The sequence below is a fragment of the Haematobia irritans genome, chromosome 5 (assembly GCF_050003625.1).
Source record: "Haematobia irritans isolate KBUSLIRL chromosome 5, ASM5000362v1, whole genome shotgun sequence".
Classification (NCBI taxonomy): domain Eukaryota; kingdom Metazoa; phylum Arthropoda; class Insecta; order Diptera; family Muscidae; genus Haematobia; species Haematobia irritans.
In genome coordinates, this window is record NC_134401.1 from 95,145,477 (window position 1) to 95,289,655 (window position 144,179).

The window sequence follows — 144,179 nt, forward strand, 5'->3', positions numbered from 1 at the left end:
ATTTTCTACAGAAATAAAATTTTAACAAAATTTTCTATAGAAATAAAAATTTTGACAAAAATTTCTACAGAAATAAAATTTTAACAAAATTTTCTATAGAAATAGACATTTGACAAAATATTCTATAGAAATAAAATCTTGGTAGATTATTTTTGGCTCGAGTGGCAACCATGATTATGAACCGAATAAAATTTGAACAAAATTTTCTATAGAAATAAAATTTTGACAATGATGAAAATTTTATTATGAACCGAATAAAATTTTAACAAAATTTTCTCTAGAAATAAAATTTTGACAAAATTTTCTATAGAAATATAATTTTGACAAAATTTTCTATATAAATAAAATTTTGGTAGATTATTTTTGGCTCTAGTGGCAACCATGATTATGAACCGATATGGACCAATTTTTGTATGATTGGACCAATTGTTGTTCCTAATTTGAACCGGATCGGATGAATTTTGCTCCTCCAAGAGGCTCCGGAGGTCAAATCTGGAGAACGTTTTATATGGGGGCTATATATAATTATGGACCGATATGGACCAATTCTGGCACGGTTGTTAAAGATCATATACTAACACCATGTTCAAAATTACAACCGGATTGGATGAAATTTGCTTCTCTTGGAGACTTCGCAAGCCAAATCTGGGGATCGGCTTATAAGGGGGCTATATCTAATTATGAACCGATGTGGACCAATTTTTGCATGGTTATTAGAGACCATATAACAATATCATGTACCAAATTTCAGGCGGATTGGATGAAATTTGCTTCTCTTTGAGGCTCCGCAACCCACATCTGGGGATCGGTTTATATGGGCGCTATATATAATTATGGACCGATATGGACCAATTCTGGCACGGTTGTTAAGGATCATATACTAACACCATGTTCAAAATTACAACCGGATTGGATGAAATTTGCTTCTCTTGGAGACTTCGCAAGCCAAATCTGGGGATCGGCTTTTAAGGGGGCTATATATAATTATGAACCGATGTGGACCAATTTTTGCACGGTTATTAGAGACCATATAACAATATCATGTACCAAATTTCAGGCGGATCGGATGAAATTTGCTTCTCTTTGAGGCTCCGCAACCCAAATCTGGGGATCGGTTTATATGGGCGCTATATATAATTATGGACCGATGTGGACCAATTTTTGCGTGGTTGTTAGAGACCATATACCAACACCATATACCAAATTTCAGCCGGATCGGATGAAATTTGCTTCTTTTTGAGGCTCCACAAGCCAAATCTGAGGGTCCCTTTATATGGGGGCTATATATAATTATGGACCGATGTGGACCAATTTTTGCATGATTGTTAGAGACCATCTACCAACACCATGTACCAAATTTCAGCCGGATCGGATGAAATATGCTTCTCTTAGAGGCTCCACAAGCCAAATCTGGGGATCGGTTTATATGGGGGCTATATATAATTATGGACCGATGTGGACCAATTTTTGCATGGTTGTTAGAGACCCTATACTAACACCATATACCCAATTTCAGCCGGATCGGATGAAATATGCTTCTGTTAGAGGCTCCACAAGCCAAATCTGAGGGTCCCTTTATATGGGGGCTATACGTAAAAGTGGACCGATATGTCCTATTTTCAATACCATCCGACCTACATCGATAACAACTACTTGTGCCAAGTTTCAAGTCGATAGCTTGTTTCGTTCGGAAGTTAGCGTGATTTCAACAGACGGACGGACGGACGGACGGACATGCTTAGATCGACTCAGAATTTCACCACGACCCAGAATATATATACTTTATGGGGTCTTAGAGCAATATTTCGATGTGTTACAAACGGAATAACAAAGTTAATATACCCCCATCCTATGATGGAGGGTATAATAATTTATATTTTCATTTTGGCGTTTTTTGTTTGCGTTTGAGAAAGTGGCAACATATCTATCTTCCGAACTATTGGTTGCGGGCTTAAAGAAATTTTATTCTTACAGCCAAAATAGTGGCAACACCATTTCCATTTTGACATTTCTTCTCCACGCTAAAATCAATTCAAGCATTATCTTACCAAGCTATAGAAAATTCTTAGAACTTCCTTTCGGCTTAAATCGTGGAAGAATACGCGTCACATAAATCGCAACAAAATCAAAAATTTAAAGTGACATCGCTTTTTTTTGGACCACATTTTTTATTGACCGAACAATAACAACAACGGTGTGCACAAATGTGTATAACAATATTCAAAAATAAAATAATCATTGATAAACAGTGTAAACCAAAAGTGTTATATTTTATTTACTATTGCTCCCAAGTAACATAATGTCTCTATTTTTCTCCATTAATGAATATCATGAATGATAGTAAATTTTTGATACAACAACAATAAGAATAATAACAAAAAGCGTAAAAGCAAAGATCGCAATTTAAGTCATAATGTATGATTAACCCATTAAGGGATCAAGGTCGAATGAGGAAATTACTGTTTGAGAAAATATTTACATTTTAAAATGCGATAAATATCTATTATGAACGTATAAAGCGTATATTGTACTAATTAGAGTTTTGAATATAATTATATAATTTGCTATATATTTTGAACTAGTCTATGTAAAAATTGTACTAAATGAAATTTGATTCTTAATGCTAAAATTTATCTACTTATAATTCTAAAATGAATTGTTTTTATATGGTATAAAAATAAAAGGTATAAAATGGTATATAAAATAAAAGGTATAAAAATGGAATAAGGCCTTTGCCTTTGGGGCTCTAAAATCTAAAGTCTTGGCCATTAGAGCATTGGTAGGCGAGGGTCATGAGGCAATTCTCTCAATAATATCTGAGATGAACATTTTTTTCTTTCGCTGCGGTAAATACCATTTTCCGTTTAGGTTCTTTTTCTCTAATATAATTGAATCTTTGATAAGTTGATCTAATGTTGCCTTCGTTAGATCTAAGGCCCATGTTAGTTTCAATAGTTTAAAAAAGGGAGTCTATAATAATAATAAATGTGATGGAAATATAGTTTAGGCGGAGGAAGACACGAACCCCCCACCCGATTGCAGCTAGCAGAGAAAAGGCTCCCGCAGTCTTTTGTGCTACTAAACTTAATGATGGTTCGAAAGTTTTTAGAAATTGCATCTGACCCATTTGTTGGTCGTGTACATTACAGATTTCGGTGGAATTTTCAATTTTTTTGGGGGTATTCACGAATTAAAGTCCTTTTCGCTCTAGGACGCTTAGTTTTGGAGATATAGCCGGAAGAAATTGTTCATATAAAGATATTTTTTTTTAGGATTTGGGTGGATTTTTAAATTTTTTGGGGGTGGTCACGAATTAAAGTCCTTTTCGCTCTAGGTTAGGTTAGGTTAAAGTGGCAACCCGATTAAGATTCAGGCTCACTTAGACTATTCAGTCCATTGTGATACCACATTAACTAAAAGTACCTATTACATATGGGCACTTATAGTTTTAACCGCTGAACCTTCTTGATTATTTTTCTTTGTTGAACCAACCAGATTGTTCCAAAAATATTAGCAGACTGCTTAAGTTAACGTTTTCCAGATCCGCCAGTAATCTGAAGCTATATGCTCCTAAAAGTTGCTTGCGCTTTACACAAAATGCAGGACACTCACACAAGAGGTGTTTAATTGATTCTTTTTCCTCCGCATCATGACAGCTCATACAATAGTCATTATACTTCGCGCCAATAGTTTTTGCAAAATCTCCTATCAGGCAGCGACCCGTTATAGCAGATATCAGGAGTGATACCTGACGTCTCGAGAACATTAGCATATCTAGTGTGCGATTTAAGTTGAAATGGGGCCATATTTGCTTGGTGTCGTTACAACCCTTGCAATTCTCCCATCGAACATTTGCCATCATAACAGCCTTCTCACGCAGCATGAGCTTGCAGGTAGCTAGGGGCATACCAACAAATTCTAGTTCCCCTGGAATATGTAAGGTAGTCCCTAGCCTTGCCAACTCATCCGCTTCGCAGTTCCCCGGAATGTTCCTATGGCCAGGCACCAATATTAGGTGAATATTGTACTGCTCAGCCATCTCATTGAGAGATTTGCGGCAATCGATGGCCGTTTTCGAGTTGAGGAACACAGAGTCCAAGGATTTTATTGCAGGTTGACTGTCTGAGTATATATTAATGCCCACATTTTTTGGGACATTACTTCTCAGCCAATTCGCCACCTCTCTTATTGCTAATATTTCAGCCTGAAAAACACTACAGTGATTAGGTAATCTTTTCGCTATTTGAAGTTCCAGATCATTAGAATATACTCCGAAACCCACTTGTCCATCCAATTTGGAGCCATCAGTGTAGAAATCTATATATTCTTTATTCCCCGGGGTATGTGTGCACCACGCCTCACTGTTGGGGATTAGAGTCTCAAACTTTTTGTCGAAAAGTGGACTCGCCAAAGTGTAATCCACTACGTTAGGCATATCTGACATTATTTTGAGGACAGAACTGTGACCGTAACCATTTTCCGACCACAGCGATAGTTCGCGCAACCGCACAACCGTTGTTGCAGCTGACTGTTTGGCCAAAATGTCTAAAGGCAATAGATGCATCATGACATTAAGGGAATTTGTTCCTGTCTTGCTGAATGCGCCTGAAATACACAAACACGCCATACGCTGAACTTTATCTAAACCAGTCGGTTTCTGAAGTGCCGGCCACCAGACTACAACACCATATAGCATTATAGGTCTAACCACTGCCGTGTATAGCCAATGCACAATTTTTGGTTTTAGTCCCCACTTTTTTCCTATTGCCTTTTTGCACGAGTACAAAGCTACAGTTGCCTTCCTCGCCCTTTCTTCAATATTAAGCTTAAAGTTCAGCTTCCTGTCCAAAATAACGCCAAGGTATTTTGCACAATCACCAAAGGGAATTTCAATACCCCCTAAGGAAATAGGCCTAACCGTGGGAGTTTTGCGATCTTTGCAGTACATGACTAATTCTGTCTTTGCAGGATTTAACCCAAGACCATTGTCTTTCGCCCATTGTTCAGTCATCCGGAGGGCCCTCTGAATAATATCTCTGATTGTGGATGGGAATTTTCCCCTGACTGCCAGAGCTACATCATCTGCGTATGCCACCACTTTTATCCTTTCTTTTTCTAGAGTAACCAGAAGGCTATTTATAGCAACATTCCAAAGAAGAGGTGATAGAACTCCTCCTTGGGGAGTGCCTCTGTTCACATACTTTTGTATGTTTGCTTGTCCTAGTGTGGCTGAAATACGTCTCTTCATTAGCAGTTCGTCTAACAGCCTGAGTATACATGGATCAACATTCAGAGTTGTCAGTCCATTTAATATCGAGCTCGGATGGACATTATTGAACGCCCCTTCGATGTCTAGAAACGCCACGATTGTGTATTCTTTGACAGATAGTGAGCTTTCAATAAAGCTGACTAGTTCATGTAGTGCGGTCTCAGTAGACCTGCCCTTCGAGTATGCATGCTGTCGTTTCGAGAACAAACTTGAATCGATGCTAGTTCTAAGATAAATATCTATCATCCTCTCCAGAGTCTTAAGTAGGAATGAGGATAAGCTGATTGGTCGGAAATCCTTCGCCCTCGAGTGAGAGGCTTTTCCCGCTTTAGGTATGAAGACGACTTTTGTTTCCCTCCACTTTCCTGGGATATATGATAAGTTGATACATCCTTTATATATCACCGACAACCAGGGGATAATTTTGTCAGTTACAGCTTGTAACTCCGCCGGAGTAATTCCATCAGGTCCAGGGGATTTGAATGGTCCAAAGCTATTTAGCGCCCATCTTATTCTAGTTTCCGATACAATGTCCTCGACAGGAAACGACCGCTGAGCAACTGTGGCACCGCCAGTACATGGTTCAACCGTCTGATTTCCAGGAAAATGTGTGTCCAATAGTACCTCCAGCGTCTCCTCACTGGACGTTGTCCAATTGCCCTCCGATGTTTTAATGAAACCTGGAGCGGAGTTGGTGGATGCTAGAACCTTCCGTAGTCTGGAAGCCTCGGACGTATTCTCAATACTGCTGCAGTAAGCATTCCAAGAGTTATGCTGAGCCTTTCTCAGTTCTCGCTTGTATCCTCTCAGATTCTTCTTGTAAGCGTTCCAGTCCTCAGGGGCTCTGGTGGACTTTGCCTTGTTAAAGAGCTTCCTGCAGGATTTCCTCATATTACTTATTTCCGTAGACCACCATGGTGGTCGATGTTTCCCCCTTGGCTTTCCTCTAGGGCATGCAGCTTTCAGTGAGATGTTGAAGGCCTTAGTAATCCGCTCCACTGCGTGTTCGATATCTTGCACATTTCTCATATTTGTCTCTGTTATTTCCGGTATCATCATATTGAACGATTCCCTATACCTATTCCAGTCAGCTTTCCTAACATTTGGCGGAAATATGATCTTGGTGATATGAACATCAAATTTAAAACTGATGTAGCGATGATCTGAGAAGCTGTGTTCACTTAAAACCTGCCACTCAGATATCATTTCATTCAGTTCTTGCGAGGCCAAGGTGATGTCCAAAACCTCTTGCCTGTTTTTAGTGACAAAGGTTGGGACATCTCCCTTGTTGCAAACTACCAGATTAGTACGCAAAATAAACTCTATTAGCGACTCTCCCCTTGCATTAGTATCACTACTTCCCCATATACTATGATGTGCATTCGCATCGCATCCCATAATGAGTTTCGTCTTTGTTTTCAGTGACTCCTCCTCTAAGGTCTTAACGGCATATGGAGGCATCTCCCTGTCATGTCCCATGTAGACCGAAGATACCCAATATTTGCATTTGGCTATTTCTAAACTTGCAACGACAGTGTCTGTATTGCACATTGAAGGAAGCGGAAACAAGTTGAGCTCGTTTTTAGCCATTATACAGGCTCGATTTACATCATTACCAGTATACTGCAATAGTTTGAACCCCGGAGTACTTAATTCACATATTTTGTTTTTATAAACATATGGTTCTTGAATAAGAACTATATCTATGTCCCCTTTCATCAGGAGAACTTTTAAGGCAGCACATGCAGCCTTACAATGATGAAGATTTATCTGGAGGATCCGTAGGACCATCGAGATTTTCAACAACCGTCACATCAGCCGCTTCAATCGAGTCATCAAGAATGTCCTCTTCAGAGATATCGGTGACTCTCGCAATAACCATATGTTCAACTTTGGTGAGTTCTGAGGCAGTAGAAGCCTCCTCACGCATACGGTATCTATCCATGTCTTTAAATGGCTTGGTATCCCCCTCGACTTCGCAAGAGGATCCGCTTACTTCTGATTCAGACAGAGGCTTGTCCATTTCTGAATCCTTTAGCTGATCGTTTTTATACACCTTCATTTGGATATAATGAAAGCCATAACATACACGGCCCTGGGACTTTGCTAGATGTGGCAAAGACTGAGTGTTCAATATAAACACTGCATGCCGTCTTGGCCCATCCACTTCATCCAAACGGCCAACCTTCCAATCAGCTGTTGGAAGATCTGGATTGCATTGTTTCAGTCTATTTGAAATAGATTCAGGGTCAGGAGGGTTTGCAGGTATCCACGCATGTGCTCTTGGTCTAGCCGGTATGTCTTTCTTCTCGACTAACTCTAGAGCAGCTCCTTCCCAAACTTCACCAATTAGTATCAGAGCAGCTTTAAAACATTCTATAGACCTCTGGTCCTCAAATGCGACTAGCTTAAATCGTCCTTGATACCAACCAGCCTCTTGGTGTCGAGGATCTGGGCCGGGAAACTTTTCCAGCACCTGTGAGTAGACGCCAGACAAAGCATTCTCAATTTCCCCCCATTTTTGCTTTGGAACCATACCGTCCAATGCTCCTTTATTTATGATAGCCATCACAAGGCTGTCTTTAGCAACTGAGGCAAACGATCGTTGATCCCTTTTGGAGGATGGCAGCTCATCCGGTGATCGTTCCCTTTTTCCAGCCTCAAGAATTCCATGAGCCCATTTTAAGGAATCGCTTTGTTTAGCCGACAACGTGCTTGGGTCGACTGATCCTAATTTCTTTAGGATAAACAAAGCATTTCTGCGTTCTTTGAATCTCTTTCGTGAGGGATTACCTCCTTTTGATGCCGTTACCTTGGAAAAGGTCCGACTTGTCAAATTGTCGCCACCTGTCGACCCGTCTACAGGTCGACTAATTGGGCCTAACTCTTGGTCATTGCCCAAATTTATAACTCCAGTCGATACCCGTCCACTGGGCCCTGAAGTTAGCAACCCAGTGGATGTCTTTGAATTTCTCTGCATGGTGGCCTAATATCCCACCACACTTGAAATTCGTAGTAGGTACTTATTACGATGATTTTATCCGCTATTAAAAAACACGTCCGTTCCGTTCGACGGTTGAAATAACAATGCTCTAGGACCCATATTTAAAGAGATATGGGCAAAATAAGTTTTTCATATAAAAATTTAAAGTTTTTTAGGAAATTGAATTTTATTAGGAATTGAATTAATTAAAGAGATATAGCCGGATATTGTTCATATAAAAATATTTTTATTCCCTCCACCATAGGATGGGGGTATATTAACTTTGTCATTCCGTTTGTAACACATCGAAGTATTGCTCTAAGACCCCATAAAGTATATATATTCTGGGTCGTGGTGAAATTCTGAGTCGATCTAAGCATGTCCGTCCGTCCGTGCGTTCGTCCATCCGTCCGTCTGTTGAAATCACGCTAACTTCCGAACGAAACAAGCTATCGACTTGAAACTTGGAACAAGTAGTTGTTATTGATGTAGGTCGGATGGTATTGCAAATGGGCCATATCGGTTATATGGGCGCTATACGTAAAGTATAGCGCCCATATAAACCGATCCCCCGATTTGGCTTGCGGAGCCTCTAAGAGAAGCAAATTTCATCCGACCCGGCTGAAATGTGGTACATGGTGTTAATATATGGCCTCAAACATCCATGCAAAAATTGGTAGAAATCGGTCCATAATTATATATAGCCCCCATATAAACCGATCCACCGATGTGGCTTGCGGAGCCTCTAAGAGAAGCAAATTTCATCCGATCAGGCTGAAATGTGGTACATGGTGTTAATATATGGCCTCAAACATCCATGCAAAAATTGGTAGAAATCGTTCCATAATTATATATAGCCCCCATATAAACCGATCCCCAGATTTGACCTCCGGTGACTTTTGGAGAAGCAAAATTCATCCGATCTGGTTGAAATTTGTTACGTGGTGGTAGTATATGATATTTAACAGCCATGCCAAAAGCGGTCCATATCAGTCCATAATCATATATAGCCCCCATATAAACCGATCCCGAGATTTGGTTTTGGAGCCTCTTTCGAATCAGTTGAAATTTGGTACATTGTGCTAGTATATGGCCGTTATCAACCATGCCAAACTAGGTCCATATCGGTCTATAGTTATATATAGCCCTCAAATAAATCGACACCCAATCACACAAAAATTGGTCCATATCAAATTCATAATTGTATATAGCCCCCATATGTTATAAGCGACCCCCATATTTCAATTCTGGCTCTCTACCACGTATGGACAAACTCACAATTTAGAAAACGATGTTAAGAAGTTTTAAGATACCGCAAGGTTTTTAGTGGATTTTTCAAATTTTTGGGGGTCATCACGAATTAAAGTCCTTTTCGCTCTAGGACGCTTAGTTTATGAGATATGGGCAAAATAAGTTTTTCATATAAAAATTTCAATTTTTTTAGGATTTGGGTGGATTTTTAATTTTTTTGGGGGTGGTCACGAATTAAAGTCATTTTCGCTCTAGGACGCTTAGTTTAGGAGATGTGAGCAAAAGAAGTTTTTCATATAAAAATTTCAATTAATTTAGGATTTGGGTGGATTTTTCACTGTTTTGGGGGTGGTCACGAATTAAAGTCGTTTTCGCTCTGGGACGCATAGTTTAGGAGATATGGGCAAAAGAAGTTTTTCATATAAAAATTTCGATTTTTTCAAAATTTAGGATTTGGGTGGATTTTTAAATTTTTTGGGGGCGGTCACGAATTAAAGCCCTTTTCTCTCTAGGACGCTTAGTTTAGGAGATATGAGCAAAAGAAGTTTTTCATATAAAAATTTCAATTCATTTAGGATTTGGGTGGATTTTTCAATTTTTTGAGGGTGGTCACGAATTATCGTCCTTTTCGTTTAGTTTAGGAGATATGGCCAAAAGAAGTTTTTCATATAAAAATTTCAATTTTTTAGGATTTGGGTGGATTTTTCAATTTTTTGAGGGTGGTCACGAATTATCGTCCTTTTCGCTCTAGGACGCTTAGTTTAGGAGATATGGCCAAAAGAAATTTTTCATATAAAAATTTCAATTTTTTTTGGATTTGGGTGGATTTTTCAATTTTTTGATGGTGGTCACGAATTATCCTCCTTTTCGCTCTAGGACGCATATTTAAGGAGATATGGCTAAAAGAAGTTTTTCATATAAAAATTTAAATTTTTATAGGATTTGGGTGGATTATTCAATTTGTTGGGGGTGGTCGCGAATTAAAGTCCTTTTCTCTCTAGGACGCTTAGTTTAGGAGATATGGGTAAAAGAAATTTTAAATTGTTTGGGGGTGGTCACGAAATAAAGTCCTTTTTGCTCTAGGACGCATATTTAAGGAAATATGGGCAAAAGAAATTTTTCATATAAAAATTTATTTTTTTAGGATTTTAGTGGATATTTCAATTTTTTGGGGGTGGTCACGAATTAGAGTCCTTTTCGCTCTAGGACGCTTAGTTTAGGATATGAGCAAAAGAAGTTTTTCATATAAAGATTTTATTTTTTTTAAGGATTTTAGTGGATTTTTCAAATTTTTGGGGGTGATCACGAATTAAAGTCCTTTTCGCTCTAGGACGCATAGTTTAGGAGATATCGTCAAAAGAAGTTTTTCATATAAAAATTTCAATTGTTTTTAGGATTTGGGTGGATTTTTCAATTTTTTGGGGGTGGTCACGAATTAAAGTTCTTTTCGCTCTAGGACGCTTAGTTTAGGAGATATGAGCAAAAGAAGTTTTTCATATAAAAATTTAATTTTTTTAGGATTTTGGTAGATTTGTCACTTTTTTGGGGGTGGTCACGAATTAAAGTCATTTTCGCTCTAGGACGCTTAGTTTAGGAGATATGAGCAAAAGATGTTTTCATATAAAAATTTCAATTTTTTTAGGATTTTGGTAGATTTTTCACTTTTTTGGGGGTGGTCACGAATTAAAGTTCTTTTCGCTCTAGGACGCTTAGTTTAGGAGATATGAGCAAAAGAAGTTTTTCATATAAAAATTTAATTTTTTTAGGATTTTGGTATATTTTTCACTTTTTTGGGGGTGGTCACGAATTATCGTCCTTTTCGCTCTAGGACGCATATTTAAGGAGATATGGCCAAAAGAAGTTTTTCATATAAAAATTTAAATTTTTTTAGGATTTGGGTGGATTTTTGAATTTTTTGAGGGTGGTCACGAATTATCGTCCTTTTCGCTCTAGGACGCTTAGTTTAGGAGATATGGCCAAAAGAAGTTTTTCATATAAAAATTTCATTTTTTTTAGGTTTTGGGTGGATTTTTCAATTTTTTGAGGGTGGTCACGAATTATCGTCCTTTTCGCTCTAGGACGCTTAGTTTAGGAGATATGGCCAAAAGAAGTTTTTTAAATAAAAATTTCAATTTTTTTAGGATTTTAGTGGATTTTTCAATTTTTGGGGTGGTCACGAATTATCGTCCTTTTCGCGCTAGGACGCCTAGTTTAGGAGATATGGCCAAAAGAAGTTTTTCATATAAACATTTTTTTTAGGATTTTGGTGGATTTTTCAATTTTTTGGGGGTGGTCACGAATTAAAGTCCTTTTCGCTCTAGGACGTTTAGTATAGGATATGAGCAAAAGAAGTTTTTCATATAAAAATTTATTTATTTTTTAAGGTTTTTAGTGGATTTTTCAAATTTTTGGGGGTCATCACGAATTAAAGTCCTTTTCGCTCTAGGACGCTTAGTTTAGGAGATATGGGCAAAATAAGTTTTTCATATAAAAATTTCAATTTTTTTAGGATTTGGGTGGATTTTTAATTTTTTTGGGGGTGGTCACGAATTAATGTCCTTTTCGCTCTAGGACGCTTAGTTTAGGAGATATGGGCAAAAGAAGTTTTTCATATAAAAATTTCGATTTTTTCAAAATTTGGGATTTGGGTAGATTTTTAACTTTTTTGGGGGCGGTCACGAATTAAAGCCCTTTTCGCTCTAGGACGCTTAGTTTAGGAGATATGAGCAAAAGAAGTTTTTCATATAAAAATTTCAATTCATTTAGGATTTGGGTGGATTTTTCACTTTTTTGGGGGAGGTCACGAATTAATGTCCTTTTCGCTCTAGGACGCTTAGTTTAGGAGATATGGGCAAAAGAAGTTTTTCATATAAAAATTTCGATTTTTTCAAAATTTGGGATTTGGGTGGATTTTTAACTTTTTTGGGGGCGGTCACGAATTAAAGCCCTTTCGCTCTAGGACGCTTAGTTTAGGAGATATAAGCAAAAGAAGTTTTTCATATAAAAAATTAAATTTTTTTAGGATTTGGGTAGATTTTTCAATTTTTGGGGTTGGTCACGAATTAAAGTCGTTTTCGCTCTAGGACGCATAGTTTAGGAGATATGGGCAAAAGAAGTTTTTTTAAATAAAAATTTCAATTTTTTTAGGATTTTAGTGGATTTTTCAATTTTTTGGGGGTGGTCACGAATTATCGTCCTTTTCGCTTTAGGACTCTTAGTTTAGGAGATATGGCCAAAAGAAGTTTTTCTTATAAAAATTTCAATTTTTCTAGGATTTGGGTGGATTTTTACATTTTTTGGGGGTGGTCAAGAATTAAAGTTCTTTTCGCTCTAGGACGCTTAGTTTAGGAGATATGAGCAAAAGAAGTTTTTCATATAAAAATTTCATTTTTTTTAAGGATTTTAGTGGATTTTTCAAATTTTTGGGGGTGATCACGAATTAAAGACCTTTTCGCTCTAGGACGCTTAGTTTAGGAGATATGGCCAAAAGAAGTTTTTCATATAAAAATTTCAATTTTTTTAGGATTTGGGTGGAGTTTTCACTTTTTTGGGGGTGGTCACGAACTAAAGCCCTTTTCGCTCTAGGACGCTTAGTTTAGGAGATATGGGCAAAAGAAGTTTTTCATATAAAAATTTCAATTTTTTTAGGATTTGGGTAGATTTTTCACATTTTTGGGGGTGGTCACGAATTAAAGTCCTTTTCGCACTAGGACGCTTAGTTTAGGAGAAATGGCCAAAAGAAGTTTTTCATATAAACATTTCATTTTTTTTAGGTTTTGGGTGGATTTTTGAATTTTTTGAGGGTGGTCACGAATTATCGTCCTTTTCGTTTAGTTTAGGAGATATGGCCAAAAGAAGTTTTTCATATAAAAATTTCAATTTTTTAGGATTTGGGTGGATTTTTCAATTTTTTGAGGGTGGTCGCGAATTATCGTCCTTTTCGCTCTAGGACGCTTAGTTTAGGAGATATGGCCAAAAGAAATTTTTCATATAAAAATTTCAATTTTTTTTTTTGGATTTGGGTGGATTTTTCAATTTTTTGATGGTGGTCACGAATTATCGTCCTTTTCGCTCTAGGACGCATATTTAAGGAGATATGGCCACAAAAAGTTTTTCATATAAAAATTTAATTTTTTTAGGTTTTGGGTGGATTTTTGAATTTTTTGAGGGTGGTCACGAATTATCGTCCTTTTCGCTCTAGGACGCTTAGTTTAGCAGATATGGCCAAAAGAAGTTTTTCATATAAAAATTTCAATTTTTTAGGATTTGGGTGGATTTTTCAATTTTTTGATGGTGGTCACGAATTATCGTCCTTTGCGCTCTAGGACGGTTAGTTTAGCAGATATGGCCAAATGAAATTTTTCATATAAAAATTTCACTTTTTTTAGGATTTGGGTGGATTTTTCAATTTTTTGATGGTGGTCACGAATTATCGTCCTTTTCGCTTTAGGAGATATGGCCAAAAGAAATTTTTCATATAAAAATTTTAATTTTTTTAGGTTTGGGTAGATTTTGCAATTTTTTGATGGTGGTCACGAATTATCGTCCTTTTCGCTTTAGGACGCATATTTAAGGAGATATGACCAAAAGAATTTTTTCATATACAAATTTAATTTTTCTTAGGTTTTGGGTGGATTTTTGAATTTCTTGAGGGTGGCCACGAATTATCGTCCTTTTCGCTCTAGGACGCATATTTAAGGAGATATGGCCAAAAGAAGTTTTTCATATAAAAATTTCAATTTTTTTAGGTTTTGGGTAGATTTTAAAATTTTTTGAGGGTGGTCACGAATTATTGTCGTTTTCGCTCTAGGACGCTTAGTTTAGGAGATATGGCCAAAAGAAGTTTTTCATATAAAAATTTAAATTTTTTTGGGTTTTGGGTGGATTTTTTAATTTTTTGAGGGTGGTCACGAATTATCGTCCTTTTCGCTCTAGGACGCTTAGTTTAGGAGATATGGCCAAAAGAAGTTTTTCATATAAAAATTTCAATTTTTTTGGATTTGGTTGGATTTTTCAATTTTTTGATGGTAGTCACGAATTATCGTCCGTTTCGCTCTAGGACGCATATTTAAAGAGATATGGCCAAAAGAAGTTTTTCATATAAAAATTTCAATTTTTTTAGGATTTGGGTGGATTTTTGAATTTTTTGAGGGTGGTCACGAATTATCGTCCTTTTCGCTCTAGGACGCATATTTAAGGAGATATGGCCACAAGAAATTTTTCATATAAAAATTTCAATTTTTTTAGGTTTTGGGTGGAATTTTTTAGGGTGGTCACGAATTATCGTCCTTTTCGCTCTAGGACGCTTAGTTTAGGAGATATGGCCAAAAGAAATTTTTCATATAAAAATTTCATTTTTTTAGGATTTGGGTGGATTTTTCAATTTTTTGATGGTGGTCACGAATTATCGTCCTTTTCGCTCTAGGACGCATATTTAAGGAGATATGGCCACAAAAAGTTTTTCATATAAATTTAATTTTTTTTAGGTTTTGGGTAGATTTTTAAATTTTTTGAGGGTGGTCACGAATTATCGTCCTTTTCGCTCTAGGACGCTTAGTTTAGGAGATATGGCCAAAAGAAGTTTTTCATATAAAAATTTCAATTTTTTTTAGGTTTTGGGTGGATTTTTGAATTTTTTGAGGGTGGTCACGAATTATCGTCCTTTTCGCTTAGTTTAGGAGATATGGCCAAAAGAAGTTTTTCATATAAAAATTTCAATTTTTTTAGGATTTGGGTGGATTTTTGAATTTTTTGAGGGTGGTCACGAATTATCGTCCTTTTCGCTCTAGGACGCTTAGTTTAGGAAATATGGTCAAAAGAAGTTTTTCATATAAAAATTTCAATTTTTTGTGGATTTGGTTGGATTTGTCAATTTTTTGATGGTGGTCACGAATTATCGTCCGTTTCGCTCTAGGACGCATATTTAAGGAGATGTGGCCAAAAGAAGTTTTTCATATAAAAATTTCAATTTTTTTAGGTTTTGGGTGGATTTTTGAATTTTTTGAGGGTGGTCACGAATTATCGTCGCTCTAGGACGCATATTTAAGGAGGTATGGCCACAAGAAATTTTTCATATAAAAATTTCAATTTTTTAGGTTTTGGGTGGAATTTTTTAGGGTGGTCACGAATTATCGTCCTTTTCGCTCTAGGACGCTTAGTTTAGGAGATATGGCCAAAAGAAATTTTTCATATAAAAATTTCAATTTTTTTTTTTGGGATTTGGGTGGATTTTTCAATTTTTTGATGGTGGTCACGAATTATCGTCCTTTTCGCTCTAGGACGCATATTTAAGGAGATATGGCCTCAAAAAGTTTTTCATATAAAAATTTAATTTTTTTAGGTTTTGGGTAGATTTTTAAATTTTTTGAGGGTGGTCACGAATTATCGTCCTTTTCGCTCTAGGACGCTTAGTTTAGGAGATATGGCCAAAAGAAGTTTTTCATATAAAAATTTCAATTTTTTTAGGTTTTGGGTGGATTTTTGAATTTTTTGAGGGTGGTCACGAATTATCGTCCTTTTCGCTCTAGGACGCATATTTAAGGAGATATGGCCAAAAGAAGTTTTTCATATAAAAATTTCAATTTTTTTAGGATTTGGGTGGATTTTTGAATTTTTTGAGGGTGGTCACGAATTATCGTCCTTTTCGCTCTAGGACGCTTAGTTTAGGAGATATGGCCAAAAGAAGTTTTTCATATAAAAATTTCATTTTTTTTAGGTTTTGGGTGGATTTTTCAATTTTTTGAGGGTGGTCACGAATTATCGTCCTTTTCGCTCTAGGACGCTTAGTTTAGGAGATATGGCCAAAAGAAGTTTTTCATATACAAATTTAATTTTTCTTAGTTTTTGGGTGGATTTTTGAATTTTTTGAGGGTGGTCACGAATTATCGTCCTTTTCGCTCTAGGACGCATATTTAAGGAGATATGGCCAAAAGAATTTTTTCATATAAAAATTTCATTTTTTTTTAGGATTTGGGTGGATTTTTCAATTTTTTGATGGTGTCACGAATTATCGTCCTTTTCGCTCTAGGACGCATATTTAAGGAGATATGGCCAAAAGAAGATTTTCATATAAAAATTTCATTTTTTTTAGGTTTTGGGTGGATTTTTGAATTTTTTGAGGGTGGTCACGAATTATCGTCCTTTTCGCTCTAGTACGCATATTTAAGGAGATATGGCCAAAAAAAGTTTTTCATATAAAAATTTCAATTTTTTTAGGTTTTGGGTGGATTTTTTGAGGGTGGTCACGAATTATCGTCCTTTTCGCTCTAGGACGCATATTTAAGGAGATATGGCCAAAAGAAGTTTTTCATATAAAAATTTCAATTTTTTTAGGATTTGGGTGGATTTTTCAATTTTCTGATGGTGGTCACAAATTATCGTCCTTTGCGCTCTAGGACGCATATTTAAGGAGATATGGCCAAAAGAAGTTTTTCATATAAAAATTTAAATTTTTTTTAGGTTTTGGGTGGATTTTTGAATGTTCTGAGGGTGGTCACGAATTATCGTCCTTTTCGCTGTAGGACGCATATTTAAGGAGATATGGCCAAAAGAAGTTTTTCATATAAAAATTTCAATTTTTTTAGGTTTTGGGTGGATTTTTGAATTTTTTGAGGGTGGTCACAAATTATCGTCCTTTTCGCTGTAGGACGCATATTTAAGGAGATATGGCCAAAAGAAGTTTTTCATATAAAAATTTAAATTTTTTTAGGTTATGGGTGGATTTTTCAATTTTTTGAGGGTGGTCACGAATTATCGTCCTTTTCGCTGTAGGACGCATATTTAAGGAGATATGGCCAAAAGAAGTTTTTCATATAAAAATTTCAATTTTTTTAGGTTTTGGGTGGATTTTTGAATTTTTTGAGGGTGGTCACGAATTATCGTCCTTTTCGCTCTAGGACGCATATTTAAGGAGATATGGCCAAAAGAAGTTTTTCATATAAAAATTTCAATTTTTTTAGGTTTTGGTTGGATTTTTGAATTTTTTGAGGGTGGTCACGAATTATCGTCCTTTTCGCTGTAGGACGCTTAGTTTAGGAGATATGGCCAAAATAAGTTTTTCATATAAAAATTTCAATTTTTTTAGGATTTAGGTGGATTTTTCAATTTTTTGATGGTGGTCACGAATTATCGTCCTTTTCGCTCTAGGACGCATATTTAAGGAGATATGGCCAAAAGAAGTTTTTCATATAAAAATTTCATTTTTTTAGGTTTTGGGTGGATTTTTCAATTTTTTGATGGTGGTCACGAATTATCGTCCTTTTCGCTCTAGGACGCATATTTAAGGAGATATGGCCAAAAGAAGTTTTTCATACAAAAATTTCAATTTTTTTAGGATTTGGATGGATTTTTCAATTTTTTGATGGTGGTCACGAATTATCGTCCTTTTCGCTCTAGGACGCTTAGTTTAGGAGATATGGCCAAAAGAAGTTTTTCATATAAAAATTTCAATTTTTTTAGGTTGTGGGTGGATTTTTGAATTTTTTGAGGGTGGTCACGAATTATCGTCCTTTTCGCTCTAAGACGCATATTTAAGGAGATATGGCCAAAATAAGTTTTTCATATAAAAATTTCAATTTTTTTAGGATTTGGATGAATTTTTCAATTTTTTGAGGGTGGTCACGAATTATCGTCCTTTTCGCTCTAGGACGCTTAGTTTAGGAGATATGGCCAAAAGAAGTTTTTCATATAAAAATTTCAATTTTTTTAGGTTTTGGGTGGATTTTTGAATTTTTTGAGGGTGGTCACGAATTATCGTCCTTTTCGCTCTAAGACGCATATTTAAGGAGATATGGCCAAAATAAGTTTTTCATATAAAAATTTCAATTTTTTTAGGATTTGGATGAATTTTTCAATTTTTTGAGGGTGCACTCAAAAAAAAGTGAACTCTCTATTTCACTAAAGCCATATTAACTTTATATTAGTTCATAGAATCATTATGTTTGGAAAAAGTTTATTTTAGTCAAATAATTTTTTGCGTATGTTAGTTAAATGAACTAAAAACGGGAAAAAGTTATACACAAATAAAGCATAAAGATTTCCTAATTTCGTATTTCTTACAAAATAGTTCATTATTTCTTTAAATTTGTAAATTTTACCAAAAATGTGTCCATCATGAACTTCGTATGTCACTAAAGACATTCTTGCAATTTTGAACTCCAAGATTTCTCTTAAAACTACAAAATTTTCTTCAACTACTGAAAAAATTTAGTTATGTCTAATAAATTTTCTTGAATTTGTCGAAAAATATTTACTTATTTTTGCCATATCGGAGTGATGCCAGCGCTTGTAATACCGTTTAGTTAAAATTTTCTAAAAATGTTCCAATTTTTCTAAAATTAATCGAAAGTTATCTTTCCTGGTGGGTTCACTGTTTTTTCAGTGTGGTCACGAATTATCGTCCTTTTCGCTCTAGGACGCTTAGTTTAGGAGATATGGCCAAAAGAAGTTTTTCATATAAAAATTTCAATTTTTTTAGGATTTGGGTGGATTTTTCAATTTTTTGATGGTGGTCACGAATTATCGTCCTTTTCGCTCTAGGACGCTTAGTTTAGGAGATATGGCCAAAAGAAGTTTTTCATATAAAAATTTCAATTTTTTTAGGTTTTGGGTGGATTTTTCAATTTTTTGAGGGTGGTCACGAATTATCGTCCTTTTCGCTGTAGGACGCATATTTAAGGAGATATGGCCTTTTCGCTGTAGGACGCATATTTAAGGAGATATGGCCAAAAGAAGTTTTTCATATAAAAATGTCAATTTTTTTAGGTTTTGGGTGGATTTTTGAATTTTTTGAGGGTGGTCACGTATTATCGTTCTTTTCGCTCTAGGACGCATATTTAAGGAGATATGGCCAAAAGAAGTTTTTCATATAAAAATTTCAATTTTTTTAGGATTTGGGTGGATTTTTCAATTTTTTGATGGTGGTCACGAATTATCGCCCTTTTCGCTCTAGAACGCATATTTAAAGAGATATGGCCAAAAGAAGTTTTTCATATAAAAATTTCAATTTTTTTAGGTTTTGGGTGGATTTTTGAATTTTTTGAGGGTGGTCACGAATTATCGTCCTTTTCGCTCTAGGACGCTTAGTTTAGGAGATATGGCCAAAATAAGTTTTTCATATAAAAATTTCAATTTTTTTAGGATTTGGGTGGATTTTTCAATTTTTTGATGGTGGTCACGAATTATCGTCCTTTTCGCCAAAATATGGCCTAATGTGGAGATATGGCCAAAAGAAGTTTTACATATAAAAATTTCATTTTTTTTAGGTTTTGGGTGGATTTTTGAACTTTTTGAGGGTGGTCACGAATTATAGTCCTTTTCGCTCTAGGACGCATATTTAAGGAGATATGGCCAAAAGAAGTTTTTCATATAAAAATTTCAATTTTTTTAGGTTTTGGGTGGATTTTTGAATTTTTTGAGGGTGGTCACGAATTATCGTCCTTTTCGCTCTAGGACGCGTAGTTTAGGAGATATGGCCAAAATAAGTTTTTCATATAAAAATTTCATTTTTTTTTAGGTTTTGGGTGGATTTTTGAATTTTTTTAGGGTGGTCACGAATTATCGTCCTTTTCGCTCTAGGACGCATATTTAAGGAGATATGGCCAAAATAAGTTTTTCATATAAAAATTTAAATTTTTTTAGGTTATGGGTGGATTTTTCAATTTTTTGAGGGTGGTCACGAATTATCGTCCTTTTCGCTCTAGGACGCATATTTAAAGAGATATGGCCAAAATAAGTTTTTCATATAAAAATTTCAATTTTTTTAGGATTTGGATGGATTTTTCAATTTTTTGATGGTGGTCACTAATTATCGTCCTTTTCGCTCTAGGACGCTTAGTTTAGGAGATATGGCCAAAAGAAGTTTTTCATATAAAAATTTAAATTTTTTTATTTTGTGGGTGGATTTTTGAATTTTTTGAGGGTGGTCACGAATTATCGTCCTTTTCGCTGTAGGACGCATATTTAAGGAGATATGGCCAAAAGAAGTTTTTCATATAAAAATTTCAATTTTTTTAGGTTTTGGGTGGATTTTTGAATTTTTTGAGGGTGGTCACGTTTTATCGTCCTTTTCGCTCTAGGACGCATATTTAAGGAGATATGGCCAAAAGAAGTTTTTCATATAAAAATTTCAATTTTTTTAGGATTTGGGTGGATTTTTCAATTTTTTGATGGTTGTCACGAATTATCGTCCTTTTCGGTCTAGAACGCATATTTAAAGAGATATGGCCAAAAGAAGTTTTTCATATAAAAATTTCAATTTTTTTAGGTTTTAGGTGGATTTTTGAATTTTTTGAGGGTGGTCACGAATTATCGTCCTTTTCGCTCTAGGACGCTTAGTTTAGGAGATATGGCCAAAATAAGTTTTTCATATAAAAATTTCAATTTTTTTAGGATTTGGGTGGATTTTTCAATTTTTTGATGGTGGTCACGAATTATCGTCCTTTTCGCCAAAATATGGCCAAATGTGGAGATATGGCCAAAAGAAGTTTTTCATATAAAAATTTCATTTTTTTTAGGTTTTGGGTGGATTTTTGAATTTTTTGAGGGTGGTCACGAATTATAGTCCTTTTCGCTCTAGGACGCATATTTAAGGAGATATGGCCAAAAGAAGTTTTTCATATAAAAATTTCAATTTTTTTAGGTTTTGGGTGGATTTTTGAATTTTTTGAGGGTGGTCACGAATTATCGTCCTATTCGCTGTAGGACGCATATTTAAGGAGATATGGCCAAAAGAAGTTTTTCATATAAAAATTTCAATTTTTTTAGGTTTTGGGTGGATTTTTGAATTTTTTGAGGGTGGTCACGAATTATCGTCCTTTGCGCTATAGGACGCATATTTAAGGAGATATGGCCAAAAGAAGTTTTTCATATAAAACTTTAAATTTTTTTAGGTTATGGGTGGATTTTTCAATTTTTTGAGGGTGGTCACGAATTATCGTCCTTTTCGCTCTAGGACGCATATTTAAAGAGATATGGCCAAAAGAAGTTTTTCATATACAAATTTCAATTTTTTTGGGATTTGGGTGGATTTTGCAATTTTTTGATATAAAAATTTCATATAAAAATTTCAATTTTTTTAGGATTTGGGTGGATTTTTCAATTTTTTGATGGTGGTCGCGAATTATCGTCCTTTTCGCTCTAGGACGCATATTTAAGGAGATATGGCCAAAAGAAGTTTTTCATATAAAAATTTCATTTTTTTTAGGTTTTGGGTGGATTTTTGAATTTTTTGAGGGTGGTCACGAATTATCGTCCTTTTCGCTCTAGGACGCTTAGTTTAGGAGATATGGCCAAAATAAGTTTTTCATATAAAAATTTCAATTTTTTTAGGATTTGGGTGGATTTTTCAATTTTTTGATGGTGGTCACGAATTATCGTCCTTTTCGCCAAAATATGGCCAAATGTGGAGATATGGCCAAAAGAAGTTTTACATATAAAAATTTCATTTTTTTTTAGGTTTTGGGTGGATTTTTGAATTTTTTGAGGGTGGTCACGAATTATAGTCCTTTTCGCTCTAGGACGCATATTTAAGGAGATATGGCCAAAAGAAGTTTTTCATATAAAAATTTCAATTTTTTTAGGTTTTGGGTGGATTTTTGAATTTTTTGAGGGTGGTCACGAATTATCGTCCTTTTCGCTGTAGGACGCATATTTAAGGAGATATGGCCAAAAGAAGTCTTTCATATAAAAATTTCAATTTTTTTAGGTTTTGGGTGGATTTTTTAATTTTTTGAGGGTGGTCACGAATTATCGTCCTTTGCGCTATAGGACGCATATTTAAGGAGATATGGCCAAAAGAAGTTTTTCATATAAAAATTTCAATTTTTTTAGGTTATGGGTGGATTTTTCAATTTTTTGAGGGTGGTCACGAATTATCGTCCTTTTCGCTCTAGGACGCATATTTAAAGAGATATGGCCAAAAGAAGTTTTTCATATAAAAATTTCAATTTTTTTGGGATTTGGGTGGATTTTTCAATTTTTTGATTGTGGTCACAAATTATCGTCCTTTTCGCTCTAGGACGCATATTTAAGGAGATATGGCCGAAAGAAGTTTTTCATATACAAATTTCATTTTTTTTTCAATTTTTTGATTGTGGTCACAAATTATCGTCCTTTTCGCTCTAGGACGCATATTTAAGGAGATATGGCCGAAAGAAGTTTTTCATATACAAATTTCATTTTTTTAGGTTTTGGGTGGATTTTTCAATTTTTTGATGGTGGTCACGAATTATCGTCCTTTTCGCTCTAGGACGCTTAGTTTAGGAGATATGGCCAAAAGAAGTTTTTCATATAAAAATTTCAATTTTTTTAGGTTGTGGGTGGATTTTTGAATTTTTTGAGGGTGGTCACGAATTATCGTCCTTTTCGCTCTAGGACGCATATTTAAGGAGATATGGCCAAAAGAAGTTTTTCATATAAAAATTTCAATTTTTTTAGGATTTGGGTTTATTTTAAAATTTTTTGATGGTGGTCACGAATTATCGTCCTTTTCGCTCTAGGACGCTTAGTTTAGGAGATATGGCCAAAATAAGTTTTTCATATAAAAATTTCAATTTTTTAGGATTTGGGTGGATTTTTAAATTTTTTGATGGTGGTCACGAATTATCGTCCTTTTCGCTCTAGGACGCTTAGTTTAGGAGATATGGCCAAAAGAAGTTTTTCATATAAAAATTTCAATTTTTTTAGGATTTGGGTTTATTTTAAAATTTTTTGATGGTGGTCACGAATTATCGTCCTTTTCGCTCTAGGACGCTTAGTTTAGGAGATATGGCCAAAAGAAGTTTTTCATATAAAAATTTCAATTTTTTTAGGATTTGGGTGGATTTTTCAATTTTTTGATGGTGGTCACGAATTATCGTCCTTTTCGCTGTAGGACGCTTAGTTTAGGAGATATGGCCAAAAGAAGTTTTTCATATAAAAATTTCAATTTTTTTAGGTTTTGGGTGGATTTTTGAATTTTTTGAGGGTGGTCACGTATTATCGTCCTTTTCGCTCTAGGACGCATATTTAAGGAGATTTGGCCAAAAGAAGTTTTTCATATAAAAATTTCAATTTTTTTAGGTTTTGGGTGTATTTTTCAATTTTTTGATGGTGGTCACGAATTATCGTCCTTTTCGCTCTAGGACGCTTAGTTTAGGAGATATGGCCAAAATAAGTTTTTCATATAAAAATTTAAATTTTTTTAGGATTTGGATGAATTTTTCAATTTTTTGAGGGTGGTCACGAATTATCGTCCTTTTCGCTCTAGGACGCTTAGTTTAGGAGATATGGCCAAAATAAGTTTTTCATATAAAAATTTCAATTTTTTTAGGATTTGGGTGGATTTTTCAATTTTTTGATGGTGGTCACGAATTATCGTCCTTTTCGCCAAAATATGGCCAAATGTGGAGATATGGCCAAAAGAAGTTTTTCATATAAAAATTTCATTTTTTTTTTAGGTTTTGGGTGGATTTTTGAATTTTTTGAGGGTGGTCACGAATTATCGTCCTTTTCGCTCTAGGACGCATATTTAAGGAGATATGGCCAAAAGAAGTTTTTCATATAAAAATTTCATTTTTTTTAGGTTTTGGGTGGATTTTTGAATTTTTTGAGGGTGGTCACGAATTATCGTCCTTTTCGCTCTAGGACGCATATTTAAGGAGATATGGCCAAAAAAAGTTTTTCATATAAAAATTTCAATTTTTTTAGGTTTTGGGTGGATTTTTGAATTTTTTGAGGGTGGTCACGAATTATCGTCCTTTTCGCTGTAGGACGCATATTTAAGGAGATATGGCCAAAAGAAGTTTTTCATATAAAAATTTCAATTTTTTTAGGTTTGAGGGTGGTCACGAATTATCGTCCTTTTCGCTCTAGGACGCATATTTAAGGAGATATGGCCAAAAGAAGTTTTTCATATAAAAATTTCATTTTTTTTAGGTTTTGGGTGGATTTTTGAATTTTTTGAGGGTGGTCACGAATTATCGTCCTTTTCGCTCTAGGACGCATATTTAAGGAGATATGGCCAAAAAAAGTTTTTCATATAAAAATTTCAATTTTTTTAGGTTTTGGGTGGATTTTTGAATTTTTTGAGGGTGGTCACGAATTATCGTCCTTTTCGCTGTAGGACGCATATTTAAGGAGATATGGCCAAAAGAAGTTTTTCATATAAAAATTTCAATTTTTTTAGGTTTGAGGGTGGTCACGAATTATCGTCCTTTTCGCTCTAGGACGCATATTTAAGGTGATATGGCCAAAATAAGTTTTTCATATAAAAATTTCAATTTTTTTAGGTTTTGGGTGGATTTTTGAATTTTTTGAGGGTGGTCACGAATTATCGTCCTTTTCGCTCTAAGACGCTTAGTTTAGGAGATATGGCCAAAATAAGTTTTTCATATAAAAATTTCATTTTTTTTAGGATTTGGGTGGATTTTTCAATTTTTGGATGGTGTCACGAATTATCGTCCTTTTCGCTCTAGGACGCATATTTAAGGAGATATGGCCAAAAGAAGTTTTTCATATAAAAATTTCAATTTTTTTAGGTTTTGGGTGGATTTTTCAATTTTTTGAGGGTGGTCACGAATTATCGTCCTTTTCGCTGTAGGACGCATATTTAAGGAGATATGGCCAAAAGAAGTTTTTCATATAAAAATTTCAATTTTTTTAGGTTTTGGGTGGATTTTTGAATTTTTTGAGGGTGGTCACGTATTATCGTCCTTTTCGCTCTAGGACGCATATTTAAGGAGATATGGCCAAAAGAAGTTTTTATATAAAAATTTCAAGTTTTTTAGGATTTGGGTGGATTTTTCAATTTTTTGATGGTGGTCACGAATTATCGTCCTTTTCGCTCTAGAACGCATATTTAAAGAGATATGGCCAAAAGAAGTTTTTCATATAAAAATTTCAATTTTTTTTAGGTTTTGGGTGGATTTTTGAATTTTTTGAGGGTGGTCACGAATTATCGTCCTTTTCGCTCTAGGACGCATATTTAAGGAGATATGGCCAAAAGAAGTTTTTCATATAAAAATTTCAATTTTTTTAGGTTTTGGGTGGATTTTTGAATTTTTTGAGGGTGGTCACGAATTATCGTCCTTTTCGCTCTAGGACGCATATTTAAGGAGATATGGCCAAAAGAAGTTTTTCATATAAAAATTTCAATTTTTTTAGGTTTTGGGTGGATTTTTGAATTTTTTGAGGGTGGTCACGAATTATCGTCCTTTGCGCTATAGGACGCATATTTAAGGAGATATGGCCAAAAGAAGTTTTTCATATAAAAATTTCAATTTTTTTAGGTTTTGGGTGGATTTTTGAATTTTTTGAGGGTGGTCACGAATTATCGTCCTTTTCGCTCTAAGACGCTTAGTTTAGGAGATATGGCCAAAATAAGTTTTTCATATAAAAATTTCAATTTTTTTAGGATTTGGGTGGATTTTTCAATTTTTTGATGGTGGTCACGAATTATCGTCCTTTTCGCTCTAGGACGCATATTTAAGGAGATATGGCCAAAAGAAGTTTTTCATATAAAAATTTCATTTTTTTTAGGTTTTGGGTGGATTTTTGAATTTTTTGAGGGTGGTCACGAATTATCGTCCTTTTCGCTCTAGGACGCATATTTAAGGAGATATGGCCAAAAGAAGTTTTTCATATAAAAATTTCAATTTTTTTAGGTTTTGGGTGGATTTTTCAATTTTTTGATGGTGGTCACGAATTATCGTCCTTTTCGCTCTAGGACGCTTAGTTTAGGAGATATGGCCAAAAGAAGTTTTTCATATAAAAATTTCAATTTTTTTAGGATTTGGGTGAATTTTTCAATTTTTTGATGGTGGTCACGAATTATCGTCCTTTTCGCTGTAGGACGCTTAGTTTAGGAGATATGGCCAAAAGAAGTTTTTCATATAAAAATTTCAATTTTTTTAGGTTTTGGGTGGATTTTTGAATTTTTTGAGGGTGGTCACGTATTATCGTCCTTTTCGCTCTAGGACGCATATTTAAGGAGATATGGCCAAAAGAAGTTTTTCATATAAAAATTTCAATTTTTTTAGGATTTGGATGAATTTTTCAATTTTTTGAGGGTGGTCACGAATTATCGTCCTTTTCGCTCTAGGACGCTTAGTTTAGGAGATATGGCCAAAATAAGTTTTTCATATAAAAATTTCAATTTTTTTAGGATTTGGGTGGATTTTTCAATTTTTTGATGGTGGTCACGAATTATCGTCCTTTTCGCCAAAATATGGCCAAATGTGGAGATATGGCCAAAAGAAGTTTTTCATATAAAAATTTCATTTTTTTTTAGGTTTTGGGTGGATTTTTGAATTTTTTGAGGGTGGTCACGAATTATAGTCCTTTTCGCTCTAGGACGCATATTTAAGGAGATATGGCCAAAAGAAGTTTTTCATATAAAAATTTAAATTTTTTTAGATTATGGGTGGATTTTTCAATTTATTGAGGGTGGTCACGAATTATCGTGCTTTTCGCTCTAGGACGCATATTTACAGAGATATGGCCAAAAGAAGTTTTTCATATAAAAATTTCAATTTTTTTAGGTTATGGGTGGATTTTTCAATTTATTGAGGGTGGTCACGAATTATCGTCCTTTTCGCTCTAGGACGCATATTTAAGGAGATATGGCCGAAAGAAGTTTTTCATATACAAATTTCAATTTTTTTAGGATTTGGGTGGATTTTTCAATTTTTTGATGGTGGTCACGAATTATCGTCCTTTTCGCTCTAGGACGCATATTTAAAGAGATATGGCCAAAAGAAGTTTTTCATATAAAAATTTCAATGTTTTTAGGATTTGGGTGGATTTTTCAATTTTTTGATGGTGGTCACGAATTATCGTCCTTTTCGCTCTAGGACGCATATTTAAGGAGATATGGGCAAAATAAGTTTTTCATATAAAAATTTCAATTTTTTTAGGTTTTGGGTGGATTTTTAAATTTTTTGAGGGTGGTCACGAATTATCGTCCTTTTCGCTTTAGGACGCTTAGTTTAGGAGATATGGCCAAAATAAGTTTTTCATATAAAAATTTCATTTTTTTAGGATTTGGGTGGATTTTTCAATTTTTTGATGGTGTCACGAATTATCGTCCTTTTCGCTCTAGGACGCATATTTAAGGAGATATGGCCAAAAGAAGTTTTTCATATAAAAATTTCATTTTTTTTAGGTTTTGGGTGGATTTTTGAATTTTTTGAGGGTGGTCACGAATTATCGTCCTTTTCGCTCTAGGACGCATATTTAAGGAGATATGGCCAAAAAAAGTTTTTCATATAAAAATTTAAATTTTTTTAGGTTTTGGGTGGATTTTTGAATTTTTTGAGGGTGGTCACGAATTATCGTCCTTTTCGCTGTAGGACGCATATTTAAGGAGATATGGCCAAAAGAAGTTTTTCATATAAAAATTTCAATTTTTTTAGGTTTTGGGTGGATTTTTCAATTTTTTGAGGGTGGTCACGTATTATCGTCCTTTTCGCTCTAGGAAGCATATTTAAGGAGATATGGCCAAAAGAAGTTTTTATATAAAAATTTCAAGTTTTTGAGGATTTGGGTGGATTTTTCAATTTTTTGATGGTGGTCACGAATTATCGTCCTTTTCGCTCTAGAACGCATATTTAAAGAGATATGGCCAAAAGAAGTTTTTCATATAAAAATTTCAATTTTTTTAGGTTTGAGGGTGGTCACGAATTATCGTCCTTTTCGCTCTAGGACGCATATTTAAGGAGATATGGCCAAAATAAGTTTTTCATATAAAAATTTCAATTTTTTTAGGTTTTGGGTGGATTTTTGAATTTTTTGAGGGTGGTCACGAATTATCGTCCTTTTCGCTCTAAGACGCTTAGTTTAGGAGATATGGCCAAAATAAGTTTTTCATATAAAAATTTCATTTTTTTTTAGGATTTGGTTGGATTTTTCAATTTTTGGATGGTGTCACGAATTATCGTCCTTTTCGCTCTAGGACGCATATTTAAGGAGATATGGCCAAAAGAAGTTTTTCATATAAAAATTTCAATTTTTTTAGGTTTTGGGTGGATTTTTCAATTTTTTGAGGGTGGTCACGAATTATCGTCCTTTTCGCTGTAGGACGCATATTTAAGGAGATATGGCCAAAAGAAGTTTTTCATATAAAAATTTCAATTTTTTTAGGTTTTGGGTGGATTTTTGAATTTTTTGAGGGTGGTCACGTATTATCGTCCTTTTCGCTCTAGGACGCATATTTAAGGAGATATGGCCAAAAGAAGTTTTTATATAAAAATTTCAAGTTTTTTAGGATTTGGGTGGATTTTTCAATTTTTTGATGGTGGTCACGAATTATCGTCCTTTTCGCTCTAGAACGCATATTTAAAGAGATATGGCCAAAAGAAGTTTTTCATATAAAAATTTCAATTTTTTTAGGTTTTGGGTGGATTTTTGAATTTTTTGAGGGTGGTCACGAATTATCGTCCTTTTCGCTCTAGGACGCATATTTAAGGAGATATGGCCAAAAGAAGTTTTTCATATAAAAATTTCAATTTTTTTAGGTTTTGGGTGGATTTTTGAATTTTTTGAGGGTGGTCACGAATTATCGTCCTTTTCGCTCTAAGACGCTTAGTTTAGGAGATATGGCCAAAATAAGTTTTTCATATAAAAATTTCAATTTTTTTAGGATTTGGGTGGATTTTTCAATTTTTTGATGGTGGTCACGAATTATCGTCCTTTTCGCTCTAGGACGCATATTTAAGGAGATATGGCCAAAAGAAGTTTTTCATATAAAAATTTCATTTTTTTTAGGTTTTGGGTGGATTTTTGAATTTTTTGAGGGTGGTCACGAATTATCGTCCTTTTCGCTCTAGGACGCATATTTAAGGAGATATGGCCAAAAGAAGTTTTTCATATAAAAATTTCAATTTTTTTAGGTTTTGGGTGGATTTTTGAATTTTTTGAGGGTGGTCACAAATTATCGTCCTTTTCGCTGTAGGACGCATATTTAAGGAGATATGGCCAAAAGAAGTTTTTCATATATAAATTTCAATTTTTTTAGATTTTGTGTGGATTTTTGAATTTTTTGAGGGTGGTCACGAATTATCGTCCTTTTCGCTCTAGGACGCATATTTAAGGAGATATGGCCAAAAGAAGTTTTTCATATAAAAATTTCAATTTTTTTGGGATTTGGGTGGATTTTGCAATTTTTTGATTGTGGTCACAAATTATCTAGGACGCATATTTAAGGAGATATGGCCAAAAAAGTTTTTCATATAAAAATTTCAATTTTTTTAGGTTTTGGGTGGATTTTTCAATTTTTTGAGGGTGGTCACGAATTATCGTCCTTTTCGCTCTAGGACGCTTAGTTTAGGAGATATGGCCAAAATAAGTTTTTCATATAAAAATTTCAATTTTTTTAGGATTTGGATGAATTTTTCAATTTTTTGAGGGTGGTCACGTATTATCGTCCTTTTCGCTCTAGGACGCATATTTAAGGAGATATGGCCAAAAGAAGTTTTTCATATAAAAATTTCAATTTTTTTAGGATTTGGATGAATTTTTCAATTTTTTGAGGGTGGTCACGAATTATCGTCCTTTTCGCTCTAGGACGCTTAGTTTAGGAGATATGGCCAAAAGAAGTTTTTCATATAAAAATTTCAATTTTTTTAGGTTTTGGGTGGATTTTTGAATTTTTTGAGGGTGGTCACGTATTATCGTCCTTTTCGCTCTAGGACGCATATTTAAGGAGATATGGCCAAAAGAAGTTTTTCATATAAAAATTTCAATTTTTTTAGGATTTGGGTGGATTTTTCAATTTTTTGATGGTGGTCACGAATTATCGTCCTTTTCGCTCTAGAACGCATATTTAAAGAGATATGGCCAAAAGAAGTTTTTCATATAAAAATTTCAATATTTTTAGGTTTTGGGTGGATTTTTGAATTTTTTGAGGGTGGTCACGAATTATCGTCCTTTTCGCTCTAGGACGCTTAGTTTAGGAGATATGGCCAAAAGAAGTTTTTCATATAAAAATTTCAATTTTTTTAGGATTTGGGTGGATTTTTCAATTTTTTGATGGTGGTCACGAATTATCGTCCTTTTCGCTCTAGGACGCATATTTAAGGAGATATGGCCAAAAGAAGTTTTTCATATAAAAATTTCATTTTTTTTTAGGTTTTGGGTGGATTTTTGAATTTTTTGAGGGTGGTCACGAATTATCGTCCTTTTCGCTCTAGGACGCATATTTAAGGAGATATGGCCAAAATAAGTTTTTCATATAAAAATTTCAATTTTTTTTGGTTTTGGGTGGATTTTTGAATTTTTTGAGGGTGGTCACGAATTATCGTCCTTTTCGCTCTAAGACGCTTAGTTTAGGAGATATGGCCAAAAGAAGTTTTTCATATAAAAATTTCAATTTTTTTAGGTTGTGGGTGGATTTTTGAATTTTTTGAGGGTGGTCACGAATTATCGTCCTTTTCGCTCTAGGACGCATATTTAAGGAGATATAGGCAAAATAAGTTTTTCATATAAAAATTTCAATTTTTTTAGGTTTTGGGTGGATTTTTAAATTTTTTGAGGGTGGTCACGAATTATCGTCCTTTTCGCTTTAGGACGCTTAGTTTAGGAGATATGGCCAAAATAAGTTTTTCATATAAAAATTTCATTTTTTTAGGATTTGGGTGGATTTTTCAATTTTTGGATGGTGTCACGAATTATCGTCCTTTTCGCTCTAGGACGCATATTTAAGGAGATATGGCCAAAAGAAGTTTTTCATATAAAAATTTCAACTTTTTTAGGTTTTGGGTGGATTTTTCAATTTTTTGAGGGTGGTCACGAATTATCGTCCTTTTCGCTGTAGGACGCATATTTAAGGAGATATGGCCAAAAGAAGTTTTTCATATAAAAATTTCAATTTTTTTAGGTTTTGGGTGGATTTTTGAATTTTTTGAGGGTGGTCACGTATTATCGTCCTTTTCGCTCTAGGACGCATATTTAAGGAGATATGGCCAAAAGAAGTTTTTATATAAAAATTTCAAGTTTTTTAGGATTTGGGTGGATTTTTCAATTTTTTGATGGTGGTCACGAATTATCGTCCTTTTCGCTCTAAAACGCATATTTAAAGAGATATGGCCAAAAGAAGTTTTTCATATAAAAATTTCAATTTTTTTAGGTTTTGGGTGGATTTTTGAATTTTTTGAGGGTGGTCACGAATTATCGTCCTTTTCGCTCTAGGACGCATATTTAAGGAGATATGGCCAAAAGAAGTTTTTCATATAAAAATTTCAATTTTTTTAGGTTTTGGGTGGATTTTTGAATTTTTTGAGGGTGGTCACGAATTATCGTCCTTTTCGCTCTAGGACGCATATTTAAGGAGATATGGCCAAAAGAAGTTTTTCATATAAAAATTTCAATTTTTTTAGGTTTTGGGTGGATTTTTGAATTTTTTGAGGGTGGTCACGAATTATCGTCCTTTGCGCTATAGGACGCATATTTAAGGAGATATGGCCAAAAGAAGTTTTTCATATAAAAATTTCAATTTTTTTAGGTTTTGGGTGGATTTTTGAATTTTTTGAGGGTGGTCACGAATTATCGTCCTTTTCGCTCTAAGACGCTTAGTTTAGGAGATATGGCCAAAATAAGTTTTTCATATAAAAATTTCAATTTTTTTAGGATTTGGGTGGATTTTTCAATTTTTTGATGGTGGTCACGAATTATCGTCCTTTTCGCTCTAGGACGCATATTTAAGGAGATATGGCCAAAAGAAGTTTTTCATATAAAAATTTCATTTTTGTTAGGTTTTGGGTGGATTTTTGAATTTTTTGAGGGTGGTCACGAATTATCGTCCTTTTCGCTCTAGGACGCATATTTAAGGAGATATGGCCAAAAGAAGTTTTTCATATAAAAATTTCAATTTTTTTAGGTTTTGGGTGGATTTTTGAATTTTTTGAGGGTGGTCACAAATTATCGTCCTTTTCGCTGTAGGACGCATATTTAAGGAGATATGGCCAAAAGAAGTTTTTCATATACAAATTTCAATTTTTTTAGATTTTGTGTGGATTGTTGAATTTTTTGAGGGTGGTCACGAATTATCGTCCTTTTCGCTCTAGGACGCATATTTAAGGAGATATGGCCAAAAGAAGTTTTTCATATAAAAATTTCAATTTTTTTGGGATTTGGGTGGATTTTGCAATTTTTTGATTGTGGTCACGAATTATCGTCCTTTTCGCTCTAGGACGCTTAGTTTAGGAGATATGGCCAAAAGAAGTTTTTCATATAAAAATTTCAATTTTTTTAGGATTTGGGTGGATTTTTCAATTTTTTGATGGTGGTCACGAATTATCGTCCTTTTCGCTCTAGGACGCTTAGTTTAGGAGATATGGCCAAAAGAAGTTTTTCATATAAAAATTTCAATTTTTTTAGGTTTTGGGTGGATTTTTGAATTTTTTGAGGGTGGTCACGTATTATCGTCCTTTTCGCTCTAGGACGCATATTTAAGGAGATATGGCCAAAAGAAGTTTTTCATATAAAAATTTCAATTTTTTTAGAATTTGGGTGGATTTTTCAATTTTTTGATGGTGGTCACGAATTATCGTCCTTTTCGCTCTAGAACGCATATTTAAAGAGATATGGCCAAAAGAAGTTTTTCATATAAAAATTTCAATTTTTTTTGGTTTTGGGTGGATTTTTGAATTTTTTGAGGGTGGTCACGAATTATCGTCCTTTTCGCTCTAGGACGCTTAGTTTAGGAGATATGGCCAAAAGAAGTTTTTCATATAAAAATTTCAATTTTTTTAGGATTTGGGTGGATTTTTCAATTTTTTGATGGTGGTCACGAATTATCGTCCTTTTCGCTCTAGGACGCATATTTAAGGAGATATGGCCAAAAGAAGTTTTTCATATAAAAATTTCAATTTTTTTAGGTTTTGGGTGGATTTTTGAATTTTTTGAGGGTGGTCACGAATTATCGTCCTTTTCGCTCTAGGACGCATATTTAAGGAGATATGGCCAAAAGAAGTTTTTCATATAAAAATTTCAATTTTTTTAGGTTTTGGGTGGATTTTTGAATTTTTTGAGGGTGGTCACAAATTATCGTCCTTTTCGCTGTAGGACGCATATTTAAGGAGATATGGCCAAAAGAAGTTTTTCATATACAAATTTCAATTTTTTTAGATTTTGTGTGGATTTTTGAATTTTTTGAGGGTGGTCACGAATTATCGTCCTTTTCGCTCTAGGACGCATATTTAAGGAGATATGGCCAAAAGAAGTTTTTCATATAAAAATTTCAATTTTTTTGGAATTTGGGTGGATTTTGCAATTTTTTGATTGTGGTCACGAATTATCGTCCTTTTCGCTCTAGGACGCTTAGTTTAGGAGATATGGCCAAAAGAAGTTTTTCATATAAAAATTTCAATTTTTTTAGGATTTGGGTGGATTTTTCAATTTTTTGATGGTGGTCACGAATTATCGTCCTTTTCGCTCTAGGACGCTTAGTTTAGGAGATATGGCCAAAAGAAGTTTTTCATATAAAAATTTCAATTTTTTTAGGTTTTGGGTGGATTTTTGAATTTTTTGAGGGTGGTCACGTATTATCGTCCTTTTCGCTCTAGGACGCATATTTAAGGAGATATGGCCAAAAGAAGTTTTTCATATAAAAATTTCAATTTTTTTAGAATTTGGGTGGATTTTTCAATTTTTTGATGGTGGTCACGAATTATCGTCCTTTTCGCTCTAGAACGCATATTTAAAGAGATATGGCCAAAAGAAGTTTTTCATATAAAAATTTCAATTTTTTTTTGGTTTTGGGTGGATTTTTGAATTTTTTGAGGGTGGTCACGAATTATCGTCCTTTTCGCTCTAGGACGCTTAGTTTAGGAGATATGGCCAAAAGAAGTTTTTCATATAAAAATTTCAATTTTTTTAGGATTTGGGTGGATTTTTCAATTTTTTGATGGTGGTCACGAATTATCGTCCTTTTCGCTCTAGGACGCATATTTAAGGAGATATGGCCAAAAGAAGTTTTTCATATAAAAATTTCAATTTTTTTAGGTTTTGGGTGGATTTTTGAATTTTTTGAGGGTGGTCACGAATTATCGTCCTTTTCGCTCTAAGACGCTTAGTTTAGGAGATATGGCCAAAATAAGTTTTTCATATAAAAATTTCAATTTTTTTAGGATTTGGGTGGATTTTTCAATTTTTTGATGGTGGTCACGAATTATCGTCCTTTTCGCTCTAGGACGCATATTTAAGGAGATATGGCCAAAAGAAGTTTTTCATATAAAAATTTCATTTTTTTTAGGTTTTGGGTGGATTTTTGAATTTTTTGAGGGTGGTCACGAATTATCGTCCTTTTCGCTCTAGGACGCATATTTAAGGAGATATGGCCAAAAGAAGTTTTTCATATAAAAATTTCAATTTTTTTAGGTTTTGGGTGGATTTTTGAATTTTTTGAGGGTGGTCACAAATTATCGTCCTTTTCGCTGTAGGACGCATATTTAAGGAGATATGGCCAAAAGAAGTTTTTCATATACAAATTTCAATTTTTTTAGATTTTGTGTGGATTTTTGAATTTTTTGAGGGTGGTCACGAATTATCGTCCTTTTCGCTCTAGGACGCATATTTAAGGAAATATGGCCAAAAGAAGTTTTTCATATAAAAATTTCAATTTTTTTGGGATTTGGGTGGATTTTGCAATTTTTTGATTGTGGTCACAAATTATCTAGGACGCATATTTAAGGAGATATGGCCAAAAAAGTTTTTCATATAAAAATTTCAATTTTTTTAGGTTTTGGGTGGATTTTTCAATTTTTTGAGGGTGGTCACGAATTATCGTCCTTTTCGCCCTAGGACGCTTAGTTTAGGAGATATGGCCAAAATAAGTTTTTCATATAAAAATTTCAATTTTTTTAGGATTTGGATGAATTTTTCAATTTTTTGAGGGTGGTCACGTATTATCGTCCTTTCGCTCTAGGACGCATATTTAAGGAGATATGGCCAAAAGAAGTTTTTCATATAAAAATTTCAATTTTTTTAGGATTTGGGTGGATTTTTCAATTTTTTGATGGTGGTCACGAATTATCGTCCTTTTCGCTCTAGAACGCATATTTAAAGAGATATGGCCAAAAGAAGTTTTTCATATAAAAATTTCAATTTTTTTAGGTTTTGGGTGGATTTTTGAATTTTTTGAGGGTGGTCACGAATTATCGTCCTTTTCGCTCTAGGACGCTTAGTTTAGGAGATATGGCCAAAATAAGTTTTTCATATAAAAATTTCAATTTTTTTAGGATTTGGATGAATTTTTCAATTTTTTGAGGGTGGTCACGAATTATCGTCCTTTTCGCTCTAGGACGCTTAGTTTAGGAGATATGGCCAAAAGAAGTTTTTCATATAAAAATTTCAATTTTTTTAGGTTTTGGGTGGATTTTTGAATTTTTTGAGGGTGGTCACGTATTATCGTCCTTTTCGCTCTAGGACGCATATTTAAGGAGATATGGCCAAAAGAAGTTTTTCATATAAAAATTTCAATTTTTTTTAGGATTTGGGTGGATTTTTCAATTTTTTGATGGTGGTCACGAATTATCGTCCTTTTCGCTCTAGAACGCATATTTAAAGAGATATGGCCAAAAGAAGTTTTTCATATAAAAATTTCAATATTTTTAGGTTTTGGGTGGATTTTTGAATTTTTTGAGGGTGGTCACGAATTATCGTCCTTTTCGCTCTAGGACGCTTAGTTTAGGAGATATGGCCAAAAGAAGTTTTTCATATAAAAATTTCAATTTTTTTAGGATTTGGGTGGATTTTTCAATTTTTTGATGGTGGTCACGAATTATCGTCCTTTTCGCTCTAGGACGCATATTTAAGGAGATATGGCCAAAAGAAGTTTTTCATATAAAAATTTCATTTTTTTTTAGGTTTTGGGTGGATTTTTGAATTTTTTGAGGGTGGTCACGAATTATCGTCCTTTTCGCTCTAGGACGCATATTTAAGGAGATATGGCCAAAATAAGTTTTTCATATAAAAATTTCAATTTTTTTAGGTTTTGGGTGGATTTTTGAATTTTTTGAGGGTGGTCACGAATTATCGTCCTTTTCGCTCTAAGACGCTTAGTTTAGGAGATATGGCCAAAAGAAGTTTTTCATATAAAAATTTCAATTTTTTTAGGTTGTGGGTGGATTTTTGAATTTTTTGAGGGTGGTCACGAATTATCGTCCTTTTCGCTCTAGGACGCATATTTAAGGAGATATAGGCAAAATAAGTTTTTCATATAAAAATTTCAATTTTTTTAGGTTTTGGGTGGATTTTTAAATTTTTTGAGGGTGGTCACGAATTATCGTCCTTTTCGCTTTAGGACGCTTAGTTTAGGAGATATGGCCAAAATAAGTTTTTCATATAAAAATTTCATTTTTTTAGGATTTGGGTGGATTTTTCAATTTTTGGATGGTGTCACGAATTATCGTCCTTTTCGCTCTAGGACGCATATTTAAGGAGATATGGCCAAAAGAAGTTTTTCATATAAAAATTTCAACTTTTTTAGGTTTTGGGTGGATTTTTCAATTTTTTGAGGGTGGTCACGAATTATCGTCCTTTTCGCTGTAGGACGCATATTTAAGGAGATATGGCGAAAAGAAGTTTTTCATATAAAAATTTCAATTTTTTTAGGTTTTGGGTGGATTTTTGAATTTTTTGAGGGTGGTCACGTATTATCGTCCTTTTCGCTCTAGGACGCATATTTAAGGAGATATGGCCAAAAGAAGTTTTTATATAAAAATTTCAAGTTTTTTAGGATTTGGGTGGATTTTTCAATTTTTTGATGGTGGTCACGAATTATCGTCCTTTTCGCTCTAAAACGCATATTTAAAGAGATATGGCCAAAAGAAGTTTTTCATATAAAAATTTCAATTTTTTTAGGTTTTGGGTGGATTTTTGAATTTTTTGAGGGTGGTCACGAATTATCGTCCTTTTCGCTCTAGGACGCATATTTAAGGAGATATGGCCAAAAGAAGTTTTTCATATAAAAATTTCAATTTTTTTAGGTTTTGGGTGGATTTTTGAATTTTTTGAGGGTGGTCACGAATTATCGTCCTTTTCGCTCTAGGACGCATATTTAAGGAGATATGGCCAAAAGAAGTTTTTCATATAAAAATTTCAATTTTTTTAGGTTTTGGGTGGATTTTTGAATTTTTTGAGGGTGGTCACGAATTATCGTCCTTTGCGCTATAGGACGCATATTTAAGGAGATATGGCCAAAAGAAGTTTTTCATATAAAAATTTCAATTTTTTTAGGTTTTGGGTGGATTTTTGAATTTTTTGAGGGTGGTCACGAATTATCGTCCTTTTCGCTCTAAGACGCTTAGTTTAGGAGATATGGCCAAATTAAGTTTTTCATATAAAAATTTCAATTTTTTTAGGATTTGGGTGGATTTTTCAATTTTTTGATGGTGGTCACGAATTATCGTCCTTTTCGCTCTAGGACGCATATTTAAGGAGATATGGCCAAAAGAAGTTTTTCATATAAAAATTTCATTTTTTTTAGGTTTTGGGTGGATTTTTGAATTTTTTGAGGGTGGTCACGAATTATCGTCCTTTTCGCTCTAGGACGCATATTTAAGGAGATATGGCCAAAAGAAGTTTTTCATATAAAAATTTCAATTTTTTTAGGTTTTGGGTGGATTTTTGAATTTTTTGAGGGTGGTCACAAATTATCGTCCTTTTCGCTGTAGGACGCATATTTAAGGAGATATGGCCAAAAGAAGTTTTTCATATACAAATTTCAATTTTTTTAGATTATGTGTGGATTTTTGAATTTTTTGAGGGTGGTCACGAATTATCGTCCTTTTCGCTCTAGGACGCATATTTAAGGAGATATGGCCAAAAGAAGTTTTTCATATAAAAATTTCAATTTTTTTGGGATTTGGGTGGATTTTGCAATTTTTTGATTGTGGTCACGAATTATCGTCCTTTTCGCTCTAGGACGCTTAGTTTAGGAGATATGGCCAAAAGAAGTTTTTCATATAAAAATTTCAATTTTTTTAGGATTTGGGTGGATTTTTCAATTTTTTGATGGTGGTCACGAATTATCGTCCTTTTCGCTCTAGGACGCTTAGTTTAGGAGATATGGCCAAAAGAAGTTTTTCATATAAAAATTTCAATTTTTTTAGGTTTTGGGTGGATTTTTGAATTTTTTGAGGGTGGTCACGTATTATCGTCCTTTTCGCTCTAGGACGCATATTTAAGGAGATATGGCCAAAAGAAGTTTTTCATATAAAAATTTCAATTTTTTTAGAATTTGGGTGGATTTTTCAATTTTTTGATGGTGGTCACGAATTATCGTCCTTTTCGCTCTAGAACGCATATTTAAAGAGATATGGCCAAAAGAAGTTTTTCATATAAAAATTTCAATTTTTTTTGGTTTTGGGTGGATTTTTGAATTTTTTGAGGGTGGTCACGAATTATCGTCCTTTTCGCTCTAGGACGCTTAGTTTAGGAGATATGGCCAAAAGAAGTTTTTCATATAAAAATTTAAATTTTTTTAGGATTTGGGTGGATTTTTCAATTTTTTGATGGTGGTCACGAATTATCGTCCTTTTCGCTCTAGGACGCATATTTAAGGAGATATGGCCAAAAGAAGTTTTTCATATAAAAATTTCATTTTTTTTAGGTTTTGGGTGGATTTTTGAATTTTTTGAGGGTGGTCACGAATTATCGTCCTTTTCGCTCTAGGACGCATATTTAAGGAGATATGGCCAAAATAAGTTTTTCATATAAAAATTTCAATTTTTTTAGGTTTTTGGTGGATTTTTGAATTTTTTGAGGGTGGTCACGAATTATCGTCCTTTTCGCTCTAAGACGCATATTTAAGGAGATATGGCCAAAAGAAGTTTTTCATATAAAAATTTCAATTTTTTTAGGTTTTGGGTGGATTTTTGAATTTTTTGAGGGTGGTCACGAATTATCGTCCTTTTCGCTCTAGGACGCATATTTAAGGAGATATGGCCAAAAGAAGTTTTTCATATAAAAATTTCATTTTTTTTAGGTTTTGGGTGGATTTTTGAATTTTTTGGGGGTGGTCACGAGTTATCGTCCTTTTCGCTCTAGGACGCATATTTAAGGAGATATGGCCAAAAGAAGTTTTCCATATAAAAATTTCAATTTTTTTAGGTTTTGGGTGGATTTTTGAATTTTTTGAGGGTGGTCACAAATTATCGTCCTTTTCGCTGTAGGACGCATATTTAAGGAGATATGGCCAAAAGAAGTTTTTCATATAAAAATTTCAATTTTTTTAGGTTTTGGGTGGATTTTTGAATTTTTTGAGGGTGGTCACGAATTATCGTCCTTTTCGCTGTAGGACGCATATTTAAGGAGATATGGCCAAAAGAAGTTTTTCATATAAAAATTTTAATTTTTTTAGGTTTTGGGTGGATTTTTCAATTTTTTGATTGTGGTCACAAATTATCGTCCTTTTCGCTCTAGGACGCATATTTAAGGAGATATGGCCAAAAGAAGTTTTTCATATAAAAATTTCAATTTTTTTGGGATTTGGGTGGATTTTTCAATTTTTTGATTGTGGTCACGAATTATCGTCCTTTTCGCTCTAGGACGCTTAGTTTAGGAGATATGGCCAAAAGAAGTTTTTCATATAAAAATTTCAATTTTTTTAGGATTTGGGTGGATTTTTCAATTTTTTGATGGTGGTCACGAATTATCGTCCTTTTCGCTCTAGGACGCTTAGTTTAGGAGATATGGCCAAAAGAAGTTTTTCATATAAAAATTTCAATTTTTTTAGGTTTTGGGTGGATTTTTCAATTTATTGAGGGTGGTCACGAATTATCGTCCTTTTCGCTGTAGGACGCATATTTAAGGAGATATGGCCAAAAGAAGTTTTTCATATAAAAATTTCAATTTTTTTAGGATTTGGGTGGATATTTCAATTTTTTGATGGTGGTCACGAATTATCGTCCTTTTCGCTCTAGGACGCATATTTAAAGAGATATGGCCAAAAGAAGTTTTTCATATAAAAATTTCAATTTTTTTAGGTTTTGGGTGGATTTTTGAATTTTTTGAGGGTGGTCACAAATTATCGTCCTTTTCGCTGTAGGACGCATATTTAAGGAGATATGGCCAAAAGAAGTTTTTCATATAAAAATTTCAATTTTTTTAGGTTTTGGGTGGATTTTTGAATTTTTTGAGGGTGGTCACGTATTATCGTCCTTTTCGCTCTAGGACGCATATTTAAGGAGATATGGCCAAAAGAAGTTTTTATATAAAAATTTCAAGTTTTTGAGGTTTTGGGTGGATTTTTGAATTTTTTGAGGGTGGTCACGTATTATCGTCCTTTTCGCTCTAGGACGCATATTTAAGGAGATATGGCCAAAAGAAGTTTTTATATAAAAATTTCAAGTTTTTGAGGATTTGGGTGGATTTTTCAATTTTTTGATTGTGGTCACAAATTATCGTCCTTTTCGCTCTAGGACGCATATTTAAGGAGATATGGCCAAAAAAGTTTTTCATATAAAAATTTCAATTTTTTTTTAGGTTTTGGGTGGATTTTTCAATTTTTTGAGGGTGGTCACGAATTATCGTCCTTTTCGCTCTAGGGCGCTTAGTTTAGGAGATATGGCCAAAATAAGTTTTTCATATAAAAATTTCAATTTTTTTAGGATTTGGATGAATTTTTCAATTTTTTGAGGGTGGTCACGAGTTATCGTCCTTTTCGCTCTAGGACGCATATTTAAGGAGATATGGCCAAAAGAAGTTTTTCATATAAAAATTTCAATTGTTTTAGGTTTTGGGTGGATTTTTGAATTTTTTGAGGGTGGTCACAAATTATCGTCCTTTTCGCTGTAGGACGCATATTTAAGGAGATATGGCCAAAAGAAGTTTTTCATATAAAAATTTCAATTTTTTTAGGTTTTGGGTGGATTTTTGAATTTTTTGAGGGTGGTCACGAATTATCGTCCTTTTCGCTGTAGGACGCATATTTAAGGAGATATGGCCAAAAGAAGTTTTTCATATAAAAATTTCAATTTTTTTAGGTTTTGGGTGGATTTTTCAATTTTTTGATTGTGGTCACAAATTATCGTCCTTTTCGCTCTAGGACGCATATTTAAGGAGATATGGCCAAAAGAAGTTTTTCATATAAAAATTTCAATTTTTTTGGGATTTGGGTGGATTTTTCAATTTTTTGATTGTGGTCACGAATTATCGTCCTTTTCGCTCTAGGACGCTTAGTTTAGGAGATATGGCCAAAAGAAGTTTTTCATATAAAAATTTCAATTTTTTTAGGATTTGGGTGGATTTTTCAATTTTTTGATGGTGGTCACGAATTATCGTCCTTTTCGCTCTAGGACGCTTAGTTTAGGAGATATGGCCAAAAGAAGTTTTTCATATAAAAATTTCAATTTTTTTAGGTTTTGGGTGGATTTTTCAATTTTTTGAGGGTGGTCACGTATTATCGTCCTTTTCGCTCTAGGACGCATATTTAAGGAGATATGGCCAAAAGAAGTTTTTATATAAAAATTTCAAGTTTTTGAGGATTTGGGTGGATTTTTCAATTTTTTGATTGTGGTCACAAATTATCGTCCTTTTCGCTCTAGGACGCATATTTAAGGAGATATGGCCAAAAAAGTTTTTCATATAAAAATTTCAATTTTTTTTTAGGTTTTGGGTGGATTTTTCAATTTTTTGAGGGTGGTCACGAATTATCGTCCTTTTCGCTCTAGGGCGCTTAGTTTAGGAGATATGGCCAAAATAAGTTTTTCATATAAAAATTTCAATTTTTTTAGGATTTGGATGAATTTTTCAATTTTTTGAGGGTGGTCACGAGTTATCGTCCTTTTCGCTCTAGGACGCATATTTAAGGAGATATGGCCAAAAGAAGTTTTTCATATAAAAATTTCAATTTTTTTAGGTTTTGGGTGGATTTTTGAATTTTTTGAGGGTGGTCACAAATTATCGTCCTTTTCGCTATATAAAAATATAAAAATTTCAATTTTTTTAGGTTTTGGGTGGATTTTTCAATTTTTTGATTGTGGTCACAAATTATCGTCCTTTTCGCTCTAGGACGCATATTTAAGGAGATATGGCCAAAAGAAGTTTTTCATATAAAAATTTCAATTTTTTTGGGATTTGGGTGGATTTTTCAATTTTTTGATTGTGGTCACGAATTATCGTCCTTTTCGCTCTAGGACGCTTAGTTTAGGAGATATGGCCAAAAGAAGTTTTTCATATAAAAATTTCAATTTTTTTAGGATTTGGGTGGATTTTTCAATTTTTTGATGGTGGTCACGAATTATCGTCCTTTTCGCTCTAGGACGCTTAGTTTAGGAGATATGGCCAAAAGAAGTTTTTCATATAAAAATTTCAATTTTTTTAGGTTTTGGGTGGATTTTTCAATTTATTGAGGGTGGTCACGAATTATCGTCCTTTTCGCTGTAGGACGCATATTTAAGGAGATATGGCCAAAAGAAGTTTTTCATATAAAAATTTCAATTTTTTTGGGATTTGGGTGGATTTTTCAATTTTTTGATTGTGGTCACGAATTATCGTCCTTTTCGCTCTAGGACGCTTAGTTTAGGTGATATGGCCAAAAGAAGTTTTTCATATAAAAATTTCAATTTTTTTAGGATTTGGGTGGATATTTCAATTTTTTGATGGTGGTCACGAATTATCGTCCATTTCGCTCTAGGACGCATATTTAAAGAGATATGGCCAAAAGAAGTTTTTCATATAAAAATTTCAATTTTTTTAGGTTTTGGGTGGATTTTTGAATTTTTTGAGGGTGGTCACAAATTATCGTCCTTTTCGCTGTAGGACGCATATTTAAGGAGATATGGCCAAAAGAAGTTTTTCATATAAAAATTTCAATTTTTTTAGGTTTTGGGTGGATTTTTGAATTTTTTGAGGGTGGTCACGTATTATCGTCCTTTTCGCTCTAGGACGCATATTTAAGGAGATATGGCCAAAAGAAGTTTTTATATAAAAATTTCAAGTTTTTGAGGTTTTGGGTGGATTTTTGAATTTTTTGAGGGTGGTCACGTATTATCGTCCTTTTCGCTCTAGGACGCATATTTAAGGAGATATGGCCAAAAGAAGTTTTTATATAAAAATTTCAAGTTTTTGAGGATTTGGGTGGATTTTTCAATTTTTTGATTGTGGTCACAAATTATCGTCCTTTTCGCTCTAGGACGCATATTTAAGGAGATATGGCCAAAAAAGTTTTTCATATAAAAATTTCAATTTTTTTTTAGGTTTTGGGTGGATTTTTCAATTTTTTGAGGGTGGTCACGAATTATCGTCCTTTTCGCTCTAGGGCGCTTAGTTTAGGAGATATGGCCAAAATAAGTTTTTCATATAAAAATTTCAATTTTTTTAGGATTTGGATGAATTTTTCAATTTTTTGAGGGTGGTCACGAATTATCGTCCTTTTCGCTCTAGGACGCTTAGTTTAGGAGATATGGCCAAAAGAAGTTTTTCATATAAAAATTTCAATTTTTTTAGGATTTGGGTGGATTTGTCAATTTTTTGATGGTGGTCACGAATTATCGTCCTTTTCGCTCTAGGACGCTTAGTTTAGGAGATATGGCCAAAAGAAGTTTTTCATATAAAAATTTCAATTTTTTTAGGTTTTGGGTGGATTTTTCAATTTTTTGAGGGTGGTCACGAATTATCGTCCTTTTCGCTGTAGGACGCATATTTAAGGAGATATGGCCAAAAGAAGTTTTTCATATAAAAATTTCAATTTTTTTGGGAGTTGGGTGGATTTTTCAATTTTTTTATTGTGGTCACGAATTATCGTCCTTTTCGCTCTAGGACGCTTAGTTTAGGAGATATGGCCAAAAGAAGTTTTTCATATAAAAATTTCAATTTTTTTAGGATTTGGGTGGATTTTTGAATTTTTTGAGGGTGGTCACGAATTATCGTCCTTTGCGCTCTAGGACTCATATTTAAAGAGATATGGCCAAAAGAAGTTTTTCATATAAAAATTTCAATTTTTTTAGGTTGTGGGTGGATTGGTCACGAATTATCGTCCTTTTCGCTCTAGGACGCATATTTAAGGAGATATGGCCAAAATAAGTTTTTCATATAAAAATTTAAATTTTTTTAGGTTTTGGGTGGATTTTTGAATTTTTTGAGGGTGGTCACGAATTATCGTCCTTTTCGCTGTAGGACGCATATTTAAGGAGATATGGCCAAAAGAAGTTATTCATATAAAAATTTCAATTTTGTTAGGTTTTGGGTGGATTTTTGAATTTTTTGAGGGTGGTCACGAATTATCGTCCTTTGCGCTCTAGGACGCATATTTAAGGAGATATGGCCAAAAGAAGTTTTTCATACAAAAATTTAAATTTTTTTAGGTTATGGGTGGATTTTTCAATTTTTTGAGGGTGGTCACGAATTATCATCCTTTTCGCTCTAGGGCGCATATTTAAGGAGATATGGCCAAAAGAAGTTTTTCATATAAAAATTTCAATTTTTTTAGGATTTGGGTGGATTTTTCAATTTTTTGATTTTGGTCACAAATTATCGTCCTTTGCGCTCTAGGACGCATATTTAAGGAGATATGGCCAAAAGAAGTTTTTCATATAAAAATTTCAATTTTTTTTGGTTTTGGGTGGATTTTTGAATGTTTTGAGGGTGGTCACGAATTATCGTCCTTTTCGCTGTAGGACGCATATTTAAGGAGATATGGCCAAAAGAAGTTTTTCATATAAAAATTTCAATTTTTTTTAGGTTTTGGGTGGATTTTTGAATTTTTTGAGGGTGGTCACGAATTATCGTCCTTTGCGCTCTAGGACGCATATTTAAGGAGATATGGCCAAAAGAAGTTTTTCATATAAAAATTTAAATTTTTTTAGGTTATGGGTGGATTTTTCAATTTTTTGAGGGTGGTCACGAATTATCGTCCTTTTCGCTCTAGGACGCATATTTAAGGAGATATGGCCAAAAGAAGTTTTTCATATAAAAATTTCAATTTTTGTAGGATTTGGGTGGATTTTTAAATTTTTTGAGGGTGGTCACAAATTATCGTCCTTTGCGCTCTAGGACGCATATTTAAGGAGATATGGCCAAAAGAAGTTTTTCATATAAAAATTAAATTTTTTTTAGGTTATGGGTGGATTTTTCAATTTTTTGAGGGTGGTCACGAATTATCGTGCTTTTCGCTCTAGGACGCTTAGTTTAGGAGATATGGCCAAAATAAGTTTTTCATATAAAAATTTCAATCTTTTTAGGATTTGGATGGATTTTTCAATTTTTTGATGGTGGTCACTTATTATCGTCCTTTTCGCTCTAGGACGCTTAGTTTAGGAGATATGGCCAAAAGAAGTTTTTATATAAAAATTTCAAGTTTTTGAGGATTTGGGTGGATTTTTCAATTTTTTGATTGTGGTCACAAATTATCGTCCTTTTCGCTCTAGGACGCATATTTAAGGAGATATGGCCAAAAAAGTTTTTCATATAAAAATTTCAATTTTTTTTTAGGTTTTGGGTGGATTTTTCAATTTTTTGAGGGTGGTCACGAATTATCGTCCTTTTCGCTCTAGGGCGCTTAGTTTAGGAGATATGGCCAAAATAAGTTTTTCATATAAAAATTTCAATTTTTTTAGGATTTGGATGAATTTTTCAATTTTTTGAGGGTGGTCACGAGTTATCGTCCTTTTCGCTCTAGGACGCATATTTAAGGAGATATGGCCAAAAGAAGTTTTTCATATAAAAATTTCAATTTTTTTAGGTTTTGGGTGGATTTTTGAATTTTTTGAGGGTGGTCACAAATTATCGTCCTTTTCGCTGTAGGACGCATATTTAAGGAGATATGGCCAAAAGAAGTTTTTCATATAAAAATTTCAATTTTTTTAGGTTTTGGGTGGATTTTTGAATTTTTTGAGGGTGGTCACGAATTATCGCCCTTTTCGCTGTAGGACGCATATTTAAGGAGATATGGCCAAAAGAAGTTTTTCATATAAAAATTTCAATTTTTTTAGGTTTTGGGTGGATTTTTCAATTTTTTGATTGTGGTCACAAATTATCGTCCTTTTCGCTCTAGGACGCATATTTAAGGAGATATGGCCAAAAGAAGTTTTTCATATAAAAATTTCAATTTTTTTGGGATTTGGGTGGATTTTTCAATTTTTTGATTGTGGTCACGAATTATCGTCCTTTTCGCTCTAGGACGCTTAGTTTAGGAGATATGGCCAAAAGAAGTTTTTCATATAAAAATTTCAATTTTTTTAGGATTTGGGTGGATTTTTCAATTTTTTGATGGTGGTCACGAATTATCGTCCTTTTCGCTCTAGGACGCTTAGTTTAGGAGATATGGCCAAAAGAAGTTTTTCATATAAAAATTTCAATTTTTTTAGGTTTTGGGTGGATTTTTCAATTTATTGAGGGTGGTCACGAATTATCGTCCTTTTCGCTGTAGGACGCATATTTAAGGAGATATGGCCAAAAGAAGTTTTTCATATAAAAATTTCAATTTTTTTGGGATTTGGGTGGATTTTTCAATTTTTTGATTGTGGTCACGAATTATCGTCCTTTTCGCTCTAGGACGCTTAGTTTAGGTGATATGGCCAAAAGAAGTTTTTCATATAAAAATTTCAATTTTTTTAGGATTTGGGTGGATATTTCAATTTTTTGATGGTGGTCACGAATTATCGTCCATTTCGCTCTAGGACGCATATTTAAAGAGATATGGCCAAAAGAAGTTTTTCATATAAAAATTTCAATTTTTTTAGGTTTTGGGTGGATTTTTGAATTTTTTGAGGGTGGTCACAAATTATCGTCCTTTTCGCTGTAGGACGCATATTTAAGGAGATATGGCCAAAAGAAGTTTTTCATATAAAAATTTCAATTTTTTTAGGTTTTGGGTGGATTTTTGAATTTTTTGAGGGTGGTCACGTATTATCGTCCTTTTCGCTCTAGGACGCATATTTAAGGAGATATGGCCAAAAGAAGTTTTTATATAAAAATTTCAAGTTTTTGAGGTTTTGGGTGGATTTTTGAATTTTTTGAGGGTGGTCACGTATTATCGTCCTTTTCGCTCTAGGACGCATATTTAAGGAGATATGGCCAAAAGAAGTTTTTATATAAAAATTTCAAGTTTTTGAGGATTTGGGTGGATTTTTCAATTTTTTGATTGTGGTCACAAATTATCGTCCTTTTCGCTCTAGGACGCATATTTAAGGAGATATGGCCAAAAAAGTTTTTCATATAAAAATTTCAATTTTTTTTTAGGTTTTGGGTGGATTTTTCAATTTTTTGAGGGTGGTCACGAATTATCGTCCTTTTCGCTCTAGGGCGCTTAGTTTAGGAGATATGGCCAAAATAAGTTTTTCATATAAAAATTTCAATTTTTTTAGGATTTGGATGAATTTTTCAATTTTTTGAGGGTGGTCACGAATTATCGTCCTTTTCGCTCTAGGACGCTTAGTTTAGGAGATATGGCCAAAAGAAGTTTTTCATATAAAAATTTCAATTTTTTTAGGATTTGGGTGGATTTGTCAATTTTTTGATGGTGGTCACGAATTATCGTCCTTTTCGCTCTAGGACGCTTAGTTTAGGAGATATGGCCAAAAGAAGTTTTTCATATAAAAATTTCAATTTTTTTAGGTTTTGGGTGGATTTTTCAATTTTTTGAGGGTGGTCACGAATTATCGTCCTTTTCGCTGTAGGACGCATATTTAAGGAGATATGGCCAAAAGAAGTTTTTCATATAAAAATTTCAATTTTTTTGGGAGTTGGGTGGATTTTTCAATTTTTTTATTGTGGTCACGAATTATCGTCCTTTTCGCTCTAGGACGCTTAGTTTAGGAGATATGGCCAAAAGAAGTTTTTCATATAAAAATTTCAATTTTTTTAGGATTTGGGTGGATTTTTGAATTTTTTGAGGGTGGTCACGAATTATCGTCCTTTGCGCTCTAGGACTCATATTTAAAGAGATATGGCCAAAAGAAGTTTTTCATATAAAAATTTCAATTTTTTTAGGTTGTGGGTGGATTGGTCACGAATTATCGTCCTTTTCGCTCTAGGACGCATATTTAAGGAGATATGGCCAAAATAAGTTTTTCATATAAAAATTTAAATTTTTTTAGGTTTTGGGTGGATTTTTGAATTTTTTGAGGGTGGTCACGAATTATCGTCCTTTTCGCTGTAGGACGCATATTTAAGGAGATATGGCCAAAAGAAGTTATTCATATAAAAATTTCAATTTTGTTAGGTTTTGGGTGGATTTTTGAATTTTTTGAGGGTGGTCACGAATTATCGTCCTTTGCGCTCTAGGACGCATATTTAAGGAGATATGGCCAAAAGAAGTTTTTCATACAAAAATTTAAATTTTTTTAGGTTATGGGTGGATTTTTCAATTTTTTGAGGGTGGTCACGAATTATCATCCTTTTCGCTCTAGGGCGCATATTTAAGGAGATATGGCCAAAAGAAGTTTTTCATATAAAAATTTCAATTTTTTTAGGATTTGGGTGGATTTTTCAATTTTTTGATTTTGGTCACAAATTATCGTCCTTTGCGCTCTAGGACGCATATTTAAGGAGATATGGCCAAAAGAAGTTTTTCATATAAAAATTTCAATTTTTTTTGGTTTTGGGTGGATTTTTGAATGTTTTGAGGGTGGTCACGAATTATCGTCCTTTTCGCTGTAGGACGCATATTTAAGGAGATATGGCCAAAAGAAGTTTTTCATATAAAAATTTCAATTTTTTTTAGGTTTTGGGTGGATTTTTGAATTTTTTGAGGGTGGTCACGAATTATCGTCCTTTGCGCTCTAGGACGCATATTTAAGGAGATATGGCCAAAAGAAGTTTTTCATATAAAAATTTAAATTTTTTTAGGTTATGGGTGGATTTTTCAATTTTTTGAGGGTGGTCACGAATTATCGTCCTTTTCGCTCTAGGACGCATATTTAAGAAGATATGGCCAAAAGAAGTTTTTCATATAAAAATTTCAATTTTTGTAGGATTTGGGTGGATTTTTCAATTTTTTGAGGGTGGTCACAAATTATCGTCCTTTGCGCTCTAGGACGCATATTTAAGGAGATATGGCCAAAAGAAGTTTTTCATATAAAAATTAAATTTTTTTTAGGTTATGGGTGGATTTTTCAATTTTTTGAGGGTGGTCACGAATTATCGTGCTTTTCGCTCTAGGACGCTTAGTTTAGGAGATATGGCCAAAATAAGTTTTTCATATAAAAATTTCAATCTTTTTAGGATTTGGATGGATTTTTCAATTTTTTGATGGTGGTCACTTATTATCGTCCTTTTCGCTCTAGGACGCTTAGTTTAGGAGATATGGCCAAAAGAAGTTTTTCATATAAAAATTTCAATTTTTTTAGGTTGTGGGTGGATTTTTGAATTTTTTGAGGGTGGTCACGAATTATCGTACTTTTCGCTCTAGGACGCATATTTAAGGAGATATGGCCAAAATAAGTTTTTCATATAAAAATTTCAATTTTTTTAGGTTTTGGGTGGATTTTTAAATTGTTTGAGGGTGGTCACGAATTATCGTCCTTGTCGCTTTAGGACGCTTAGTTTAGGAGATATGGCCAAAATAAGTTTTTCATATAAAAATTTAATTTTTTTTAGGATTTGGGTGGATTTTTCAATTTTTTGATGGTGTCACGAATTATCGTCCTTTTCGCTCTATGACGCATATTTAAGGAGATATGGCCAAAAGAAGTTTTTCATATAAAAATTTCATTTTTTTTAGGTTTTGGGTGGATTTTTGAATTTTTTGAGGGTGGTCACGAATTATCGTCCTTTTCGCTCTAAGACGCATATTTAAGGAGATATGGCCAAAAAAAGTTTTTCATATAAAAATTTCAATTTTTTTAGGTTTTAGGTGGATTTTTGAATTTTTTGAGGGTGGTCACGAATTATTGTCCTTTTCGCTGAAGGACGCATATTTAAAGAGATATGGCCAAAAGAAGTTTTTCATATAAAAATTTAAATTTTTTTAGGTTATGGGTGGATTTTTCAATTTTTTGAGGGTGGTCACGAATTATCGTCCTTTTCGCTCTAGGACGCATATTTAAGGAGATATGGCCAAAAGAAGTTTTTCATATAAAAATTTCAATTTTTTTAGGATTTGGGTGGATTTTTCAATTTTTTGATGGTGGTCACAAATTATCGTCCTTTGCGCTCTAGGACGCATATTTAAGGAGATATGGCCAAAAGAAGTTTTTCATATAAAAATTTAAATTTTTTTTGGTTTTGGGTGGATTTTTGAATGTTTTGAGGGTGGTCACGAATTATCGTCCTTTTCGCTGTAGGACGCATATTTAAGGAGATATGGCCAAAAGAAGTTTTTCATATAAAAATTTAAATTTTTTTAGGTTTTGGGTGGATTTTTGAATTTTTTGAGGGTGGTCACGAATTATCGTCCTTTGCGCTCTAGGACGCATATTTAAGGAGATATGGCCAAAAGAAGTTTTTCATATAAAAATTTAAATTTTTTTAGGTTATGGGTGGATTTTTCAATTTTTTGAGGGTGGTCACGAATTATCGTCCTTTTCGCTCTAGGACGCATATTTAAGGAGATATGACCAAAAGAAGTTTTTCATATAAAAATTTCAATTTTTTTAGGATTTGGGTGGATTTTTCAATTTTTTGATGGTGGTCACAAATTATCGTCCTTTTCGCTCTAGGACGCATATTTAAGGAGATATGGCCAAAAGAAGTTTTTCATATAAAAATTTCAATTTTTTTAGGTTTTGGGTGGATTTTTGAATTTTTTGAGGGTGGTCACGAATTATCGTCCTTTTCGCTCTAGGACGCATATTTAAGGAGATATTGCCAAAAGAAGTGTTTCATATAAAAATTTCAATTTTTTTAGGTTTTGGGTGGATTTTTGAATTTTTTGAGGGTGGTCACGAATTATCGTCCTTTGTGCTCTAGGACGCATATTTAAGGAGATATGGCCAAAAGAAGTTTTTCATATAAAAATTTAAATTTTTTTAGGTTATGGGTGGATTTTTGAATTTTTTGAGGATGGTCACGAATTATCGTCCTTTTCGCTCTAGGACGCATATTTAAGGAGATATGGCCAAAAGAAGTTTTTCATATAAAAATTTCAATTTTGTTAGGTTTTGGGTGGATTTTTTGAGGGTGGTCACGAATTATCGTCCTTTTCGCTCTAGGACGCTTAGTTTAGGAGATATGGCCAAAATAAGTTTTTCATATAAAAATTTCAATTTTTTTAGGATTTGGGTGGATTTTTCAATTTTTTGATGGTGGTCACGAATTATCGTCCTTTTCGCTCTAGGACGCATATTTAAGGAGATATGGCCAAAAGAAGTTTTTCATATAAAAATTTCATTTTTTTAGGTTTTGGGTGGATTTTTCAATTTTTTGATGGTGGTCACGAATTATCGTTCTTTTCGCTCTAGGACGCATATTTAAAGAGATATGGCCAAAAGAAGTTTTTCATATAAAAATTTAAATTTTTTTAGGTTTTGGGTGGATTTTTGAATTTTTTGAGGGTGGTCACGAATTATCGTCCTTTTCGATCTAAGACGCATATTTAAGGAGATATGGCCAAAATAAGTTTTTCATATAAAAATTTCATTTTTTTTAGGTTTTGGGTGGATTTTTCAATTTTTTGAAGGTGGTCACGAATTATCGTCCTTTTCGCTCTAGGACGCTTAGTTTAGGAGATATGGCCAAAATAAGTTTTTCATATAAAAATTTCAATTTTTTTAGATTTTGTGTGGATTTTTGAATTTTTTGAGGGTGGTCACGAATTATCGTCCTTTGCGCTATAGGACGCATATTTAAGGAGATATGGCCAAAAGAAGTTTTTCATATAAAAATTTAAATTTTTTTAGGTTATGGGTGGATTTTTCAATTTTTTGAGGGTGGTCACGAATTATCGTCCTTTTCGCTCTAGGACGCATATTTAAGGAGATATGGCCAAAAGAAGTTTTTCATATAAAAATTTCAATTTTTTTTAGGATTTGGGTGGATTTTTCAATTTTTTGATGGTGGTCACGAATTATCGTCCTTTTCGCTCTAGGACGCATATTTTAGGAGATATGGCCAAAAGAAGTTTTTCATATAAAAATTTCAATTTTTTTAGGATTTGGGTGGATTTTTCAATTTTTTGATGGTGGTCACGAATTATCTTATCGTCCTTTTCGCTGTAGGACGCATATTTAAGGAGATATGGCCAAAAGAAGTTTTTCATATAAAAATTTCAATTTTTTTAGGTTTTGGGTCGATTTTTGAATTTTTTGAGGGTGGTCACGAATTATCGTCCTTTTCGCTCTAGGACGCATATTTAAGCAGATATGGCCAAAAGAAGTTTTTCATATAAAAATTTCAATTTTTTTAGGTTTTGGGTGGATTTTTCAATTTTTTGAGGGTGGTCACGAATTATCGTCCTTTTCGTTCTAGGGCGCTTAGTTTAGGAGATATGGCCAAAATAAGTTTTTCATATAAAAATTTCAATTTTTTTAGGTTTTGGGTGGATTTTTCAATTTTTTGATGGTGGTCACGAATTATCTTATCGTACTTTTCGCTGTAGGACGCATATTTAAGGAGATATGGCCAAAAGAAGTTTTTCATATAAAAATTTCATTTTTTTAGGTTTTGGGTCGATTTTTGAGTTTTTTGAGGGTGGTCACGAATTATCGTCCTTTTCGCTCTAGGAAGCATATTTAAGGAGATATGGCCAAAAGAAGTTTTTCATATAAAAATTTCAATTTTTTGGGATTTGGGTGGATTTTTCAATTTTTTGATTGTGGTCACAAATTATCGTCCTTTTCGCTCTAGGACGCATATTTAAGGAGATATGGCCAAAAGAAGTTTTTCATATAAAAATTTCAATTTTTTTAGGATTTGGGTGGATTTTTTAATTTTTTGAGGGTGGTCACGAATTATCGTCCTTTGCGCTCTAGGACGCATATTTAAGGAGTTATGGCCAAAAGAAGTTTTTCATATAAAAATTTAAATTTTTTTAGGTTATGGGTGGATTTTTCAATTTTTTGAGGGTGGTCACGAATTATCGTCCTTTTCGCTCTAGGACGCATATTTAAGGAGATATGGCCAAAAGAAGTTTTTCATATAACAATTTCAATTTTTTTAGGATTTGGGTGGATTTTTCAATTTTTTGAGGGTGGTCACGAATTATCGTCCTTTTCGCTTAGTTTAGGAGATATGGCCAAAATAAGTTTTTCATATAAAAATTTCAATTTTTTTAGGATTTGGGTGGATTTTTCAATTTTTTGATGGTGGTCACGAATTATCGTCCTTTTCGCTCTAGGACGCATATTTAAGGAGATATGGCCAAAAGAAGTTTTTCATATAAAAATTTCATTTTTTTTAGGTTTTGGGTGGATTTTTGAATTTTTTGATGGTGGTCACGAATTATCGTCCTTTTCGCTCTAGGACGCATATTTAAGGAGATATGGCCAAAAGAAGTTTTTCATATAAAAATTTAAATTTTTTTAGGTTTTGGGTGGATTTTTGAATTTTTTGAGGGTGGTCACAAATTATCGTCCTTTTCGCTGTAGGACGCATATTTAAGGAGATATGGCCAAAAGAAGTTTTTCATATAAAAATTTAAATTTTTTTAGGTTTTGGGTGGATTTTTGAATTTTTTGAGGGTGGTCACGTATTATCGTCCTTTTCGCTCTAGGACGCATATTTAAGGAGATATGGCCAAAAGAAGTTTTTATATAAAAATTTCAAGTTTTTGAGGATTTGGGTGGATTTTTCAATTTTTTGATTGTGGAAACAAATTATCGTCCTTTTCGCTCTAGGACGCTTAGTTTAGGAGATATGGCCAAAATAAGTTTTTCATATAAAAATTTCAATTTTTTTAGGATTTGGATGAATTTTTCAATTTTTTGAGGGTGGTCACGAATTATCGTCCTTTTCGCTCTAGGACGCTTAGTTTAGGAGATATGGCCAAAAGAAGTTTTTCATATAAAAATTTCAATTTTTTTAGGATTTGGGTGGATTTTTCAATTTTTTGATGGTGGTCACGAATTATCGTCCTTTTCGCTCTAGGACGCTTAGTTTAGGAGATATGGCCAAAAGAAGTTTTTCATATAAAAATTTCAATTTTTTTAGGTTTTGGGTGGATTTTTCAATTTTTTGAGGGTGGTCACGAATTATCGTCCTTTTCGCTCTAAGACGCATATTTAAATAGATATGGCCAAAAGAAGCTTTTCATATAAAAATTTAAATTTTTTAGGTTTTGGGTGGATTTTTCAATTTTTTGAGGGTGGTCACGAATTATCGTCCTTTTCGCTCTAAGACGCATATTTAAATAGATATGGCCAAAAGAAGTTTTTCATATAAAAATTTAAATTTTTTTGGGATTTGGGTGGATTTTTCAATTTTTTGATTGTGGTCACGAATTATCGTCCTTTTCGCTCTAGGACGCTTAGTTTAGGAGATATGGCCAAAAGAAGTTTTTCATATAAAAATTTCAATTTTTTTAGGTTGTGGGTGGATTTTTGAATTTTTTGAGGGTGGTCACGTATTATCGTCCTTTTCGCTCTAGGACGCATATTTAAAGAGATATGGCCAAAAGAAGTTTTTCATATAAAAATTTCAATTTTTTAGGTTTTAGGTGGATTTTTGAATTTTTTGAGGGTGGTCACGAATTATCGTCCTTTTCGCTCTAGGACGCTTAGTTTAGGAGATATGGCCAAAAGAAGTTTTTCATATAAAAATTTCAATTTTTTTAGGTTGTGGGTGGGTTTTTGAATTTTTTGAGGGTGGTCACGTATTATCGTCCTTTTCGCTCTAGGACGCATATTTAAAGAGATATGGCCAAAAGAAGTTTTTCATATAAAAATTTCAATTTTTTTAGGTTTTAGGTGGATTTTTGAATTTTTTGAGGGTGGTCACGAATTATCGTCCTTTTCGCTCTAGGACGCTTAGTTTAGGAGATATGGCCAAAATAAGTTTTTCATATAAAAATTTCAATTTTTTTAGGATTTGGGTGGATTTTTCAATTTTTTGATGGTGGTCACGAATTATCGTCCTTTTCGCCAAAATATGGCCAAATGTGGAGATATGGCCAAAAGAAGTTTTTCATATAAAAATTTCATTTTTTTAGGTTTTGGGTGGATTTTTGAATTTTTTGAGGGTGTTCACGAATTATAGTCCTTTTCGCTCTAGGACGCATATTTAAGGAGATATGGCCAAAAGAAGTTTTTCATATAAAAATTTAAATTTTTTTAGGTTTTGGGTGGATTTTTGAATTTTTTGAGGGTGGTCACGAATTATCGTCCTTTTCGCTGTAGGACGCATATTTAAGGAGATATGGCCAAAAGAAGTTTTTCATATAAAAATTTCAATTTTTTTAGGTTTTGGGTGGATTTTTGAATTTTTTGAGGGTGGTCACGAATTATCGTCCTTTGCGCTATAGGACGCATATTTAAGGAGATATGGCCAAAAGAAGTTTTTCATATAAAAATTTAAATTTTTTTAGGTTATGGGTGGATTTTTCCATTTTTTGAGGGTGGTCACGAATTATCGTCCTTTTCGCTCTAGGACGCATATTTAAAGAGATATGGCCAAAAGAAGTTTTTCATATAAAAATTTCAATTTTTTTTGATTTGGGTGGATTTTTCAATTTTTTGATGGTGGTCACGAATTATCGTGCTTTTCGCTCTAGGACGCTTAGTTTAGGAGATATGGCCAAAAGAAGTTTTTCATATAAAAATTTCAATTTTTTAGGTGGATTTTTCAATTTTTTGATGGTGGTCACGAATTATCGTCCTTTTCGCTCTAGGACGCATATTTAAAGAGATATGGCCAAAAGAAGTTTTTAATATAAAAATTTCAATTTTTTTAGGTTGTGGGTGGATTTTTGAATTTTTTGAGGGTGGTCACGAATTATCGTCCATTTCGCTCTAGGACGCATATTTAAGGAGATATGGCCAAAATAAGTTTTTCATATAAAAATTTCAATTTTTTTAGGTTTTGGGTGGATTTTTAAATTTTTTGAGGGTGGTCACGAATTATCGTCCTTTTCGCTTTAGGACGCTTAGTTTAGGAGATATGGCCAAAATAAGTTTTTCATATAAAAATTTCATTTTTTTTAGGATTTGGGTGGATTTTTCAATTTTTTGATGGTGTCACGAATTATCGTCCTTTTCGCTCTAGGACGCATATTTAAGGAGATATGGCCAAAAGAAGTTTTTCATATAAAAATTTCATTTTTTTTAGGTTTTGGGTGGATTTTTGAATTTTTTGAGAGTGGTCACGAATTATCGTCCTTTTCGCTCTAGGACGCATATTTAAGGAGATATGGCCAAAAAAAGTTTTTCATATAAAAATTTCAATTTTTTTAGGTTTTGGGTGGATTTTTGAATTTTTTGAGGGTGGTCACGAATTATCGTCCTTTGCGCTCTAGGACTCGTATTTAAAGAGATATGGCCAAAAGAAGTTTTTCATATAAAAATTTCAATTTTTTTAGGTTCTGGGTGGATTTTTGAATTTTTTAGGTTGGTCACGAATTATCGTCCTTTTCGCTCTAGGACGCATATTTAAGGAGATATGGCCAAAATAAGTTTTTCATATAAAAATTTCAATTTTTTTTGGTTTTGGGTGGATTTTTGAATGTTTTGAGGGTGGTCACGAATTATCGTCCTTTTCGCTGTAGGACGCATATTTAAGGAGATATGGCCAAAAGAAGTTTTTCATATAAAAATTTCAATTTTTTTAGGTTTTGGGTGGATTTTTGAATTTTTTGAGGGTGGTCACGAATTATCGTCCTTTGCGCTCTAGGACGCATATTTAAGGAGATATGGCCAAAAGAAGTTTTTCATATAAAAATTTAAATTTTTTTAGGTTATGGGTGGATTTTTCAATTTTTTGAGGGTGGTCACGAATTATCGTCCTTTTCGCTCTAGGACGCATATTTAAGGAGATATGGCCAAAAGAAGTTTTTCATATAAAAATTTCAATTTTTTTAGGATTTGGGTGGATTTTTCAATTTTTTGATGGTGGTCACAAATTATCGTCCTTTGCGCTCTAGGACGCATATTTAAGGAGATATGGCCAAAAGAAGTTTTTTATATAAAAATTTCAATTTTTTTAGGTTTTGGGTGGATTTTTGAATTTTTTGAGGGTGGTCACGAATTATCGTCCTTTGCGCTCTAGGACGCATATTTAAGGAGATATGGCCAAAAGAAGTTTTTCATATAAAAATTAAAATTTTTTTAGGTTATGGGTGGATTTTTCAATTTTTTGAGGGTGGTCACGAATTATCGTGCTTTTCGCTCTAGGACGCTTAGTTTAGGAGATATGGCCAAAATAAGTTTTTCATATAAAAACTTCAATCTTTTTAGGATTTGGGTGGATTTTTCAATTTTTTGATGGTGGTCACGAATTATCGTCCTTTTCGCTCTAGGACGCTTAGTTTAGGAGATATGGCCAAAAGAAGTTTTTCATATAAAAATTTCAATTTTTTTAGGTTGTGGGTGGATTTTTGAATTTTTTGAGGGTGGTCACGAATTATCGTCCTTTTCGCTGTAGGACGCATATTTAAGGAGATATGGCCAAAAGAAGTTTTTCATATAAAAATTTAAATTTTTTTAGGTTTTGGGTGGATTTTTGAATTTTTTGAGGGTGGTCACGAATTATCGTCCTTTGCGCTCTAGGACGCATATTTAAGGAGATATGGCCAAAAGAAGTTTTTCATATAAAAATTTAAATTTTTTTAGGTTATGGGTGGATTTTTCAATTTTTTGAGGGTGGTCACGAATTATCGTCCTTTTCGCTCTAGGACGCATATTTAAGGAGATATGGCCAAAAGAAGTTTTTCATATAAAAATTTCAATTTTTTTAGGATTTGGGTGGATTTTTCAATTTTTTGATGGTGGTCACAAATTATCGTCCTTTGCGCTCTAGGACGCATATTTAAGGAGATATGGCCAAAAGAAGTTTTTTATATAAAAATTTCAATTTTTTTAGGTTTTGGGTGGATTTTTGAATTTTTTGAGGGTGGTCACGAATTATCGTCCTTTGCGCTCTAGGACGCATATTTAAGGAGATATGGCCAAAAGAAGTTTTTCATATAAAAATTAAAATTTTTTTAGGTTATGGGTGGATTTTTCAATTTTTTGAGGGTGGTCACGAATTATCGTGCTTTTCGCTCTAGGACGCTTAGTTTAGGAGATATGGCCAAAATAAGTTTTTCATATAAAAACTTCAATCTTTTTAGGATTTGGGTGGATTTTTCAATTTTTTGATGGTGGTCACGAATTATCGTCCTTTTCGCTCTAGGACGCTTAGTTTAGGAGATATGGCCAAAAGAAGTTTTTCATATAAAAATTTTAATTTTTTTAGGTTGTGGGTGGATTTTTGAATTTTTTGAGGGTGGTCACGAATTATCGTCCTTTTCGCTGTAGGACGCATATTTAAGGAGATATGGCCAAAAGAAGTTTTTCATATAAAAATTTCAATTTTTTTAGGTTTTGGGTGGATTTTTGAATTTTTTGAGGGTGGTCACGAATTATCGTCCTTTGCGCTCTAGGACGCATATTTAAGGAGATATGGCCAAAAGAAGTTTTTCATATAAAAATTTAAATTTTTTTAGGTTATGGGTGGATTTTTCAATTTTTTGAGGGTGGTCACGAATTATCGTCCTATTCGCTCTAGGACGCATATTTAAGGAGATATGGCCAAAAGAAGTTTTTCATATAAAAATTTCAATCTTTTTAGGATTTGGGTGGATTTTTCAATTTTTTGATGGTGGTCACGAATTATCGTCCTTTTCGCTGTAGGACGCATATTTAAGGAGATATGGCCAAAAGAAGTTTTTCATATAAAAATTTCAATTTTTTTAGGTTGTGGGTGGATTTTTGAATTTTTTGAGGGTGGTCACGAATTATCGTCCTTTTCGCTGTAGGACGCATATTTAAGGAGATATGGCCAAAAGAAGTTTTTCATATAAAAATTTCAATTTTTTTAGGTTTTGGGTGGATTTTTGAATTTTTTGAGGGTGGTCACGAATTATCGTCCTTTGCGCTCTAGGACGCATATTTAAGGAGATATGGCCAAAAGAAGTTTTTCATATAAAAATTTAAATTTTTTTAGGTTATGGGTGGATTTTTCAATTTTTTGAGGGTGGTCACGAATTATCGTCCTATTCGCTCTAGGACGCATATTTAAGGAGATATGGCCAAAAGAAGTTTTTCATATAAAAATTTCAATTTTTTTAGGATTTGGGTGGATTTTTCAATTTTTTGATGGTGGTCACAAATTATCGTCCTTTGCGCTCTAGGACGCATATTTAAGGAGATATGGCCAAAAGAAGTTTTTCATATAAAAATTTAAATTTTTTTTGGTTTTGGGTGGATTTTTGAATGTTTTGAGGGTGGTCACGAATTATCGTCCTTTTCGCTGTAGGACGCATATTTAAGGAGATATGGCCAAAAGAAGTTTTTCATATAAAAATTTCAATTTTTTTAGGTTTTGGGTGGATTTTTGAATTTTTTGAGGGTGGTTACGAATTATCGTCCTTTTCGTTCTAGGACGCTTAGTTTAGGAGATATGGCCAAAATAAGTTTTTCATATAAAAATTTCAATTTTTTTAGGATTTGGGTGGATTTTTCAATTTTTTGATGGTGGTCACGAATTATCGTCCTTTTCGCTCTAGGACGCATATTTAAGGAGATATGGCCAAAAGAAGTTTTTCATATAAAAATTTCATTTTTTTAGGTTTTGGGTGGATTTTTCAATTTTTTGATGGTGGTCACGAATTATCGTTCTTTTCGCTCTAGGACGCATATTTAAAGAGATATGGCCAAAAGAAGTTTTTCATATAAAAATTTCAATTTTTTTAGGTTTTGGGTGGATTTTTGAATTTTTTGAGGGTGGTCACAAATTATCGTCCTTTTAGCTGTAGGACGCATATTTAAGGAGATATGGCCAAAAGAAGTTTTTCATATAAAAATTTCATTTTTTTTAGGTTTTGGGTCGATTTTTGAATTTTTTGAGGGTGGTCACGAATTATCGTCCTTTTCGCTCTAGGAAGCATATTTAAGGAGATATGGCCAAAAGAAGTTTTTCATATAAAAATTTCAATTTTTTTGGGATTTGGGTGGATTTTTCAATTTTTTAATTGTGGTCACGAATTATCGTCCTTTGCGCTCTAGGACGCATATTTAAGGAGTTATGGCCAAAAGAAGTTTTTCATATAAAAATTTAAATTTTTTTAGGTTATGGGTGGATTTTTCAATTTTTTGAGGGTGGTCACGAATTATCGTCCTTTTCGCTCTAGGACGCATATTTAAGGAGATATGGCCAAAAGAAGTTTTTCATATAACAATTTCAATTTTTTTAGGATTTGGGTGGATTTTTCAATTTTTTGAGGGTGGTCACGAATTATCGTCCTTTTCGCTTAGTTTAGGAGATATGGCCAAAATAAGTTTTTCGTATAAAAATTTCATTTTTTTTAGGATTCGGGTGGATTTTTCAATTTTTTGATGGTGGTCACGAATTATCGTCCTTTTCGCTCTAGGACGCATATTTAAGGAGATATGGCCAAAAGAAGTTTTTCATATAAACATTTCAATTTTTTTAGGTTTTGGGTGGATTTTTTAATTTTTTGAGGGTGGTCACGAATTATCGTCCTTTGCGCTCTATGACGCATATTTAAGGAGATATGGCCAAAAGAAGTTTTTCATATAAAAATTTCATTTTTTTAGGTTTAGTGGATTTTTGAATTTTTTGAGGGTGGTCACGAATTATCGTCCTTTTCGCTCTAGGACGCATATTTAACGAGATATGGCCAAAAGAAGTTTTTCATATAAAAATTTCAATTTTTTTAGGTTTGGGTGGATTTTTTAATTTTTTGAGGGTGGTCACGAATTATCGTCCTTTTCGCTGTAGGACGCATATTTAAGGAGATATGGCCAAAAGAAGTTTTTCATATAAAAATTTCAATTTTTTTGGGTTTTGGGTGGATTTTTGAATTTTTTGAGGGTGGTCACGAATTATCGTCCTTTGCGCTCTAGGACGCATATTTAAGGAGATATGGCCAAAAGAAGTTTTTCATATAAAAATTTAAATTTTTTTAGGATTTGGGTGGATTTTTCAATTTTTTGATGGTGGTCACGAATTATCGTCCTTTTCGCTCTAGGACGCATATTTAAGGAGATATGGCCAAAAGAAGTTTTTCATATAAAAATTTCAATTTTTTTAGGTTTTGGGTGGATTTTTCAATTTTTTGAGGGTGGTCACGAATTATCGTCCTTTTCGCTCTAGGACGCTTAGTTTAGGAGATATGGCCAAAATAAGTTTTTCATATAAAAATTTCAATTTTTTTAGGATTTGGGTGGATTTTTCAATTTTTTGATAGTGGTCACGAATTATCGTCCTTTTCGCTCTAGGACGCATATTTAAGGAGATATGGCCAAAAGAAGTTTTTCATATAAAAATTTCATTTTTTTTAGGTTTTGGGTCGATTTTTGAATTTTTTGAGGGTGGTCACGAATTATCGTCCTTTTCGCTCTAGGACGCATATTTAAGGAGATATGGCCAAAAGAAGTTTTTCATATAAAAATTTTAATTTTTTTGGGATTTGGGTGGATTTTTCAATTTTTTGATTGTGGTCACAAATTATCGTCCTTTTCGCTCTAGGACGCATATTTAAGGAGATATGGCCAAAAGAAGTTTTTCATATAAAAATTTCAATTTTTTTAGGATTTGGGTGGATTTTTTAATTTTTTGAGGGTGGTCACGAATTATCGTCCTTTGCGCTCTAGGACGCATATTTAAGGAGATATGGCCAAAAGAAGTTTTTCATATCAAAATTTAATTTTTTTTAGGTTATGGGTGGATTTTTCAATTTTTTGAGGGTGGTCACGAATTATCGTCCTTTTCGCTCTAGGACGCATATTTAAGAGATATGGCCAAAAGAAGTTTTTCATATAAAAATTTCAATTTTTGTAGGATTTGGGTGGATTTTTCAATTTTTTGATGGTGGTCACGAATTATCGTCCTTTTCGCTCTAGGACGCTTAGTTTAGGAGATATGGCCAAAAGAAGTTTTTCATATAAAAATTTCAATTTTTGTAGGATTTGGGTGGATTTTTCAATTTTTTGATGGTGGTCACGAATTATCGTCCTTTTCGCTCTAGGACGCATATTTAAGAAGATATGGCCAAAAGAAGTTTTTCATATAAAAATTTCAATTTTTTTAGGTTTTGGGTGGATTTTTCAATTTTTTGAGGGTGGTCATGAATTATCGTCCTTTTCGCTCTAGGACGCTTAGTTTAGGAGATATGGCCAAAAGAAGTTTTTCATATAAAAATTTCATTTTTTTTTAGGTTTTGGGTGGATTTTTGAATTTTTTGAGGGTGGTCACGAATTATCGTCCTTTTCGCTCTAGGACGCATATTTAAGGAGATATGGCCAAAAGAAGTTTTTCATATAAAAATTTCAAGTTTTTTAGGATTTGGGTGGATTTTTCAATTTTTTGATGGTGGTCACGAATTATCGTCCTTTTCGCTCTAGAACGCATATTTAAAGAGATATGGCCAAAAGAAGTTTTTCATATAAAAATTTTAATTTTTTTAGGTTTTGGGTGGATTTTTGAATTTTTTGAGGGTGGTCACGAATTATCGTCCTTTTCGCTCTAGGACGCATATTTAAGGAGATATGGCCAAAATAAGTTTTTCATATAAAAATTTCAATTTATTTAGGATTTGGATGAATTTTTCAATTTTTTGAGGGTGGTCACGAATTATCGTCCTTTTCGCTCTAGGACGCATATTTAAGGAGATATGGCCAAAAGAAGTTTTTCATATAAAAATTTCAATGTTTTTAGGATTTGGGTGGATTTTTCAATTTTTTGATGGTGGTCACGAATTATCGTCCTTTTCGCTCTAGGACGCTTAGTTTAGGAGATATGGCCAAAAGAAGTTTTTCATATAAAAATTTCAATTTTTTTAGGTTTTGGGTGGATTTTTCAATTTTTTGAGGGTGGTCACGAATTATCGTCCTTTTCGCTGTAGGACGCATATTTAAGGAGATATGGCCAAAAGAAGTTTTTCATATAAAAATTTCAATTTTTTTAGGTTTTGGGTGGATTTTTGAATTTTTTGAGGGTGGTCACGTATTATCGTCCTTTTCGCTCTAGGACGCATATTTAAGGACATATGGCCAAAAGAAGTTTTTATATAAAAATTTCAAGTTTTTTAGGATTTGGGTGGATTTTTCAATTTTTTGATGGTGGTCACGAATTATCGTCCTTTTCGCTCTAGAACGCATATTTAAAGAGATATGGCCAAAAGAAGTTTTTCATATAAAAATTTCATTTTTTTAGGTTTAGTGGATTTTTGAATTTTTTGAGGGTGGTCACGAATTATCGTCCTTTTCGCTCTAGGACGCATATTTAACGAGATATGGCCAAAAGAAGTTTTTCATATAAAAATTTCAATTTTTTTAGGTTTGGGTGGATTTTTTAATTTTTTGAGGGTGGTCACGAATTATCGTCCTTTTCGCTGTAGGACGCATATTTAAGGAGATATGGCCAAAAGAAGTTTTTCATATAAAAATTTCAATTTTTTTGGGTTTTGGGTGGATTTTTGAATTTTTTGAGGGTGGTCACGAATTATCGTCCTTTGCGCTCTAGGACGCATATTTAAGGAGATATGGCCAAAAGAAGTTTTTCATATAAAAATTTAAATTTTTTTAGGATTTGGGTGGATTTTTCAATTTTTTGAGGGTGGTCACGAATTATCGTGCTTTTCGCTCTAGGACGCTTAGTTTAGGAGATATGGCCAAAATAAGTTTTTCATATAAAAACTTCAATCTTTTTAGGATTTGGGTGGATTTTTCAATTTTTTGATGGTGGTCACGAATTATCGTCCTTTTCGCTCTAGGACGCTTAGTTTAGGAGATATGGCCAAAAGAAGTTTTTCATATAAAAATTTCAATTTTTTTAGGTTGTGGGTGGATTTTTGAATTTTTTGAGGGTGGTCACGAATTATCGTCCTTTTCGCTGTAGGACGCATATTTAAGGAGATATGGCCAAAAGAAGTTTTTCATATAAAAATTTAAATTTTTTTAGGTTTTGGGTGGATTTTTGAATTTTTTGAGGGTGGTCACGAATTATCGTCCTTTGCGCTCTAGGACGCATATTTAAGGAGATATGGCCAAAAGAAGTTTTTCATATAAAAATTTAAATTTTTTTAGGTTATGGGTGGATTTTTCATTTTTTTGAGGGTGGTCACGAATTATCGTCCTTTTCGCTCTAGGACGCATATTTAAGGAGATATGGCCAAAAGAAGTTTTTCATATAAAAATTTCAATTTTTTTAGGATTTGGGTGGATTTTTCAATTTTTTGATGGTGGTCACAAATTATCGTCCTTTGCGCTCTAGGACGCATATTTAAGGAGATATGGCCAAAAGAAGTTTTTTATATAAAAATTTCAATTTTTTTAGGTTTTGGGTGGATTTTTGAATTTTTTGAGGGTGGTCACGAATTATCGTCCTTTGCGCTCTAGGACGCATATTTAAGGAGATATGGCCAAAAGAAGTTTTTTATATAAAAATTAAAATTTTTTTAGTTTATGGGTGGATTTTTCAATTTTTTGAGGGTGGTCACGAATTATCGTGCTTTTCGCTCTAGGACGCTTAGTTTAGGAGATATGGCCAAAATAAGTTTTTCATATAAAAACTTCAATCTTTTTAGGATTTGGGTGGATTTTTCAATTTTTTGATGGTGGTCACGAATTATCGTCCTTTTCGCTCTAGGACGCTTAGTTTAGGAGATATGGCCAAAAGAAGTTTTTCATATAAAAATTTTAATTTTTTTAGGTTGTGGGTGGATTTTTGAATTTTTTGAGGGTGGTCACGAATTATCGTCCTTTTCGCTGTAGGACGCATATTTAAGGAGATATGGCCAAAAGAAGTTTTTCATATAAAAATTTCAATTTTTTTAGGTTTTGGGTGGATTTTTGAATTTTTTGAGGGTGGTCACGAATTATCGTCCTTTGCGCTCTAGGACGCATATTTAAGGAGATATGGCCAAAAGAAGTTTTTCATATAAAAATTTAAATTTTTTTAGGTTATGGGTGGATTTTTCAATTTTTTGAGGGTGGTCACGAATTATCGTCCTATTCGCTCTAGGACGCATATTTAAGGAGATATGGCCAAAAGAAGTTTTTCATATAAAAATTTCAATGTTTTTAGGATTTGGGTGGATTTTTCAATTTTTTGATGGTGGTCACGAATTATCGTCCTTTTCGCTGTAGGACGCATATTTAAGGAGATATGGCCAAAAGAAGTTTTTCATATAAAAATTTCAATTTTTTTAGGTTGTGGGTGGATTTTTGAATTTTTTGAGGGTGGTCACGAATTATCGTCCTTTTCGCTGTAGGACGCATATTTAAGGAGATATGGCCAAAAGAAGTTTTTCATATAAAAATTTCAATTTTTTTAGGTTTTGGGTGGATTTTTGAATTTTTTGAGGGTGGTCACGAATTATCGTCCTTTGCGCTCTAGGACGCATATTTAAGGAGATATGGCCAAAAGAAGTTTTTCATATAAAAATTTAAATTTTTTTAGGTTATGGGTGGATTTTTCAATTTTTTGAGGGTGGTCACGAATTATCGTCCTATTCGCTCTAGGACGCATATTTAAGGAGATATGGCCAAAAGAAGTTTTTCATATAAAAATTTCAATTTTTTTAGGATTTGGGTGGATTTTTCAATTTTTTGATGGTGGTCACAAATTATCGTCCTTTGCGCTCTAGGACGCATATTTAAGGAGATATGGCCAAAAGAAGTTTTTCATATAAAAATTTAAATTTTTTTTGGTTTTGGGTGGATTTTTGAATGTTTTGAGGGTGGTCACGAATTATCGTCCTTTTCGCTGTAGGACGCATATTTAAGGAGATATGGCCAAAAGAAGTTTTTCATATAAAAATTTCAATTTTTTTAGGTTTTGGGTGGATTTTTGAATTTTTTGAGGGTGGTTACGAATTATCGTCCTTTTCGTTCTAGGACGCTTAGTTTAGGAGATATGGCCAAAATAAGTTTTTCATATAAAAATTTCAATTTTTTTAGGATTTGGGTGGATTTTTCAATTTTTTGATGGTGGTCACGAATTATCGTCCTTTTCGCTCTAGGACGCATATTTAAGGAGATATGGCCAAAAGAAGTTTTTCATATAAAAATTTCATTTTTTTAGGTTTTGGGTGGATTTTTCAATTTTTTGATGGTGGTCACGAATTATCGTTCTTTTCGCTCTAGGACGCATATTTAAAGAGATATGGCCAAAAGAAGTTTTTCATATAAAAATTTCAATTTTTTTAGGTTTTGGGTGGATTTTTGAATTTTTTGAGGGTGGTCACAAATTATCGTCCTTTTAGCTGTAGGACGCATATTTAAGGAGATATGGCCAAAATAAGTTTTTCATATAAAAATTTCATTTTTTTTAGGTTTTGGGTCGATTTTTGAATTTTTTGAGGGTGGTCACGAATTATCGTCCTTTTCGCTCTAGGAAGCATATTTAAGGAGATATGGCCAAAAGAAGTTTTTCATATAAAAATTTCAATTTTTTTGGGATTTGGGTGGATTTTTCAATTTTTTAATTGTGGTCACAAATTATCGTCCTTTTCGCTCTAGGACGCATATTTAAGGAGATATGGCCAAAAGAAGTTTTTCATATAAAAATTTCAATTTTTTTAGGATTTGGGTGGATTTTTTAATTTTTTGAGGGTGGTCACGAATTATCGTCCTTTGCGCTCTAGGACGCATATTTAAGGAGTTATGGCCAAAAGAAGTTTTTCATATAAAAATTTAAATTTTTTTAGGTTATGGGTGGATTTTTCAATTTTTTGAGGGTGGTCACGAATTATCGTCCTTTTCGCTCTAGGACGCATATTTAAGGAGATATGGCCAAAAGAAGTTTTTCATATAACAATTTCAATTTTTTTAGGATTTGGGTGGATTTTTCAATTTTTTGAGGGTGGTCACGAATTATCGTCCTTTTCGCTTAGTTTAGGAGATATGGCCAAAATAAGTTTTTCATATAAAAATTTCATTTTTTTTAGGATTCGGGTGGATTTTTCAATTTTTTGATGGTGGTCACGAATTATCGTCCTTTTCGCTCTAGGACGCATATTTAAGGAGATATGGCCAAAAGAAGTTTTTCATATAAACATTTCAATTTTTTTAGGTTTTGGGTGGATTTTTTAGATTTTTGAGGGTGGTCACGAATTATCGTCCTTTGCGCTCTATGACGCATATTTAAGGAGATATGGCCAAAAGAAGTTTTTCATATAAAAATTTCATTTTTTTAGGTTTAGTGGATTTTTGAATTTTTTGAGGGTGGTCACGAATTATCGTCCTTTTCGCTCTAGGACGCATATTTAACGAGATATGGCCAAAAGAAGTTTTTCATATAAAAATTTCAATTTTTTTAGGTTTGGGTGGATTTTTTAATTTTTTGAGGGTGGTCACGAATTATCGTCCTTTTCGCTGTAGGACGCATATTTAAGGAGATATGGCCAAAAGAAGTTTTTCATATAAAAATTTCAATTTTTTTGGGTTTTGGGTGGATTTTTGAATTTTTTGAGGGTGGTCACGAATTATCGTCCTTTGCGCTCTAGGACGCATATTTAAGGAGATATGGCCAAAAGAAGTTTTTCATATAAAAATTTAAATTTTTTTAGGATTTGGGTGGATTTTTCAATTTTTTGATGGTGGTCACGAATTATCGTCCTTTTCGCTAAAGGACGCATATTTAAGGAGATATGGCCAAAAGAAGTTTTTCATATAAAAATTTCAATTTTTTTAGGTTTTGGGTGGGTTTTTCAATTTTTTGAGGGTGGTCACGAATTATCGTCCTTTTCGCTCTAGGACGCATATTTAAGGATATATGGCCAAAAGAAGTTTTTCATATAAAAATTTCAATTTTTTTAGGATTTGGGTGGATTTTTCAATTTTTTGATAGTGGTCACGAATTATCGTCCTTTTCGCTCTAGGACGCATATTTAAGGAGATATGGCCAAAAGAAGTTTTTCATATAAAAATTTCATTTTTTTTAGGTTTTGGGTCGATTTTTGAATTTTTTGAGGGTGGTCACGAATTATCGTCCTTTTCGCTCTAGGACGCATATTTAAGGAGATATGGCCAAAAGAAGTTTTTCATATAAAAATTTTAATTTTTTTGGGATTTGGGTGGATTTTTCAATTTTTTGATTGTGGTCACAAATTATCGTCCTTTTCGCTCTAGGACGCATATTTAAGGAGATATGGCCAAAAGAAGTTTTTCATATAAAAATTTCAATTTTTTTAGGATTTGGGTGGATTTTTTAATTTTTTGAGGGTGGTCACGAATTATCGTCCTTTGCGCTCTAGGACGCATATTTAAGGAGATATGGCCAAAAGAAGTTTTTCATATCAAAATTTAATTTTTTTTAGGTTATGGGTGGATTTTTCAATTTTTTGAGGGTGGTCACGAATTATCGTCCTTTTCGCTCTAGGACGCATATTTAAGAGATATGGCCAAAAGAAGTTTTTCATATAAAAATTTCAATTTTTGTAGGATTTGGGTGGATTTTTCAATTTTTTGATGGTGGTCACGAATTATCGTCCTTTTCGCTCTAGGACGCTTAGTTTAGGAGATATGGCCAAAAGAAGTTTTTCATATAAAAATTTCAATTTTTGTAGGATTTGGGTGGATTTTTCAATTTTTTGATGGTGGTCACGAATTATCGTCCTTTTCGCTCTAGGACGCATATTTAAGAAGATATGGCCAAAAGAAGTTTTTCATATAAAAATTTCAATTTTTTTAGGTTTTGGGTGGATTTTTCAATTTTTTGAGGGTGGTCATGAATTATCGTCCTTTTCGCTCTAGGACGCTTAGTTTAGGAGATATGGCCAAAAGAAGTTTTTCATATAAAAATTTCATTTTTTTTTAGGTTTTGGGTGGATTTTTGAATTTTTTGAGGGTGGTCACGAATTATCGTCCTTTTCGCTCTAGAACGCATATTTAAAGAGATATGGCCAAAAGAAGTTTTTCATATAAAAATTTTAATTTTTTTAGGTTTTGGGTGGATTTTTGAATTTTTTGAGGGTGGTCACGAATTATCGTCCTTTTCGCTCTAGGACGCATATTTAAGGAGATATGGCCAAAATAAGTTTTTCATATAAAAATTTCAATTTATTTAGGATTTGGATGAATTTTTCAATTTTTTGAGGGTGGTCACGAATTATCGTCCTTTTCGCTCTAGGACGCATATTTAAGGAGATATGGCCAAAAGAAGTTTTTCATATAAAAATTTCAATGTTTTTAGGATTTGGGTGGATTTTTCAATTTTTTGATGGTGGTCACGAATTATCGTCCTTTTCGCTCTAGGACGCTTAGTTTAGGAGATATGGCCAAAAGAAGTTTTTCATATAAAAATTTCAATTTTTTTAGGTTTTGGGTGGATTTTTCAATTTTTTGAGGGTGGTCACGAATTATCGTCCTTTTCGCTGTAGGACGCATATTTAAGGAGATATGGCCAAAAGAAGTTTTTCATATAAAAATTTCAATTTTTTTAGGTTTTGGGTGGATTTTTGAATTTTTTGAGGGTGGTCACGTATTATCGTCCTTTTCGCTCTAGGACGCATATTTAAGGACATATGGCCAAAAGAAGTTTTTATATAAAAATTTCAAGTTTTTTAGGATTTGGGTGGATTTTTCAATTTTTTGATGGTGGTCACGAATTATCGTCCTTTTCGCTCTAGAACGCATATTTAAAGAGATATGGCCAAAAGAAGTTTTTCATATAAAAATTTCATTTTTTTAGGTTTAGTGGATTTTTGAATTTTTTGAGGGTGGTCACGAATTATCGTCCTTTTCGCTCTAGGACGCATATTTAACGAGATATGGCCAAAAGAAGTTTTTCATATAAAAATTTCAATTTTTTTAGGTTTGGGTGGATTTTTTAATTTTTTGAGGGTGGTCACGAATTATCGTCCTTTTCGCTGTAGGACGCATATTTAAGGAGATATGGCCAAAAGAAGTTTTTCATATAAAAATTTCAATTTTTTTGGGATTTGGGTGGATTTTTCAATTTTTTGATGGTGGTCACGAATTATCGTCCTTTGCGCTCTAGGACGCATATTTAAGGAGATATGGCCAAAAGAAGTTTTTCATATAAAAATTTCAATTTTTTTAGGATTTGGGTGGATTTTTCAATTTTTTGATGGTGGTCACGAATTATCGTCCTTTTCGCTCTAGGACGCATATTTAAGGAGATATGGCCAAAAGAAGTTTTTCATATAAAAATTTCAATTTGTTTAGGTTTTGGGTGGATTTTTCAATTTTTTGAGGGTGGTCACGAATTATCGTCCTTTTCGCTGTAGGACGCATATTTAAGGAGATATGGCCAAAAGAAGTTTTTCATATAAAAATTTCAATTTTTTTGGGTTTTGGGTGGATTTTTGAATTTTTTGAGGGTGGTCACGAATTATCGTCCTTTGCGCTCTAGGACGCATATTTAAGGAGATATGGCCAAAAGAAGTTTTTCATATAAAAATTTAAATTTTTTTAGGATTTGGGTGGATTTTTCAATTTTTTGATGGTGGTCACGAATTATCGTCCTTTTCGCTCTAGGACGCATATTTAAGGAGATATGGCCAAAAGAAGTTTTTCATATAAAAATTTCAATTTGTTTAGGTTTTGGGTGGATTTTTCAATTTTTTGAGGGTGGTCACGAATTATCGTCCTTTTCGCTCTAGGACGCTTAGTTTAGGAGATATGGCCAAAATAAGTTTTTCATATAAAAATTTCAATTTTTTTAGGATTTGGGTGGATTTTTCAATTTTTTGATAGTGGTCACGAATTATCGTCCTTTTCGCTCTAGGACGCATATTTAAGGAGATATGGCCAAAAGAAGTTTTTCATATAAAAATTTCATTTTTTTTAGGTTTTGGGTCGATTTTTGAATTTTTTGAGGGTGGTCACGAATTATCGTCCTTTTCGCTCTAGGACGCATATTTAAGGAGATATGGCCAAAAGAAGTTTTTCATATAAAAATTTTAATTTTTTTGGGATTTGGGTGGATTTTTCAATTTTTTGATTGTGGTCACAAATTATCGTCCTTTTCGCTCTAGGACGTATATTTAAGGAGATATGGCCAAAAGAAGTTTTTCATATAAAAATTTCAATTTTTTTAGGATTTGGGTGGATTTTTAATTTTTTGAGGGTGGTCACGAATTATCGTCCTTTGCGCTCTAGGACGCATATTTAAGGAGATATGGCCAAAAGAAGTTTTTCATATCAAAATTTAATTTTTTTTAGGTTATGGGTGGATTTTTCAATTTTTTGAGGGTGGTCACGAATTATCGTCCTTTTCGCTCTAGGACGCATATTTAAGAGATATGGCCAAAAGAAGTTTTTCATATAAAAATTTCAATTTTTGTAGGATTTGGGTGGATTTTTCAATTTTTTGATGGTGGTCACGAATTATCGTCCTTTTCGCTCTAGGACGCTTAGTTTAGGAGATATGGCCAAAAGAAGTTTTTCATATAAAAATTTCAATTTTTGTAGGATTTGGGTGGATTTTTCAATTTTTTGATGGTGGTCACGAATTATCGTCCTTTTCGCTCTAGGACGCATATTTAAGAAGATATGGCCAAAAGAAGTTTTTCATATAAAAATTTCAATTTTTTTAGGTTTTGGGTGGATTTTTCAATTTTTTGAGGGTGGTCATGAATTATCGTCCTTTTCGCTCTAGGACGCTTAGTTTAGGAGATATGGCCAAAAGAAGTTTTTCATATAAAAATTTCATTTTTTTTTAGGTTTTGGGTGGATTTTTGAATTTTTTGAGGGTGGTCACGAATTATCGTCCTTTTCGCTCTAGGACGCATATTTAAGGAGATATGGCCAAAAGAAGTTTTTCATATAAAAATTTCAAGTTTTTTAGGATTTGGGTGGATTTTTCAATTTTTTGATGGTGGTCACGAATTATCGTCCTTTTCGCTCTAGAACGCATATTTAAAGAGATATGGCCAAAAGAAGTTTTTCATATAAAAATTTTAATTTTTTTAGGTTTTGGGTGGATTTTTGAATTTTTTGAGGGTGGTCACGAATTATCGTCCTTTTCGCTCTAGGACGCATATTTAAGGAGATATGGCCAAAATAAGTTTTTCATATAAAAATTTCAATTTATTTAGGATTTGGATGAATTTTTCAATTTTTTGAGGGTGGTCACGAATTATCGTCCTTTTCGCTCTAGGACGCATATTTAAGGAGATATGGCCAAAAGAAGTTTTTCATATAAAAATTTCAATGTTTTTAGGATTTGGGTGGATTTTTCAATTTTTTGATGGTGGTCACGAATTATCGTCCTTTTCGCTCTAGGACGCTTAGTTTAGGAGATATGGCCAAAAGAAGTTTTTCATATAAAAATTTCAATTTTTTTAGGTTTTGGGTGGATTTTTCAATTTTTTGAGGGTGGTCACGAATTATCGTCCTTTTCGCTGTAGGACGCATATTTAAGGAGATATGGCCAAAAGAAGTTTTTCATATAAAAATTTCAATTTTTTTAGGTTTTGGGTGGATTTTTGAATTTTTTGAGGGTGGTCACGTATTATCGTCCTTTTCGCTCTAGGACGCATATTTAAGGACATATGGCCAAAAGAAGTTTTTATATAAAAATTTCAAGTTTTTTAGGATTTGGGTGGATTTTTCAATTTTTTGATGGTGGTCACGAATTATCGTCCTTTTCGCTCTAGAACGCATATTTAAAGAGATATGGCCAAAAGAAGTTTTTAATATAAAAATTTCAATTTTTTTAGGTTTTGGGTGGATTTTTGAATTTTTTGAGGGTGGTCACGAATTATCGTCCTTTTCGCTCTAGGACGCATATTTAAGGAGATATGGCCAAAATAAGTTTTTCATATAAAAATTTCAATTTTTTTAGGTTTTGGGTGGACTTTTGAATTTTTTGAGGGTGGTCACGAATTATCGTCCTTTTCGCTCTAAGACGCTTAGTTTAGGAGATATGGCCAAAATAAGTTTTTCATATAAAAATTTCAATTTTTTTAGGATTTGGGTGGATTTTTCAATTTTTTGATGGTGGTCACGAATTATCGTCCTTTTCGCTCTAGGACGCTTAGTTTAGGAGATATGGCCAAAAGAAGTTTTTCATATAAAAATTTCATTTTTTTAGGTTTTGGGTGGATTTTTGAATTTTTTGAGGGTGGTCACGAATTATAGTCCTTTTCGCTCTAGGACGCATATTTAAGGAGATATGGCCAAAAGAAGTTTTTCATATAAAAATTTCAATTTTTTTAGGTTTTGGGTGGATTTTTGAATTTTTTGAGGGTGGTCACGAATTATCGTCATTTTCGCTGTAGGACGCATATTTAAGGAGATATGGCCAAAAGAAGTTTTTCATATAAAAATTTCAATTTTTTTAGGTTTTGGGTGGATTTTTGAATTTTTTGAGGGTGGTCACGAATTATCGTCCTTTTCGCTCTAGGACGCATATTTAAGGAGATATGGCCAAAATAAGTTTTTCATATAAAAATTTAAATTTTTTTAGGTTATGGGTGGATTTTTCAATTTTTTGAGGGTGGTCACTAATTATCGTCCTTTTCGCTCTAGGACGCATATTTAAGGAGATATTGCCAAAACAAGTTTTTCATATAAAAATTTAAATTTTTTTAGGATTTGGGTGGATTTTTCAATTTTTTGATGGTGGTCACAAATTATCGTCCTTTTCGCTCTAGGACGCATATTTAAGGAGATATGGCCAAAAACAGTTTTTCATATAAAAATTTCATTTTTTTAGGTTTTGTGGATTTTTGAATTTTTTGAGGGTGGTCACGAATTATCGTCCTTTTCGCTCTAGGACGCATATTTAAGGAGATATGGCCAAAAGAAATTTCTCATATAAAAATTTCAATTTTTTTAGGTTTTGGGTGGATTTTTCATTTTTTTGAGGGTGGTCACGAATTATCGTCCTTTTCGCTCTAGTACGCTTAGTTTAGGAGATATGGCCAAAATAAGTTTTTCATATAAAAATTTCAATTTTTTTAGGATTTGGATGGATTTTTCAATTTTTTGATGGTGGTCACGAATTATCGTCCTTTTCGCTCTAGGACGCTTAGTTTAGGAGATATGGCCAAAAGAAGTTTTTCATATAAAAATTTCATTTTTTTAGGATTTGGGTGGATTTTTCAATTTTTTGAGGGTGGTCACGAATTATAGTCATTTTCGCTGTAGGACGCATATTTAAGAAGATATGGCCAAAAGAAGTTTTTCATATAAAAATTTCAATTTTTTTAGGTTTTGGGTGGATTTTTCATTTTTTTTGAGGGTGGTCACGAATTATCGTCCTTTTCGCTCTAGGACGCTTAGTTTAGGAGATATGGCCAAAATAAGTTTTTCATATAAAAATTTCAATTTTTTTAGGATTTGGATGGATTTTTCAATTTTTTGATGGTGGTCACGAATTATCGTCCTTTTTGCTCTAGGACGCTTAGTTTAGGAGATATGGCCAAAAGAAGTTTTTCATATAAAAATTTCAATTTTTTAGGATTTGGGTGGATTTTTCAATTTTTTGCTGGTGGTCACGAATTATCGTCCTTTTCGCTCTAGGACGCATATTTAAAGAGATATGGCCAAAAGAAGTTTTTCATATAAAAATTTCAATTTTTTTTAGGTTTTGGGTGGATTTTTGAATTTTTTGAGGGTGGTCACGAATTATCGTCCTTTTCGCTCTAGGACGCATATTTAAGGAGATATGGCCAAAATAAGTTTTTCATATAAAAATTTCAATTTTTTTAGGTTGTGGGTGGATTTTTGAATTTTTTGAGGGTGGTCACGAATTATCGTCCTTTTCGCTGTAGGACGCATATTTAAGGAGATATGGCCAAAATAAGTTTTTCATATAAAAATTTCAATTTTTTTAGGATTTGGATGGATTTTTCAATTTTTTGATGGTAGATTTTTCAATTTTTTTATGGTAGTCACGAATTATCGTCCTTTTCGCTGTAGGACGCATATTTAAGGAGATATGGCCAAAAGAAGTTTTTCATATAAAAATTTCAGTTTTTTTAGGTTTTGGGTGGGTTTTTCAATTTTTTGAGGGTGGTCACGAATTATCGTCCTTTTCGCTCTAGGACGCATATTTAAGGATATATGGCCAAAAGAAGTTTTTCATATAAAAATTTCAATTTTTTTAGGTTTTGGGTGGATTTTTCAAATTTTTGATGGTAGTCACGAATTATCGTCCTTTTCGCTCGAGGACGCATATTTAAGGAGATATGGCCAAAAGAAGTTTTTCATATAAAAATTTCATTTTTTTTAGGTTTTGTGGATTTTTGAATTTTTTGAGGGTGGTCACGAATTATCGTCCTTTTCGCTCTAGGACGCATATTTAAGGAGATATGGCCAAAATAAGTTTTTCATATAAAAATTTCAATTTTGTTAGGATTTGGATGGATTTTTCAATTTTTTGATGGTGGTCACGAATTATCGTCCTTTTCGCTCTAGGACGCTTAGTTTAGGAGATATGGCCAAAAGAAGTTTTTCATATAAAAATTTGAATTTTTTTAGGATTTGGGTGGATTTTTCAATTTTTTGATGGTGGTCACGAATTATCGTCCTTTTCGCTCTAGGACGCATATTTAAAGAGATATGGCCAAAAGAAGTTTTTCATATAAAAATTTCAATTTTTTTAGGTTTTGGGTGGATTTTTGAATTTTTTGAGGGTGGTCACGAATTATCGTCCTTTTCGCTCTAGGACGCTTAGTTTAGGAGATATGGCCAAAATAAGTTTTTCATATAAAAATTTCAATTTATTTAGGATTTGGATGAATTTTTCAATTTTTTGAGGGTGGTCACGAATTATCGTCCTTTTCGCTCTAGGACGCATATTTAAGGAGATATGGCCAAAAGAAGTTTTTCATATAAAATTTTCAATTTTTTTAGGATTTGGGTGGATTTTTCAATTTTTTGATGGTGGTCACGAATTATCGTCCTTTTCGCTCTAGGACGCTTAGTTTAGGAGATATGGCCAAAAGAAGTTTTTCATATAAAAATTTCAATTTTTTTAGGTTTTGGGTGGATTTTTCAATTTTTTGAGGGTGGTCACGAATTATCGTCCTTTTCGCTGTAGGACGCATATTTAAGGAGATATGGCCAAAAGAAGTTTTTCATATAAAAATTTCAATTTTTTTAGGTTTTGGGTGGATTTTTGAATTTTTTGAGGGTGGTCACGTATTATCGTCCTTTTCGCTCTAGGACGCATATTTAAGGACATATGGCCAAAAGAAGTTTTTATATAAAAATTTCAAGTTTTTTAGGATTTGGGTGGATTTTTCAATTTTTTGATGGTGGTCACGAATTATCGTCCTTTTCGCTCTAGAACGCATATTTAAAGAGATATGGCCAAAAGAAGTTTTTCATATAAAAATTTTAATTTTTTTAGGTTTTGGGTGGATTTTTGAATTTTTTGAGGGTGGTCACGAATTATCGTCCTTTTCGCTCTAGGACGCATATTTAAGGAGATATGGCCAAAATAAGTTTTTCATATAAAAATTTCAATTTATTTAGGATTTGGATGAATTTTTCAATTTTTTGAGGGTGGTCACGAATTATCGTCCTTTTCGCTCTAGGACGCATATTTAAGGAGATATGGCCAAAAGAAGTTTTTCATATAAAAATTTCAATGTTTTTAGGATTTGGGTGGATTTTTCAATTTTTTGATGGTGGTCACGAATTATCGTCCTTTTCGCTCTAGGACGCTTAGTTTAGGAGATATGGCCAAAAGAAGTTTTTCATATAAAAATTTCAATTTTTTTAGGTTTTGGGTGGATTTTTCAATTTTTTGAGGGTGGTCACGAATTATCGTCCTTTTCGCTGTAGGACGCATATTTAAGGAGATATGGCCAAAAGAAGTTTTTCATATAAAAATTTCAATTTTTTTAGGTTTTGGGTGGATTTTTGAATTTTTTGAGGGTGGTCACGTATTATCGTCCTTTTCGCTCTAGGACGCATATTTAAGGACATATGGCCAAAAGAAGTTTTTATATAAAAATTTCAAGTTTTTTAGGATTTGGGTGGATTTTTCAATTTTTTGATGGTGGTCACGAATTATCGTCCTTTTCGCTCTAGAACGCATATTTAAAGAGATATGGCCAAAAGAAGTTTTTAATATAAAAATTTCAATTTTTTTAGGTTTTGGGTGGATTTTTGAATTTTTTGAGGGTGGTCACGAATTATCGTCCTTTTCGCTCTAGGACGCATATTTAAGGAGATATGGCCAAAATAAGTTTTTCATATAAAAATTTCAATTTTTTTAGGTTTTGGGTGGATTTTTCAATTTTTTGATGGTGGTCACGAATTATCGTCCTTTTCGCTCTAGGACGCTTAGTTTAGGAGATATGGCCAAAAGAAGTTTTTCATATAAAAATTTCATTTTTTTAGGATTTGGGTGGATTTTTCAATTTTTTGAGGGTGGTCACGAATTATAGTCATTTTCGCTGTAGGACGCATATTTAAGAAGATATGGCCAAAAGAAGTTTTTCATATAAAAATTTCAATTTTTTTAGGTTTTGGGTGGATTTTTCATTTTTTTTGAGGGTGGTCACGAATTATCGTCCTTTTCGCTCTAGGACGCTTAGTTTAGGAGATATGGCCAAAATAAGTTTTTCATATAAAAATTTCAATTTTTTTAGGATTTGGATGGATTTTTCAATTTTTTGATGGTGGTCACGAATTATCGTCCTTTTTGCTCTAGGACGCTTAGTTTAGGAGATATGGCCAAAAGAAGTTTTTCATATAAAAATTTCAATTTTGTAGGATTTGGGTGGATTTTTCAATTTTTTGCTGGTGGTCACGAATTATCGTCCTTTTCGCTCTAGGACGCATATTTAAAGAGATATGGCCAAAAGAAGTTTTTCATATAAAAATTTCAATTTTTTTTAGGTTTTGGGTGGATTTTTGAATTTTTTGAGGGTGGTCACGAATTATCGTCCTTTTCGCTCTAGGACGCATATTTAAGGAGATATGGCCAAAATAAGTTTTTCATATAAAAATTTCAATTTTTTTAGGTTGTGGGTGGATTTTTGAATTTTTTGAGGGTGGTCACGAATTATCGTCCTTTTCGCTGTAGGACGCATATTTAAGGAGATATGGCCAAAATAAGTTTTTCATATAAAAATTTCAATTTTTTTAGGATTTGGATGGATTTTTCAATTTTTTGATGGTAGATTTTTCAATTTTTTTATGGTAGTCACGAATTATCGTCCTTTTCGCTGTAGGACGCATATTTAAGGAGATATGGCCAAAAGAAGTTTTTCATATAAAAATTTCAATTTTTTTAGGTTTTGGGTGGGTTTTTCAATTTTTTGAGGGTGGTCACGAATTATCGTCCTTTTCGCTCTAGGACGCATATTTAAGGATATATGGCCAAAAGAAGTTTTTCATATAAAAATTTCAATTTTTTTAGGTTTTGGGTGGATTTTTCAAATTTTTGATGGTAGTCACGAATTATCGTCCTTTTCGCTCGAGGACGCATATTTAAGGAGATATGGCCAAAAGAAGTTTTTCATATAAAAATTTCATTTTTTTAGGTTTTGTGGATTTTTGAATTTTTTGAGGGTGGTCACGAATTATCGTCCTTTTCGCTCTAGGACGCATATTTAAGGAGATATGGCCAAAATAAGTTTTTCATATAAAAATTTCAATTTTGTTAGGATTTGGATGGATTTTTCAATTTTTTGATGGTGGTCACGAATTATCGTCCTTTTCGCTCTAGGACGCTTAGTTTAGGAGATATGGCCAAAAGAAGTTTTTCATATAAAAATTTGAATTTTTTTAGGATTTGGGTGGATTTTTCAATTTTTTGATGGTGGTCACGAATTATCGTCCTTTTCGCTCTAGGACGCATATTTAAAGAGATATGGCCAAAAGAAGTTTTTCATATAAAAATTTCAATTTTTTTAGGTTTTGGGTGGATTTTTGAATTTTTTGAGGGTGGTCACGAATTATCGTCCTTTTCGCTCTAGGACGCTTAGTTTAGGAGATATGGCCAAAATAAGTTTTTCATATAAAAATTTCAATTTATTTAGGATTTGGATGAATTTTTCAATTTTTTGAGGGTGGTCACGAATTATCGTCCTTTTCGCTCTAGGACGCATATTTAAGGAGATATGGCCAAAAGAAGTTTTTCATATAAAATTTTCAATTTTTTTAGGATTTGGGTGGATTTTTCAATTTTTTGATGGTGGTCACGAATTATCGTCCTTTTCGCTCTAGGACGCTTAGTTTAGGAGATATGGCCAAAAGAAGTTTTTCATATAAAAATTTCAATTTTTTTAGGTTTTGGGTGGATTTTTCAATTTTTTGAGGGTGGTCACGAATTATCGTCCTTTTCGCTGTAGGACGCATATTTAAGGAGATATGGCCAAAAGAAGTTTTTCATATAAAAATTTCAATTTTTTTAGGTTTTGGGTGGATTTTTGAATTTTTTGAGGGTGGTCACGTATTATCGTCCTTTTCGCTCTAGGACGCATATTTAAGGACATATGGCCAAAAGAAGTTTTTATATAAAAATTTCAAGTTTTTTAGGATTTGGGTGGATTTTTCAATTTTTTGATGGTGGTCACGAATTATCGTCCTTTTCGCTCTAGAACGGATATTTAAAGAGATATGGCCAAAAGAAGTTTTTCATATAAAAATTTCAATTTTTTTAGGTTTTGGGTGGATTTTTGAATTTTTTGAGGGTGGTCACGAATTATCGTCCTTTTCGCTCTAGGACGCATATTTAAGGAGATATGGCCAAAATAAGTTTTTCATATAAAAATTTCAATTTTTTTAGGTTTTGGGTGGACTTTTGAATTTTTTGAGGGTGGTCACGAATTATCGTCCTTTTCGCTCTAAGACGCTTAGTTTAGGAGATATGGCCAAAAGAAGTTTTTCATATAAAAATTTCAATTTTTTTAGGATTTGGGTGGATTTTTCAATTTTTTGATGGTGGTCACGAATTATCGTCCTTTTCGCTCTAGGACGCTTAGTTTAGGAGATATGGCCAAAAGAAGTTTTTCATATAAAAATTTCATTTTTTTAGGTTTTGGGTGGATTTTTGAATTTTTTGAGGGTGGTCACGAATTATAGTCCTTTTCGCTCTAGGACGCATATTTAAGGAGATATGGCCAAAAGAAGTTTTTCATATAAAAATTTCAATTTTTTTAGGTTTTGGGTGGATTTTTGAATTTTTTGAGGGTGGTCACGAATTATCGTCATTTTCGCTGTAGGACGCATATTTAAGGAGATATGGCCAAAAGAAGTTTTTCATATAAAAATTTCAATTTTTTTAGGTTTTGGGTGGATTTTTGAATTTTTTGAGGGTGGTCACGAATTATCGTCCTTTTCGCTCTAGGACGCATATTTAAGGAGATATGGCCAAGAGAAGTTTTTCATATAAAAATTTCATTTTTTTAGGTTTGGGTGGATTTTTGAATTTTTTGAGGGTGGTCACGAATTATCGTCCTTTTCGCTCTAGGACGCATATTTAAGGAGATATGGCCAAAATAAGTTTTTCATATAAAAATTTCAATTTTTTTAGGATTTGGATGGATTTTTCAATTTTTTGATGGTAGATTTTTCAATTTTTTTATGGTAGTCACGAATTATCGTCCTTTTCGCTCTAGGACGCATATTTAAGGAGATATGGCCAAAAGAAGTTTTTCATATAAAAATTTCAATTTTTTTAGGTTTTGGGTGGATTTTTGAATTTTTTGATGGTGGTCACGAATTATCGTCCTTTTCGCTCTAGGACGCATATTTAAGGAGATATGGCCAAAAGAAGTTTTTCATATAAAAATTTAAATTTTTTTATGTTTTGGGTGGATTTTTGAATTTTTTGAGGGTGGTCACGAATTATCGTCCTTTTCGCTGTAGGACGCATATTTAAGGAGATATGGCCAAAAGAAGTTTTTCATATAAAAATTTCAATTTTTTTAGGTTTTGGGTGGGTTTTTCAATTTTTTGAGGGTGGTCACGAATTATCGTCCTTTTCGCTCTAGGACGCATATTTAAGGATATATGGCCAAACGAAGTTTTTCATATAAAAATTTCAATTTTTTTAGGTTTTGGGTGGATTTTTCAAATTTTTGATGGTAGTCACGAATTATCGTCCTTTTCGCTCGAGGACGCATATTTAAGGAGATATGGCCAAAAGAAGTTTTTCATATAAAAATTTCATTTTTTTTAGGTTTTGTGGATTTTTGAATTTTTTGAGGGTGGTCACGAATTATCGTCCTTTTCGCTCTAGGACGCATATTTAAGGAGATATGGCCAAAATAAGTTTTTCATATAAAAATTTCAATTTTGTTAGGATTTGGATGGATTTTTCAATTTTTTGATGGTGGTCACGAATTATCGTCCTTTTCGCTCTAGGACGCTTAGTTTAGGAGATATGGCCAAAAGAAGTTTTTCATATAAAAATTTCAATTTTTTTAGGATTTGGGTGGATTTTTCAATTTTTTGATGGTGGTCACGAATTATCGTCCTTTTCGCTCTAGGACGCATATTTAAAGAGATATGGCCAAAAGAAGTTTTTCATATAAAAATTTCAATTTTTTTAGGTTTTGGGTGGATTTTTGAATTTTTTGAGGGTGGTCACGAATTATCGTCCTTTTCGCTCTAGGACGCTTAGTTTAGGAGATATGGCCAAAATAAGTTTTTCATATAAAAATTTCAATTTATTTAGGATTTGGATGAATTTTTCAATTTTTTGAGGGTGGTCACGAATTATCGTCCTTTTCGCTCTAGGACGCATATTTAAGGAGATATGGCCAAAAGAAGTTTTTCATATAAAATTTTCAATTTTTTTAGGATTTGGGTGGATTTTTCAATTTTTTGATGGTGGTCACGAATTATCGTCCTTTTCGCTCTAGGACGCTTAGTTTAGGAGATATGGCCAAAAGAAGTTTTTCATATAAAAATTTCAATTTTTTTAGGTTTTGGGTGGATTTTTCAATTTTTTGAGGGTGGTCACGAATTATCGTCCTTTTCGCTGTAGGACGCATATTTAAGGAGATATGGCCAAAAGAAGTTTTTCATATAAAAATTTCAATTTTTTTAGGTTTTGGGTGGATTTTTGAATTTTTTGAGGGTGGTCACGTATTATCGTCCTTTTAGCTCTAGGACGCATATTTAAGGACATATGGCCAAAAGAAGTTTTTATATAAAAATTTCAAGTTTTTTAGGATTTGGGTGGATTTTTCAATTTTTTGATGGTGGTCACGAATTATCGTCCTTTTCGCTCTAGAACGGATATTTAAAGAGATATGGCCAAAAGAAGTTTTTCATATAAAAATTTCAATTTTTTTAGGTTTTGGGTGGATTTTTGAATTTTTTGAGGGTGGTCACGAATTATCGTCCTTTTCGCTCTAGGACGCATATTTAAGGAGATATGGCCAAAATAAGTTTTTCATATAAAAATTTCAATTTTTTTAGGTTTTGGGTGGACTTTTGAATTTTTTGAGGGTGGTCACGAATTATCGTCCTTTTCGCTCTAAGACGCTTAGTTTAGGAGATATGGCCAAAAGAAGTTTTTCATATAAAAATTTCAATTTTTTTAGGATTTGGGTGGATTTTTCAATTTTTTGATGGTGGTCACGAATTATCGTCCTTTTCGCTCTAGGACGCTTAGTTTAGGAGATATGGCCAAAAGAAGTTTTTCATATAAAAATTTCATTTTTTTAGGTTTTGGGTGGATTTTTGAATTTTTTGAGGGTGGTCACGAATTATAGTCCTTTTCGCTCTAGGACGCATATTTAAGGAGATATGGCCAAAAGAAGTTTTTCATATAAAAATTTCAATTTTTTTAGGTTTTGGGTGGATTTTTCAATTTTTTGAGGGTGGTCACGAATTATCGTCATTTTCGCTGTAGGACGCATATTTAAGGAGATATGGCCAAAAGAAGTTTTTCATATAAAAATTTCAATTTTTTTAGGTTTTGGGTGGATTTTTGAATTTTTTGAGGGTGGTCACGAATTATCGTCCTTTTCGCTCTAGGACGCATATTTAAGGAGATATGGCCAAGAGAAGTTTTTCATATAAAAATTTCATTTTTTTAGGTTTGGGTGGATTTTTGAATTTTTTGAGGGTGGTCACGAATTATCGTCCTTTTCGCTCTAGGACGCATATTTAAGGAGATATGGCCAAAAGAAGTTTTTCATATAAAAATTTCAATTTTTTTAGGTTTTGGGTGGATTTTTGAATTTTTTGAGGGTGGTCACGAATTATCGTCCTCTTCGCTGTAGGACGCATATTTAAGGAGATATGGCCAAAAGAAGTTTTTCATATAAAAATTTCAATTTTTTTAGGTTTTGGGTAGATTTTTTAATTTTTTGAGGGTGGTCACGAATTATCGTCCTTTGCGCTCTAGGACGCATATTTAAGGAGATATGGCCAAAAGAAGTTTTTCATATAAAAATTTCAATTTTTTTAGGTTTTAGGTGGATTTTTGAATTTTTTGAGGGTGGTCACGAATTATCGTCCTTTTCGCTCTAGGACGCTTAGTTTAGGAGATATGGCCAAAAGAAGTTTTTCATATAAAAATTTCAATTTTTTTAGGATTTGGGTGGATTTTTCAATTTTTTGATGGTGGTCACAAATTATCGTCCTTTTCGCTCTAGGACGCATATTTAAGGATATATGGCCAAAAGAAGTTTTTCATATAAAAATTTCAATTTTTTTAGGTTTTGGGTGGATTTTTGAATTTTTTGAGGGTGGTCACGAATTATCGTCCTTTTCGCTGTAGGACGCATATTTAAGGAGATATGGCCAAAAGAAGTTTTTCATATAAAAATTTCAATTTTTTTAGGTTTTGGGTGGATTTTTGAATTTTTTGAGGGTGGTCACGAATTATCGTCCTTTGCGCTCTAGGACGCATATTTAAGGAGATATGGCCAAAAGAAGTTTTTCATATAAAAATTTAAATTTTTTTAGGTTATGGGTGGATTTTTCAATTTTTTGAGGGTGGTCACGAATTATCGCCCTTTTCGCTCTAGGACGCATATTTAAGGAGATATGGCCAAAAGAAGTTTTTCATATAAAAATTTCAATTTTTTTAGGTTTTGGGTGGATTTTTGAATTTTTTGAGGGTGGTCACGAATTATCGTCCTTTTCGCTCTAGGACGCTTAGTTTAGGAGATATGGCCAAAATAAGTTTTTCATATAAAAATTTCAATTTTTTTAGGATTTGGGTGGATTTTTAAATTTTTTGATGGTGGTCACGAATTATCGTCCTTTTCGCTCTAGGACGCATATTTAAGGAGATATGGCCAAAAGAATTTTTTCATATAAAAATTTCATTTTTTTTAGGTTTTGGGTGGATTTTTCAATTTTTTGATGGTGGTCACAAATTATCGTCCTTTTCGCTCTAGGACGCATATTTAAGGATATATGGCCAAAAGAAGTTTTTCATATAAAAATTTCAATTTTTTTAGGTTTTGGGTGGATTTTTGAATTTTTTGAGGGTGGTCACGAATTATCGTCCTTTGCGCTCTATGACGCATATTTAAGGAGATATGGCCAAAAAAGTTTTTCATATAAAAATTTAAATTTTTTAGGTTATGGGTGGATTTTTCAATTTTTTGAGGGTGGTCACGAATTATCGTCCTTTTCGCTCTAGGACGCTTAGTTTAGGAGATATGGCCAAAAGAAGTTTTTCATATAAAAATTTCAATTTTTTTAGGATTTGGGTGGATTTTTCAATTTTTTGATGGTGGTCACAAATTATCGTCCTTTTCGCTCTAGGACGCATATTTAAGGATATATGGCCAAAAGAAGTTTTTGATATAAAAATTTCAATTTTTCTAGGTTTTGGGTGGATTTTTGATTTTTATGAGGGTGGTCACGAATTATCGTCCTTTGCGCTCTAGGACGCATATTTAAGGAGATATGGCCAAAAAAAGTTTTTCATATAAAAATTTAAATTTTTTTAGGTTATGGGTGGATTTTTAAATTTTTTGAGGGTGGTCACGAATTATCGTCCTTTTCGCTCTAGGACGCATATTTAAAGAGATATGGCCAAAAGAAGTTTTTCATATAAAAATTTAAATTTTCTTAGGTTATGGGTGGATTTTTCAATTTTTTGATGGTGGTCACGAATTATCGTCCTTTTCGCTCTAGGACGCATATTTAAGGAGATATGGCCAAAAGAAGTTTTTCATATAAAAATTTCAATTTTTTTAGGTTTTGGGTGGATTTTTCAATTTTTTGAGGGTGGTCACGAATTATCGTCCTTTTCGCTCTAGGACGCTTAGTTTAGGAGATATGGCCAAAATAAGTTTTTCATATAAAAATTTCAATTTTTTTAGGATTTGGGTGGATTTTTCAATTTTTTGATGGTGGTCACGAATTATCGTCCTTTTCGCTCTAGGACGCATATTTAAAGAGATATGGCCAAAATAAGTTTTTCATATAAAAATTTCAATTTTTTTAGGATTTGGATGGATTTTTCAATTTTTTGATGGTAGATTTTTCAATTTTTTTATGGTAGTCACGAATTATCGTCCTTTTCGCTCTAGGACGCATATTTAAGGAGATATGGCCAAAAGAAGTTTTTCATATAAAAATTTCAATTTTTTTAGGTTTTGGGTGGATTTTTGAATTTTTTGATGGTGGTCACGAATTATCGTCCTTTTCGCTCTAGGACGCATATTTAAGGAGATATGGCCAAAAGAAGTTTTTCATATAAAAATTTAAATTTTTTTATGTTTTGGGTGGATTTTTGAATTTTTTGAGGGTGGTCACGAATTATCGTCCTTTTCGCTGTAGGACGCATATTTAAGGAGATATGGCCAAAAGAAGTTTTTCATATAAAAATTTCAATTTTTTTAGGTTTTGGGTGGGTTTTTCAATTTTTTGAGGGTGGTCACGAATTATCGTCCTTTTCGCTCTAGGACGCATATTTAAGGATATATGGCCAAAAGAAGTTTTTCATATAAAAATTTCAATTTTTTTAGGATTTGGGTGGATTTTTCAATTTTTTGATGGTGGTCACAAATTATCGTCCTTTTCGCTCTAGGACGCATATTTAAGGATATATGGCCAAAAGAAGTTTTTCATATAAAAATTTCAATTTTTCTAGGTTTTGGGTGGATTTTTGATTTTTATGAGGGTGGTCACGAATTATCGTCCTTTGCGCTCTAGGACGCATATTTAAGGAGATATGGCCAAAAAAAGTTTTTCATATAAAAATTTAAATTTTTTTAGGTTATGGGTGGATTTTTAAATTTTTTGAGGGTGGTCACGAATTATCGTCCTTTTCGCTCTAGGACGCATATTTAAAGAGATATGGCCAAAAGAAGTTTTTCATATAAAAATTTAAATTTTCTTAGGTTATGGGTGGATTTTTCAATTTTTTGATGGTGGTCACGAATTATCGTCCTTTTCGCTCTAGGACGCATATTTAAGGAGATATGGCCAAAAGAAGTTTTTCATATAAAAATTTCAATTTTTTTAGGTTTTGGGTGGATTTTTCAATTTTTTGAGGGTGGTCACGAATTATCGTCCTTTTCGCTCTAGGACGCTTAGTTTAGGAGATATGGCCAAAATAAGTTTTTCATATAAAAATTTCAATTTTTTTAGGATTTGGGTGGATTTTTCAATTTTTTGATGGTGGTCACGAATTATCGTCCTTTTCGCTCTAGGACGCATATTTAAGGAGATATGGCCAAAAGAAGTTTTTCATATAAAAATTTCATTTTTTTTAGGTTTTGGGTGGATTTTTCAATTTTTTGATGGTGGTCACGAATTATCGTCCTTTTCGCTCTAGGACGCATATTTAAAGAGATATGGCCAAAAGAAGTTTTTCATATAAAAATTTCAATTTTTTTAGGTTTTGGGTGGATTTTTCAATTTTTTGAGGGTGGTCACGAATTATCGTCCTTTTCGCTCTAGGACGCTTAGTTTAGGAGATATGGCCAAAATAAGTTTTTCATATAAAAATTTCAATTTTTTTAGGATTTGGATGGATTTGTCAATTTTTTTGATGGTGGTCACGAATTATCGTCCTTTTCGCTCTAGGACGCTTAGTTTAGGAGATATGGCCAAAAGAAGTTTTTCATATAAAAATTTCAATTTTTTTAGGATTTGGATGGATTTTTCAATTTTTTGATGGTGGTCACGAATTATCGTCCTTTTCGCTCTAGGACGCTTAGTTTAGGAGATATGGCCAAAAGAAGTTTTTCATATAAAAATTTCATTTTTTTTAGGATTTGGGTGGATTTTTCAATTTTTTGATGGTGGTCACGAATTATCGTCCTTTTCGCTCTAGGACGCATATTTAAAGAGATATGGCCAAAAAAAGTTTTCATATAAAAATTTAAATTTTCTTAGGTTATGGGTGGATTTTTCAATTTTTTGATGGTGGTCACGAATTATCGTCCTTTTCGCTCTAGGACGCTTAGTTTAGGAGATATGGCCAAAATAAGTTTTTCATATAAAAATTTCAATTTTTTTAGGATTTGGATGGATTTTTCAATTTTTTGATGGTGGTCACGAATTATCGTCCTTTTCGCTCTAGGACGCATATTTAAAGAGATATGGCCAAAAGAAGTTTTTCATATAAAAATTTAAATTTTCTTAGGTTATGGGTGGATTTTTCAATTTTTTGATGGTGGTCACGAATTATCGTCCTTTTCGCTCTAGGACGCATATTTAAGGAGATATGGCCAAAAGAAGCTTTTCATATAAAAATTTCAATTTTTTTAGGTTTTGGGTGGATTTTTCAATTTTTTGAGGGTGGTCACGAATTATCGTCCTTTTCGCTCTAGGACGCTTAGTTTAGGAGATATGGCCAAAATAAGTTTTTCATATAAAAATTTCAATTTTTTTAGGATTTGGGTGGATTTTTCAATTTTTTTGATGGTGGTCACGAATTATCGTCCTTTTCGCTGTAGGACGCATATTTAGGAGATATGGCCAAAAGAAGTTTTTCATACAAAAATTTAAATTTGTTTAGGATTTGGATGGATTTGTCAATTTTTTTGATGGTGGTCACGAATTATCGTCCTTTTCGCTCTAGGACGCTTAGTTTAGGAGATATGGCCAAAAGAAGTTTTTCATATAAAAATTTCAATTTTTTTAGGATTTGGATGGATTTTTCAATTTTTTGATGGTGGTCACGAATTATCGTCCTTTTCGCTCTAGGATGCTTAGTTTAGGAGATATGGCCAAAAGAAGTTTTTCATATAAAAATTTCATTTTTTTTAGGATTTGGGTGGATTTTTCAATTTTTTGATGGTGGTCACGAATTATCGTCCTTTTTGCTCTAGGACGCATATTTAAAGAGATATGGCCAAAAGAAGTTTTTCATATAAAAATTTAAATTTTCTTAGGTTATGGGTGGATTTTTCAATTTTTTGATGGTGGTCACGAATTATCGTCCTTTTCGCTCTAGGACGCATATTTAAGGAGATATGGCCAAAAGAAGCTTTTCATATAAAAATTTCAATTTTTTTAGGTTTTGGGTGGATTTTTCAATTTTTTGAGGGTGGTCACGAATTATCGTCCTTTTCGCTCTAGGACGCTTAGTTTAGGAGATATGGCCAAAATAAGTTTTTCATATAAAAATTTCAATTTTTTTAGGATTTGGGTGGATTTTTCAATTTTTTTGATGGTGGTCACGAATTATCGTCCTTTTCGCTGTAGGACGCATATTTAGGAGATATGGCCAAAAGAAGTTTTTCATACAAAAATTTAAATTTGTTTAGGATTTGGATGGATTTGTCAATTTTTTTGATGGTGGTCACGAATTATCGTCCTTTTCGCTCTAGGACGCTTAGTTTAGGAGATATGGCCAAAAGAAGTTTTTCATATAAAAATTTCAAATTTTTTAGGATTTGGATGGATTTTTCAATTTTTTGATGGTGGTCACGAATTATCGTCCTTTTCGCTCTAGGATGCTTAGTTTAGGAGATATGGCCAAAAGAAGTTTTTCATATAAAAATTTCAATTTTTTTAGGTTTTGGGTGGATTTTTGAATTTTTTGAGGGTGGTCACGAATTATCGCCCTTTTCGCTGTAGGACGCATATTTAAGGAGATATGGCCAAAAGGAGTTTTTCATATATAAATTTCAATTTTTTTAGGTTTTGGGTGGATTTTTGAATTTTTTGAGGGTGGTCACGAATTATCGTCCTTTTCGCTGTAGGACGCATATTTAGGAGATATGGCCAAAAGAAGTTTTTCATATAAAAATTTAAATTTGTTTAGGTTATGGGTGGATTTTTGAATTTTTTGAGGGTGGTCACGAATTATCGTCCTTTTCGCTGTAGGACGCATATTTAAGGAGATATGGCCAAAAGAAGTTTTTCATATAAAAATTTCAATTTTTTTAGGTTTTGGGCGGATTTTTGAATTTTTTGAGGGTGGTCACGAATTATCGTCCTTTTCTCTCTAGGACGCATATTTAAGGAGATATGGCCAAAAGAAGTTTTTCATATAAAAATTTCAATTTTTTTGGGATTTGGGTGGATTTTTCAATTTTTTGATTGTGGTCACAAATTATCGTCCTTTTCGCTCTAGGACGCATATTTAAGGAGATATGGCCAAAAGAAGTTTTTCATATAAAAATTTCAATTTTTTAAGGTTTTGGTTGGATTTTTGAATTTTTTGAGGGTGATCACGAATTATCGTCCTTTTCGCTCTAGGACGCATATTTAAGGAGATATGGCCAAAATATGTTTTCCATATACAAATTTAAATTTTTTTAGGTTTTGGGTGGATTTTTGAATTTTTTGAGGGTGGTCACGAATTATCGTCCTTTTCGCTCTAGGACGCTTAGTTTAGGAGATATGGCCAAAAGAAGTTTTTCATATATAAATTTCAATTTTTTTAGGTTTTGGGTGGATTTTTGAATTTTTTGAGGGTGGTCACGAATTATCGTCCTTTTCGCTGTAGGACGCATATTTAGGAGATATGGCCAAAAGAAGTTTTTCATATAAAAATTTAAATTTTTTTAGGTTATGGGTGGATTTTTGAATTTTTTGAGGGTGGTCACGAATTATCGTCCTTTTCGCTGTAGGACGCATATTTAAGGAGATATGGCCAAAAGAAGTTTTTCATATAAAAATTTCAATTTTTTTAGGTTTTGGGTGGATTTTTGAATTTTTTGAGGGTGGTCACGAATTATCGTCCTTTTCGCTCTAGGACGCATATTTAAGGAGATATGGCCAAAAGAAGTTTTTCATATAAAAATTTCAATTTTTTTGGGATTTGGGTGGATTTTTCAATTTTTTGATTGTGGTCACAAATTATCGTCCTTTTCGCTCTAGGACGCATATTTAAGGAGATATGGCCAAAAGAAGTTTTTCATATAAAAATTTCATTTTTTTAAGGTTTTGGGTGGATTTTTGGATTTTTTGAGGGTGATTACGAATTATCGTCCTTTTCGCTCTAGGACGCATATTTAAGGAGATATGGCCAAAATAAGTTTTCCATATACAAATTTAAATTTTTTTAGGTTTTGGGTGGATTTTTGAATTTTTTGAGGGTGGTCACGAATTATCGTCCTTTTCGCTCTAGGACGCTTAGTTTAGGAGATATGGCCAAAAGAAGTTTTTCATATAAAAATTTCAATTTTTTTAGGATTTGGGTGGATTTTTCAATTTTTTGATGGTGGTCACGAATTATCGTCCTTTTCGCTCTAGGACGCATATTTAAAGAGATATGGCCAAAAGAAGTTTTTCATATAAAAATTTCAATTTTTTTAGGCTTTGGGTGGATTTTTGAATTTTTTGAGGGTGGTCACGAATTATCGTCCTTTCCGCTGTAGGACGCATATTGAAGGAGATATGGCCAAAAGAAGTTTTTCATATAAAAATTTCAATTTTTTTAGGTTTTGGGTGGATTTTTGAATTTTTTGAGGGTGGTCACGAATTATCGTCCTTTGCGCTCTAGGACGCATATTTAAGGAGATATGGCCAAAAGAAGTTTTTCATATAAAAATTTCAATTTTTTTGGGATTTGGGTGGATTTTTCAATTTTTTGATTGTGGTCACAAATTATCGTCCTTTTCGCTCTAGGACGCATATTTAAGGAGATATGGCCAAAAGAAGTTTTTCATATAAAAATTTCAATTTTTTTAGGTTTTTGGTGGATTTTTGAATTTTTTGAGGGTGGTCACGAATTATCGTCCTTTTCGCTGTAGGACGCATATTTAAGGAGATATGGCCAAAAGAAGTTTTTCATATAAAAATTTCAATTTTTTTAGGTTTTGGGTGGATTTTTCATTTTTTGAGGGTGGTCACGAATTATCGTCCTTTTCGCTCTAGGGCGCTTAGTTTAGGAGATATGGCCAAAATAAGTTTTTCATATAAAATTTCAATTTTTTTAGGATTTGGATGGATTTTTCAATTTTTTGATGGTGGTCACGAATTATCGTCCTTTTCGCTCTAGGACGCATATTTAAGGAGATATGGCCAAAATAAGTTTTTCATATAAAAATTTCATTTTTATTAGGTTTCGGGTGGATTTTTCAATTTTTTGATGGTGGTCACGAATTATCGTCCTTTTCGCTCTAGGACGCATATTTAAGGAGATATGGCCAAAAGAAGTTTTTCATATAAAAATTTCAATTTTTTTAGGATTTGGGTGGATTTTTAAATTTTTTGATGGTAGTCACGAATTATCGTCCTTTTCGCTCTAGGACGCATATTTAAGGAGATATGGCCAAAAGAAGTTTTTCATATAAAAATTTCAATTTTTTTAGGTTTTGGGTGGATTTTTGAATTTTTTGAGGGTGGTCACGAATTATCGTCCTTTTCGCTCTAGGACGCATATTTAAGGAAATATGGCCAAAAGAAGTTTTTCATATAAAAATTTCAATATTTTTAGTTTTTGGGTGGATTTTTCAAGTTTTTGAGGGTGGTCACGAATTATCGTCCTTTTCGCTCTAGGACGCTTAGTTTAGGAGATATGGCCAAAATAAGTTTTTCATATAAAAATTTAAATTTTTTAGGATTTGGGTGGATTTTTCAATTTTTTTATGGTGGTCACGAATTATCGTCCTTTTCGCTGTAGGACGCATATTTAAGGAGATATGGCCAAAAGAAGTTTTTCATATAAAAATTTAAATTTTTTTAGGTTTTGGGTGGATTTTTGAATTTTTTGAGGGTGGGCACGAATTATCGTCCTTCTCGCTCTAGGACGCATATTTAAGGAGATATGGCCAAAAGAAGTTTTTCATATAAAAATTTCAATTTTTTTAGGTTTTGGGTGGATTTTTGAATTTTTTGAGGGTGTTCACGAATTATCGTCCTTTTCGCTCTAGGACGCATATTTAAGGAGATATGGCCAAAAGAAGTTTTTCATATAAAAATTTCAATTTTTTTAGGATTTGGGTAGATTTTTCAATTTTTTGATGGTGGTCACAAATTATCGTCCTTTTCGCTGTAGGACGCATATTTAAGGAGATATGGCCAAAAGAAGTTTTTCATATAAAAATTTCAATTTTTTTAGGTTATGGGTGGATTTTTCAATTTTTTGAGAGTGGTCACGAATTATCGTCCTTTTCGCTGTAGGACGCATATTTAAGGAGATATGGCCAAAAGAAGTTTTTCATATAAAAATTTCAATTTTTTTAGGTTATGGGTGGATTTTTCAATTTTTTGAGGGTGGTCACGAATTATCGTCCTTTTCGCTCTAGGACGCTTAGTTTAGGAGATATGGCCAAAAGAAGTTTTTCATATAAAAATTTCAATTATTTTAGGTTTTGGGTGGATTTTTGAATTTTTTGAGGGTGGTCACGAATTATCGTCCTTTTCGCTCTAGGACGCATATTTAAGGAGATATGGCCAAAAGAAGTTTTTCATATAAAAATTTCAATTTTTTTAGGATTTGGGTGGATTTTTCAATTTTTTGATGGTAGTCACGAATTATCGTCCTTTTCGCTCTAGGACGCATATTTAAGGAGATATGGCCAAAATAAGTTTTTCATATAAAAATTTAAATTTTTTTAGGTTTTGGGTGGATTTTTTAATTTTTTGAGGGTGGCCACGAATTATCGTCCTTTTCGCTCTAGGACGCATATTTAAGGAGATATGGCCAAAAGAAGTTTTTCATATAAAAATTTCAATTTTTTTAGGATTTGGGTAGATTTTTCAATTTTTTGATGGTGGTCACAAATTATCGTCCTTTTCGCTGTAGGACGCATATTTAAGGAGATATGGCCATATAAAAATGTCAATTTTTTTAGGTTTTGGGTGGATTTTTGAATTTTTTGAGGGTGGTCACGAATTATCGTCCTTTGCGCTCTAGGACGCATATTTAAGGAGATATGGCCAAAAGAAGTTTTTCATATAAAAATTTAAATTTTTTTAAGTTATGGGTGGATTTTTCAATTTTTTGAGGGTGGTCACGAATTATCGTCCTTTTCGCTCTAGGACGCATATTTAAAGAGATATGGCCAAAAGAAGTTTTTCATATAAAAATTTAAATTTTTTTAGGTTATGGGTGGATTTTTCAATTTTCTGATGGTGGTCACGAATTATCGTCCTTTTCGCTCTAGGACGCATATTTAAGGAGATATGGCCAAAAGAAGTTTTTCATATAAAAATTTCAATTTTTTTAGGTTTTGGGTGGATTTGTGAATTTTTGAGGGTGGTCACGAATTATCGTCCTTTTCGCTCTAGGACGCATATTTAAGGAGATATGGCCAAAAGAAGTTTTTCATATAAAAATTTCAATTTTTTTTGGATTTGGGTGGATTTTTCAATTTTTTGATGGTGGTCACAAATTATCGTCCTTTTCGCTCTAGGACGCATATTTAAGGAGATATGGCTAAAAGAAGTTTTTCATATAAAAATTTCAATTTTTTTAGGTTTTGGGTGGATTTTTGAATTTTTTGAGGGTGGTCACGAATTATCGTCCTTTTCGCTGTAGGACGCATATTTAAGGAGATATGGCCAAAAGAAGTTTTTCATATAAAAATTTCAATTTTTTTAGGTTTTGGGTGGATTTTTCATTTTTTTGAGGGTGGTCACGAATTATCGTCCTTTTCGCTCTAGGACGCATATTTAAGGAGATATGGCCAAAAGAAGTTTTTCATATAAAAATTTCAATTTTTTTAGGTTTTGGGTGGATTTTTGAATTTTTTGAGGGTGGTCACGAATTATCGTCCTTTTCGCTGTAGGACGCATATTTAAGGAGATATGGCCAAAAGAAGTTTTTCATATAAAAATTTCAATTTTTTTAGGTTTTGGGTGGATTTTTGAATTTTTTGAGGGTGTTCACGAATTATCGTCCTTTTCGCTGTAGGACGCATATTTAAGGAGATATGACCAAAAGAAGTTTTTCATATAAAAATTTCATTTTTTTTTAGGTTTTGGGTGGATTTTTGAATTTTTTGAGGGTGGTCACGAATTATCGTCCTTTTCGCTCTAGGACGCTTAGTTTAGGAGATATGGCCAAAATAAGTTTTTCATATAAAAATTTAAATTTTTTTAGGATTTGGATGGATTTTTTAATTTTTTGATGGTGGTCACGAATTATCGTCCTTTTCGCTCTAGGACGCTTAGTTTAGGAGATATGGCCAAAAGAAGTTTTTCATATAAAAAGTTAAATTCTTTTAGGTTATGGGTGGATTTTTCAATTTTTTGAGGGTGGTCACGAATTATCGTCCTTTTCGCTCTAGGACGCATATTTAAAGAGATATGGCCAAAAGAAGTTTTTCATATAAAAATTTAAATTTTTTTAGGTTTTGGGTGGATTTTTGAATTTTTTGAGGGTGGTCACGAATTATAGTCCTTTTCGCTCTAGGACGCATATTTAAGGAGATATGGCCAAAAGAAGTTTTTTATATAAAAATTTAAATTTTTTTAGGTTTTGGGTGGATTTTTCAATTTTTTGAGGGTGGTCACAAATTATCGTCTTTTTCGCTCTAGGACGCTTAGTTTAGGAGATATGGCCAAAATAAGTTTTTCATATAAAAATTTCAATTTTTTTAGGATTTGGGTGGATTTTTCAATTTTTTGATGGTGGTCACGAATTATCGTCCTTTTCGCTCTAGGACGCATATTTAAAGAGATATGGCCAAAAGAAGTTTTTCATACAAAAATTTCAATTTTTTTAGGTTTTGTGTGGATTTTTGAATTTTTTGAGGGTGGTCACGAATTATCGTCCTTTTCGCTCTAGGACGCTTAGTTCAGGAGATATGGCCAAAAGAAGTTTTTCATATAAAAATTTAATTTTTTAAGGTTATGGGTGGATTTTTCAATTTTTTGAGGGTGGTCACGAATTATCGTCCTTTTCGCTCTAGGACGCATATTTAAAGAGATATGGCGAAAAGAAGTTTTTCATATACAAATTTCAATTTTTTTAGGTTTTGGGTGGATTTTTGAATTTTTTGAGGGTGGTCACGAATTATCGTCCTTTGCGCTCTAGGACGCATATTTAAGGAGATATGGCCAAAAGAAGTTTTTCATATAAAAATTTAAATTTTTTTAGGTTATGGGTGGATTTTTCAATTTTTTGAGGGTGGTCACGAATTATCGTCCTTTTCGCTCTAGGACGCATATTTAAGGAGATATGGCCAAAAGAAGTTTTTCATATAAAAATTTCAATTTTTTTAGGTTTTGGGTGGATTTTTCAATTTTTTGAGGGTGGTCACGAATTATCGTCTTTTTCGCTCTAGGACGCTTAGTTTAGGAGATATGGCCAAAATAAGTTTTTCATATAAAAATTTCAATTTTTTTAGGATTTGGGTAGATTTTTCAATTTTTTGAGGGTGGTCACGAATTATCGTCCTTTTCGCTCTAGGACGCATATTTAAGGAGATATGGCCAAAATAAGTTTTTCATATAAAAATTTCATTTTTTTTAGGTTTTGGGTGGATTTTTGAATTTTTTGAGGGTGGTCACGAATTATCGTCCTTTTCGCTCTAGGACGCATATTTAAGGAGATATGGCCAAAAGAAGTTTTTCATATAAAAATTTCAATTTTTTTAGGATTTGGGTAGATTTTTCAATTTTTTGATGGTGGTCACAAATTATCGTCCTTTTCGCTGTAGGACGCATATTTAAGGAGATATGGCCAAAAGAAGTTTTTCATATAAAAATTTCAATTTTTTTAGGTTTTGGGTGGATTTTTGAATTTTTTGAGGGTGGTCACGAATTATCGTCCTTTGCGCTCCAGGACGCATAGTTAAGGAGATATGGCCAAAAGAAGTTTTTCATATAAAAATTTAAATTTTTTTAGGTTATGGGTGGATTTTTCAATTTTTTGAGGGTGGTCACGAATTATCGTCCTTTTCGCTCTAGGACGCATATTTAAGGAGATATGGCCAAACGAAGTTTTTCATATAAAAATTTAAATTTTTTTAGGTTTTGGATGGATTTTTGAATTTTTTGAGGGTGGTCACGAATTATCGTCCTTTGCGCTCTAGGACGCATATTTAAGGAGATATGGCCAAAAGAAGTTTTTCATATAAAAATTTAAATTTTTTTAAGTTATGGGTGGATTTTTCAATTTTTTGAGGGTGGTCACGAATTATCGTCCTTTTCGCTCTAGGACGCATATTTAAAGAGATATGGCCAAAAGAAGTTTTTCATATAAAAATTTAAATTTTTTTAGGTTATGGGTGGATTTTTCAATTTTTTGAGGGTGGTCACGAATTATCGTCCTTTTCGCTCTAGGACGCATATTTAAGGAGATATGGCCAAAAGAAGTTTTTCATATAAAAATTTCAATTTTTTTATGTTTTGGGTGGATTTTTGAATTTTTTGAGGGTGGTCACGAATTATCGTCCTTTTCGCTCTAGGACGCATATTTAAGGAGATATGGCCAAAAGAAGTTTTTCATATAAAAATTTCAATTTTTTTAGGTTTTGGGTGGATTTTTGAATTTTTTGAGGGTGGTCACGAATTATCGTCCTTTTCGCTCTAGGACGCATATTTCAATTTTTTTTGGATTTGGGTGGATTTTTCAATTTTTTGATGGTGGTCACAAATTATCGTCCTTTTCGCTCTAGGACGCATATTTAAGGAGATATGGCCAAAAGAAGTTTTTCATATAAAAATTTCAATTTTTTTAGGTTTTGGGTGGATTTTTCATTTTTTTGAGGGTGGTCACGAATTATCGTCCTTTTCGCTCTAGTACGCATATTTAAGGAGATATGGCCAAACGAAGCTTTTCATATAAAAATTTCGATTTTTTTAAGTTTTGGGTGGATTTTTGAATTTTTTGAGGGTGGTCACGAATTATCTTATCGTCCTTTTCGCTGTAGGACGCATATTTAAGGAGATATGGCCAAAAGAAGTTTTTCATATAAAAATTTCAATTTTTTTAGGTTTTGGGTGGATTTTTGAATTTTTTGAGGGTGTTCACGAATTATCGTCCTTTTCGCTGTAGGACGCATATTTAAGGAGATATGACCAAAAGAAGTTTTTCATATAAAAATTTCAATTTTTTTAGGTTTTGGGTGGATTTTTCATTTTTTTGAGGGTGGTCACGAATTATCGTCCTTTTCGCTCTAGGACGCTTAGTTTAGGAGATATGGCGAAAAGAAGTTTTTCATATAAAAATTTCAATTATTTTAGGATTTGGGTGGATTTTTCAATTTTTTGATGGTGGTCACGAATTATCGTCCTTTTCGCTCTAGGACGCATATTTAAGGAGATATGGCCAAAAGAAGTTTTTCATATAAAAATTTCATTTTTTTTTAGGTTTTGGGTGGATTTTTGAATTTTTTGAGGGTGGTCACGAATTATCGTCCTTTTCGCTCTAGGACGCTTAGTTTAGGAGATATGGCCAAAAGAAGTTTTTCATATAAAAAGTTAAATTCTTTTAGGTTTTGGGTGGATTTTTGAATTTTTTGAGGGTGGTCACGAATTATCGTCTTTTTCGCTCTAGGACGCTTAGTTTAGGAGATATGGCCAAAATAAGTTTTTCATATAAAAATTTCAATTTTTTTAGGATTTGGGTGGATTTTTCAATTTTTTGATGGTGGTCACGAATTATCGTCCTTTTCGCTCTAGGACGCATATTTAAAGAGATATGGCCAAAAGAAGTTTTTCATATAAAAATTTCAATTTTTTTAGGTTTTGGGTGGATTTTTGAATTTTTTGAGGGTGGTCACGAATTATCGTCCTTTTCGCTCTAGGACACTTAGTTTAGGAGATATGGCCAAAAGAAGTTTTTCATATAAAAATTTCAATTTTTTTAGGTTTTGGGTGGATTTTTGAATTTTTTGAGGGTGGTCACGAATTATCGTCCTTTTCGCTCTAGGACGCTTAGTTTAGGAGATAATGCCAAAAGAAGTTTTTCATATAAAAATTTCAATTTTTTTAGGTTATGGGTGGATTTTTCAATTTTTTGAGGGTGGTCACGAATTATCGTCCTTTTCGCTCTAGGACGCATATTTAAGGAGATATGGCCAAAAGAAGTTTTTCATATAAAAATTTCAATTTTTTTAGGTTTTGGGTGGATTTTTCAATTTTTTGAGGGTGGTCACGAATTATCGTCTTTTTCGCTCTAGGACGCTTAGTTTAGGAGATATGGCCAAAATAAGTTTTTCATATAAAAATTTCAATTTTTTTAGGATTTGGGTGGATTTTTCAATTTTTTGATGGTGGTCACGAATTATCGTCCTTTTCGCTCTAGGACGCATATTTAAAGAGATATGGCCAAAAGAAGTTTTTCATATAAAAATTTAAATTTTTTTAGGTTATGGGTGGATTTTTCAATTTTTTGAGGGTGGTCACGAATTATCGTCCTTTTCGCTCTAGGACGCATATTTAAGGAGATATGGCCAAAAGAAGTTTTTCATATAAAAATTTCAATTTTTTTGGGATTTGGGTGGATTTTTCAATTTTTTGATTGTGGTCACAAATTATCGTCCTTTTCGCTCTAGGACGCATATTTAAGGAGATATGGCCAAAAGAAGTTTTTCAAATAAAAATTTAAATTTTTTTAGGTTTTGGGTGGATTTTTGAATTTTTTGAGGGTGGTCACGAATTATCGTCCTTTTCGCTGTAGGACGCATATTTAAGGAGATATGGCCAAAAGAAGTTTTTCATATAAAAATTTCAATTTTTTTAGGTTTTGGGTGGATTTTTCATTTTTTTGAGGGTGGTCACGAATTATCGTCCTTTTCGCTCTAGTACGCATATTTAAGGAGATATGGCCAAACGAAGCTTTTCATATAAAAATTTCGATTTTTTTAGGTTTTGGGTGGATTTTTGAATTTTTTGAGGGTGGTCACGAATTATCTTATCGTCCTTTTCGCTGTAGGACGCATATTTAAGGAGATATGGCCAAAAGAAGTTTTTCATATAAAAATTTCAATTTTTTTAGGTTTTGGGTGGATTTTTGAATTTTTTGAGGGTGTTCACGAATTATCGTCCTTTTCGCTGTAGGACGCATATTTAAGGAGATATGACCAAAAGAAGTTTTTCATATAAAAATTTCAATTTTTTTAGGTTTTGGGTGGATTTTTCATTTTTTTGAGGGTGGTCACGAATTATCGTCCTTTTCGCTCTAGGACGCTTAGTTTAGGAGATATGGCGAAAAGAAGTTTTTCATATAAAAATTTCAATTATTTTAGGATTTGGGTGGATTTTTCAATTTTTTGATGGTGGTCACGAATTATCGTCCTTTTCGCTCTAGGACGCATATTTAGGAGATATGGCCAAAAGAAGTTTTTCATATAAAAATTTCATTTTTTTTTAGGTTTTGGGTGGATTTTTGAATTTTTTGAGGGTGGTCACGAATTATCGTCCTTTTCGCTCTAGGACGCTTAGTTTAGGAGATATGGCCAAAAGAAGTTTTTCATATAAAAAGTTAAATTCTTTTAGGTTTTGGGTGGATTTTTGAATTTTTTGAGGGTGGTCACGAATTATCGTCTTTTTCGCTCTAGGACGCTTAGTTTAGGAGATATGGCCAAAATAAGTTTTTCATATAAAAATTTCAATTTTTTTAGGATTTGGGTGGATTTTTCAATTTTTTGATGGTGGTCACGAATTATCGTCCTTTTCGCTCTAGGACGCATATTTAAAGAGATATGGCCAAAAGAAGTTTTTCATATAAAAATTTCAATTTTTTTAGGTTTTGGGTGGATTTTTGAATTTTTTGAGGGTGGTCACGAATTATCGTCCTTTTCGCTCTAGGACACTTAGTTTAGGAGATATGGCCAAAAGAAGTTTTTCATATAAAAATTTCAATTTTTTTAGGTTTTGGGTGGATTTTTGAATTTTTTGAGGGTGGTCACGAATTATCGTCCTTTTCGCTCTATGACGCTTAGTTTAGGAGATAATGCCAAAAGAAGTTTTTCATATAAAAATTTCAATTTTTTTAGGTTATGGGTGGATTTTTCAATTTTTTGAGGGTGGTCACGAATTATCGTCCTTTTCGCTGTAGGACGCATATTTAAGGAGATATGGCCAAAAGAAGTTTTTCATATAAAAATTTCAATTTTTTTAGGTTTTGGGTGGATTTTTCAATTTTTTGAGGGTGGTCACGAATTATCGTCTTTTTCGCTCTAGGACGCTTAGTTTAGGAGATATGGCCAAAATAAGTTTTTCATATAAAAATTTCAATTTTTTTAGGATTTGGGTGGATTTTTCAATTTTTTGATGGTGGTCACGAATTATCGTCCTTTTCGCTCTAGGACGCATATTTAAAGAGATATGGCCAAAAGAAGTTTTTCATATAAAAATTTAAATTTTTTTAGGTTATGGGTGGATTTTTCAATTTTTTGAGGGTGGTCACGAATTATCGTCCTTTTCGCTCTAGGACGCATATTTAAGGAGATATGGCCAAAAGAAGTTTTTCATATAAAAATTTCAATTTTTTTGGGATTTGGGTGGATTTTTCAATTTTTTGATTGTGGTCACAAATTATCGTCCTTTTCGCTCTAGGACGCATATTTAAGGAGATATGGCCAAAAGAAGTTTTTCAAATAAAAATTTAAATTTTTTTAGGTTTTGGGTGGATTTTTGAATTTTTTGAGGGTGGTCACGAATTATCGTCCTTTTCGCTGTAGGACGCATATTTAAGGAGATATGGCCAAAAGAAGTTTTTCATATAAAAATTTCAATTTTTTTGGGATTTGGGTGGATTTTTCAATTTTTTGATTGTGGTCACAAATTATCGTCCTTTTCGCTCTAGGACGCATATTTAAGGAGATATGGCCAAAAGAAGTTTTTCAAATAAAAATTTAAATTTTTTTAGGTTTTGGGTGGATTTTTGAATTTTTTGAGGGTGGTCACGAATTATCGTCCTTTTCGCTGTAGGACGCATATTTAAGGAGATATGGCCAAAAGAAGTTTTTCATATAAAAATTTCAATTTTTTTAGGTTTTGGGTGGATTTTTCATTTTTTTGAGGGTGGTCACGAATTATCGTCCTTTTCGCTCTAGTACGCATATTTAAGGAGATATGGCCAAACGAAGCTTTTCATATAAAAATTTCGATTTTTTTAGGTTTTGGGTGGATTTTTGAATTTTTTGAGGGTGGTCACGAATTATCTTATCGTCCTTTTCGCTGTAGGACGCATATTTAAGGAGATATGGCCAAAAGAAGTTTTTCATATAAAAATTTCAATTTTTTTAGGTTTTGGGTGGATTTTTGAATTTTTTGAGGGTGTTCACGAATTATCGTCCTTTTCGCTGTAGGACGCATATTTAAGGAGATATGACCAAAAGAAGTTTTTCATATAAAAATTTCAATTTTTTTAGGTTTTGGGTGGATTTTTCATTTTTTTGAGGGTGGTCACGAATTATCGTCCTTTTCGCTCTAGGACGCTTAGTTTAGGAGATATGGCGAAAAGAAGTTTTTCATATAAAAATTTCAATTATTTTAGGATTTGGGTGGATTTTTCAATTTTTTGATGGTGGTCACGAATTATCGTCCTTTTCGCTCTAGGACGCATATTTAAGGAGATATGGCCAAAAGAAGTTTTTCATATAAAAATTTCATTTTTTTTTAGGTTTTGGGTGGATTTTTGAATTTTTTGAGGGTGGTCACGAATTATCGTCCTTTTCGCTCTAGGACGCTTAGTTTAGGAGATATGGCCAAAAGAAGTTTTTCATATAAAAAGTTAAATTCTTTTAGGTTTTGGGTGGATTTTTGAATTTTTTGAGGGTGGTCACGAATTATCGTCTTTTTCGCTCTAGGATGCTTAGTTTAGGAGATATGGCCAAAATAAGTTTTTCATATAAAAATTTCAATTTTTTTAGGATTTGGGTGGATTTTTCAATTTTTTGATGGTGGTCACGAATTATCGTCCTTTTCGCTCTAGGACGCATATTTAAAGAGATATGGCCAAAAGAAGTTTTTCATATAAAAATTTCAATTTTTTAGGTTTTGGGTGGATTTTTGAATTTTTTGAGGGTGGTCACGAATTATCGTCCTTTTCGCTCTAGGACACTTAGTTTAGGAGATATGGCCAAAAGAAGTTTTTCATATAAAAATTTCAATTTTTTTAGGTTTTGGGTGGATTTTTGAATTTTTTGAGGGTGGTCACGAATTATCGTCCTTTTCGCTCTAGGACGCTTAGTTTAGGAGATAATGCCAAAAGAAGTTTTTCATATAAAAATTTCAATTTTTTTAGGTTATGGGTGGATTTGTCAATTTTTTGAGGGTGGTCACGAATTATCGTCCTTTTCGCTCTAGGACGCATATTTAAGGAGATATGGCCAAAAGAAGTTTTTCATATAAAAATTTCAATTTTTTAGGTTTTGGGTGGATTTTTCAATTTTTTGAGGGTGGTCACGAATTATCGTCTTTTTCGCTCTAGGACGCTTAGTTTAGGAGATATGGCCAAAATAAGTTTTTCATATAAAAATTTCAATTTTTTTAGGATTTGGGTGGATTTTTCAATTTTTTGATGGTGGTCACGAATTATCGTCCTTTTCGCTCTAGGACGCATATTTAAAGAGATATGGCCAAAAGAAGTTTTTCATATAAAAATTTAAATTTTTTTAGGTTATGGGTGGATTTTTCAATTTTTTGAGGGTGGTCACGAATTATCGTCCTTTTCGCTCTAGGACGCATATTTAAGGAGATATGGCCAAAAGAAGTTTTTCATATAAAAATTTCAATTTTTTTGGGATTTGGGTGGATTTTTCAATTTTTTGATTGTGGTCACAAATTATCGTCCTTTTCGCTCTAGGACGCATATTTAAGGAGATATGGCCAAAAGAAGTTTTTCAAATAAAAATTTAAATTTTTTTAGGTTTTGGGTGGATTTTTGAATTTTTTGAGGGTGGTCACGAATTATCGTCCTTTTCGCTGTAGGACGCATATTTAAGGAGATATGGCCAAAAGAAGTTTTTCATATAAAAATTTCAATTTTTTTGGGATTTGGGTGGATTTTTCAATTTTTTGATTGTGGTCACAAATTATCGTCCTTTTCGCTCTAGGACGCATATTTAAGGAGATATGGCCAAAAGAAGTTTTTCAAATAAAAATTTAAATTTTTTTAGGTTTTGGGTGGATTTTTGAATTTTTTGAGGGTGGTCACGAATTATCGTCCTTTTCGCTGTAGGACGCATATTTAAGGAGATATGGCCAAAAGAAGTTTTTCATATAAAAATTTCAATTTTTTTAGGTTTTGGGTGGATTTTTCATTTTTTTGAGGGTGGTCACGAATTATCGTCCTTTTCGCTCTAGTACGCATATTTAAGGAGATATGGCCAAACGAAGCTTTTCATATAAAAATTTCGATTTTTTTAGGTTTTGGGTGGATTTTTGAATTTTTTGAGGGTGGTCACGAATTATCTTATCGTCCTTTTCGCTGTAGGACGCATATTTAAGGAGATATGGCCAAAAGAAGTTTTTCATATAAAAATTTCAATTTTTTTAGGTTTTGGGTGGATTTTTGAATTTTTTGAGGGTGTTCACGAATTATCGTCCTTTTCGCTGTAGGACGCATATTTAAGGAGATATGACCAAAAGAAGTTTTTCATATAAAAATTTCAATTTTTTTAGGTTTTGGGTGGATTTTTCATTTTTTTGAGGGTGGTCACGAATTATCGTCCTTTTCGCTCTAGGACGCTTAGTTTAGGAGATATGGCGAAAAGAAGTTTTTCATATAAAAATTTCAATTATTTTAGGATTTGGGTGGATTTTTCAATTTTTTGATGGTGGTCACGAATTATCGTCCTTTTCGCTCTAGGACGCATATTTAAGGAGATATGGCCAAAAGAAGTTTTTCATATAAAAATTTCATTTTTTTTTAGGTTTTGGGTGGATTTTTGAATTTTTTGAGGGTGGTCACGAATTATCGTCCTTTTCGCTCTAGGACGCTTAGTTTAGGAGATATGGCCAAAAGAAGTTTTTCATATAAAAAGTTAAATTCTTTTAGGTTTTGGGTGGATTTTTGAATTTTTTGAGGGTGGTCACGAATTATCGTCTTTTTCGCTCTAGGACGCTTAGTTTAGGAGATATGGCCAAAATAAGTTTTTCATATAAAAATTTCAATTTTTTTAGGATTTGGGTGGATTTTTCAATTTTTTGATGGTGGTCACGAATTATCGTCCTTTTCGCTCTAGGACGCATATTTAAAGAGATATGGCCAAAAGAAGTTTTTCATATAAAAATTTCAATTTTTTTAGGTTTTGGGTGGATTTTTGAATTTTTTGATGGTGGTCACGAATTATCGTCCTTTTCGCTCTAGGACACTTAGTTTAGGAGATATGGCCAAAAGAAGTTTTTCATATAAAAATTTCAATTTTTTTAGGTTTTGGGTGGATTTTTGAATTTTTTGAGGGTGGTCACGAATTATCGTCCTTTTCGCTCTAGGACGCTTAGTTTAGGAGATAATGCCAAAAGAAGTTTTTCATATAAAAATTTCAATTTTTTTAGGTTATGGGTGGATTTTTCAATTTTTTGAGGGTGGTCACGAATTATCGTCCTTTTCGCTCTAGGACGCATATTTAAGGAGATATGGCCAAAAGAAGTTTTTCATATAAAAATTTCAATTTTTTTAGGTTTTGGGTGGATTTTTCAATTTTTTGAGGGTGGTCACGAATTATCGTCTTTTTCGCTCTAGGACGCTTAGTTTAGGAGATATGGCCAAAATAAGTTTTTCATATAAAAATTTCAATTTTTTTAGGATTTGGGTGGATTTTTCAATTTTTTGATGGTGGTCACGAATTATCGTCCTTTTCGCTCTAGGACGCATATTTAAGGAGATATGGCCAAAAGAAGTTTTTCATATAAAAATTTCAATTTTTTTGGGATTTGGGTGGATTTTTCAATTTTTTGATTGTGGTCACAAATTATCGTCCTTTTCGCTCTAGGACGCATATTTAAGGAGATATGGCCAAAAGAAGTTTTTCATATAAAAATTTCAATTTTTTTAGGATTTGGGTGGATTTTTCAATTTTTTGATTGTGGTCACAAATTATCGTCCTTTTCGCTCTAGGACGCATATTTAAGGAGATATGGCCAAAAGAAGTTTTTCAAATAAAAATTTAAATTTTTTTAGGTTTTGGGTGGATTTTTGAATTTTTTGAGGGTGGTCACGAATTATCGTCCTTTTCGCTCTAGGACGCTTAGTTTAGGAGATAATGCCAAAAGAAGTTTTTCATATAAAAATTTCAATTTTTTTAGGTTTTGGGTGGATTTTTGAATTTTTTGAGGGTGGTCACGAATTATCGTCCTTTTCGCTCTAGGACACTTAGTTTAGGAGATATGGCCAAAAGAAGTTTTTCATATAAAAATTTCAATTTTTTTAGGTTTTGGGTGGATTTTTGAATTTTTTGAGGGTGGTCACGAATTATCGTCTTTTTCGCTCTAGGACGCTTAGTTTAGGAGATAATGCCAAAAGAAGTTTTTCATATAAAAATTTCAATTTTTTTAGGTTATGGGTGGATTTTTCAATTTTTTGAGGGTGGTCACGAATTATCGTCCTTTTCGCTCTAGGACGCATATTTAAAGAGATATGGCCAAAAGAAGTTTTTCATATAAAAATTTAAATTTTTTTAGGTTATGGGTGGATTTTTCAATTTTTTGAGGGTGGTCACGAATTATCGTCCTTTTCGCTCTAGGACGCATATTTAAGGAGATATGGCCAAAAGAAGTTTTTCATATAAAAATTTCAATTTTTTTGGGATTTGGGTGGATTTTTCAATTTTTTGATTGTGGTCACAAATTATCGTCCTTTTCGCTCTAGGACGCATATTTAAGGAGATATGGCCAAAAGAAGTTTTTCAAATAAAAATTTAAATTTTTTTAGGTTTTGGGTGGATTTTTGAATTTTTTGAGGGTGGTCACGAATTATCGTCCTTTTCGCTGTAGGACGCATATTTAAGGAGATATGGCCAAAAGAAGTTTTTCATATAAAAATTTCAATTTTTTTAGGTTTTGGGTGGATTTTTCATTTTTTTGAGGGTGGTCACGAATTATCGTCCTTTTCGCTCTAGGACGCTTAGTTTAGGAGATATGGCCAAAATAAGTTTTTCATATAAAAATTTCAATTGTTTTAGGATTTGGATGGATTTTTCAATTTTTTGATGGTGGTCACGAATTATCGTCCTTTTCGCTCTAGGACGCTTAGTTTAGGAGATATGGGCAAAAGAAATTTTTCATATAAAAATTTCAATTTTTTTGGGATTTGGGTGGATTTTTTAATTTTTTGATTGTGGTCACGAATTATCGTCCTTTTCGCTCTAGGACGCATATTTAAGGAGATATGGCCAAAAGAAGTTTTTTATATAAAAATTTAAATTTTTTTAGGTTTTGGGTGGATTTTTCAATTTTTTGAGGGTGGTCACGAATTATCGTCTTTTTCGCTCTAGGACGCTTAGTTTAGGAGATATGGCCAAAATAAGTTTTTCATATAAAAATTTCAATTTTTTTAGGATTTGGGTGGATTTTTCAATTTTTTGATGGTGGTCACGAATTATCGTCCTTTTCGCTCTAGGACGCATATTTGAAGAGATATGGCCAAAAGAAGTTTTTCATATAAAAATTTCAATTTTTTTAGGTTTTGGGTGGATTTTTGAATTTTTTGAGGGTGGTCACGAATTATCGTCCTTTTCGCTCTAGGACGCTTAGTTTAGGAGATATGGCCAAAAGAAGTTTTTCATATAAAAATTTAATTTTTTTTAGGTTATGGGTGGATTTTTCAATTTTTTGAGGGTGGTCACGAATTATCGTCCTTTTCGCTCTAGGACGCATATTTAAAGAGATATGGCCAAAAGAAGTTTTTCATATAAAAATTTCAATTTTTTAGGTTTTGGGTGGATTTTTGAATTTTTTGAGGGTGGTCACGAATTATCGTCCTTTGCGCTCTAGGACGCATATTTAAGGAGATATGGCCAAAAGAAGTTTTTCATATAAAAATTTCAATTTTTTTAGGATTTGGATGGATTTTTCAATTTTTTGATGGTGGTCACGAATTATCGTCCTTTTCGCTCTAGGACGCTTAGTTTAGGAGATATGGCCAAAAGAAATTTTTCATATAAAAATTTCAATTTTTTTAGGATTTGGGTGGATTTTTCAATTTTTTGATGGTGGTCACGAATTATCGTCCTTTTCGCTCTAGGACGCATATTTAAAGAGATATGGCCAAAAGAAGTTTTTCATATAAAAATTTCATTTTTTTTAGGTTTTGGGTGGATTTTTGAATTTTTTGAGGGTGGTCACGAATTATCGGCCTTTTCGCTCTAGGACGCATATTTAAGGAGATATGGCCAAAAGAAGTTTTTCATATAAAAATTTCAATTTTTTTGGGATTTGGGTGGATTTTTCAATTTTTTGATTGTGGTCACAAATTATCGTCCTTTTCGCTCTAGGACGCATATTTAAGGAGATATGGCCAAAAGAAGTTTTTCATATAAAAATTTAAATTTTTTTAGGTTTTGGGTGGATTTTTGAATTTTTTGAGGGTGGTCACGAATTATCGTCCTTTTCGCTGTAGGACGCATATTTAAGGAGATATGGCCAAAAGAAGTTTTTCATATAAAAATTTCAATTTTTTTAGGTTTTGGGTGGATTTTTCATTTTTTTGAGGGTGGTCACGAATTATCGTCCTTTTCGCTCTAGGACGCTTAGTTTAGGAGATATGGCCAAAATAAGTTTTTCATATAAAAATTTCAATTTTTTTAGGATTTGGATGGATTTTTCAATTTTTTGATGGTGGTCACGAATTATCGTCCTTTTCGCTCTAGGACGCTTAGTTTAGGAGATATGGCCAAAAGAAATTTTTCATATAAAAATTTCAATTTTTTTAGGATTTGGGTCGATTTTTCAATTTTTTGATGGTGGTCACGAATTATCGTCCTTTTCGCTCTAGGACGCATATTTAAGGAGATATGGCCAAAAGAAGTTTTTCATATAAAAATTTAAATTTTTTTAGGATTTGGGTGGATTTTTCAATTTTTTGATGGTGGTCACAAATTATCGTCCTTTTCGCTCTAGGACGCATATTTAAGGAGATATGGCCAAAAGAAGTTTTTCATATAAAAATTTCAATTTTTTTAGGTTTTGGGTGGATTTTTGAATTTTTTGAGGGTGGTCACGAATTATCGTCCTTTTCGCTCTAGGACGCTTAGTTTAGGAGATATGGCCAAAAGAAGTTTTTCATACGAATTATCGTCCTTTTCGCTCTAGGACGCTTAGTTTAGGAGATATGACCAAAAGAAGTTTTTCATATAAAAATATCAATTTTTTTAGGATTTGGGTGGATTTTTCCATTTTTTGAGGGTGGTCACGAATTATCGTCCTTTTCGCTCTAAGACGCATATTTAAGGAGATATGGCCAAAAGAAGTTTTTCATATAAAAATTTAAATTTTTTTAGGTTATGGGTGGATTTTTCAATTTTTTGAGGGTGGTCACGAATTATCGTCCTTTTCGCTCTAGGACGCATATTTAAGGAGATATGGCCAAAAGAAGTTTTTCATATAAAAATTTCAATTTTTTTGGGATTTGGGTGGATTTTTCAATTTTTTGATTGTGGTCACAAATTATCGTCCTTTTCGCTCTAGGACGCATATTTAAGGAGATATGGCCAAAAGAAGTTTTTCATATAAAAATTTAAATTTTTTTAGGTTTTGGGTGGATTTTTGAATTTTTTGAGGGTGGTCACGAATTATCGTCCTTTTCGCTGTAGGACGCATATTTAAGGAGATATGGCCAAAAGAAGTTTTTCATATAAAAATTTCAATTTTTTTAGGTTTTGGGTGGATTTTTCATTTTTTTGAGGGTGGTCACGAATTATCGTCCTTTTCGCTCTAGGACGCTTAGTTTAGGAGATATGGCCAAAATAAGTTTTTCATATAAAAATTTAAATTTTTTTAGGATTTGGATGGATTTTTCAATTTTTTGATGGTGGTCACGAATTATCGTCCTTTTCGCTCTAGGACGCTTAGTTTAGGAGATATGGCCAAAAGAAATTTTTCATATAAAAATTTCAATTTTTTTAGGATTTGGGTGGATTTTTCAATTTTTTGATGGTGGTCACGAATTATCGTCCTTTTCGCTCTAGGACGCATATTTAAGGAGATATGGCCAAAAGAAGTTTTTCATATAAAAATTTAAATTTTTTTAGGATTTGGGTGGATTTTTCAATTTTTTGATGGTGGTCACAAATTATCGTCCTTTTCGCTCTAGGACGCATATTTAAGGAGATATGGCCAAAAGAAGTTTTTCATATAAAAATTTCAATTTTTTTAGGTTTTGGGTGGATTTTTGAATTTTTTGAGGGTGGTCACGAATTATCGTCCTTTTCGCTCTAGGACGCTTAGTTTAGGAGATATGGCCAAAATAAGTTTTTCATATAAAAATTTCAATTTTTTTAGGATTTGGGTGGATTTTTCAATTTTTTGATGGTGGTCACGAATTATCGTCCTTTTCGCTCTAGGACGCTTAGTTTAGGAGATATGACCAAAAGAAGTTTTTCATATAAAAATATCAATTTTTTTAGGATTTGGGTGGATTTTTCAATTTTTTGAGGGTGGTCACAAATTATCGTCCTTTTCGCTCTAGGACGCATATTTAAAGAGATATGGCCAAAAGAAGTTTTTCATATAAAAATTTCATTTTTTTTAGGTTTTGGGTGGATTTTTGAATTTTTTGAGGGTGGTCACGAATTATCGTCCTTTGCGCTCTAGGACGCATATTTAAGGAGATATGGCCAAAAAAAGTTTTTCATATAAAAATTTAATTTTTTTTAGGTTATGGGTGGATTTTTCCATTTTTTGAGGGTGGTCACGAATTATCGTCCTTTTCGCTCTAGGACGCATATTTAAGGAGATATGGCCAAAAGAAGTTTTTCATATAAAAATTTCAATTTTTTTAGGATTTGGGTGGATTTTTCAATTTTTTGATGGTGGTCACAAATTATCGTCCTTTTCGCTCTAGGACGCATATTTAAGGAGATATGGCCAAAAGAAGTTTTTCATATAAAAATTTCAATTTTTTTAGGTTTTGGGTGGATTTTTGAATTTCTTGAGGGTGGGCACGAATTATCGTCCTTTTCGCTGTAGGACGCATATTTAAGGAGATATGGCCAAAAGAAGTTTTTCATATAAAAATGTCAATTTTTTTAGGTTTTGGGTGGATTTTTGAATTTTTTGAGGGTGGTCACGAATTATCGTCCTTTTCGCTCTAGGATATGGCCAAAAGAAGTTTTTCATATAAAAATTTTAATTTTTTTAGGTTATGGGTAGATTTTTAAATTTTTTGAGGGTGGTCACGAATTATCGTCCTTTTCGCTCTAGGAAGCTTAGTTTAGGAGATATGGCCAAAAGAAGTTTTTCATATAAAAATTTCAATTTTTTTAGGATTTGGGGGGATTTTTCAATTTTTTGATGGTGGTCACGAATTATCGTCCTTTTCGCTCTAGGACGCATATTTAAAGAGATATGGCCAAAAGAAGTTTTTCATATAAAAATTTAAATTTTTTTAGGTTTTGGGTGGATTTTTCAATTTTTTGAGGGTGGTCACGAATTATCGTCCTTTTCGCTCTAGGACGCTTAGTTTAGGAGATATGGCCAAAATAAGTTTTTCATGTAAAAATTTCAATTTTTTTAGGTTTTGGGTGGATTTTTGAATTTTTTGAGGGTGGTCACGAATTATCGTCCTTTTCGCTCTAGGACGCATATTTAAGGAGATATGGCCAAAATAAGTTTTTCATATAAAAATTTCAATTTTTTTAGGATTTGGGTGGATTTTTCAATTTTTTTATGGTAGTCACGAATTATCGTCCTTTTCGCTCTAGGACGCATATTTAAGGAGATATGGCCAAAAGAAGTTTTTCATATAAAAATTTCATTTTTTTTAGGTTTTGGGTGGATTTTTGAATTTTTTGAGGGTGGTCACGAATTATCGTCCTTTTCGCTCTAGGACGCATATTTAAGGAGATATTGCCAAAAGAAGTTTTTCATATAAAAATTTCAATTTTTTTAGGAGTTGGTTGGTTTTTGCAATTTTTTGATGGTGGTCACAAATTATCGTCCTTTTCGCTCTAGGACGCATATTTAAAGAGATATGGCCAAAAGAAGATTTTCATATAAAAATTTCAATTTTTTTAGGTTTTGGGTGGATTTTTGAATTTTTTGAGGGTGGTCACGAATTATCGTCCTTTTCGCTGTAGGACGCATATTTAAGGAGATATGGCAAAAAGAAGTTTTTCATATAAAAGTGTCAATTTTTTTAGGTTTTGGGTGGATTTTTGAATTTTTTGAGGGTGGTCACGAATTATCGTCCTTTTCGCTCTAGGACGCATATTTAAGGAGATATGGCCAAAATAAGTTTTTCATATAAAAATTTCAATTTTTTTAGGATTTGGGTGGATTTTTCAATTTGTTGATGGTGGTCACGAATTATCGTCCTTTTCGCGCTAGGACGCATATTTAAGGAGATATGGCCAAAAGAAGTTTTTCATATAAAAATTTCAATTTTTTTAGGTTTTGGGTGGATTTTTCAATTTTTTGAGGGTGGTCACGAATTATCGTTCTTTTCGCTCTAAGACGCATATTTAAATAGATATGGCCAAAAGAAGTTTTTCATATAAAAATTTAAATTTTTTTAGGTTTTGGGTGGATTTTTCAATTTTTTGAGGGTGGTCACGAATTATCGTCCTTTTCGCTCTAGGACGCATATTTAAGGAGATATGGCCAAAATAAGTTTTTCATATAAAAATTTCATTTTTTTTAGGTTTTGGGTGGATTTTTGAATTTTTTGAGGGTGGTCACGAATTATCGTCCTTTTCGCTGTAGGACGCATAGTTAAGGAGATATGGCCAAAAGAAGGTTTTCATATAAAAATTTAAATTTTTTTAGGTTATGGGTGGATTTTTTAATTTTTTGATGGTGGTCACAAATTATCGTCCTTTTCGCTCTAGGACGCATATTTAAGGAGATATGGCCAAAAGAAGTTTTTCATATAAAAATTTCATTTCATTTTTAGGTTTTGGGTGGATTTTTCAATTTTTTGATGGTGGTCACGAATTATCGTCCTTTTCGCTCTAGGACGCATATTTAAGGAGATATGGCCAAAAGAAGTTCTTCATATAAAAATTTCATTTTTTTAGGTTTTGGGTGGATTTTTGAATTTTTTGAGGGTTGTCACGAATTATCGGCCTTTTCGCTCTAAGACGCATATTTAAGGAGATATGGCCAAAAGAAGTTTTTCATATAAAAATTTCAATTTTTTTAGGTTTTGGGTGGATTTTTAAATTTTTTGAGGGTGGTCACGAATTATCGTCCTTTTCGCTGTAGGACGCATAGTTAAGGAGATATGGCCAAAAGAAGGTTTTCATATAAAAATTTAAATTTTTTTAGGTTATGGGTGGATTTTTTAATTTTTTGAGGGTGGTCACGAATTATCATCCTTTTCGCTCTAGGACGCATATTTAAGGAGATATGGCCAAAAGAAGTTTTTCATATAAAAATTTCAATTTTTTTAGGTTATGGGTGGATTTTTCAATTTTTTGAGGGTGGTCACGAATTATCGTCCTTTTCGCTCTAGGACGCATATTTAAGGAGATATGGCCAAAAGAAGTTTTTCATATAAAAATTTAAATTTTTTGAGGCTATGGGTGGATTTTTCAATTTTTTGAGGGTGGTCACGAATTATCGTCCTTTTCGCTCTAGGACGCATATTTAAGGAGATATGGCCAAAAGAAGTTTTTCATATAAAAATTTAAATTTTTTTAGGTTATGGGTGGATTTTTCAATTTTTTGAGGGTGGTCACGAATTATCGTCCTTTTCGCTCTAGGACGCATATTTAAGGAGATATGGCCAAAAGAAGTTTTTCATATAAAAATTTCATTTCATTTTTAGGTTTTGGGTGGATTTTTCAATTTTTTGATGGTGGTCACGAATTATCGTCCTTTTCGCTCTAGGACGCATATTTAAGGAGATATGGCCAAAATAAGTTTTTCATATAAAAATTTCAATTTTTTTAGGTTTTGGGTGGTTTTTTTCAATTTTTTGAGGGTGGTCACGAATTATCGTCCTTTTCGCTCTAGGACGCATATTTAAAGAGATATATGCGTCCTAGAGTTTTTCATATAAAAATTTCAATTTTTTTAGGATTTGGGTGGATTTTTCAATTTTTTGATGGTGGTCACGAATTATCGTCCTTTTCGCTCTAGGACGCATATTTAAGGAGATATGGCCAAAAGAAGTTTTTCATATAAAAATTTCATTTTTTTTAGGTTTTGGGTGGATTTTTCAATTTTTTGATGGTGGTCACGAATTATCGTCCTTTCCGCTCTAGGACGCATAGTTAAGGAGATATGGCCAAAATAAGTTTTTCATATAAAAATTTCAATTTTTTTAGGTTTTGGGTGGTTTTTTTCAATTTTTTGAGGGTGTTCACGAATTATCGTCCTTTTCGCTCTAGGACGCTTAGTTTAGGAGATATGGCCAAAATAAGTTTTTCATATAAAAATTTCAATTTTTTTAGGATTTGGGTGGATTTTTCAATTTTTTGATGGTGGTCACGAATTATCGGCCTTTTCGCTCTAAGACGCATATTTAAGGAGATATGGCCAAAAGAAGTTTTTCATATAAAAATTTCAATTTTTTTAGGTTTTGGGTGGATTTTTGAATTTTTTGAGGGTGGTCACGAATTATCGTCCTTTTCGCTGTAGGACGCTTAGTTTAGGAGATATGGCCAAAAGAAGATTTTCATATAAAAATTTCAATTTTTTTAGGTTTTGGGTGGATTTTTGAATTTTTTGAGGGTGGTCACGAATTATCGTCCTTTGCGCTATAGGACGCATATTTAAGGAGATATGGCCAAAAGAAGGTTCTCATATAAAAATTTAAATTTTTTTAGGTTATGGGTGGATTTTTGAATTTTTTGAGTGTGGTCACGAATTATCGTCCTTTTCGCTCTAGGACGCATATTTAAGGAGATATGGCCAAAAGAAGTTTTTCATATAAAAATTTCATTTTTTTAGGTTTTGGGTGGATTTTTGAATTTTTTGAGGGTGGTCACGAATTATCGTCCTTTTCGCTCTAGGACGCATATTTAAGGAGATATTGCCAAAAGAAGTTTTTCATATAAAAATTTCAATTTTTTTAGCTTTTGGGTGGATTTTTGAATTTTTTGAGGGTGGTTACGAATGATCGTCCTTTTCGCTCTAGGACGCTTAGTTTAGGAGATATGGCCAAAAGAAGTTTTTCATATAAAATTTTCAATTTTTTTAGGATTTGGGTGGATTTTTCAATTTTTTGATGGTGGTCACGAATTATCGTCCTTTTCGCTCTAGGACGCATATTTAAGGAGATATGGCCAAAAGAAGTTTTTCATATAAAAATTTCATTTCATTTTTAGGTTTTGGGTGGATTTTTCAATTTTTTGATGGTGGTCACGAATTATCGTCCGTTCCGCTCTAAGACGCATATTTAAGGAGATATGGCCAAAAGAAGTTTTTCATATAAAAATTTCAATTTTTTTAGGTTTTGGGTGGATTTTTGAATTTTTTGAGGGTGGTCACGAATTATCGTCCTTTTCGCTGTAGGACGCTTAGTTTAGGAGATATGGCCAAAAGAAGATTTTCATATAAAAATTTCAATTTTTTTAGGTTTTGGGTGGATTTTTGAATTTTTTGAGGGTGGTCACGAATTATCGTCCTTTGCGCTATAGGACGCATATTTAAGGAGATATGGCCAAAAGAAGGTTCTCATATAAAAATTTAAATTTTTTTAGGTTATGGGTGGATTTTTGAATTTTTTGAGGGTGGTCACGAATTATCGTCCTTTTCGCTCTAGGACGCATATTTAAGGAGATATGGCCAAAAGAAGTTTTTCATATAAAAATTTCATTTTTTTTAGATTTTGGGTGGATTTTTGAATTTTTTGAGGGTGGTCACGAATTATCGTCCTTTTCGCTCTAGGACGCATATTTAAGGAGATATTGCCAAAAGAAGTTTTTCATATAAAAATTTCAATTTTTTTAGGTTTTGGGTGGATTTTTGAATTTTTTGAGGGTGGTCACGAATTATCGTCCTTTTCGCTCTAGGACGCTTAGTTTAGGAGATATGGCCAAAAGAAGTTTTTCATATAAAATTTTCAATTTTTTTAGGATTTGGGTGGATTTTTCAATTTTTTGATGGTGGTCACGAATTATCGTCCTTTTCGCGCTAGGACGCATATTTAAGGAGATATGGCCAAAAGAAGTTTTTCATATAAAAATTTCAATTTTTTTAGGTTTTGGGTGGATTTTTCAATTTTTTGAGGGTGGTCACGAATTATCGCATATTTAAATAGATATGTCCAAAAGAAGTTTTTCATATAAAAATTTAAATTTTTTAGGTTTTGGGTGGATTTTTGAATTTTTTGAGGGTGTTCACGAATTATCGTCCTTTTCGCTCTAGGACGCATATTTAAGGAGATATGGCCAAAATAAGTTTTTCATATAAAAATTTCAGTTTTTTTAGGTTTTGGGTGGATTTTTGAATTTTTTGAGGGTGGTCGTGAATTATCGTCCTTTTCGCTCTAGGACGCATATTTAAGGAGATATGGCCAAAAGAAGTTTTTCATATAAAAATTTCAATTTTTTTAGGATTTGGGTAGATTTTTCAATTTTTTGATGGTGGTCACAAATTATCGTCCTTTTCGCTCTAGGACGCATATTTAAGGAGATATGGCCAAAAGAAGTTTTTCATATAAAAATTTCATTTCATTTTTTTTGGTTTTGGGTGGATTTTTGAATTTTTTGAGGGTGGTCACGAATTATCGTCCTTTTCGCTCTAGGACGCATATTTAAGGAGATATGGCCAAACGAAGTTTTTCATATAAAAATTTCAATTTTTTTAGGTTTTGGGTGGATTTTTCAATTTTTTGAGGGTGGTCACGAATTATCGTCCTTTTCGCTATAAGACGCATATTTAAATAGATATGGCCAAAAGAAGTTTTTCATATAAAAATTTAAATTTTTTTAGGTTTTGGGTGGATTTTTCAATTTTTTGAGGGTGGTCACGAATTATCGTCCTTTTCGCTCTAAGACGCATATTTAAGGAGATATGGCCAAAAGAAGTTTTTCATATAAAAATTTAAATTTTTTTAGGTTTTGGGTGGATTTTTGAATTTTTTGAGGGTGGTCACGAATTATCGTCCTTTTCGCTCTAGGACGCATATTTAAGGAGATATGGCCAAAAGAAGTTTTTCATATAAAAAATTAAATTTTTTTGGGATTTGGGTGGATTTTTCAATTTTTTGATTGTGGTCACAAATTATCGTCCTTTTCGCTCTAGGACGCATATTTAAGGAGATATGGCCAAAAGAAGTTTTTCATATAAAAATTTCAATTTTTTTAGGTTTTGGGTGGATTCTTCATTTTTTTGAGGGTGGTCACGAATTATCGTCCTTTTCGCTCTAGGACGCTTAGTTTAGGAGATATGGCCAAAATAAGTTTTTCATATAAAAATTTCAATTTTTTTAGGATTTTGAAGGATTTTTCAATTTTTTGATGGTGGTCACGAATTATCGTCCTTTTCCCTCTAGGACGCTTAGTTTAGGAGATATGGCCAAAAGAAGTTTTTCATATAAAAATTTCAATTTTTTTAGGATTTGGGTGGATTTTTCAATTTTTTTATGGTGGTCACGAATTATCGTCCTTTTCGCTCTAGGACGCATATTTAAAGAGATATGGCCAAAAGAAGTTTTTCATATAAAAATTTCAATTTTTTTAGGTTTTGGGTGGATTTTTGAATTTTTTGAGGGTGGTCACGAATTATCGTCCTTTTCGCTCTAGGACGCTTAGAAGAAGTTTTTCATATAAAAATTTCAATTTTTTTAGGTTTTGGGTGGATTTTTCAATTTTTTTATGGTGGTCACGAATTATCGTCCTTTTCGCTCTAGGACGCATATTTAAAGAGATATGGCCAAAAGAAGTTTTTCATATAAAAATTTCATTTTTTTTTAGGTTTTGGGTGGATTTTTGAATTTTTTGAGGGTGGTCACGAATTATCGTCCTTTTCGCTCTAGGACGCATATTTAAGGAGATATGGCCAAAAGAAGTTTTTCATATAAAAATTTCAATTTTTTTAGGTTTTGGGTGGATTTTTGAATTTTTTGAGGGTGATCACGAATTATCGTCCTTTTCGCTGTAGGACGCATATTTAAGATAAGATATGGCCAAAAGAAGTTTTTCATATAAAAATTTACATTTTTTTGGGTTTTGGGTGGATTTTTCATTTTTTTGAGGGTGGTCACGAATTATCGTCCTTTTCGCTCTAGGACGCTTAGTTTAGGAGATATGGCCAAAAGAAGTTTTTCATATAAAAATTTCAATTTTTTTAGGTTTTGGGTGGATTTTTCATTTTTTTGAGGGTGGTCACGAATTATCGTCCTTTGCGCTCTAGGACGCTTAGTTTAGGAGATATGGCCAAAAGAAATTTTTCATATAAAAATTTCAATTTTTTTGGGATTTGGGTGGATTTTTAAATTTTTTGATTGTGGTCACGAATTATCGTCCTTTTCGCTCTAGGACGCATATTTAAGGAGATATGGCCAAAAGAAGATTTTCATATAAAAATTTAAATTTTTTTAGGATTTGGGTGGATTTTTCAATTTTTTGATGGTGGTCACAAATTATCGTCCTTTTCGCTCTAGGACGCATATTTAAGGAGATATGGCCAAAAGAAGTTTTTCATATAAAAATTTCAATTTTTTTTAGGTTTTGGGTGGATTTTTCAATTTTTTGATGGTGGTCACGAATTATCGTCCTTTTCGCTCTAGGACGCTTAGTTTAGGAGATATGGCCAAAAGAAGTTTTTCATATAAAAATTTCAATTTTTTTAGGATTTGGGTGGATTTTTCAATTTTTTGATGGTGGTCACAAATTATCGTCCTTTTCGCTCTAGGACGCATATTTAAAGAGATATGGCCAAAAGAAGTTTTTCATATAAAAATTTCAATTTTTTTAGGTTTTGGGTGGATTTTTGAATTTTTTGAGGGTGGTCACGAATTATCGTCCTTTGCACTCCAGGACGCATATTTAAGGAGATATGGTAAAAAAAAGTTTTGCATATAAAAATTTAAATTTTTTTAGGTTATGGGTGGATTTTTCAATTTTTTGAGGGTGGTCACGAATTATCGTCCTTTTCGCTCTAGGACGCATATTTAAGGAGATATGGCCAAAAGAAGTTTTTCATATAAAAATTTCAATTTTTTTAGGATTTGGGTGGATTTTTCAATTTTTTGATGGTGGTCACAAATTATCGTCCTTTTCGCTCTAGGACGCATATTTAAGGAGATATTGCCAAAAGAAATTTTTCATATAAAAATTTCAATTTTTTTAGGTTTTGGGTGGATTTTTGAATTTTTTGAGGGTGGTCACGAATTATCGTCCTTTTCGCTCTAGGACGCATATTTAAGGAGATATGGCCAAAAGAAGTTTTTCATATAAAAATTTTATTTTTTTTAGGTTATGGGTGGATTTTTAAATTTTTTGAGGGTGGTCACGAATTATCGTCCTTTTCGCTCTAGGAAGCTTAGTTTAGGAGATATGGCCAAAAGAAGTTTTTCATATAAAAATTTCAATTTTTTAGGATTTGGAGGATTTTTCAATTTTTTGATGGTGGTCACGAATTATCGTCCTTTTCGCTCTAGGACGCATATTTAAAGAGATATGGCCAAAAGAAGTTTTTCATATAAAAATTTAAATTTTTTTAGGTTTTGGGTGGATTTTTGAATTTTTTGAGGGTGGTCACGAATTATCGTACTTTGCGCTCTAGGACGCATGTTTAAGGAGATATGGCCAAAAGAAGTTTTTCATATAAAAATTTCAATTTTTTTAGGATTTGGGTGGATTTTTCAATTTTTTGATGGTGGTCACAAATTATCGTCCTTTTCGCTCTAGGACGCATATTTAAGGAGATATGGCCAAAAGAAGTTTTTCATATAAAAATTTCAATTTTTTTTAGGTTTTGGGTGGATTTTTCAATTTTTTGAGGGTGGTCACGAATTATCGTCCTTTTCGCTCTAGGACGCATATTTAAGGAGATATGGCCAAAAGAAATTTTTCATATAAAAATTTCAATTTTTTTAGGTTATGGGTGGATTTTTAAATTTTTTGAGGGTGGTCACGAATTATCGTCCTTTTCGCTCTAGGACGCATATTTAAGGAGATATGGCAAAAAAAAGTTTTGCATATAAAAATTTAAATTTTTTTAGGTTATGGGTGGATTTTTCAATTTTTTGAGGGTGGTCACGAATTATCGTCCTTTTCGCTCTAGGACGCATATTTAAGGAGATATGGCCAAAAGAAGTTTTTCATATAAAAATTTCAATTTTTTTAGGATTTGGGTGGATTTTTCAATTTTTTGATGGTGGTCACAAATTATCGTCCTTTGCGCTATAGGACGCATATTTAAGGAGATATGGCCAAAAGAAGTTTTTCATATAAAAATTTAAATTTTTTTAGGATTTGGTGGATTTTTCAATTTTTTGATGGTGGTCACGAATTATCGTCCTTTTCGCTCTAGGACGCATATTTAAAGAGATATGGCCAAAAGAAGTTTTTCATATAAAAATTTAAATTTTTTTAGGTTTTGGGTGGATTTTTGAATTTTTTGAGGGTGGTCACGAATTATCGTCCTTTTCGCTCTAGGACGCTTAGTTTAGGAGAAATGGCCAAAATAAGTTTTTCATATAAAAATTTCAATTTTTTTAGGTTTTGGGTGGATTTTTGAATTTTTTGAGGGTGGTCACGAATTATCGTCCTTTTCGCTCTAGGACGCATATTTAAGGAGATATGGCCAAAAGAAGTTTTTCATATAAAAATTTCAATTTTTTTTAGGTTTTGGGTGGATTTTTGAATTTTTTGAGGGTGGTCACGAATTATCGTCCTTTGCGCTCTAGGACGCATATTTAAGGAGATATGGCCAAAAAAAGTTTTGCATATAAAAATTTCATTTTTTTAGGTTATGGGTGGATTTTTCAATTTTTTGAGGGTGGTCACGAATTATCGTCCTTTTCGCTCTAGGACGCATATTTAAGGAGATATAGCCAAAAGAAGTTTTTCATATAAAAATTTCAATTTTTTTAGGATTTGGGTGGATTTTTCAATTTTTTGATGGTGGTCACAAATTATCGTCCTTTTCGCTCTAGGACGCATATTTAAGGAGATATGGCCAAAAGAAATTTTTCATATAAAAATTTCAATTTTTTTAGGTTTTGGATGGATTTTTGAATTTTTTGAGGGTGGTCACGAATTATCGTCCTTTTCGCTCTAGGACGCATATTTAAGGAGATATGGCCAAAAGAAGTTTTTCATATAAAAATTTTAATTTTTTTAGGTTATGGGTGGATTTTTAAATTTTTTGAGGGTGGTCACGAATTATCGTCCTTTTCGCTCTAGGAAGCTTAGTTTAGGAGATATGGCCAAAAGAAGTTTTTCATATAAAAATTTAAATTTTTTTAGGATTTGGTGGATTTTTCAATTTTTTGATGGTGGTCACGAATTATCGTCCTTTTCGCTCTAGGACGCATATTTAAAGAGATATGGCCAAAAGAAGTTTTTCATATAAAAATTTCAATTTTTTTAGGTTTTGGGTGGATTTTTCAATTTTTTGAGGGTGGTCACGAATTATCGTCCTTTTCGCTCTAGGACGCATATTTAAGGAGATATGGCCAAAAGAAGTTTTTCATATAAAAATTTCAATTTTTTTTAGGTTTTGGGTGGATTTTTCAATTTTTTGATGGTGGTCACGAATTATCGTCCTTTTCGCTGTAGGACGCATATTTAAAGAGATATGGCCAAAAGAAGTTTTTCATATAAAAATTTAAATTTTTTTAGGTTTTGGGTGGATTTTTGAATTTTTTGAGGGTGGTCACGAATTATCGTCCTTTTCGCTCTAGGACGCTTAGTTTAGGAGATATGGCCAAAATAAGTTTTTCATATAAAAATTTCAATTTTTTTAGGTTTTGGGTGGATTTTTTAATTTTTTGAGGGTGGTCACGAATTATCGTCCTTTTCGCTGTAGGACGCATATTTAAGGAGATATGGCCAAAAGAAGTTTTTCATATAAAAATTTCAATTTTTTTAGGTTTTGGGTGGATTTTTGAATTTTTTGAGGGTGGTCACGAATTATCGTCCTTTGCGCTCTAGGACGCATGTTTAAGGAGATATGGCCAAAAGAAGTTCTTCATATAAAAATTTAAATTTTTTTAGGTTATGGGTGGATTTTTCAATTTTTTGAGGGTGGTCACGAATTATCGTCCTTTTCGCTCTAGGACGCATATTTAAGGAGATATGGCCAAAATAAGTTTTTCATATAAAAATTTCAATTTTTTTAGGATTTGGGTGGATTTTTCAATTTTTTGAGGGTGGTCACGAATTATCGTCCTTTTCGCTCTAGGACGCATATTTAAGGAGATATGGCCAAAAGAAGTTTTTCATATAAAAATTTCATTTTTTTTAGGTTATGGGTGGATTTTTGAATTTTTTGAGGGTGGTCACGAATTATCGTCCTTTTCGCTCTAGGACGCATATTTAAAGAGATATTGCCAAAAGAAGTTTTTCATATAAAAATTTCAATTTTTTAGGTTTTGGGTGGATTTTTGAATTTTTTGAGGGTGGTCACGAATTATCGTCCTTTTCGCTGTAGGACGCATATTTAAGGAGATATGGCCAAAAGAAGTTTTTCATATAAAAATTTCAATTTTTTTAGGTTTTGGGTGGATTTTTGAATTTTTTGAGGGTGGTCACGAATTATCGTCCTTTGCGCTCTAGGACGCATGTTTAAGGAGATATGGCCAAAAGAAGTTTTTCATATAAAAATTTAAATTTTTTTAGGTTATGGGTGGATTTTTCAATTTTTTGAGGGTGGTCACGAATTATCGTCCTTTTCGCTCTAGGACGCATATTTAAGGAGATATGGCCAAAAGAAGTTTTTCATATAAAAATTTCAATTTTTTTAGGTTTTGGGTGGATTTTTCATTTTTTTGAGGGTGGTCACGAATTATCGTCCTTTTCGCTCTAGGACGCATATATAAAGAGATATGGCCAAAATAAGTTTTTCATATAAAAATTTCAATTTTTTTAGGATTTGGGTGGATTTTTCAATTTTTTGATGGTAGTCACGAATTATCGTCCTTTTCGCTCTAGGACGCTTAGTTTAGGAGATATGGTCAAAATAAGTTTTTCATATAAAAATTTCTATTTTTTTAGGGATTTGGATGGATTTTTCAATTTTTTGATGGTGGTCACGGATTATCGTCTTTTCGCTCTAGGAAGCTTAGTTTAGGAGATATGGCCAAAAGAAGTTTTTCATATAAAAATTGCAATTTTTTTAGGGATTTGGATGGATTTTTCATTTTTTTGATGGTGGTCACGAATTATCGTCCTTTTCGCTCTAGGACGCATATTTAAGGAGATATGGCCAAAAGAAGTTTTTCATATAAAAATTTCAATTTCTTTAGGTTATGGGTGGATTTTTCAATTTTTTGAGGGTGGTCACGAATTATCGTCCTTTTCGCTCTAGGACGCATATTTAAGGAGATATGACCAAAAGAAGTTTTTCATATAAAAATTTCAATTTTTTTAGGTTATGGGTGGATTTTTAAATTTTTTGAGGGTGGTCACGAATTATCGTCCTTTTCGCTCTTGAACGCATATTTAAGGAGATATGGCCAAAAGAAGTTTTTCATATAAAAATTTCAATTTTTTTAGGTTTTGGGTGGATTTTTCATTTTTTTGAGGGTGGTCACGAATTATCGTCCTTTTCGCTCTAGGACGCTTAGTTTAGGAGATATGGCCAAAATAAGTTTTTCATATAAAAATTTCTATTTTTTTAGGATTTGGATGGATTTTTCAATTTTTTGATGGTGGTCTCGAATTATCGTCCTTTTCGCTCTAGGAAGCTTAGTTTAGGAGATATGGCCAAAAAAGTTTTTCATATAAAAATTGCAATTTTTTTAGGATTTGGGTGGATTTTTCAATTTTTTGATGGTGGTCACGAATTATCGTTCTTTTCGCTCTAGGACGCTTAGTTTAGGAGATATGGCCAAAAGAAGTTTTTCATATAAAAATTTCAATTTTTTTAGGATTTGGGTGGATTTTTGAATTTTTTGAGGGTGGTCACGAATTATCGTCCTTTTCGCATATTTAAGGAGATATGGCCAAAATAAGTTTTTCATATAAAAATTTAAATTTTTTTAGGTTTTGGGTGGATTTTTCAATTTTTTGAGGGTGGTCACGAATTATCGTCCTTTTCGCTTTAGGACGCTTAGTTTAGGAGATATGGTCAAAATAAGTTTTTCATATAAAAATTTAAATTTTTTTAGGTTTTGGGTGGATTTTTGAATTTTTTGAGGGTGGTCACGAATTATCGTCCTTTTCGCTCTAGGACGCATATTTAAGGAGATATGGCCAAAATAAGTTTTTCATATAAAAATTTCAATTTTTTTAGGTTTTGGGTGGTTTTTTTCAATTTTTTGAGGGTGGTCACGAATTATCGTCTTTTTCGCTCTAGGACGCTTAGTTTAGGAGATATGGCCAAAATAAGTTTTTCATATAAAAATTTCAATTTTTTTAGGATTTGGGTGGATTTTTGAATTTTTTGATGGTGGTCACGAATTATCGTCCTTTTCGCTCTAGGACGCATATTTAAGGAGATATGGCCAAAAGAAGTTTTTCATATAAAAATTTCATTTTTTTAGGTTTTGGGTGGATTTTTGAATTTTTTGAGGGTGGTCACGAATTATCGGCCTTTTCGCTCTACGACGCATATTTAAGGAGATATGGCCAAAAGAAGTTTTTCATATAAAAATTTCAATTTTTTTAGGTTTTGGGTGGATTTTTGAATTTTTTGAGGGTGGTCACGAATTATCGTCCTTTTCGCTGTAGGACGCTTAGTTTAGGAGATATGGGCAAAAGAAGATTTTCATATAAAAATTTCAATTTTTTTAGGTTTTGGGTGGATTTTTGAATTTTTTGAGGGTGGTCACGAATTATCGTCCTTTTCGCTCTAGGACGCATATTTAAGGAGATATGGCCAAAAGAAGTTTTTCATATAAAAATTTCATTTTTTTTAGGTTTTGGGTGGATTTTTGAATTTTTTGAGGGTGGTCACGAATTATCGTCCTTTTCGCTCTAGGACGCATATTTAAGGAGATATTGCCAAAAGAAGTTTTTCATATAAAAATTTCAATTTTTTTAGGTTTTGGGTGGATTTTTGAATTTTTTGAGGGTGGTCACGAATTATCGTCCTTTTCGCTCTAGGACGCTTAGTTTAGGAGATATGGCCAAAAGAAGTTTTTCATATAAAATTTTCAATTTTTTTAGGATTTGGGTGGATTTTTCAATTTTTTGATGGTGGTCACGAATTATCGTCCTTTTCGCGCTAGGACGCATATTTAAGGAGATATGGCCAAAAGAAGTTTTTCATATAAAAATTTCAATTTTTTTAAGGTTTGGGTGGATTTTTAAATTTTTTGAGGGTGGTCACGAATTATCGTCCTTTTCGCATATTTAAATAGATATGGCCAAAAGAAGTTTTTCATATAAAAATTTAAATTTTTTTAGGTTTTGGGTGGATTTTTGAATTTTTTGAGGGTGGTCACGAATTATCGTCCTTTTCGCTCTAGGACGCATATTTAAGGAGATATGGCCAAAAGAGGTTTTTCATATAAAAATTTAAATTTTTTTAGGTTTTGGGTGGATTTTTGAATTTTTTGAGGGTGGTCACGAATTATCGTCCTTTTCGCTCTAGGACGCATATTTAAGGAGATATGGCCAAAAGAAGTTTTTCATATAAAAATTTAAATTTTTTTAGGTTTTGGGTGGATTTTTCAATTTTTTGAGGGTGGTCACGAATTATCGTCATTTTCGCTTTAGGACGCTTAGTTTAGGAGATATGGCCAAAATAAGTTTTTCATATAAAAATTTCAAAAAATCCACCCAAAACCTAAGGTAGATTTTTGAATTTTTTGAGGGTGGTCACGAATTATCGTCCTTTTCGCTCTAGGACGCATATTTAAGGAGATATGGCCAAAATAAGTTTTTCATATAAAAATTTCAATTTTTTTAGGTTTTGGGTGGTTTTTTTCAATTTTTTGATGGTGGTCACGAATTATCGTCCTTTTCGCTCTAGGACGCATATTTAAGGAGATATGGCCAAAAGAAGTTTTTCATATAAAAATTTCATTTTTTTAGGTTTTGGGTGGATTTTTGAATTTTTTGAGGGTGGTCACGAATTATCGGCCTTTTCGCTCTAAGACGCTTAGTTTAGGAGATATGGGCAAAAGAAGATTTTCATATAAAAATTTCAATTTTTTTAGGTTTTGGGTGGATTTTTGAATTTTTTGAGGGTGGTCACGAATTATCGTCCTTTTCGCTCTAGGACGCATATTTAAGGAGATATGGCCAAAAGAAGTTTTTCATATAAAAATTTCATTTTTTTAGGTTTTGGGTGGATTTTTGAATTTTTTGAGGGTGGTCACGAATTATCGTCCTTTTCGCTCTAGGACGCATATTTAAGGAGATATTGCCAAAAGAAGTTTTTCATATAAAAATTTCAATTTTTTTAGGTTTTGGGTGGATTTTTGAATTTTTTGAGGGTGGTCACGAATTATCGTCCTTTTCGCTCTAGGACGCTTAGTTTAGGAGATATGGCCAAAAGAAGTTTTTCATATAAAATTTTCAATTTTTTTAGGATTTGGGTGGATTTTTCAATTTTTTGATGGTGGTCACGAATTATCGTCCTTTTCGCGCTAGGACGCATATTTAAGGAGATATGGCCAAAAGAAGTTTTTCATATAAAAATTTCAATTTTTTTAGGTTTTGGGTGGATTTTTAAATTTTTTGAGGGTGGTCACGAATTATCGTCCTTTTCGCTCTAAGACGCATATTTAAATAGATATGTCCAAAAGAAGTTTTTCATATAAAAATTTAAATTTTTTTAGGTTTTGGGTGGATTTTTGAATTTTTTGAGGGTGGTCACGAATTATCGTCCTTTTCGCATATTTAAATAGATATGGCCAAAAGAAGTTTTTCATATAAAAATTTAAATTTTTTTAGGTTTTGGGTGGATTTTTGAATTTTTTGAGGGTGGTCACGAATTATCGTCCTTTTCGCTCTAGGACGCATATTTAAGGAGATATGGCCAAAAGAAGTTTTTCATATAAAAATTTAAATTTCTTTAGGATTTGGGTAGATTTTTCAATTTTTTGATGGTGGTCACAAATTATCGTCCTTTTCGCTCTAGGACGCATATTTAAGGAGATATGGCCAAAAGAAGTTTTTCATATAAAAATTTCATTTCATTTTTTTTTGGTTTTGGGTGGATTTTTGAATTTTTTGAGGGTGGTCACGAATTATCGTCCTTTTCGCTCTAGGACGCTTAGTTTAGGAGATATGGCCAAAAGAAGTTTTTCATATAAAATTTTCAATTTTTTTAGGTTTTGGGTGGATTTTTCAATTTTTTGAGGGTGGTCACGAATTATCGTCCTTTCCGCTCTAAGACGCATATTTAAATAGATATGGCCAAAAGAAGCTTTTCATATAAAAATTTAAATTTTTTAGGTTTTGGGTGGATTTTTCAATTTTTTGAGGGTGGTCACGAATTATCGTCCTTTGCGCTCTAGGACGCATATTTAAGGAGATATGGCCAAAAAAAGTTTTGCATATAAAAATTTCATTTTTTTAGGTTATGGGTGGATTTTTGAATTTTTTGAGGGTGGTCACGAATTATCGCCCTTTTCGCTCTAGGACGCATATTTAAGGAGATATGGCCAAAAGAAGTTTTTCATATAAAAATTTCAATTTTTTTGGGATTTGGGTGGATTTTTCAATTTTTTGATTGTGGTCACAAATTATCGTCCTTTTCGCTCTAGGACGCATATTTAAGGAGATATGGCCAAAAGAAGTTTTTCATATAAAAATTTAAATTTCTTTAGGTTTTGGGTGGATTTTCCATTTTTTTGAGGGTGGTCACGAATTATCGTCCTTTTCGCTCTAGGACGCTTAGTTTAGGAGATATGGCCAAAATAAGTTTTTCATATAAAAATTTCAATTTTTTTAGGATTTTGATGGATTTTCAATTTTTTGATGGTGGTCACGAATTATCGTCCTTTTCCCTCTAGGACGCTTAGTTTAGGAGATATGGCCAAAAGAAGTTTTTCATATAAAAATTTCAATTTTTTTAGGATTTGGGTGGATTTTTCAATTTTTTTATGGTGGTCACGAATTATCGTCCTTTTCGCTCTAGGACGCATATTTAAAGAGATATGGCCAAAAGAAGTTTTTCATATAAAAATTTCAATTTTTTTAGGTTTTGCGTGGATTTTTCAATTTTTTGATGGTGGTCACGAATTATCGTCCTTTTCGCTCTAGGACGCATATTTAAAGAGATATGGCCAAAAGAAGTTTTTCATATAAAAATTTCAATTTTTTTAAGTTTTGGGTGGATTTTTGAATTTTTTGAGGGTGGTCACGAATTATCGTCCTTTGCTCTCTAGGACGCATATTTAAGGAGATATGGCCAAAAGAAGTTTTTCATATAAAAATTTCAATTTTTTTAGGTTATGGGTGGATTTTTCAATTTTTTGATGGTGGTCACGAATTATCGTCCTTGTCGCTCTAGGACGCATATTTAAGGAGAATTATCGCCCTTTTCGCTCTAGGACGCATATTTAAGGAGATATGGCCAAAAGAAGTTTTTCATATAAAAATTTCAATTTTTTTGGGATTTGGGTGGATTTTTCAATTTTTTGATTGTGGTCACAAATTATCGTCCTTTTCGCTCTAGGGCGCATATTTAAGGAGATATGGCCAAAAGAAGTTTTTCATATAAAAATTTAAATTTCTTTAGGTTTTGGGTGGATTTTTGAATTATTTGAGGGTGGTCACGAATTATCGTCCTTTTCGCTGTAGGACGCATATTTAAGGAGATATGGCCAAAAGAAGTTTTTCATATAAAAATTTCAATTATTTTAGGTTTTGGGTGGATTTTTCATTTTTTTTGAGGGTGGTCACGAATTATCGTCCTTTTCGCTCTAGGACGCTTAGTTTAGGAGATATGGCCAAAATAAGTTTTTCATATAAAAATTTCAATTTTTTTAGGATTTTGATGGATTTTTCAATTTTTTGATGGTGGTCACGAATTATCGTCCTTTTCCCTCTAGGACGCTTAGTTTGGGAGATATGGCCAAAAGAAGTTTTTCATATAAAAATTTCAATTTTTTTAGGATTTGGGTGGATTTTTCAATTTTTTTATGGTGGTCACGAATTATCGTACTTTTCGCTCTAGGACGCATATTTAAAGAGATATGTCCAAAAGAAGTTTTTCATATAAAAATTTCAATTTTTTTAGGTTTTGGGTGGATTTTTGAATTTTTTGAGGGTGGTCACGAATTATCGTCCTTTTCGCTCTAGGACGCTTAGTTTAGGAGATATGGCCAAAATAAGTTTTTCATTTAAATTTCTATTTTTTTAGGATTTGGGTGGATTTTTCAATTTTTTGATGGTAGTCACGAATTATCGTCCTTTTCGCTCTAGGACGCATATTTAAGGAGATATGGCCAAAAGAAGTTTTTCATATAAAAATTTCATTTTTTTTTAGGTTTTGGGTGGATTTTTGAATTTTTTGAGGGTTGTCACGAATTATCGTCCTTTTCGCTCTAGGACGCATATTTAAGGAGATATGGCCAAAAGAAGTTTTTCATATAAAAATTTAAATTTTTTTAGGTTTTGGGTGGATTTTTGAATTTTTTGAGGGTGGTCACGAATTATCGTCCTTTTCGCTGTAGGACGCATATTTAAGGAGATATGGCCAAAAGAAGTTTTTCATATAAAAATTTAAATTTTTTTGGGTTTTGGGTGGATTTTTCATATTTTTGAGGGTGGTCACGAATTATCGTCCTTTTCGCTCGCTTAGTTTAGGAGATATGGCCAAAAGAAGTTTTTCATATAAAAATTTCAATTTTTTTAGGATTTGGGTGGATTTTTCAATTTTTTGATGGTGGTCACGAATTATCGTCCTTTTCGCTCTAGGACGCATATTTAAAGAGATATGGCCAAAAGAAGTTTTTCATATAAAAATTTCAATTTTTTTAGGATTTGGGTGGATTTTTCAATTTTTTTATGGTGGTCACGAATTATCGTCCTTTTCGCTCTAGGACGCATATTTAAAGAGTTATGGCCAAAAGAAGTTTTTCATATAAAAATTTCAATTTTTTTAAGTTTTGGGTGGATTTTTGAATTTTTTGAGGGTGGTCACGAATTATCGTCCTTTTCGCTCTAGGACGCATATTTAAGGAGATATGGCCAAAAGAAGTTTTTCATATAAAAATTTAAATTTTTTTAGGATTTGGGTGAATTTTTCAATTTTTTGATGGTGGTCACAAATTATCGTCCTTTTCGCTCTAGGACGCATATTTAAGGAGATATGGCCAAAAGAAGTTTTTCATGTAAAAATGTCAATTTTTTTAGGTTTTGGGCGGATTTTAGGAGATATGGCCAAAAGAAGTTTTTCATATAAAAATTTAAATTTTTTTTAGGTTTTGGGTGGATTTTTGAATTTTTTGAGGGTGGTCACGAATTATCGTCCTTTGCGCTCTAGGACGCATATTTAAGGAGATATGGCCAAAAGAAGTTTTTCATATAAAAATTTCAATTTTTTTAGGATTTGGGTGGATTTTTCAATTTTTGGTGGTCACGAATTATCGTCCTTTTCGCTCTAGGACGCTTAGTTTAGGAGATATGGCCAAAAGAAGTTTTTCATATAAAAATTTAAATTTTTTTTAGGTTATGGGTGGATTTTTGAATTTTTTGAGGGTGGTCACGAATTATCGTCCTTTGCGCTCTAGGAAGCTTAGTTTAGGAGATATGGCCAAAAGAAGTTTTTCATATAAAAACTTAAATTTTTTTAGGATTTGGGTGGATTTTTCAATTTTTTGATGGTGGTCACAAATTATCGTCCTTTTCGCTCTAGGACGCATATTTAAGGAGATATGGTCATATGGATGGATTTATCAATTTTTTGATGGTGGTCACGAATTATCGTCCTTTTCGCTGTAGGACGCATATTTAAGGAGATATGGCCAAAAGAAGTTTTTCATATAAAAATGTCAATTTTTTTAGGTTTTGGGTGGATTTTTGAATTTTTTGATGGTGGTCACGAATTATCGTCCTTTTCGCTGTAGGACGCATATTTAAGGAGATATGGCCAAAAGAAGTTTTTCATATAAAAATGCCATTTTTTTTAGGTTTTGGGTGGATTTTTGAATTTTTTGAGGGTGGTCACGAATTATCGTCCTTTTCACTCTAGGACGCTTAGTTTAGGAGATATGGCCAAAATAAGTTTTTCATATAAAAATTTCATTTTTTTTAGGTTTTGGGTGGATTTTTGAATTTTTTGAGGGTGGTCACGAATTATCGTCCTTTTCGCTGTAGGACGCACATTTAAGGAGATATGGCCAAAAGAAGGTTTTCATATAAAAATTTAAATTTTTTTAGGTTATGGGTGGATTTTTTAATTTTTTGATGGTGGTCACAAATTATCGTCCTTTTCGCTCTAGGACGCATATTTAAGGAGATATGGCCAAAAGAAGTTTTTCATATAAAAATTTCATTTCATTTTTAGGTTTTGGGTGGATTTTTCAATTTTTTGATGGTGGTCACGAATTATCGTCCTTTTCGCTCTAGGACGCATATTTAAGGAGATATGGCCAAAAGAAGTTTTTCATATAAAAATTTCATTTTTTTTGGTTTTGGGTGGATTTTTGAATTTTTTGAGGGTTGTCACGAATTATCGGCCTTTTCGCTCTAAGACGCATATTTAAGGAGATATGGCCAAAAGAAGTTTTTCATATAAAAATTTAAATTTTTTTAGGTTTTGGGTGGATTTTTAAATTTTTTGAGGGTGGTCACGAATTATCGTCCTTTTCGCTGTAGGACGCATAGTTAAGGAGATATGGCCAAAAGATGGTTTTCATATAAAAATTTAAATTTTTTTAGGTTATGGGTGGATTTTTTAATTTTTTGAGGGTGGTCACGAATTATCGTCCTTTTCGCTCTAGGACGCATATTTAAGGAGATATGGCCAAAAGAAGTTTTTCATATAAAAATTTCAATTTTTTTAGGTTATGGGTGGATTTTTCAATTTTTTGGGGGTGGTCACGAATTATCGTCCTTTTCGCTCTAGGACGCATATTTAAGGAGATATGGCCAAAAGAAGTTTTTCATATAAAATTTAAATTTTTTGAGGTTATGGGTGGATTTTTCAATTTTTTGAGGGTGGTCACGAATTATCGTCCTTTTCGCTCTAGGACGCATATTTAAGGAGATATGGCCAAAAGAAGTTTTTCATATAAAAATTTAAATTTTTTAGGTTATGGGTGGATTTTTCAATTTTTTGAGGGTGGTCACGAATTATCGTCCTTTTCGCTCTAGGACGCATATTTAAGGAGATATGGCCAAAAGAAGTTTTTCATATAAAAATTTCATTTCATTTTTAGGTTTTGGGTGGATTTTTCAATTTTTTGATGGTGGTCACGAATTATCGTCCGTTCCGCTCTAGGACGCATATTTAAGGAGATATGGCCAAAATAAGTTTTTCATATAAAAATTTCAATTTTTTTAGGTTTTGGGTGGTTTTTTTCAATTTTTTGAGGGTGGTCACGAATTATCGTCCTTTTCGCTCTAGGACGCTTAGTTTAGGAGATATGGCCAAAATAAGTTTTTCATATAAAAATTTCAATTTTTTTAGGATTTGGGTGGATTTTTCAATTTTTTGATGGTGGTCACGAATTATCGTCCTTTTCGCTCTAGGACGCATATTTAAGGAGATATGGCCAAAAGAAGTTTTTCATATAAAAATTTCATTTTTTTAGGTTTTGGGTGGATTTTTCAATTTTTTGATGGTGGTCACGAATTATCGTCCTTTCCGCTCTAGGACGCATATTTAAGGAGATATGGCCAAAATAAGTTTTTCATATAAAAATTTCAATTTTTTTAGGTTGTGGGTGGATTTTTGAATTTTTTGAGGGTGGTCACGAATTATCGTCCTTTTCGCTCTAGGACGCATATTTAAGGAGATATTGCCAAAAGAAGTTTTTCATATAAAAATTTCAATTTTTTTAGATTTTGGGTGGATTTTTGAATTTTTTGAGGGTGGTCACGAATGATCGTCCTTTGCGCTATAGGACGCATATTTAAGGAGATATGGCCAAAAGAAGGTTCTCATATAAAAATTTAAATTTTTTTAGGTTATGGGTGGATTTTTGAATTTTTTGAGGGTGGTCACGAATTATCGTCCTTTTCGCTCTAGGACGCATATTTAAGGAGATATGGCCAAAAGAAGTTTTTCATATAAAAATTTCATTTTTTTTAGGTTTTGGGTGGATTTTTGAATTTTTTGAGGGTGGTCACGAATTATCGTCCTTTTCGCTCTAGGACGCATATTTAAGGAGATATTGCCAAAAGAAGTTTTTCATATAAAAATTTCAATTTTTTTAGATTTTGGGTGGATTTTTGAATTTTTTGAGGGTGGTCACGAATGATCGTCCTTTTCGCTCTAGGACGCTTAGTTTAGGAGATATGGCCAAAAGAAGTTTTTCATATAAAATTTTCAATTTTTTTAGGATTTGGGTGGATTTTTCAATTTTTTGATGGTGGTCACGAATTATCGTCCTTTCCGCTCTAGGACGTATATTTAAGGAGATATGGCCAAAATAAGTTTTTCATATAAAAATTTCAATTTTTGTAGGTTTTGGGTGGATTTTTGAATTTTTTGAGGGTGGTCACGAATTATCGTCCTTTTCGCTCTAGGACGCTTAGTTTAGGAGATATGGCCAAAATAAGTTTTTCATATAAAAATTTCAATTTTTTTAGGATGTGGGTGGATTTTTCAATTTTTTGATGGTGGTCACGAATTATCGGCCTTTTCGCTCTAAGACGCATATTTAAGGAGATATGGCCAAAAGAAGTTTTTCATATAAAAATTTCAATTTTTTTGGGATTTGGGTGGATTTTTTAATTTTTTGATTGTGGTCACGAATTATCGTCCTTTTCGCTCTAGGACGCATATTTAAGGAGATATGGCCAAAAGAAGATTTTCATATAAAAATTTAATTTTTTTTAGGATTTGGGTGAATTTTTCAATTTTTTGATGGTGGTCACAAATTATCGTCCTTTTCGCTCTAGGACGCATATTTAAGGAGATATGGCCAAAAGAAGTTTTTCATATAAAAATTTCAATTTTTTTTAGGTTTTGGGTGGATTTTTCAATTTTTTGATGGTGGTCACGAATTATCGTCCTTTTCGCTCTAGGACGCTTAGTTTAGGAGATATGGCCAAAAGAAGTTTTTCATATAAAAATTTCAATTTTTTTAGGATTTGGGTGGATTTTTCAATTTTTTGATGGTGGTCACAAATTATCGTCCTTTTCGCTCTAGGACGCATATTTAAAGAGATATGGCCAAAAGAAGTTTTTCATATAAAAATTTCAATTTTTTTTAGGTTTTGGGTGGATTTTTGAATTTTTTGAGGGTGGTCACGAATTATCGTCCTTTGCACTCCAGGACGCATATTTAAGGAGATATGGCAAAAAAAAGTTTTGCATATAAAAATTTAAATTTTTTTAGGTTATGGGTGGATTTTTCAATTTTTTGAGGGTGGTCACGAATTATCGTCCTTTTCGCTCTAGGACGCATATTTAAGGAGATATGGCCAAAAGAAGTTTTTCATATAAAAATTTCAATTTTTTTAGGATTTGGGTGGATTTTTCAATTTTTTGATGGTGGTCACAAATTATCGTCCTTTTCGCTCTAGGACGCATATTTAAGGAGATATTGCCAAAATAAATTTTTCATATAAAAATTTCAATTTTTTTAGGTTTTGGGTGGATTTTTGAATTTTTTGAGGGTGGTCACGAATTATCGTCCTTTTCGCTGTAGGACGCATATTTAAGGAGATATGGCCAAAAGAAGTTTTTCATATAAAAATGTCAATTTTTTTAGGTTTTGGGTGGATTTTTGAATTTTTTGAGGGTGGTCACGAATTATCGTCCTTTTCGCTCTAGGACGCATATTTAAGGAGATATGGCCAAAAGAAGTTTTTCATATAAAAATTTTATTTTTTTTAGGTTATGGGTGGATTTTTAAATTTTTTGAGGGTGGTCACGAATTATCGTCCTTTTCGCTCTAGGACGCATATTTAAAGAGATATGGCCAAAAGAAGTTTTTCATATAAAAATTTCAAGTTTTTTAGGATTTGGTGGATTTTTCAATTTTTTGATGGTGGTCACGAATTATCGTCCTTTTCGCTCTAGGACGCATATTTAAAGAGATATGGCCAAAATAAGTTTTTCATATAAAAATTTAAATTTTTTTAAGTTTTGGGTGGATTTTTGAATTTTTTGAGGGTGGTCACGAATTATCGTCCTTTGCGCTCTAGGACGCATGTTTAAGGAGATATGGCCAAAAGAAGTTTTTCATATAAAAATTTCAATTTTTTTAGGATTTGGGTGGATTTTTCAATTTTTTGAGGGTGGTCACAAATTATCGTCCTTTTCGCTCTAGGACGCATATTTAAGGAGATATGGCCAAAAGAAGTTTTTATATAAAAATTTCAATTTTTTTAGGTTTTGGGTGGATTTTTCAATTTTTTGAGGGTGGTCACGAATTATCGTCCTTTTCGCTCTAGGACGCATATTTAAGGAGATATGGCCAAAAGAAATTTTTCATATAAAAATTTCAATTTTTTTAGGTTATGGGTGGATTTTTAAATTTTTTGAGGGTGGTCACGAATTATCGTCCTTTTCGCTCTAGGAAGCTTAGTTTAGGAGATATGGCCAAAAGAAGTTTCTCATATAAAAATTTCAATTTTTTTAGGATTTAGTGGATTTTTCAATTTTTTGATGGTGGTCACGAATTATCGTCCTTTTCGCTCTAGGACGCATATTTAAGGAGATATGGCCAAAATAAGTTTTTCATATAAAAATTTAAATTTTTTTAGGTTATGGGTGGATTTTTAAATTTTTTGAGGGTGGTCACGAATTATCGTCCTTTTCGCTCTAGGAAGCTTAGTTTAGGAGATATGGCCAAAAGAAGTTTTTCATATAAAAATTTCAATTTTTTTAGGATTTGGTGGATTTTTCAATTTTTTGATGGTGGTCACGAATTATCGTCCTTTTCGCTCTAGGACGCATATTTAAAGAGATATGGCCAAAAGAAGTTTTTCATATAAAAATTTAAATTTTTTTAGGTTTTGGGTGGATTTTTGAATTTTTTGAGGGTGGTCACGAATTATCGTCCTTTGCGCTCTAGGACGCATGTTTAAGGAGATATGGCCAAAAGAAGTTTTTCATATAAAAATTTCAATTTTTTTTAGGTTTTGGGTGGATTTTTCAATTTTTTGATGGTGGTCACGAATTATCGTCCTTTTCGCTGTAGGACGCATATTTAAGGAGATATGGCCAAAAGAAGTTTTTCATATAAAAATGTCAATTTTTTTAGGTTTTGGGTGGATTTTTGAATTTTTTGAGGGTGGTCACGAATTATCGTCCTTTTCGCTCTGGACGCTTAGTTTAGGAGATATGGCCAAAATAAGTTTTTCATATAAAAATTTCAATTTTTTTAGGTTTTGGGTGGATTTTTGAATTTTTTGAGGGTGGTCACGAATTATCGTCCTTTTCGCTGTAGGACGCATATTTAAGGAGATATGGCCAAAAGAAGTTTTTCATATAAAAATTTCAATTTTTTTAGGTTTTGGATGGATTTTTTAATTTTTTGAGGGTGGTCACGAATTATCGTCCTTTGCGCTCTAGGACGCATGTTTAAGGAGATATGGCCAAAAGAAGTTCTTCATATAAAAATTTAAATTTTTTTAGGTTATGGGTGGATTTTTCAATTTTTTGAGGGTGGTCACGAATTATCGTCCTTTTCGCTCTAGGACGCATATTTAAGGAGATATGGCCAAAATAAGTTTTTCATATAAAAATTTCAATTTTTTTAGGATTTGGGTGGATTTTTCAATTTTTTGAGGGTGGTCACGAATTATCGTCCTTTTCGCTCTAGGACGCATATTTAAGGAGATATGGCCAAAAGAAGTTTTTCATATAAAAATTTCATTTTTTTTAGGTTATGGGTGGATTTTTGAATTTTTTGAGGGTGGTCACGAATTATCGTCCTTTTCGCTCTAGGACGCATATTTAAGGAGATATTGCCAAAAGAAGTTTTTCGTATAAAAATTTCAATTTTTTAGGTTTTGGGTGGATTTTTGAATTTTTTGAGGGTGGTCACGAATTATCGTCCTTTTCGCTCTAGGACGCATATTTAAGGAGATATTGCCAAAAGAAGTTTTTCATATAAAAATTTCAATTTTTTTAGGTTTTGGGTGGATTTTTGAATTTTTTGAGGGTGGTCACGAATTATCGTCCTTTTCGCTCTAGGACGCTTAGTTTAGGAGATATGGCCAAAAGAAGTTTTTCATATAAAATTTTCAATTTTTTTAGGATTTGGGTGGATTTTTCAATTTTTTGATGGTGGTCACGAATTATCGTCCTTTTCGCGCTAGGACGCATATTTAAGGAGATATGGCCAAAAGAAGTTTTTCATATAAAAATTTCAATTTTTTTAGGTTTTGGGTGGATTTTTAAATTTTTTGAGGGTGGTCACGAATTATCGTCCTTTTCGCTCTAAGACGCATATTTAAATAGATATGTCCAAAAGAAGTTTTTCATATAAAAATTTAAATTTTTTTAGGTTTTGGGTAGATTTTTGAATTTTTTGAGGGTGGTCACGAATTATCGTCCTTTTCGCTCTAGGACGCATATTTAAGGAGATATGGCCAAAAGAAGTTTTTCATATAAAAATTTAAATTTTTTTAGGTTTTGGGTGGATTTTTCAATTTTTTGAGGGTGGTCACGAATTATCGTCCTTTTCGCTTTAGGACGCTTAGTTTAGGAGATATGGCCAAAATAAGTTTTTCATATAAAAATTTCAAAAAATCCACCCAAAACCTAGGGTGGATTTTTGAATTTTTTGAGGGTGGTCACGAATTATCGTCCTTTTCGCTCTAGGACGCTTAGTTTAGGAGATATGGCCAAAATAAGTTTTTCATATAAAAATTTCAAAAAATCCACCCAAAACCTAGGGTGGATTTTTGAATTTTTTGAGGGTGGTCACGAATTATCGTCCTTTTCGCTCTAGGACGCATATTTAAGGAGATATGGCCAAAATAAGTTTTTCATATAAAAATTTCAATTTTTTTAGGTTTTGGGTGGTTTTTTTCAATTTTTTGAGGGTGGTCACGAATTATCGTCTTTTTCGCTCTAGGACGCTTAGTTTAGGAGATATGGCCAAAATAAGTTTTTCATATAAAAATTTCAATTTTTTTAGGTTTTGGGTGGATTTTTCAATTTTTTGAGGGTGGTTCATATAAAAATTTCAATTTTTTTAGGTTTTGGGTGGATTTTTCAATTTTTTGAGGGTGGTCACGAATTATCGTCCTTTTCGCATATTTAAATAGATATGGCCAAAAGAAGTTTTTCATATAAAAATTTAAATTTTTTTAGGTTTTGGGTGGATTTTTCAATTTTTTGAGGGTGGTCACGAATTATCGTCCTTTTCGCTTTAGGACGCTTAGTTTAGGAGATATGGCCAAAATAAGTTTTTCATATAAAAATTTCAAAAAATCCACCCAAAACCTAGGGTGGATTTTTGAATTTTTTGAGGGTGGTCACGAATTATCGTCCTTTTCGCTCTAGGACGCATATTTAAGGAGATATGGCCAAAATAAGTTTTTCATATAAAAATTTCAATTTTTTTAGGTTTTGGGTGGTTTTTTTCAATTTTTTGAGGGTGGTCACGAATTATCGTCTTTTTCGCTCTAGGACGCTTAGTTTAGGAGATATGGCCAAAATAAGTTTTTCATATAAAAATTTCAATTTTTTTAGGATTTGGGTGGATTTTTGAATTTTTTGATGGTGGTCACGAATTATCGTCCTTTTCGCTCTAGGACGCATATTTAAGGAGATATGGCCAAAAGAAGTTTTTCATATAAAAATTTCATTTTTTTAGGTTTTGGGTGGATTTTTGAATTTTTTGAGGGTGGTCACGAATTATCGTCCTTTTCGCTGTAGGACGCTTAGTTTAGGAGATATGGGCAAAAGAAGATTTTCATATAAAAATTTCAATTTTTTTAGGTTTTGGGTGGATTTTTGAATTTTTTGAGGGTGGTCACGAATTATCGTCCTTTTCGCTCTAGGACGCATATTTAAGGAGATATGGCCAAAAGAAGTTTTTCATATAAAAATTTCATTTTTTTTAGGTTTTGGGTGGATTTTTGAATTTTTTGAGGGTGGTCACGAATTATCGTCCTTTTCGCTCTAGGACGCATATTTAAGGAGATATTGCCAAAAGAAGTTTTTCATATAAAAATTTCAATTTTTTTAGGTTTTGGGTGGATTTTTGAATTTTTTGAGGGTGGTCACGAATTATCGTCCTTTTCGCTCTAGGACGCTTAGTTTAGGAGATATGGCCAAAAGAAGGTTTTCATATAAAATTTTCAATTTTTTTAGGATTTGGGTGGATTTTTCAATTTTTTGATGGTGGTCACGAATTATCGTCCTTTTCGCGCTAGGACGCATATTTAAGGAGATATGGCCAAAAGAAGTTTTTCATATAAAAATTTCAATTTTTTTAGGTTTTGGGTGGATTTTTAAATTTTTTGAGGGTGGTCACGAATTATCGTCCTTTTCGCTCTAAGACGCATATTTAAATAGATATGTCCAAAAGAAGTTTTTCATATAAAAATTTAAATTTTTTTAGGTTTTGGGTGGATTTTTGAATTTTTTGAGGGTGGTCACGAATTATCGTCCTTTTCGCATATTTAAATAGATATGGCCAAAAAGAAGTTTTTCATATAAAAATTTAAATTTTTTTAGGTTTTGGGTGGATTTTTGAATTTTTTGAGGGTGGTCACGAATTATCGTCCTTTTCGCTCTAGGACGCATATTTAAGGAGATATGGCCAAAAGAAGTTTTTCATATAAAAATTTCAATTTTTTTAGGATTTGGGTAGATTTTTCAATTTTTTGATGGTGGTCACAAATTATCGTCCTTTTCGCTCTAGGAAGCATATTTAAGGAGATATGGCCAAAAGAAGTTTTTCATATAAAAATTTCATTTCATTTTTTTTTTGGTTTTGGGTGGATTTTTGAATTTTTTGAGGGTGGTCACGAATTATCGTCCTTTTCGCTCTAGGACGCTTAGTTTAGGAGATATGGCCAAAAGAAGTTTTTCATATAAAAATTTCAATTTTTTTAGGTTTTGGGTGGATTTTTCAATTTTTTGAGGGTGGTCACGAATTATCGTCCTTTCCGCTCTAAGACGCATATTTAAATAGATATGGCCAAAATAAGCTTTTCATATAAAAATTTGAATTTTTTAGGTTTTGGGTGGATTTTTCAATTTTTTGAGGGTGGTCACGAATTATCGTCCTTTTCGCTCTAAGACGCATATTTAAATAGATATGGCCAAAAGAAGTTTTTCATATAAAAATTTAAATTTTTTTAGGTTTTGGGTGGATTTTTGAATTTTTTGAGGGTGGTCACGAATTATCGCCCTTTTCGCTCTAGGACGCATATTTAAGGAGATATGGCCAAAAGAAGTTTTTCATATAAAAATTTAAATTTCTTTAGGTTTTGGGTGGATTTTTCATTTTTTTGAGGGTGGTCACGAATTATCGTCCTTTTCGCTCTAGGACGCTTAGTTTAGGAGATATGGCCAAAATAAGTTTTTCATATAAAAATTTCAATTTTTTTAGGATTTTGATGGATTTTCAATTTTTTGATGGTGGTCACGAATTATCGTCCTTTTCCCTCTAGGACGCTTAGTTTAGGAGATATGGCCAAAAGAAGTTTTTCATATAAAAATTTCAATTTTTTTAGGATTTGGGTGGATTTTTCAATTTTTTTATGGTGGTCACGAATTATCGTCCTTTTCGCTCTAGGACGCATATTTAAAGAGATATGGCCAAAAGAAGTTTTTCATATAAAAATTTCAATTTTTTTAGGTTTTGGGTGGATTTTAGAATTTTTTGAGGGTGGTCACGAATTATCGTCCTTTTCGCTTTAGGACGCTTAGTTTAGGAGATATGGTCAAAATAAGTTTTTCGTATAAAAATTTAAATTTTTTTAGGTTTTGGGTGGATTTTTCAATTTTTTGAGGGTGGTCACGAATTATCGTCCTTTTCGCTTTAGGACGCTTAGTTTAGGAGATATGGCCAAAATAAGTTTTTCATATAAAAATTTCAAAAAATCCACCCAAAACCTAGGGTGGATTTTTGAATTTTTTGAGGGTGGTCACGAAATATCGTCTTTTTCGCTCTAGGACGCTTAGTTTAGGAGATATGGCCAAAATAAGTTTTTCATATAAAAATTTCAATTTTTTTAGGATGTGGGTGGATTTTTCAATTTTTTGATGGTGGTCACGAATTATCGTCCTTTTCGCTCTAGGACGCATATTTAAGGAGATATGGCCAAAAGAAGTTTTTCATATAAAAATTTCATTTTTTTTAGGTTTTGGGTGGATTTTTGAATTTTTTGAGGGTGGTCACGAATTATCGGCCTTTTCGCTCTAAGACGCATATTTAAGGAGATATGGCCAAAAGAAGTTTTTCATATAAAAATTTCAATTTTTTAGGTTTTGGGTGGATTTTTGAATTTTTTGAGGGTGGTCACGAATTATCGTCCTTTTCGCTGTAGGACGCTTAGTTTAGGAGATATGGGCAGAAGAAGATTTTCATATAAAAATTTCAATTTTTTTTAGGTTTTGGGTGGATTTTTGAATTTTTTGAGGGTGGTCACGAATTATCGTCCTTTTCGCTCTAGGACGCATATCTAAGGAGATATGGCCAAAAGAAGTTTTTCATATAAAAATTTCATTTTTTTAGGTTTTGGGTGGATTTTTGAATTGTTTGAGGGTGGTCACGAATTATCGTCCTTTTCGCTCTAGGACGCATATTTAAGGAGATATTGCCAAAAGAAGTTTTTCATATAAAAATTTCAATTTTTTTAGGTTTTGGGTGGATTTTTGAATTTTTTGAGGGTGGTCACGAATTATCGTCCTTTTCGCTCTAGGACGCTTAGTTTAGGAGATATGGCCAAAAGAAGTTTTTCATATAAAATTTTCAATTTTTTTAGGATTTGGGTGGATTTTTCAATTTTTTGATGGTGGTCACGAATTATCGTCCTTTTCGCGCTAGGACGCATATTTAAGGAGATATGGCCAAAAGAAGTTTTTCATATAAAAATTTCAATTTTTTTAGGTTTTGGGTGGATTTTTAAATTTTTTGAGGGTGGTCACGAATTATCGTCCTTTTCGCTCTAAGACGCATATTTAAATAGATATGTCCAAAAGAAGTTTTTCATATAAAAATTTAAATTTTTTTAGATTTTGGGTGGATTTTTGAATTTTTTGAGGGTGGTCACGAATTATCGTCCTTTTCGCATATTTAAATAGATATGGCCAAAAGAAGTTTTTCATATAAAAATTTAAATTTTTTTAGGTTTTGGGTGGATTTTTGAATTTTTTGAGGGTGGTCACGAATTATCGTCCTTTTCGCTCTAGGACGCATATTTAAGGAGATATGGCCAAAAGAAGTTTTTCATATAAAAATTTCAATTTTTTTAGGATTTGGGTAGATTTTTCAATTTTTTGATGGTGGTCACGAATTATCGTCCTTTTCGCTGTAGGACGCATATTTAAGGAGATATGGCCAAAAGAAGTTTTTCATATAAAAATTTCATTTCATTTTTTTTTGGTTTTGGGTGGATTTTTGAATTTTTTGAGGGTGGTCACGAATTATCGTCCTTTTCGCTCTAGGACGCTTAGTTTAGGAGATATGGCCAAAAGAAGTTTTTCATATAAAAATTTCAATTTTTTTAGGTTTTGGGTGGATTTTTCAATTTTTTGAGGGTGGTCACGAATTATCGTCCTTTTCGCTCTAAGACGCATATTTAAATAGATATGGCCAAAAGAAGTTTTTCATATAAAAATTTAAATTTTTTTAGGTTTTGGGTGGATTTTTGAATTTTTTGACGGTGGTCACGAATTATCGCCCTTTTCGCTCTAGGACGCATATTTAAGGAGATATGGCCAAAAGAAGTTTTTCATATAAAAATTTAAATTTTTTTGGGATTTGGGTGGATTTTTCAATTTTTTGATTGTGGTCACGAATTATCGTCCTTTTCGCTCTAGGACGCATATTTAAGGAGATATGGCCAAAAGAAGTTTTTCATATAAAAATTTAAATTTCTTTAGGTTTTGGGTGGATTTTTCATTTTTTTGAGGGTGGTCACGAATTATCGTCCTTTTCGCTCTAGGACGCTTAGTTTAGGAGATATGGCCAAAATAAGTTTTTCATATAAAAATTTAAATTTTTTTAGGATTTTGATGGATTTTTCAATTTTTTGATGGTGGTCACGAATTATCGTCCTTTTCCCTCTAGGACGCTTAGTTTAGGAGATATGGCCAAAAGAAGTTTTTCATATAAAAATTTCAATTTTTTTAGGATTTGGGTGGATTTTTCAATTTTTTTATGGTGGTCACGAATTATCGTCCTTTTCGCTCTAGGACGCATATTTAAAGAGATATGGCCAAAAGAAGTTTTTCATATAAAAATTTCAATTTTTTTAGGTTTTGGGTGGATTTTTGAATTTTTTGAGGGTGGTCACGAATTATCGTCCTTTGCTCTCTAGGACGCATATTTAAGGAGATATGGCCAAAAGAAGTTTTTCATATAAAAATTTAAATTTTTTTAGGTTATGGGTAGATTTTTCAATTTTTTGATGGTGGTCACGAATTATCGTCCTTGTCGCTCTAGGACGCATATTTAAGGAGAATTATCGCCCTTTTCGCTCTAGGACGCATATTTAAGGAGATATGGCCAAAAGAAGTTTTTCATATAAAAATTTCAATTTTTTTGGGATTTGGATGGATTTTTCAATTTTTTGATTGTGGTCACAAATTATCGTCCTTTTCGCTCTAGGACGCATATTTAAGGAGATATGGCCAAAAGAAGTTTTTCATATAAAAATTTAAATTTCTTTAGGTTTTGGGTGGATTTTTGAATTATTTGAGGGTGGTCACGAATTATCGTCCTTTTCGCTGTAGGACGCATATTTAAGGAGATATGGCCAAAAGAAGTTTTTCATATAAAAATTTCAATTTTTTTAGGTTTTGGGTGGATTTTTCATTTTTTTGAGGGTGGTCACGAATTATCGTCCTTTTCGCTCTAGGACGCTTAGTTTAGGAGATATGGCCAAAATAAGTTGTTCATATAAAAATTTCAATTTTTTTAGGATTTTGATGGATTTTTCAATTTTTTGATGGTGGTCACGAA